The sequence below is a fragment of the Sminthopsis crassicaudata genome, chromosome X (genome assembly GCF_048593235.1).
Source record: "Sminthopsis crassicaudata isolate SCR6 chromosome X, ASM4859323v1, whole genome shotgun sequence".
Taxonomy (NCBI): Eukaryota; Metazoa; Chordata; class Mammalia; order Dasyuromorphia; family Dasyuridae; genus Sminthopsis; species Sminthopsis crassicaudata.
This window is the reverse complement of record NC_133623.1, coordinates 56,358,442-56,502,620: the sequence shown is the minus strand read 5'-3', so window position 1 is coordinate 56,502,620 and position 144,179 is coordinate 56,358,442. Positions and strand designations below refer to the sequence as shown.

General features: G+C 35.5%; 1 protein-coding gene across 8 annotated transcripts; it reads right to left on the bottom strand.

Annotated features, from left to right (window-relative positions):
• Positions 1-28,828: 28,828 nt before the first annotated feature.
• THOC2 (THO complex subunit 2) lies at positions 28,829-112,345 on the bottom strand. 8 transcript variants are annotated; one of them, XM_074277478.1, is made up of 38 exons: positions 112,190-112,345; positions 101,982-102,040; positions 100,548-100,639; positions 98,230-98,281; positions 92,101-92,171; positions 90,329-90,450; positions 89,698-89,831; positions 87,682-87,848; positions 86,716-86,808; positions 85,248-85,403; positions 83,932-84,104; positions 82,739-82,934; positions 79,827-79,868; positions 74,942-75,072; positions 72,764-72,865; positions 71,038-71,122; positions 69,720-69,813; positions 65,442-65,522; positions 64,802-64,898; positions 61,084-61,201; positions 55,518-55,697; positions 54,386-54,550; positions 53,724-53,999; positions 52,947-53,088; positions 51,905-52,062; positions 50,891-51,019; positions 49,759-49,890; positions 49,488-49,672; positions 48,749-48,933; positions 48,384-48,486; positions 46,971-47,404; positions 46,752-46,810; positions 45,107-45,259; positions 35,226-35,363; positions 34,829-34,901; positions 34,592-34,746; positions 33,100-33,183; positions 28,829-29,667 (listed from the first exon to the last, which is right to left on the bottom strand). In XM_074277478.1, exons 1-38 carry the CDS (start codon positions 112,273-112,275, stop codon positions 29,641-29,643), a joined length of 4,929 nt encoding a protein of 1,642 aa, XP_074133579.1. In that variant the 5' UTR covers positions 112,276-112,345; the 3' UTR covers positions 28,829-29,640. The 8 variants fall into 8 exon arrangements, with proteins under 8 accessions (XP_074133579.1, XP_074133581.1, XP_074133580.1 ...); XM_074277480.1 differs by having other exon boundaries at positions 45,107-45,142; XM_074277479.1 differs by lacking the exon at positions 33,100-33,183.
• Positions 112,346-144,179: the final 31,834 nt, after the last annotated feature.

Sequence of the window (144,179 nt, the reverse complement as noted above, 5' to 3'; positions counted from 1 at the left end):
TGAAGTGACAAAAAAAAAAAAGTGGTCACTGGGCGAGAGGGCCCTCTGAGCTACAAGAGTGTCACAGTTGTTCATATTTTCCTGTTTCTGCTGATGATGAATTTGGGGGTTAAGGAGGCAGTATCATAACAGGGCAAGAAGGCTTCTCTTGTTTCTGCCAACATCTAATCAAAGGATCCACTGTGACAACAATTCTTGAGACCTCCATCCCACCTTTAATATGAGGCAAATGTAGCTACATGACCCCAGGAAACTCATGTCAAGTAGTAAGAGTCACTGATGGTCCAGACATTAAGATATGGTATTTTTTAGTGATCATATGCAACAAATTCTCCGAGACCTAACCCTATTCCCTTAGACTGAGACTGGCTCTAATAACAAGAAACCCAGGACCTATAGCCCTAGTTAGCTGAGGGTTGGAACTTGGGAGCATGGCAAAAGTTGACTTGGGGTGGTAATTATATACTTAATGCTATTTGTCATTTGATGCTTATTTGGTATCATAATGCTTCCTATTTTAAATAAATTCTTGTTATAAATACAACAAGAGTTTATTAATAAATTTTGGTTGGAATATAGGAGAAAATTCAATGGGTGAGAGGCCTGGACATTATTATGTGCACTTCTAAACTCAAAATAAGCAGTTTTAGACATTTTAATACAAGTTTTTAATCTCTTTGAGGTTAGGGGACTTTCAGTGATCCTCTGAGTTCTCATTTCAAGGAAATCTTTTAAGAACCGAATCAATTGAGTTCCCAGTTCCTTGAGATTCCCCACTGCCACCACCCCAAAGAATAGGAAGAAAGTTTGAATAGGAAAGAAGTGGAATTCCTTTTTCCCAGGTGGGCTCACTCTTGGTAGAATGTGGAATGGTTTTGTTTCACTGCCTTTATACCCCACAAGAAGCTTGTCAGATTCCCAGGACCTGAGCTTTGTGAATTCTGGGACAGTTGGCTCAGCAACTCAGCACATGGCGTTAATCAGGCCAAGGTCATAATATTCTCAATCCCAGTGTGAGCCAGTTAGCTTGGCTCTGCTCCATGGTCACAGATTGTATCCCAAACCCCACCCATAGGCTGTATCACAGATGCACATAGAACAACCTCCCCCCCCCCATCCTGATCATGATTTGTAACCTTGGTTCTGCTCACAGGGTGACCCCCCCCACAACGGTAATAAGCTGTAGCCTTGACCCAACACAGAGATTGTCCTCCCCTTCCTATGACAATCACAAGCTATATCCTTGACCTCCCCCACTGACTGTTCCCCAAAAAAAGCCCTTTTTCACTTAATAGTATTTTAGTTTTTCAATGACATGTAAAGATAGTTTTCAATACTCACTTTTGAAGGATTTTGAGTTCTGAAACTTTTCTCCCTCCCTTCCTTCCTTCCCTCTTCCTCCCCAAGGCAGCAAGTAATTTGATATAGGTTATACATGTGCAATCATTTTTAACATAATTCCATATTACTCATGTTGGGAAAGAAAAATCAGAACAAAAGGGAAAAAGCACGAGGGGGAAAATGGTCGCAATAGTATGCTTCAATCTGTATTCATAGTGCAACAATAGCATGCAAACATAGAGCAACAATCTCCATAGTTCTTCCTCTGGATGCGGATGGCATTTTCTATCCTAAGCCTATTGGAATTATCTAGGATCACTGTATCTCTGAGAAGAGCTAAGTCTGTCATCTCACAATCTTGCTGTTGCCATGGACACCACGTACAATGTTCTCCCGGTTCTGCTCACTTCACTCAGCATCAGTTCATGTAAGTCTTTGCGGTGCATGTATGTCTTTTCCAAAATCAGCTTACTTATGATTTCTTATGGAACAATAATATTCTATAACATTCATATACCATAATTTATTCAGCCAGTCTCCCATTGATGGGCAGCCACTCAGTTTCCAGTTTCTAGCCACTACAAAGAGGGCCGCCACAAACATTCTTGCACATGTGGATCCCTTTCCCTCCTTTAAGATCTCTTTGGAATACAGGCCCAGTAGACACTGCAAGATCAAAGGGTAAGCACAGTTTGATTCCCTTTAGACAGCATTAAGTATATAATTACCACCCCAAGTCAACTTTTGCCATGCTCCCAAGTTCCAACCCTCAGCTAACTAGGGCTGTAGGTCCTGGGTTTCTTGAATCTGTTCTTCAGAATTAGCCCCAATCTTTATAAGCAAAAAAGGCCAAAAAAGGTTATCATTAATGTGAAAATGAATAGAACTCTCAAGTGGAATGCCCACGGGATCAGGGCTTTGCCCTGTATGACTTACAATGATTTGGACAAAAGCAAAGATGGCACTGACAGTTTTCAGATTTGCAAATAACATCAGAACTGAGATTCAAAAATATTACAATATTCTGGAATAATGGCTTGAAAATTATCTCATAATATTGAGTAGAGATGTGTCAAATCTTACACTTGAATCAAAAATCTTTTCTAAAGATGACGAGGGCTTGATTAGAAAGCACTTTATCTGAAAAAGATCAGAGGGCTTAGAAGTACAACATGGAAGCCCCCAAAAATGATGCAAATGTAAGCATCAATCAAATCATCCTAGCCCACATAGAGTTAATGATGATATACTATAGTCCTGATACCTAAACCAGGTGACTTCTAGTTGAATCAAATCAGTCATCTCAACTAAATCTGAAAAATCCTTGGCCAATTTAGATATCTTTGAAAGCCATTGGATGGATTGAAATGACTTTGTATAATCTGTGTTCTTATTGGTTGATGTCCTTTGCATCAGCTATAAAGCAACCTAATTCAAAGGCTTCTGACATCTGGATGCTTAGAGGTCAAAACCTTCAGTCAAACCCTTGAGAATCTATCATTTCAGTGGGAGGGACTTATTTAACTTTGACCTCAGCCAACTCCTCAAATTTCAGAAGACCAAAGACATCTTCACTGGCATCTGAGCTGTGACCCTGGGACAGAAGCACTTGGTGAGAAAGTCTGCTTTGGCAGGTAAGGAGAGACTGATTGTGATAAGGCAAGGAAATAACCATGGTAAGGAGATGCAGATTCAAGGTTCTGCAAGAAGCCAAGCAGAAAGCTGTGATGTGGTACAGAAACCCTTTCTCTTCCTTCTCTGACTACCAATTCCTCACCTTACTGAGGAAGATCCTCCTTGTCCCCTCCCTCTGTTTTTTTCCTCGTCACTACCAGATTCCCCCACAAATTCAGTTAATTATGGAAGTAGAGCATTCCCAAAGATGTCTCATTTTGTGGGTGAAGAGTTGGCTTGCCCTGGCAGAAAGCAGTGGTCCTTGGTTACTAGGGTACCAGTGAGGTAATTGGATTGAAGGAATTGAAGTTGAAGTGTTGTCATTTTTTCCTAAAGAGCTAACAAATCATATCAGAAAGTGACATAGACGCCAGTCTCCTCTCTAAGATCTGAACCCTCTTCCCAAGAACCCCAGTGACTATCCAAGGAGATCCTGAACTTCAAAACAAAATTATTTCAGTACGATTGTACGTACCAGTAATCACTTTTGTCTAAATGGAATTCTGGATTACCATCGATTAGGATTTAAGACCTTAGATTTAAGATAGAAAGGACTTCCAAGACTTTCACTCTCTAGATGAGAAAATAAGTTTAGTGATGAGTGACAGGAAAGTCTTTTTCACATAAAATCCTTTATCTTGGTAGATGAAGGGAATTGGACTTACTCTTGGGTGGGTTTTTTCTAATTTAAAGTTTGTCAACCTACTTTCATACTGCTTTCCTGGTGACCTAGGAGGGCAAACAGGATGTGCCGACCTCGGGTTCATCCCACCTCCTTATCCTGCGTCATAGGCTTTAGCTTCATTGAATCCCTTTCTGCCCTAATTTCTTAACATGTCCCTATAGAGCAAATCCTAATCTGCTCAAAATTCCCCCCTGGCCACTACAGGTATTGGCAAATCCAATGAAGGTATTGGCAAGACCAATAAACAAATAAGGGTATTGGCAAAAGTAATAAAGGTATTGGCAAACTTGGCTCTCATTTTACCCGCTCTGATGAATTTCCCATTATTTATTCATGATTAATTTATGTCTCCAAATGTGATGTCAATAAAAAAATCCCCTAATGGCAACATCTTGAGATCTCAGTAAAAAGAACCTGAGTAGCTCCAAATTAAATTTGACCACATATGCTCCCTAAACTTGAACTCATTTTCCCCTGAAACTACACATACACACACACACACACACACACACACACACACACACACACACACACACAAGAACATGGCACAGACTACTGAGGGGATATTTTGTATCAATTGTTCTAATTGTGCACCATTAATAAATATTCTTCTCAAATTAATTATGTTTAGCTGACAAATTGATACCAACTCATAATCATGGGAGGAATTCTTTGGGACTTTGTGAGGTATAAAATTAAAAACTCATCTTATAGCCTCCAGGCTATTCCTAGACTCTGAAAAGACAGAAGCCTTGTTCTAAGAACCCAGCTTGACAATTTGGAGTGTTGGGAGGAGAGTAGTGGTGGAGGGCTCGAGAGTAGCTCCAAAGCATCTTCTATACAAACTTAGGCTTCATAAGAGAGAAAGTGGGCAAAATTAGGGAAGTGATAGTCCTGTTCGGTACCAGGTTGCACATTTTAGGAAGGTCATTGACAATCTGGAAAACGTGGAAGGTACTGATATAGATAGTGAAAGAGCTCTATATCATGCCATATAAAAATTGAATGAAGGGATTGAGACCTTTTAGGTAGAAGGAAAGACTAGGGGAAGGAGAGAACAAACTAGATCTCCTTAAATGTTTAAAGGGCTATCACATGGAAGATGTATTTTCCTGGTTCTGCTCTACCCCAGGGCGATGAGAGAAAGGATGCAGAGAAAGAAATTTGGGGCCAGTGTCAGAAAATATTTTTAACAATTTGGGCTGCCCCCAAGTGGAATAGGTGGCCTTGGGAGGCAATGGGCTCCTCTCTCATTGGAGACCTCCAAGAAAAAGCTGCATAGCAAAAAGCTTGCCAGGGATATTATAGAGGAGAATTGTTATTTAAGCATGGGTTGGACTTAGATGGACCCTGAGTCCCAAGGGACCTCAGGAGGTCCCTTCCAAGCATTGAGATTCCATGATTCTGTTAGAATAAGAGGTTGGGAAATGAGATCACTCTAGGCTGGAGTAACTAGGGAAGGTCTTAATTGGATATGAGAAGAGGAGAAGGCAACAAAGACAAAAGCTCACAGGTGGAAATGAGACTTTATCTAGAACTTTAAGGTTTGGTTGGTTGGTTGGTTGTTGTTTTTTTTTCTCAAGGAGAAGCAACATAACATCACTATGTTGGAGTCAAGTTACAGGGACTCCAACCATGACTGATCAGACCAATACGAGCTTGGAATGCTCTATCACAGGTCAGGCGCAAATAGTCCATATGAACATTTGGGATGAAGATGTCTCCAAATTTGTTCATGACATTTCTTTGGAGCCACTGCAATTCTGTCTCGATCACAGGAGACAGCACCTTCTTCTCCAGCTCACTGTGCTGAGTGGTCCTTTGCCAGCATCTCCCATATTACCTAATCAGTTCCAAAGTTCTTCAGAGAATGTCTATATCTAATCGCACCTTCCTTGTGTGAGTTCCTTTATAAAATAGTCTTTGGCAAGCATACATTTGGACTTGAACAATGTGGCCAGCCAGCCCATTAGACTTGTGCTTTCTGTAGTAGTTTGAATACTTGGCAGTTTAGCTTGAGAAAGGACCTCGGTGTCTTCTGGATCTTCTTAAGACATTCAAGTGGAAGAGATTCAGTTTCCTGGCATGGCGCCAGTAGATTGTCCAGGTTTCACAGGCAGACAACAGTGAGATTAGCACAATGGTTCCCTAGACCTTCAGTTTGGTAGGCAGCCTAATAACTCTTCTTTCCCACAATTTCCTTTGGAGCCTCCCAAACACTGAGCTAGCTCTGGCATTGTATGCATCAACCTCATTATCAGTGTGCACATTCTGGAAAGTATACTGCCAAGGTAAGTGAACTTTATCCATGGCATTCATGGATTCAATTGCTGTAACCAATGGTTCTGCATGTGGATGATGCGGTTCTGGCTGGTAGAGAACCTGTTTTCTTGGTGTTAATTGTTAGGCCAAAATTAGCACAAGCAGCAGAGAATTGATTTCTATTTTGATTTGCAAAGAACTTCAAATATGTTATCTCATTTTATCCTCACAACAATCCTGTGAAGATTGGCTGAGATGACATGAAAAGATCATGATAAATCTTGAAGGGCATGTGGAAAAACTGGGACACTAATGCATTGTTGGTGGAGCTGTGAGGTGATCCAACCATTCGGAGGGCAATCTGGAACTATGACCAAAGGGCTCTCACATTGTGCGTACCCTTTGACTCAGCAGTGCCATTTCTGGGTCTGTATCCCGAGGAAATCATAAAGGAAGAGAGAGGACCCCCATGTGCAAAAATGTTTGTAGCGGCTCTTTTTGTGGTGGCAAAGAACTGGAAAAATAGTGGATGCTCATCAATTGGAGAATGAATAAGTTGTGATATAGGAAGATAATGGACTATTATTCTATAAAAATGATGAACAAGCTGATTTACAGATTTAAAGATTTACATGAACCGATGCTAAGTGAAACAAGCAGAACCAGGAATACATAGTACACAGTAACAGCAAGAATGTGTAGTGATCAACTATGAAAGAGTTGATTCTTCTCAGTGGTTCAGTGGTCTAAAGCAATCCCAATAGACTTTGGACAGAAAATGTCATCTGCTTCCAGAAAAAAAAAAAAAAAACTAGGGAGACTGAATGTAAATTAACATATCCTATGGTCACTTCTTTTTTCTGGTTTGTTTTTTTTTCCCCTCTCTCATGATTTTTCCACCATTTGCTCTGATTTTTCTCTCCCAACACAATTCATAAAACAATATGTATTAAAAATAAATAAGCTTAAAAAAAACAACAATCCTGTGAAGTAGGTGCCATTATTGTCTCCATTTTGCCAAAAAAAAAAAAAAAAAAAGAAAAAAAAGAAAAGAAACTGAGGCAAAGAGAGTAAATGACTTAGACATCAAGTAAGAATCTGAAGGGAGATTCAAATTCCCAACTCTCAGTCTAGAACTCTACCCACTATACAATCCTGCTGTCTCAAACTGGCCTAATTGGAACAAGCCTTATTTGAGGGAACACTAAAGAACAAGTCTGGCTGAGAAGCATGTAATAGGGAAGATTGAGAACTGATGGAGAAGGGGAGAGAGAAGAGTCCAAGTTTAATAGAAAGAGAGCATTGTGGGCATTTCCAAGCCAAGTAATCCTATTACCAATTTCCTTGTCCCAGCTCTCTATACAGGACCTTCTATGACTAAATAGAGGGTTTTTTTTTTCTTTCAGAACAACAGTGACATTCTGTGGCCAGTGGAAGCTGAGCACATATCAGGAGGAACAATTCTTTATGTACAAGTTTACACACAGAGAGAGATGGTTCTCCCAGTTCCACAAATACAGCAGCTCTTGCCCCCAATTCTAGGACCTTCATATCGTCCCAAATTAGCAGCTCCAAGAAAGCAGTATGGAAGGGAAAGGGCTTAGAAAATCATTTCTTTGTCGACCAAGTCATCTTATTTATTTACAAGGTTAACAATAAAGTTTATTTGAATTCAACTAATTCTTTAAAAATAGGTTTTATTTATATCTTGGGCTGTCACATCACAGTCATATGTAGTCCTGTCCTCAAAGAATTCACAGTCTATCAAGGAGATGCAATACCCACAAATAAGTGGATAGGGCATTAGATTTGCAGTCAAAAAGACCTGGATTCAAATTCTGCCTCAGATACTTATTAGCTATATAATTTGGGCAAGATACTCCCCCTCTCATTGCCTCAGTTTTCTCATCTGTAAAATGAGACAATGGGGGTAAATGGCCTCTAAGGGCCCTTCCAGCTCTAGATCAATGACTCTACATGTAACTTTAGACAAGCTAATTCATCTATATGAGCCCAGGTCCCCATTTTATGAAATGAGATTTAAGTTAGATGATCTCTGAAGTCACAGCTCATAGGGAGCCACTGAAATTTATCGAATAGAGAAGTGACACGGTCAGCTCTTCACTTCAGGAAAACCAATTTGGTGGCAGCCACCGAAGGGGAGAAGGATTGGAGCAAAGAGAAAAGGAAAGAGATGACAAGGGCATAAATCGGGGCAATGGCTGTGGGATTAGGGAATAGGGGATGTATAGGAGACAGATTGTAAAGGTAAGAGTGACAAGATCTGGCAACAGATTAGACATGGGATTGGGGGTGAATGGGGACTTGAGAATGATACTGAGTTTGTGAGTGGGGATCAGCAATGAGATGGTAGTGCTCTCAATGGCATCAGGAGAAAATAGACTTTGGCAAAGAGAAGAGATGATGACTTTTGTTTTGGTCACATTGAATTTGGGATCTAATTCAAAAACCTCCAATCGGCAGGGAGTTCGATGATATAGATTGGTGCTCATGGGAAAAACTAAGCCTGGCTATCTAGATAGAGGATTCTTCTACACAGAGGTGATCATTGAACTATAAGGGTCGATGAGATTACCAAGAAAAGTAGGGAAGAAGGTAGAGTCCAAGACAGAACCCTAGACTACACCTAAGGGATGAGTCCTGGAAAAATGAACCCACCAAGAAACAAAAAGAGGTGCCGAGGTTATGGATTATATTTCTGTCTTGTTGCCTAGTTCATTTCTGTAAAGTTCTAGGTCTCTATTGCTTGATAGCTATTATAGAGCTAGTGATAGAGATACATAGATGGCTTGTGTATGTATGTATGTATTCCCACTTCTTTTTAAATTTTGTTAGTTAAGCTTTGAAGTGAAGTTTTAACTTAGTTAAGCTTCAAAGTTAATCTTTGAAGATTAGATTTCTAAGACTGCTGGTAAATATATTGTGGTTTTTAAAAATCATTTCAATCATGTCTGTGACTCCATCTGAGGTTTTCTTGACAAAGATATTAGAGGTGATTTGCCATTTTCTTCTCCACTTCATTTTACACATGAGGAAACTGAGGCAAACAGGATCAAGTGACTTGCCCAGGGTCACACAGATAGTAAATGTCTGAGGCCAGATTTGAACTAGGAAAGATGAGTTTTCCTGTTTCCGGGTCTAGCACTGTATCCACTGAGCCACCTAGCTCTCCCAGTAACTATATTAAGAGCCTGTATTATCCTCCTTCTCTGATCAAGTATATGTATGTCACTGCATTATTTTAATCCAGGGTCCGGAAATCTAAATTCCATTTTTGGATGCTCTCTTTTTATCCTACTGTTGACTTCCCAATTGTCCATTGCAGTCATTTCCTTTGGTCAGTGGCAACAATAAAAACATTACTTGAAGGGGGCAGCTAGGTGGCGCAGTGGATAGAGCACCAGCCCTGAAGTCAGGAGGACCTGGGTTCAAATCTGGTCTCAGACACTTAACACTTCCTAGCTGTGTGACCCTGAGCAAGTCACTTAACCCCAATTGCCTCAGCAAAAAATAAAATATGCATATATATATATATAATATAAATATGTAATATTTATAATTTATTATAATATATTATACATGATATTATTATATAAATATATCATATAAATAAAAATATATATGGATATCTATACATATATATATAAAATAAACAAATGCCCCAAAGAGAGCATTATTTAGTATTATTATTATTATTATTATTATTTATTATTATTATTATTATCAGGCTGACCAATAGTTCCTCACCCAATAGAAACCATTGAAATTCAGTATCATTCTTGAGAGGACAAACAGTTTCTTCTTCCTCAGAGGGTCTAGTTCCCTCCCCTCAGAGTCTAAGTTGCCATAGGAAGTTAGTGGTAGAGCCCAAGACCAAAATGCTACTTTCCTGGCTCCAATGCTATAGAAAGCCAGCCCCGATAAGAAGAATAAACAAGAATTACATTTCAAGATTCCTCAACATGGACCATACTGTAGCCTGACATGGGTTTCATTGTGTAGATAAGCTAGAAACAAAATGGAAACACATTTCATTTATCCAGTAATTTGATTTTCTAAATAGGTACTCTGCATTTTCATCTTATTAAACCATTTTTCTCCTCGATTGGGGTTGCTATAATTCTCTATGTGCCCCAGCATTATTACAATCCTGTCAAAATGGAAATATTTGCAGAAAGCCTGCAAGGGCCTTATCAAATAGAGCGAAAGTGATTAAGGAGAACAGAGGAAAAAAATAGAAGTTATATAGACTATTAAATAAAGCCACTGAAGAGAAATCTAACTGTTGGCTTGAATCTCCAAAGCAGGATCTGTGATTGGCTAGCTCATTCATTCAATTACCAACTCACTCAATGATTAAATCATTTTAACCATTGCTCAAAATGGGGACTAACAGAACAAGGGGAGGCTTGGAGCCTGTTTTCTCAGTCATATTCCCATGCGCCCAACATAATGCAATTGTGTGCTTAATGCTGTTCATCTAATCGGAGTATTTCTGCCCCACTATGATATCTTTATTTAAACTCATCGATGTCACAGATTGAAGGCACAAAAACTCATTTCCATAATTTTCAATAGCATATTATTATGGTTGTCAAAATGAAGCCCGATTCATTGCATTTTTCAGAAGTTTACAACAATACCAAACATTTACTTCCTAAACATTCAAGTCCCTTCATCTCCCTGCCTTGCACGACCCCTCAGTAAAATGAAAGGAGTGGCCCCCAAGGTCCCCTCTGGCTCTAGATCCATGATCCCATGGGTGAAATCCAGCAAGTCACTTCCCCTCAGTGAATCTCAATAAAATGAGAGGGTAGGATTTGATGGCCTTTGAACTTCCTTTTAACTCTAGGTCTATAATTCTATAATTTCTGGAAACTTAACACTTGCAGAAATGGGAAACTGGAAAATATTTTGAACCTCTCCCATTTTAAATTTTTTTTTTAAAAAAAGATATCTAAAAGCTGAGTTACGCCAATTCTGACAATTGAGAAACTTTCTCCATTCCCTTCAGAAAAGCAGAGAAACTTGGAGATAAAAGACATGAAAACCTGAACAGGAAGTTCCCCTATGATATCCCTGACAATCTCTATCCTGCTTCTATTTGAAGACCTGAAGGTAAATGGAACTCACTACCCTACTATGAAGGTCATTCCACTTTAGGTCAGCTTTGAGTATAAGAGGCTCTTCTGTATTTTATATTTAGATGAAAACTCCTGCTCTGAAACTATTCTCATTCCAGACTACCTCAGGTTAGAACTATGGACTTGGAATCAGAAAGACCTGAGTTTAAATCTTACCTTAGACACTAGCTATATGACCCTGGTCAAATTGCTTAATACTCTTCTGCCTCAATTTCTTCATCTGTAAAATGGGCATCATAATAATATCTACCTCACAGGGAGGATCAGATGAAATAATACATGTGAAATGCTTTGCAAATCTTAAAACAGAAAAAAAGTGTTAGCTATTTATATTAAAAATAGGAGCACAGATATGTTCCTAATTTAAATGAATTAGTTATCTGAAAATCTTTGTCTACAGCGGAGAGCTTTTGGAGGCGATTATTCACTTTTCAAAAAGATATTCCATTACATATCAATCTATATGTCCAGTTCCAGTCTATCTCCTGAACTCTAGACCCACATGTTTAACTGCCTATTGGAAATTTAAAATTGGACGTCCTATATCAACATGGCAAAAAAAAAAAAAAAACTCATTATCTTTCCCCGAGCCTTTCCTTTTTCCTAACTTCTAAATTTTTCTGAAGGGTCTCATCATTGTTCTAGTCACTCAGGTTTAAATCTCATCCTCAAGAATTTCTGCCACCACCCACATAACCAATGAGTTGCCAAGCCATGCTGAAGTTTCTAGTACCTGTCTCCTTCTCTCCATCATATTTTGGGACCTTATTTTCTCTCATGTAGACTATCACAACAGCTTCTTAATTTAACTCTTCGCTTCCAGTTTATCTGTCCCCAACATTGCCACCAAAATGACATCCCTAAAACAAGGGTCTAACCATGACACAGCCCAGTTAAAGTAGTTCCTATAGCATAAAGGACAAATACAAACTTCTCCATCTGGCTTTTAAAGCCCACCACAATCTGACCTTAGGAACCTTGATGAGTTTATTTCACATTTCTCCCTTCTCTCTACTCTATATTAAAGCCAAACCCAGCCTACTTGCTACTCTGAACATGCATCTAGTCTCCTGCTTCCATGTTGCTTTTGCACTGGCTGTACCCCATATCAGAACCACTAGGTGGCACTGCAATGGATAGAACACTGGGCTTGGAATCAGAAAGACTCATCTTCCTGAGTGTACATCTGGCCTCAGACCCTTACTAACTCCATGACCCTGGCCAAGAACTTCACCCTGGTTGCCTCAATTTCCTCATCTGTAAAATGAGCTGGAAAAGGAAATGGTAAACCACTCCAACCAAGAAAAATCCCCCAAAAAGGGTCATAAAAAGTTAAGCATGACCGAAATGACTGAACAACAACAAAGCAACCCATGTGCCTTTCTTCACCTCTACCTTTACTTTTACTTTTACCTCTACTCTGGCTTCCTTCAGTGATCAGCTCATATTAGGCTTTCCCTAGGAAACCCCCTCTCCTGATTCTTCTAGTTGCTAGTAGTCTCTCCTCAGTCAGGAATGTACGTATGTTTTCTTTCTGTGTTGCACCCCTTCTACTCCCCCATCAGTAAAATGAAAACTCCATGAAAATGGGGATTGTTTCTTTTCTGTGTTCTTTCCTTCCTATCATATAGATGGTAGTTAGTTAATCCTCTGTTGGATTGGATTAGATCAGCAAGCATTTTAAGGAAGGCCCCATTTATCGGAATTCTTTTTTGGCACAAATGGGGTTGGGGGCAAGATGGGATGCCTGAAGTGAAAGCTGAAGATGCACAAAGCTCTGGTGAAATCCCAAGTTGTCACATGGATCATTGGAATGTTCTTTTTGGTTTTCTGGAGGTCTCTGGACCAGCCTTCTGTTTCAATTGAATAATCACCACAAGAATAGCCAGGTGTTAAAGTCCAAATCCTTTATTATCTCCTTCATAGTCTAGTTTCCTTGCCTGGGGCCCAGCTGGCTTTCTTGAGAGCCTTTCAGGCCAGCGTTGGTCTGAGTGGGGGAAACGTAGGAGGCCTGCCACCACCGTGGTGTGAGATGAAGTGAATTCATCTGGCTCTGAATCCGAGGGCTTGTGCTTCCACCTCCAGCCACCACAAAGGTGGGCGATGGAATGAATCTGGCTCTGGGTCCCTGCTGGCTATTATATACTCTACTATACTTACATCATAGGTGTGAATCTTGTAAACTATATTAAGTACTAAGTACATGTTCTGAACTAGAGAACTATTAATCACCATGCTAAATTACATAACTATTGTCTTATTAATTCCACTTAGCACCTTGTAAGAATCCTTGTTTCAAGTACAAGAGCTCTGGCCCATAACAGATCATCTTCCTCATGGAACCAAATGGCAGTAGAATGCCAGGCATTGTGTTAAGCTCTGAGGACACAAAGACAAAAACAAACAAAAACAAAAAAAAAAAAACAGTTCTTGACCTCAAGGGGAAGTTTTATTTTTTATTTTATCATTTATCGGTTTTTTTGTTTGTTTTGTTTTGTTTTTTATCAAGGAAAAAACATGTACACCTATAAGCCTACGTAAGATATGAGTAAATGCAAGTTAATTTGGGAATGGGGACACTAGAAGAGCTCTAAAGGCCTCATGTAGGAGGTAGAATTTGAGCAGATCATTGAAGATAGTCAAAGAGACAGAAACGAGAAAGGATTACAATATAAATATGGGATCCAGCCTGTGCAAAGGTTTGGAGATGGGAGATGAAATGTCATGAGTGAGGAAAAGAAAGAAAACCAGTTGTTTGGCTTTTCTATAGTGCACATGAAAGGGAGTAATATATCACAACCCTGGAAAAGAATATTGAGACCCGATCCTAAAAAGTTTTAAGTGCTCAAAATAAGAATTTGTATTTGAACCTAGAGATAATAGGAAACCGTTAGAGTTTATTTAGTAGGGGAACAACGTAGACCTATGCTTTACGAATATCAACAAAGGATATGGAGCTGAAGCAAGTCTATTTGAGAATCAAAAAATTATATTATTTCCTTTTTATCCTATACATTGTTTTCTCTGTACATATTTGTTTGCATGTCATCTCCCCCTTTAGATTGTAGGCTACTTGTAAAGAGTCAACAGGTGACAGTGGAAAGGGGAACAGTTTTGGAGTCAGGGGATGTGTTCAAATCTCATCTCTGTTGATCACTACCTGCATGACTTCCCTGAGCCTCAGTTTCCTTACCTGTAAAGAGAGGAAAATGAATTAGGATGCTTCAAAGATCCCTTTGAGATCTAAAGCTATGACCCCCTGAAGGGGAACGAACCCACCACCCATCAGGACTTCCCATTCCACTAATTCTTAAGAAGGGTTTTAAGTTTTGTTTCCTTGCATGCAGCTCTAAACAAGTGTGTGCTCGATGAAGCTGGAAACTTAGGACTCTTATGAGGCTTCTAAATTATCTGTTGACTTCAATTATCCCAGTCATTACTGGCCCCTGTTTTCACCACTAAATTAGCACTGGGTGTCATCAGGAAGCCTTGAAACTGGTGAGAGACTATTACCGTTGGATCTTGTAGACTGTTAATTACACTGGGCAAGTGATGCTATGTCAGGCAAGTGGTAAAAACAATGCAGTTGGATGCGTCTCTACAGCTAACCGCCCTTCTCACCGCCACAGAGAGAAGACAAAGGATGCAAGCAAATCAAAATAAACCAATAGGGAATGCAAACATTTCAGTAGCAGGCAGCTCCCATAAGAGCTCGTCCCCATCCCCACCCCACCCCACCATGAGAGGGATGGGTCCCAGTCCCATGGGCAGGATGGGTCCCAGGCCTGTGGGCAGGAGGGCAATGAGGTTTTCTGTGGAGCAGCTCACTCGAGAAGCTTTTCCTTTTGCACGGGATAGATCCAAGCCCCAGATGCATGCAGAACAGGGTAACATCTTCCCCTCAACCAGCCCAGCTCAACAGCTCATCTCTCCCCTTGCCCATGGTTGCAGAGGGCAAGCAGAGGGCTTTATTTATTTGTTTGTTCATTTATTTGCTTGTTTGTTTATTTATTTGTTTTGCTGAGGCAATTGGGGTCAAGTGACTAAGCATAGAGCTTTTTAATAATCCTGAGAAGAGGAGAGAGAACTACCAATCAGCTCACTTGAGCATCCCACCTCTCCCTCTCCATACATGTAAAGTCTAAGGCACTTCAGGGGATTAGGAATTAATTCCTGGGCAGCTAGGTGGCGCAGTGGATAGAGCACCAGCCTTGAATTCAGGAGGACCCGAGTTCAAATGTGGTCTCAGACACTTCACACTTCCTAGCTGCGTGACCCTGGGCAAGTCACTTAACCCCAGCCTCAGGGGGGAAAAAAAAGGAATTAATTCCTAAAGGAGCAGTGACTATGGGGCCTGTGGGTTCCAGCCTGAATTGACCACAAAGGACATGGGAGCAGAAGTGGCCATCTGGTATAGTGGCATTCTGGACTGAAGAGTTGTAAAGACCTGAATTCAAATCCCACCTCAGATAACTTTCTGGGCCTCAGTTTCCTCCTCTGTAAAAAGAGAAAGCTGAGATCAGATGGCCTCTGAGGTCCCTTCTTCTAATTCTGTGACCCCATGTGTGATCTTGGGCAAGTTATTTTACCTTTATGAGCCACAGTTTCCTCACTCAGTGGAGGTCCTTCCCAGCAAAAACCCAGGGTCCTCTGAACAGCTCAGACCTTCTATACTGCTGAGCAATTGTTAAAGCACCCAACACAGAGGCGGCGGCGGCAGCAGCAGCAGCACTAGGGAAAGAGTGGATCCCAGAGATAGAGGATCTACAGGGATACAGCTTCCTTTCACCAAAATGCTCAGGTTCATTCGAGAAGCACTGGACTCAAGGCTGAGAGAGAGGCAGCTGACCCTAGGATGGTATTAGCCTACTATTTCGATTGCTTTTTCTCTCTTTATCAATCTTGTTCAGTTCTGTTAGTCTCAGTGTCTGTATGGGGAGTAGGGACCTAGAGAGATAGGATCCAAATGGTTCTATTTCCAGGGTTTAAAAGTAGATCATTAAGAAAGAGAATGCCCCAGCTAGGGGGCGCAGTGGATAGAGCACCAGCCCTGAAGTCAGGGGGGCCTGAGGTCAAATCTCCTCTCAAACACTTAACACTTCCTGGCTGTGTGACTCTGGGCAAGTCACTTAACCCCAGCCTCAGGAAGAGAGAGAGAGAGAGAGAGGAAGAGGAGAGAGAGGAAGAGGAGAGAGAGGAAGAGGAGAGAGAGGAAGAGGAGAGAGAGGAAGAGGAGAGAGAGGAAGAGGAGAGAGAGGAAGAGGAGAGAGAGGAAGAGGAGAGAGAGGAAGAGGAGAGAGAGGAAGAGGAGAGAGAGAGAGAGGAGAGAGAGAGAGAGGAGAGAGAGAGAGAGAGAGAGGAGAGAGAGAGAGAGGAGAGAGGAGAGAGAGAGAGAGGAGAGAGAGAGAGAGGAGAGAGAGAGAGAGGAGAGAGAGAGAGAGGAGAGAGAGAAGGCCCCAAGATCCAACCTGTCTGTGTAAGCTCAGAGCTGAGATCCTGGGCCATGTGTTACATTATGTTGGACTTCACAAGTGATTTCCTGGGTGATGGGCTGTAGAGATCAAGGGCTGGCAAGAAGAATCTCACATGTATCTAGGATCAGGTAAATAAGAAACAAATTCCAGGAGGAACAAACTGGTGATTGGGTGACCTGTTGGTTCTGACCCCTCAGTAGTTTCAAATGTCTTGGCGTATAGTCCCACTCCTTAGCTATCACCATCTTTAACACGATGAAAGTCTGTCTACAGCCCTGTTTGCAAGATGTTTCAGATAGAATCAGAGTCTTTTAGGGGAACTCACGTTAAACTGAGAATTATGTCCTGAAGGGAAGTAGGCTTGGGAAGATAGGGTAGACCTAGATCCAACAGCAACAAGGAATATCAAGAAGTAAAAAAGGTAATTATGGGAAACTGGTACCAAATAACAGAATTAGAATGACGGGGATGAGTGACGGGGGACCAGAGACAAGGAATCTCAGACCCAAGTTTTAACAACAAACCTGACATCAAGGTTTAGGGAGCAGGCTCCATAATTCTAGTGGAAGCCAATTCGGATTCTCAACAGTCTTATCTGTTGTGGGCTCGCTCTCCAGAACCTCTAGAATTTACCTACTGATGCTGGAGTCTGAACTAAGAGACCTGGAAGGAGGAAGTGGCTACCATAAATCGGGGAAAAAAGGAAACTGGAGTTCCAGAAAAGTTGGCTAAGCAAGACAGGGCTTAGCAGATAATTTAGTCATCGGACAAGAGTTCCAGGTTGAGTTCTAGGTTTACCCAAAGTCCAGTTTCTAAGAAGTCAGACACAAGTCCTTTAGAAGCCTGTAAAATGAGTTTTGATTCTAGAGATGACAATCTTTATTCTCTATCTGGTTTTATATTATATAATATATATCTATTTATATTATATATAAATATAATAATAATATATATTATATTATATATGTATGTATATATATATGGGCCTGGCCTACAGATCTGAGATCTGTAAACAAACTCTTTCTATAATATATGAAGAGAACCTAGATCATGATTTGATTGAAGAGAAAACCGCATTCTCTTGAGGATGAAGGAAGCCTGCCATCGCTTCCCTAGCCTGAAAGAGACCACCACTGCCTAGCCAGGGATGGGGAGAGACTGGATCCATAGGCTGCCCTTTTTCCTGTGTAATCCTCCTAGGAAAGCTCCAGAGTAATAGAAGGCAACATTCGGTGTCTAACTCATGAGAGAAGACAGCAATAGCTAAGGATTGAGACTACAGGCCAGGACACCTGAGACTCCCGAGGGAACTAACAATTCGTCCCCACAGGAGTGTTGGAACTGTTGGGACAATGACCAGTCTAACATTTAATATTCCATGGCTGAGGGGAAAGGAAGTTATCCAGTCAGACACCTATCGATGGAGTATATATGCTATATATTTTGCACACAACCTCAACGTGTGATAATATGCTTTGCAAATGGTTTATCGTTTGCAACCTTACTGATTTATGAATTATGTTTCTACCTCTGGCCTATGTGTCTGATCTACCACATGCAACTCTAATTGGAAATTTATCTACTATGTATCCAGGTAATTGCCTGTAATGACACTATTTGTAATTTAATTGATGTATACAAACAGATGTAACTCTGTGCCTGCTGGGATTTGAAGGAACAGAAAGTGTTTCCTAAGAAGAGAATGTAATGAGGGAGTTGTAATGCCAATAATGGATGGTTCCCATCTGACCTTATTTGCCCGTTAAAAAAAAAATTTAAGCAACGAGTTAATATTCATTAAAGCAAGCCCTACAATTTCAAAATCCCACAAGAATTATTCAAGAATTGTGTCAGAAACTGTGGGTTTGGGGAGGGGTGACCAAAGTGGGGATCCAGATGGAAAGTGGGCTGAGTACAACATTTGGGAAAACTTTAGGAATTTCAGGACTGCCATGGTTGGATAGCCAAGCCGAAGCTGTGTAGTGTCATGTGACCTGTGTAGGAAAGCTAAAACAGTGTGCCAAATCCATCATGTTTGGACTCCAAAGACCGTAGAGAACCGGCGTTGAAAAGGGTCCGGAGGCAAGATGAATGTAACTCTAAAGAGCTTCAGAGATCTCTGTTTCGATAATAAATCCCAGATTTGATCACCAGTTGCATGAATGGCCTTCAGGGAGTCAGTTCTTTCCCCATTGAAGTTGTTCATTTCTACCAGTGAAACAATAATTTTCCCTCCCTTGAGGTGCTGGGGATTATATTATAATCCTATTTGTGTAGGGCTAGACTGGCCTGATCATTTCCTCCTTGTCAATGACTTTACTGTTCTGTCTTAATGAAATACGTTGCTAGTCGACGTGTAGTATTTGCCAGGTCTGTGAGTAGGGTTTTGCACTGAGGAGCTCAAGTTAATGATTTGCAGAATTGATTGCAGTGATCCTGAAAAAACAGCAAAAGATTCCAGATTAAGGGGTGGTATGTTTTGTCGAATAGGATACTGAACTTAAGACTTGTGAGGACCTGGGTTCAAATCCTACCTTGTGGCAAATCACTTAACTTCTTGTGCCTCGTTTTTTTTACATCTGTAAAATGACGAGGTTGAACTTTATGGGATCCTCCAACAGCTCTCTTAGCTGTTTTAATTTTAATCCTAAAATTAAATTTTAATTAAAATTTAAATTTTAATCCTAAAATTCACTGTTTCTAAAGGGACCTTTATTATATGTGTTGGTAGAGGGAAAGAAAAATTTTTTAGGAAAGATACTTTGTGAAAAACCGGGAAAAACCCGCCGTAGCTTACTCTTCCTATATTCCTTGGCTCCAAATGCCACCATCTTGAACTCACAATGGATAAATAAATAAGAAACAGCACACAATCATCTGAGGAGAAAGACTTTAAATTGCCGCTGAAATCAGGATAGAATGGCAGTCTTTCTTCTGAGTGCCCACTCAGCACTTGAAGGGTTTGCTTATCCCGAAAATATAAATTAGATGTCCATCGAAATGGACATCCAAACACAGCCCAATTTGGACACACGTCCTCCAAAGCACCGTGCAAATTGAATTTTGGTCCTCTGGATTCTATTTAAGATGCACTAAGACAGTATGATTTAAACATAAAGCAAAAGGGCCCTTTCACCTTGGAAACTGCTTTTTTTTTCCAGATGCAGAAGGTACATGGAATATCTACACTCCTCAGTTTGAAAAGAGAAAATGGAACCATGATTGGACCCCTAGGCAGAGGCAGAGTTCCATTAGTTTTGTTCAGAAAGGAGGGCTTCTGTGGCATCTCTAATGACTCTCCATCTCCAAACTTCCTGCTCTAAGAGTGAAAGAGCAAACAAAGCTTTTCCTCTTGAGCATGGAATGATAAGGCTCTCTGAAGTATCTAGATAAGCATGAATATGCCGAAAAGTTTTCCAGGCAAGTGGGCATGTATGACTACTACGAAAAGAAAATGTATGAGATTCCTAAGAACATACATTTAGAGCTGGAAGGGTCCTTTGTGGTTATTATAAAGAAGACCTAGATTTGAATACCACCTAGCTGTGTGAGCCTGGAAAAGTCACTTTCCAGAACTCAGTTTTCTCATCTGCAAAATGAAGCTATTGACCTCAGTGAGATCCCTTTTAGTCCAAATCTATGCTCCTATGATCTAATCCAGCCCCTTTTTCACATTTGCAGAGCTAAGACTCGGAAATGTTGTGACTTGCCCAAGATCACAGAGTAAGGATCACTGCTGGGATTTAAGCCAAATTGATCTCTATTATGTTCCAGGCACTGTGTTGGGGATACAAGGGCACAAATTAACTCGTCTTTGCCCTCTAAGAGCTTATATTGTAATGGAGGAGACAACATATAAATATGTGTACATACACACACACACACACACACACACAGAGAGAGAGAGAGAGAGAGAGAGAGAGAGAGAGAGAGAGAGAGAGAGAGAGATTTATGTGTGTATGTTTGTATATAGAAGGCAGAAACAAGGTAACCTTTCAGGGAAAGGCCATGGCATCTGGGGATATCAGGAATGGCTTCTTGGAGACCTCCTGTAAATTCAACTGAGTCTTGAAGGAAATAAAGCATTTCAAAAGGCAGAAGTAAAGAGGGAATGCATTGCAGGCAGTGGGGAAAGCCAGTACAAAGATACAGAGCAAGACAGAACGATAGATAGAGCTACAGATGGGCAGATAAAGGGATGGATAGGTACAAAGCTACATAGATTGAGGTAGATAAATCCATAGGTAAATGTATAAATAAATAGCTAAGATATATAGGTAGGTAGAAAAAGATAGGTCGATAAAAAGAGATCATTTATTAAAAGCTATTTGCAGGGTAGCACTGTAGTGAATATTAGTTCAAATTAGATTTCAGCCACTAGCCATGTGACCCTGGAAAAGTCACTTACTCCAGATAGCCTTAAAAAAAGAAGCTATCTGCCAGGCACTGGGCGAAGCATTAGAATAAAAATATGAATAAGCAAACATGATGGTTATTGGCCTTCGTGAACTGGCAGTCCAATCAGTGAAAAAGGTACATAAAAGGAACATGGATACATGGGAGAGGTAGATGGCATGGAGATGGTCAGGTAGTAAGATGTATGCCTGAATCAAGACAAGATAAAGCAAAAGCTTACCAAGAAGAGGGTGGTTGCAAAGGAGGAGTCCGAGGCTCCGGTGGAGAGGAGGTGATGATGGCCCAAGAGGAAAAGGCATAGTGAAGGGAAGTTGGAGAAACGGGGAACGATAAGAAAATGGCCGATAAAAATCAGGAGGTCGGAGGGAAGAATCTTTAGGGAAAGAGAAGATTTCTAAAAATTATTAGAGAGAGCACAGAATATTGTGATTCAGTTCAGAAAAAAAAAAAAGGTCAGTTTGGTTGGACAGACGAGTAGATGGAAAAGAGTAATAGGTAATTTTGGAAAAGTAGAATAGAAGGGCTTTAAATGCCAAATATAAGATTTGATATTTGATTCTGGAAGTAAAAGAGAGCCACTGGAGTTTACTGAACCAGGAGGGGATGCAGTCAGACCTGAACTTTAGGAAAAATCACGTTGGTACCTGAAGAGAGGATAAATTGCTGTGAGGAGAGATGTCGGGCATAGGGAACAAAGAGGAAGTTATTTTCACTTTCCAACAAGTGATGGGAACCTGAAGTCAGGGGAGTGGCTGTGTGAGTGGAGGGAAAGGGGGAGATGATATGAGAAATGGCATGAAGGTAGAAATGCTAAGAGTTGAAAATTGATTGGAAATGTGGTGTGAGAGGCGAGAGTAAGCCATCAAAGATGATGCTGGGATGGCTAAAATGAGTCGGTGCTTTTCACAAAAATAAGGAAGCTCCGAAGTAGAGTAGGCTTGAGGGGAAGACGAGTTCTCTTTTGGTAAATTTGAGGTGCCTTTGGGACCTTTAATTTAAAATATACAATCGGCAACTGGTGATGACGGGAGCTCAGGTGAGATTAGAGAGAAAAGACAAAGACACTTAAACTTTCCAGAACTCATTTTCATCACTAGTAAAATAAAGGGTTCCCTTACATCTATGACCGTATTTACTTTCCGTACCCATTCCCCAATCCTCATTCCAAACTGCCATCCTCTAGATAACTTTAGGCAAGTCCCTTCCCTCTTCTCTTCCTCCTCCAAAAAACATATAACAAAACCAGCACCCTAACATCAGGCCCTCATCTCCTCTAGCATGGACTTTGGATATAATTAGTCTAATTAGTCATCCAATCTAAAGTCTCTCCAAGGAATGAAAGTTTCTTAGCTTGCTGATTCACCCGTCTATGCATATACTCTAAATCAGAGGAGAAAAAAGCTAAGCTTATATTCGAGTCTCCTCTTAGAGCAGTATCTCTCCTTTTTCTTGTCCCTTTCTTTGTAGTCCTCACCCTGGCATTCTTAATCGCCGTGTCTCCATGTGTCTGTGAAAACACACAATTAGCAGCAATTAGTATCTACTCTCTAGACTCAATCAAATAGCTTTGGCTCTGATATGTTGCGTCTAAAAATATTGCACCAATTTTTAAAGAATTAAACATTTAAACCATGCTTCCAGGAGGTTATGAGAGATAAGATATTAAAGAGCTGTAATAATGGAAGCTTCATTTTAAGTGGAAAAGGCAGTATTGGTAAGGTTTCCATTAAAATGTTATATATATATATATATATATATATATATATATATATATATATATATATATATATATATATATATATATATATATATATATATATATATATATATATGATGTAGATTTGATCATTTAATGATATTTAATGTAGTTATATATGCATTTATATTGACATTTAATAATTCAATCACAAGGTTTATATGTACACATATAATACAATTAATAATTGATTATACAAGGTTTGGTTATATGTGCATGGAGGGTGGATCTCAAAGAGGGTCTTAACCAAAGGGCTATCAAACTGTGCATAGCCTTTGATGCAGGAGGGTTTCTACTGGGTTTGTATCCTAAAGAGATCTTAAAGGAAGGAAAGGAACCGACATGTGCAAAAATGTTTGTGGCAGCCCTTTGGGTAGTGGCTAGAAACTGGAAACTGGATGCCCATCAGTGGGAGAATGGCTGAGTAAGCTATGGTATGTGAATGTTATAGAATATTATTGTTCTGTAAGAAATGACCAGCAGGAGGATTTCAGAAAGGCCTGGAGAGGACTGACAGGAACTGATGCTGAGGGAAATGAGCAGGACCAGGAGATTGTTGTACACGGCAACAACAAGATTATACGATGATCAATTCTGATTGGATGTGGCTCTCAACAATGACATGATTCAGGCCAGTTCCAATGATCCTATGATGAAGAGAGCCGTCTACACCCAGGGAGAGGACTGTGGGAACTGAGTGTAGATCACAACACAGCATTCTCACTCTTTTTTTATGTTATTTGCTTGCATTTTATTTTCTTTCTCATTTTTTGGATCTGATTTTTCTTGTGCAGCATGATAATTGTGGAAAGATGCATGCATATATTGGATTTAACATATATATTTTACCATGTTTAACATATATCAGGTGACTGGCCATCTAGGAGAGAGGATGAGGGTCTGAAGAGGGAGAAAATTCAAATACAAGGTTGTGTAAGGTGTTTTGAAAATAAAAAGCTTTAATATTTTTTTTTTAAATGATGAACAAGCTGATTTCAGAAAAGCTTGGAGAGAATTACATGAGCTGATGCTAAGTGAAGTGAGAACATTTTACACAGTAACAACAAGATTTGGGGATGATCAATTGTGATGGACTTGGCTCTTCTCAACAATGAGGTGATTCCAAGTAATTCCAATAGACTTGTAATGAAAAATGCTATATACATCAAGAGAGAGAATCATGGAAACCAAATGTGGTTCAAAGCATAGTATTTTTACTTTTTTTTACTGTTTGGTTTCCTTTGGGGGAAAATTAGGTTTGGGATTTTTTTTTTTTGCTCTTTTTTTTTTTTCCTCTTTTGGTCTGATTTTTATTGTGCAACATGACAAATATGGAAATATATTTAGATGAATTGAACATGTTTAACCTATATTGGATTGTTTGCTATCTTGGGACCCAGGGGAAGGGGGAGAGGGAGAAAATTTAGCACACAAGGTTTTGCAAAGGTAAGTTTTGAAAACTATCTTTGCATGTATTTGGAAAAAGTAATTTTTAAAATTAGTATAAAATATTAATATTAAAATATTTTAAATATTATTAAAATTTAAAAAAATAATAATACCAGAGAGGCTGGGAGACAGAGAAGAGGGCATAGAAGGAGAAAATTCTAAGTATAGGGGACAACCAATGAAAATATCCATAATCAAAATGTAGATTATTTTGTTCAAGGAATAGTAAAAAGATGATTTCACTAGATCAGTGAGTACATGGAAGGGAATGAGAAGGCTGGAAAGTGAGGAAAGAGCCAGGTTATAAAGGGCTTTAAAGAGTCAAATAGAGGATTTTATATTTGATCCTGGAAACTATAAGGAGCCACAGGAATTTATCGGAAAAGGATGATGACAGACCTGCACTTCAGGTAGTGACATTTAGGAAGGAATTTGACAGATGAGTGGAGGCGAAACTTGAGGCAAAGATAGGCTATCTTTTTTGTATTGTACTACATATTTCCTATTTATTATATAGCATTCAGGGAGAAGCTAGCTATGTAAGTCCAGGCTACTAGGCTTAGAGATGTGGAAACTAGATAGAGCATTACAGGAAGACATTTTAAAAGGGAAAGTTCATTCGCCATCTAAGGAGAAAAAATTATTCAGTACTCTGGCATACGTTTATTTTGATGGTAATGATAGCCCATTGATACTTTTTCATACTTTCCCACCTAACAAAATAGGGGTCTGTTCTTGATACTTGTGGATACCATGAGGCAAGGGGACTATGTATTGGTTGGTTATTCCTTGTCCTAGTCACATGATCAGCTCACCATCTTTTCTGACCAAATATCTATGACATTTTTTTCTTTTTTCTTTTTTTTAATAGTTTTTCTTTACCAGAATATGCATGGGTAATTTTACAACACTGACAATTGCCAAACCTTTTGTTCTAATTTTTCCCCTCCTCCCCCCCCCCATGGCAAGTTGACCAATATATGTTAAATATGTTATAAAGTATAAGTTAAATACAATATATGTCTACATGTCCAAACAGTTGTTTTGGTGCATAAAAAGAATCGGACTTTGGAATAGTGTACAATTAGCCTGTGAAGGAAATCAGAAATGCGGGCGGGCAAAAATAGAGGGATTGGGAATTCTCTGTAGTGGTCCATAGTCATCTCCCAGAGTTCTCTCTCTGGGTGTAGCTGGTTCAGTTCATTACTGCTCTTCTGGAACTGAATTGGTTCATCTCATTGTTGAAGAGGGCCTCCTCCATCAGAATTAATCATCATATAGTATTGTTGAAGTATATAATGATCTTCTGGTCCTGCTCATTTCATGCTGCATCAGATCATGTAAGTATGATGACATTTTTAATGGCATTTCCCTGGTGCCATACTAGATTACTTAATACTGCATTAAAATGAGTTGGTTCTACATTATTAATACTTTCGGGACTTGCTCATTTTCCAGAAAAAAAGGACTATGTTTTTGTTTAATTTAGTGCCTAGGAGATCCTGGGGCTTTCTAGTAAGAGTTCCAGATACTGCACTAAGTTTCAAACATCAAAGCATCAATAATAAAATAAGACTTGACTTATGATTTATCATTGGTAGAGCACATTTTCAAATAAGGAACCTCTCTTTCAGGTAACTAAACTGACTAGAACAAGTAGTATTCCAAATCTTTCTCCAGAACCAATGTGGCAGGTATAAGAAAAGTGCTGGATGAAATAACTGCAGATGTAGTGTTGACAGAGAGGAATTGTGCACCACTAAAGACTAATGATGGGGGGAAAAAGTGTGAGAGAGGTCCAGGAAAAACGAGGTTTGGGGGTTGTTGCGGGGCGGGGGGTGTTTTGTTTCTTACTATGGAATGAGAATTCGAGGACACAGTGGAAGGTTGGATTGGGCCATGGATGGAGTTGGGTAAAGAAATAGGAGTAAAAACACATGTGGACATAGCAAGGGACAGTTTTTTCCTAATGTCAAATTATTTTTGCAGTAGTCCAGCAAGAAATGCCTTAATGAAAACAGTGGGAGGCAAATGGAAAGAAGCTGTTTCCAAGGGGAGTTGCAGAAAAAGCTGGGTCCAGCCTAGGTCTATCTTTTCACCTTGACAGCCTAGGGAGCAGGGCAAGTCATGGAGGTAGAGGTAGGAGGTTAAGTAGCAATTCCTCTGGCAAACATGGATCTTGTCAGCAGACAAGCCTGCTCTTCTCTTCCAGTCTAGTGCAGTAGGGGAGAGGGGAATGGAGTGTTAGTTGGGGAGATGTAAAGGAAGCAGAATTCAAATGTGTAGAGGGCCGGAATTCTGGAGAAGTACACGTCAAACAAGGATACTTATTTTCAAGGTTTAATTCAGTGGACTTGATGAGATGATGGTTCTTTAGTATACCTATACTTAGTACTTAGCCTGGTGATGTCATGGTTCTCTAGTTTCCACATAATGTGCTGTAATGATGTAATCATACTGAGGTATGAGGACTGGAAATGGGACATTCCATTTTTGACCATCCTCCTGGTGGCTCTCCTGCCTCCTGCACAAATCCTCTCCTACCCTAGCATTACACAGTTAATGTTGGACAGTTTGTGATGGTGATTGAACCTTTTCCAACTCGAGTCCCTTAAAAGTAAAAGGGTCATCCAGACTGAAAAACTGTCTCCCCTTCCTTTGTATGTCAGCTGTGATCCTTTCTATTACTGTTTTCAACATCTTTGTGGCTTATTGAGGTGATGCTTTATCCCTGAAGATTCTACCATATCCCATCTTTTCTCAACTACTAAGGAAGGAAATGTTCTTCAATATCTAGCCCTCCCCCAACTCAGTTTCTCTCCAGATTACTTTTGAAAGAAGAGAAGCAGACTTCTTCCATTTTTTCATTGTGCATCTTTATTTTTCAGATGTGTTTCTTCCATGCAACAAAAGCTGTTGGGCTTTGTTTTCCTATCTCTTCTGCCACTTTCAATTTTACTAGCTTATTTAACCTAATTACATTTAAGGTTATTGCCAAATTTGTGCTTTTCTCTATTTCATATTGATCTGTATCAATACAAAGTCACCACTTCCTTGAAATATGTAAGTAGACAGGTAGTTAAAAAACAAAATTCCTCCTTCCCCTTCCCCATGATCCTTTACCTGCCGAGAACTATGGTTCAAAATCTTTCCTCCCCTTAGCATAAAAAATACACTTTTGTAGTAGACTTTCCAAGATATTTTAATTCACTTCTTTCTCCTCTCGTTTTTCCAAAGAACTTAGCACAGTGCTGGGCACATAGTAGGTGCTAAACAGATAATAGTTTATGAATGAGATAAGAAGACAGGTGGATCATTAATTACTTATTTTCTTACAATAATATGAAGAAAGTAGTTTCTAGAGTTCTAAATGTGATTCTCCATTCTGTATCCCACTTCGTGATCATATTTTTTTAGATCTCGAACCAAATCCCAGTCTCTCCGTGTATTGTTTCTATTGTTTTGTTGCTGGTGGGTGCCTTCTGTTACAGTTCACTTAAAAACATCAATTAATAAAGTATCATTTGCAGAGTTAAGTGAGACCTGGTTTAGCACTTAGCACAGTCCCTCTCTTTTCCCACCCCCATTACCACCAACCACCCTTAGTGCTGGCCATCTGTGCAAGGACCCATATATACAACCCAGGAGGTGAGATGCAATCCTGGAAGGCCTAGCCTTTGCTCAGAGAAGATAAATGGTCACAATAGACACATTTATCTCAATCCCTCAACTCGAGCATTCTCAATTTCTTCCCAGTTGCCCCATACCCTATAATAGTGAAGGAAATTACCAATTGACCAAAAAATTGATGGGCAAAAGAATTTGGTAACCACTGGTAAATTTCAAGAATGAAGAGACACGAATTATCACTTGTCCAGCATAGCAATCATTTTGGCAGAGAAACTAGTAATAATGGAGTACAAGCCAAATTCAAGATTAAGACACTTGATTGTCAGACCCAAAGCTGTTACTGAAATTACTTCTCAGACTGCTTATTTCTTTATGATTTTGAAATAGTCACCATTACTGAGTTTTATATTGGAATTGAAATCACTTTTGTTTATGCCCTATGAATATAAAAAGGCTTCATTATACCTTTCTTGTAAAATATTCCTTCCTTCACTTATTTTTTCCAAGTTATAATAACTTTTAAGTAGTCTTTAAAGCTCTCGAGATTTAGAATACATTTTTCATCTTAGTAACACAACTAATCTTAATATTTCATGACTTTCTTGTACTTAGTACTTCATGTAATTTTGTTGTACTTTTCTCAAAAGGTTTCAGTATTAATAAATCTCTGGTGGGGCAGCTAGGTGGAGCAGTGGATAGAGCATCAGCCCTGAATTCAGGAGGACCCAAGTTATCAAACAGATTAACAAATTTTCAAATTACTCTGATTTCCAGGGTCTATCAAATTTGAAAGATGACCTTGCCGCAATCAGGACAAAAAAAACCACTTCCTACTGAAGTGAGAGGATGGGAGGATGGTTGAAGAAAGAAATGTATACTTGTATAAATGTATGTGTGTGTGTGTGTGTGTGTGTATATGAATGAATGGATATCCCTGACCCACCTTTAACTGAGAAAGCAACAATACACACAAAGATTTACAACTCATTGAGAAAAACTATTGTTTATTTAGAAAAAAAGGTTACACTGGTAGAATTCAGTAGATTAAAAAAAAATTTAATGTCATTATGAAACTTTTCAGACTAGTTAAGTGATTAAAAAGTTCATGTAGTGGAAGAACTGAATGAAGCTTAATTAATTTGGTTTTCTGAGGAATTCTTTTTTTCCCAATTTATCTAAAAACATTATGGACAAAGAAAAAGGGCATGGGGCAAATGACAGTTGAACTACTTTTCCTTCTAATTAAACAAGTCTTAATGTTATACACATAATAAACAATAAAATGCCTAAGGACTGCATGGAACAGTGCTACCAACTTCTTTTTTTAGTTACTGATATTAAAAACAGGCCAAATAATAATAAATTTTAAAAAACGGAGTTTTCAATGAGGTAACTTCAAAACTAACGGTTAAACAGCTGTTTATTTTTTTTTCCAATAAAAAGAATGCACTGAAAACTGACAGAACGACTAAACCCAGGCAGTATTTAGACAATCTAAACTGAAATTCTAGTATACATGTAACCTCCTCATTTGCTCCATGGCAACTGTTTGCAGCACATTGTGCTAAAAAAAAATTAGGGAATAAGTAACACTTTCAGCCACATACTGAAAATAAATGTGTAAGAACCTAAGCAACAAGTTAAAATACAGAAATGCACAACTCAACAACTTTTAGGTTTTCAGCATGGGGAAAATAAAGCAGAAAACTGAATAATTTAAGGAGATGTAGATGGGTCCTCTTTGTTCACAAATTTCTGTGCCATCTACTTAGGAAAAGACATTTCTGGTCAAAGATGACAATCTTTCCATTTCACCTGAAAGAAACAAAAAAATGACACTGATAAGATGGGTTATGGGAAAGATGGTAATCATACTCTTGACAAAAAAAAAAAAAAAAAAAAAAAAATTTATTTCAATGTTAAAAGCCATTAGTCATTTACAATGCTGAGGTATGTCATAAAAACATGAAATAATAGTGAAAAAGAATTCTAATAAAACCTAGAATATTTTCAGATAAAACATTCCAAAGAGTCAATAAATTTGCCAAAAACAGAGAACAAACCCAATTAAAAAAAAGAATTCAACTCTACATGATTAACAAATGTCTAAAATAGGGCCCCAAGAACAAAGCAAACAAAAACATGGCGTCATCATTTTACTACTTTTGACAAAGAAAGATGAGGAAACAGACAGCTGTCAGACAGAGTTTGAATACCAAGGAAATAAGTATGGAAGGGCAAAAGAAAATTTGACTTTTCTCAAGTTTTAATAGTGCTTCAAGTAAGTACAGTCTCAGAATTATAAAAACTGGTTTAGAAAAAAGTCCATTAACTCAATTATATTCGTTTTTAACTTCAGTTTAACATTAGAAAATGCAAAAGTTTGTTTAAAAAACCTGAATTTATATATTTCATTTACATAAAAGCAATAATTCCTATTTGTGCATTTTGCACATATAGTTCATATCAATATTTGTACTTCATTCTAGACACATAAGTACAGCACTGGGCACATTGAAAGGCAGCAAATAAATCCTTGATCATGTGACAAGACAGGAAAAGAATGAAATGTTCATGTTCAAGGAGCTTACAAATGAAAACCTTGATCAAAGCTTTAGGAGTGATGGATGAGGGGACAGTAGACAGAACAAAGCGAGAGAGTTTTTTACTTGGAAAACAGACATAGAAAGAAAAATCAAAGTGTAGAAGATTTAAGGAGAAAGACAAGAGGTTTCACCTTAATGTTAAGTATAACAAAGTGGGTGCTGCCATGATATAAAAGGATCAAGAAAGGTCAGGACATTGGGATAAATGTAAAGTCTTGCACATGGGTACAAAAAAAGAAAAAAAAGAAAAAAAAGGAAAAAAAAAAAAAAAAAAAAAAAAAAAACTTCACAAGCCTAACACCAGGGGAGGCATGGTTAAAAAGCAGATATTCTAGAGGGGTGCAAGTTCAATTTAAGTAAGCAGTATGACGCAGAAGCTTAAAAAAAAAAGCCATTTTGATCTTGGGTTACATTAAGAATATGAGCACTTAAAATTTTTCTGCCCATGTCAGACCTTATCTAGAGTACTGTGTTCAGTTCTGGGTACCATGGTCTACAGACACTGATAAAATAGTGTCCAAGGGAGGGCAACCAGGATGGGTGATGGATCTTGAGTCTATGTCATGAGAATCAGTTGAAACGACGAGGATCTTTAGCCTGGAGAAGGAAACATGTTAACTGTCTTCAAATATATGTAGAGCTATTATTTGGCGTATGTATTAGACGCGTTAGAATCAGGAGCACTAGATGAAGTTACAAAGTAGTAAATTAAAATCTGTTATTAGAACAAACTTCATAACAAGCAGAGCTGTCCAAAAAGCGAAATTGCCTGCAGAGGTGGTAGGTTCCCCTTCCTTCCTTTTCAAGCCGAGGCTGGAGGGCCACATGAGGTATTATTTTCTTTTGTTTATGTTTTGAACTAGTTGGCCAGTGAGGTCTCTTTCAACTCTCAGATTCTGTGATAATTCTGAGAGGTAACTGAATGCCCTGGATAGATACACAAGACTAGAAATTAGAGAAATTAGTTTGGGAGGTGACTATAAGTAGATGGTAGTCTAAAGTCACAAAGAAATGAGCTTTTCTATATCTACTCTTTGAAAGAAGAGAAAGAATACGTTCTCATTTACATGGTGACAGATAAAAGACAAAACTTCCCAAAGACCTCTTAGGACAGGCCAATTCCTCTTAAGTAAATATGAAATAAAAGGATGGCAACAGTGCCAGAGAAAACTCAACAGGATGAAAAAACAATTCTGAACTGGAGGACACATTAGTTAATAGCAAACTCCAATATATGGAACACTAAGGCATTACTGTGCTATTTTCATGTATCTTATGCTTTACTAGTTTACGTAGTAAATGATTTCCCAAATAAATCATTTATTTCATTTTGAAGTGCTTAATAACAAATATTTAACTTCTACTTCTAATTAAGCTTCTACTACATATAAAGATATTCAGTATTGAGGAAGGTTACAAAGAGTTAAGATCTAGTCCCTACCCCCTACCCCTAGTCCTAAAGAATTTAAGGTTTAGTAGGAGAAGTAAAATTATGCTCACAAAAATAGAAACATTAAATGTTAGACCTGTGTTAGGAGTGACAATCCACAAGAAGTCGTAGGAACTATCCCTTCAGACAAAGAAAACCAAGCTTTAATGTAGTGCACAGATCCAGAGATGATTAAAAAATAAATAAATAAATAAATAAAAAGGGAAAGGGGAAAAAAAAAAAAAACCAAGAACAGATGAAGTTAGACTTTTTGGTACACATCTTAGTATTTAAAATCTTTAAAAAAAAAAAAAAAAACACTATAGAATAGAGCAGAGACCCTAATGCCCTGAAACAACTCTGAAACAACTATATTAAATCTGATTTCATATTTATACTCAAAAGAAGTAGCAGTACTTAAATTACAATTTCACACAATCCTATTTTTCAAGACAGAAAACCTTAACTGACACATCACTTAATCTTTCTATTTTGAAAGGGAAAGGACAGAAACTCTCACCTTGATCGAAAGTCTTCATTATCTGTGCTTGTCTGAAGACTTATGAGTAGATTTTTAATTAAGGAAAACAAGTTTGGAAAAAAGTGACCTGTCTCTCCACCAACAAACACATCTGAACCTTCTCAGAGTCCTGCAACCAATTCCACTGTGCCTGCATTATAGAAATTTTCTTTTCAATTGCCCCTACCCCCCAGGTTTTTCCTCCTCTTCCCTTTCTTCCCAAGCCAGCTAGGTGGCACAGTGGAGAGTGTGCTGGACTTGATATCAAAGAGACCCAAATTCAAATCCTGCCTCCAAAACACTAGCCATAGGGACCCTGAACAAGCCACAGTCTCTACTAGCCTTCCAAGGTTGTTAGGAGAATCAAATGAAATAACAAGTACTTTGCAAACCTTAACATGCTACATAAACGCCAACTATTATCATCCAAGTGGTCGTGACAATACTGTCCTGAAACAGTGCACACCCTCAATGAATCTCCACTTCTCTTGACTGCACAGAACAGACTCCAGAGGCCCCAAAACTTCTCAGCTTTTGTTATGCCCCAAGCATCCAAGCTGATATACTTGGAAACATGGTTGGAAAGAGGAGGTATGTTTGTATTGGCAGCAATCAGTGAATCAAGTTCTGAAAAACTATAACAATGTTAGCGGCTTTCTGTACATCGAGAGACCATATCGTTAAACACATACAGGATATTGCTTCTTTTCCTCCTTTCCTCCTGCACTGTCCCGTTTCTCTTTTTTCTCTGTTTTTTCCTTATCATGTCGAGAGTCCTATAAGGAGTGTTAGAATTAAGTTACGGTAAAGGACAAAGATGGAAGTCATCCCACACGCCACATTGATATTAGTTATATAATATTTTCTTTCAAAGCTACTCAAAAGCTCTGTCATTTTAAGGCTTAATTTTAATTAATAAACTCTCACCTAAAGCTTAGCATAAAACTGCTAAGTAGAGCAATAATGCAAAAATAAAAATAAAAATTGAAAATTTGCAAAAGAAAAAAAAAATTCACCCACCTATTTTTATGAGGTGAGATTTACTAATATAATTTCAATGTGGTAGGAAGCAGGATCTAGAATCTGGCTTTTTAAAATGTGGTTCGTGACCCCATATGGGATCACAAATTTATGATTTATTATCAGTAAAATTTGATTTGTAGAGCTATTTTATATGCATATATACTCATAGTCATGTAAAAATGTGTCCAGCAGAAAGGGAGAGCAAATGGAAAAAATTTAAGACTTGCCCTAGAGCAACCATGATAAATTCAAATAGAAATGGGAAGCAGTAAATGAGACATAAGGATGCCTGCAAGCTGACTTCGTTTTAAAATGTAATACTATCTATATTTTATTGTATTTTTATTTATCTTGTTAAATATTTCCCAATTAACATTTTTGTCTGATTTGGGCTGCGTTTAGGAGAGTAATGGCAGGTCACATGTTTGATATCTGTGATATCAAAATCAGAAATTTAGGCCAGTACTCAGTCAGGAAGAAGTTCAAAACCTCACCTCTGATGATTAAGCTGAATGACTCTAGACAAGTTGCCTTGGGCAACTCCCTGAAAATTACTTTCTAACCTATAGACATATAACCTATAGATGAAATCAAAGGTTGTTCACAAACCATAAATCCCTTTCCATAAATTGTGCTGGAGTAGACATAATTATATGTCTCTGTGAAGAAAATGATATCCCCTCTCTAACAAACATCTCTAACATAATTATTGTTAGAGTTAACAAAATTTATTAATTATTGAAGACAGCCTAACTCCACATAAGGGATATGGTAAAATTAACGTATTCTGGAGAAGATATTAAAAATGCAAAGCATACCCTATGATGAAAGAATTATAAGGGAAGGTTACAACTGAGTGAACCTCCCCCCAAAAAAACAAAAACAAAAACAAAACAAAAAACAAAAAAAAAAAAAAAAAAAAAAAAAAAAAAAAAGACTCGGGAATTACCTCCTTACAGAATAACTTTCCTAACAATCTGAGACAGAAAAATGGTTAAATTAACCAAAAAAAAAAAAAAAATGCTGCTTCCTTTGACACTCCACATTTTTAATAGATAATTAAAAAGGACTATTTGAGTAGCAATTTTTTTTTAATTCCCTAAAATCATTCTGAGACTTATTTTTAACCTTGAAATTTATTGTGGGGAGGTTTTAATTTACCTTTTTACTACCAGAAGAGCTTTTCTCCATTTTGTCCATTTTAATGGCATCGCTGCCTTTTTCTTTGCCTGAAGATTTAGATTTGTTTTTGTCCTTCTCATTTGAACGAGGAGAATCTGATGGACTTTCACTTTTACTATGTTTTGAAGCACCAGCTAAAATTGCAAAGAAAATGATGAAAGCCCTTTTCTATTCAGTCTGGGGATGTTTACAAATGAATTTGAAAAATCTACCTACTTGTTCCATTTTCCTCTTTACGCCTCTTGGTGGAGGAGTCCTGGGGTGCTTCACGGTCATTGTTTGAATGCTCCTAAAGCAAAGATGAATTATGGGGTAAGCATATGATCTTGTTACAAGCTATCAATAATAACTAGCACTCTATAACAATTCTAATATTTTCACTTACTTGGAATTGGCTTTTTAAATTATTAAAGCCAACATCAAGTCACTAGGCTGAAGTTCCTTGTTATAAAAGATCATGAGTTCTAAAGTGTATTTTAACAAAATACAATGGATATTCTGCTAATTTTTAGAAAATAGTAAATAATGATCTATGAGGTTAACCAATTTTTTAAAGCTCTAATTAAATGTATGTCTTTCATTTTCAAAATAGGTTTTAAAAAAGGTCACTAACCCTTTTTCGATCTTTCCTGTCCTTGTCCTCTTTCTTCTCTCTCTCTCTGGATCTTTCCCTTAACTTGTCCAAATCTTTCTTTTCCATTTCTCTCTCCTTACTCTTGGACAGTACTGGAGTAGTGTGATTAATGTAGTGCTGTGAAATTGAAGAAATATTGCTAAAGATTAGAGGTTTCCAGTATTTTGGAGGGGGGAAAAAAAAAGTTTGTTTGTTGTTTTTTTTTTTTTAATGGAAGCTGAATTTAGAGCCAAAATCAAATTAGCTAGGTCTCTAAAAAAATTAAAGAGAACCTTGGTATAAATTACCAAAAAGCCTTCAATTCTTGATATTTGATAAGTCTTCATGTAAACTAATTATTTGATCTACATATATTACAAACTAAAGATAAGTCATTAACAAATTCTCTCCCAAAAACTTGTGTGGTAGTTCTACTAATAAGATAACCATATATTGACCCAATTCAAGACACCAACTTTTAAAAGTAACAGGAAGATACTGACTGAATTTTCCTAAACAATATGCTATGTTAGTGTAAAGAACACTATCGTTCACTGACAATGATCAAAATTTTTTAAAGACAGCAAGTGAAAACTAAACTTTCCCCTCTATGAAATGCCCTTGCAAAAATAATAATAATAATAATAAATTCAAAAAATTAAAAAACCCAGGAACTTTTGGCCTCTACTATACAAAACTATGACATCTCCAGAATAAACATGACAACAACAAAAGACTATTAGTGTTGCTCAAAGAAACCCAGAAAAAGTTCAGTATAGAGAAACAATTCAAATATTGAAAATGATTTCACTGTTTCCTCTTGCCTCTCTTTCTCCCCCAAATGTACTAGGAAAAAGCAAAAACAAACAAAAAAAGTAAAAAGCAGACAAGAAAGATAATCAAAATTCCTCCTCCATAAGCTTAACTATAAATAAATGAGATCCGACTCTATACACTTTTGTTGTAATTGAGTAATGTACTTTTAAAAATTACTGGGAGACATTCGAATGACAGCTTATTATTTTTATCTAAAAATCATCAATTTAAAAATTCAAAGATTCATTAAATGGTATATAGTTCAAAAAAGAAATGTATTTGCCTTTCTAACCCTTGAAAAGTAGTAATCTGCTGCAACATTTCCAGTAATACAGGATTCACTACCTCTAGAGACAGGCCACTCCATTTTTTAGAGTTCTATTGTAATAACATCTTCTTTATACTGAGCAGCAACAAAAAAAAAAAAAAAAAGAAGTGCCTGCTTAGGTATAACTTCAATCCACAATTAGGAATTCAACTCAAAAGCTATCTGCAATTATCTAAAATCAATCTGATCTTTTCTATATAACACCACTTAAAACATTTAGAAACATATATTGTGCTATCTTCAAGTCTTTTCTCTATTATGAATAACTTTAGTTCTTTTAACCCTTTTTAACATAGTGGTTTTGAACCTCTTCTAGATTCATTCCAGATTTTCAATGCCCCTCTTGAAATGTAGTGCCCAGAACTGGAAATGATACTCTAGATGTGATCTAATAAAGGCTAAGTACATCTCTTATTCCTGGGATTATAATTTAATACACCCTGAAATCACATATGACTTTTGCCAGTAATCAGTTGTAAGTCTGGACTTGAACAAAAACCCCTAAGTCATTTTTAACACAAATGGTTAAACCAACCTTCCCCCCCCATCCTGTTCTTGTGAAGAGATTTTTAACCTGAGTACAAAACTTTACAATGCTTAATATTCAATTTCATTTAGATTTAACCCATTAAAATTTTTATGGTGAAGTGAATACAAGGGATAATGTTGTAAAACAAAACAAAACAAAAACAAACAAAAAAAAAAAAAAACCCCCAAAAAAAACTACCCATGCATATGTAGTCAAAAAAAATTATAATTATAAAATTAATTTAAAAATAAAAATAAAATTTATGGATTCTATATTCTAATTATTCTATATTCTCATTAGTTTCCTTATTAAGCCTTGAAATAGCATGTAAAAACTTGAAGTGTATCATCTGTGGCTTTTTTTTTGGTAGATTCCTGTTTTTTCTTTTAACTTCATTTACACTTATACACATACCCAGGCCCACACACACACCCAGTTACATTTTTATCTGATGGGGGAAGAGGAGAAATAAGGGGGAAATAGTCCACTGTAGAATGATACAAACTCTTGACACTTCCAGTTTAGGAAACTCCCAGCTAGCAAAGCTAGCAAACCTTCTATCAAAGCAGATCTGTCATTGTTTTGTAATCTATGATCTTAGAACTGCCTGGAGTAACTGAGAGGTTAAATGATTTGCTGAAGGTCACAGAGTCAACTTGTGTTACCCCTGCCATCACCAAATTAATCCTCTATAATAAAAGTAAATAGTTAAGCAAATCTGACCAACAAAGAGACTGTTGTGGAGTAATCTATGCAACATAACAGAAACTTATTTTATCATCTATTCTCTAGAAGCAAGATAGAACAATCACTGCAATTAAATTAAGTTCAGCAGCCCCCTTTTTTTTTTTTTTGCATTGTTTTTGTTTATCCAACTTGTTAATAAAAATGCTATACACAAAGGATGGAAATCTATGACTTAGCACTAGAGGCCTCTACCAGATTGGTATCACTGTTAATAAGTTACAAATAAATCCAGCTGACATTTCTCCATTTCCATATGGCTTGCTGATATTAAACTAAATATATCTTTTGACCCAGCAATTACTCACCTAGGTATATACCCCAAAGAGATCAAAGAAAGAAGGAAAGGATCCATATGTACAAAACTTTTGATAGCAGCTTTTGTAGTGGCAAATTGGAAACTGAGGGGCTGCCCATCAATTAATGAATGGATGAACAACTTATGGTATATGAATGTTATGGAACACTATTGTGTAATAAGAAATGATGAAGAGGATGATTTCAGAAAATTCTGGGAAGACTTCTATTAACAAATACAAATTAAAGTAAATGGGAAAAAGAACAAGATTGTAAAGACAAGCAATTTTTGAAAGACCTAAAAACTCTAATCAATACAATAAATCACAATTTCAAAGGACTCATTCATTTCAAAGTAACATTCTATCTACCTCCAGACAAACAAATGAGAGAATTCAGATTTAAGCACATGTTCTTTTCTTTCTTTCTTGAGTGGAGAGGTACAACACGACTAATGCAGGAAATTATGTTTCATGACTGTGTGTGTGTGTGTGTGTGTGTGTGTGTGTGTGTGTGCGCAAGTGCAAGTGCACACACGTGCTCAATGGGTTTTGTTTTTCTTACTTTCTCAATGGGTGAGGGAGAGGAAAGGAAGAAGAGAAATAAAACTGAATTTTAAAGGAAAAAGAGTTGCTGAAAATCAGATGAATTATCAAAATCAAACTAGATGTCAACTAACAAAGACTTTAGGAAATTCTATTATTCTAATCTATAGCATTCCCTAAACTAATTCTAGTACTCTTATCCGAAGGAGAAATTAGAATATGTTGAGCCAAAACAGCAATTCAACCAACTAATCAAAACTGCAGGTAATCCAAAACATAATGGAATAACATGGTAGATACAACATACTAGGTTCTGTCCTAAACTTTCTTTTCTTCCTCTATACCAAGTGTAAAAAAAACATGGACAGTGAAGAGAGGGAACCTACATCTTTATTTTCACAAATGTCTTAATTATATACAGAGTTCACCAGACTGTCAAATACGACCTGATGCAAAAAAATGTCAAGGACCTTGTTCTAACTTTTCTCCACCCCTTCTGGTAACCTCTTCAGTTCCCATGGGCTTAGCAAGCTATAATCAGATGATTCTCAAATGTACATGGCCAGCTCCAGTCTTTCTTATCAAACAACTACTGGATATTTCAAACTGACACTTGACACTGAATTTATTGCCTTTCCCCCAAACCAAGAAAGTATCTTTTTCCAAACCTCCACACTTCTGTCAAAGATACCACCATCTTTTCAGTATCTTGGGTTTATGGCGTTATGCTCTCCTTCACACCCCCCACATATCTATCCAAATCTTGTCTTTCATATCTTTCCCAATGATTGTCACACTCACACAACTACCACATTAGTTCAAACCTCACAGATTACTGTACTTGTTTTCCCTGCCTAAAGGGTCTCACCGGTTAGAGTTAGAGGATTTAGATTTAGAGGAGTTAGAGTTACACTAGGAGGAGTTAAAGTTAGAGGTAGAGGATATGGATTTAGAGTTAAAATTAGAATTAGAAAAGTTAGAGTTAGAGCAAGAGTCATAGTAACGAGTTAGTGTTTGTGTTACATGAGTTAGAATTAAGAGCAAGAGTAAGAGTTAGAGAAGTTAAAAGTTAGATTTAGATTTAGATAATTTAGACTTAGAAGCGTTAGAGTTTAGGTTTATTGCTGGAACCAAGTAAGACACTTGGAGATCATGCAACAAAGTCAAAAAAAAAAAAATTACATAGAGCAATAAGATTCAAAGAAAAATAGGCATTGAAGACATCCTGAATTGTTTCCCATATTACCTAAGTTGCAAACTTACCAGCTGACTATTAAGAGTGCCCTAGAGCTTCTTGGCACTGTCTTGTATCCAAAGATCAGTGAATGGTATCAAACTCAAATAGAAACAGAAGCTACTCAACCATATATAAATATCCTTTCAAGCTGCATATTGGATTAGTTTTCAAATGTAATGTTATCTATGTTTCACTATTTTTCATCTATTTCACAAAATATTTCCCAATTACATCTCAATCTGGTTCAGGCAACTTTTGAGAGAGTTTCGGCCACCTTTCGGCCATATTTGAAACCTCTGCTTAGGACAATAAGGTTGTGATAACATCAATGGTCAGAGATTTTAGCTTGTTGAGCCAATTAAGTCCTGAGGAAAAGTCTCAATGTCTTTTAAAGAAAAACTAGACTAAAGAAGAAAGAAAGAAAGAAAGGCTGGAATACTGTTCCTACCACAAGGTCCATCAATTAGGAAATGTCTCAATAAAACATAGTATGTGAAGAGAATCAAATATGCAATGGCAATCACAAGAAATTCAGAGAAATAAACAAACTAGTGAAATAAGCAGAACAATAAATACAATAACTACAACATAAAAATACCATACTAAAAAGTGAATTCTAATTAATTGTAATGACTCATAAATCAGTCCTAAAGTGATGATACAGTTTATATTGTTAAAGAGCATACCTACATCAATGAATTGAGATCCACATGAAGACCCTTTTTCACATCTTAGAACCAAAAAGAATCTTTACCTACTAGTTGGCTTCAATGACATATAAGTAATGACAAAATACATTAAGTAGACTCAAACTTTTGGAACATTGTGGCAAAATCATGAACTTTCATACTTAAAAATTGTTTACCAAAACAGATGAAAATATTAAGGATAAAGAAAATGGAAAACAAGAAATGGTGAAAAAGTTCTGAAACGACTTAAGCATTTTCCTAGGATGAACATTATCATCTGCAGAATTAGATATAAAGTAATAAGAATGAATAAAACCTGAATTTATTACATGCTTGACAAATATCTCATTTAATCTTCACCACAGCCCTGTGAATTAGGTGCTATTATTTATTTTACAGATAGAGAAACAAAGACAAACAGAGGTTGAGTGACTTGCCCTCGGCACCACACCTAATAAGCATCTCAAGCCAGATTTGAATTGAGGTCACTCTAATTCCAGCCCACCACTCTTTATCAATTGGCCACCCAACTAATATAAATATATAACAATGTAATCTAAGTGATCTTTTTAAAATTAAACAAAAACAAAAGGCTGACACTTTCAAAACTCAACAAAAATGACAGCTGAATTTCAAAGTAAAGAAACCTCCTACCTTCCCAATCACGCCTCATGAAATTAAGGCTTGAATTTTTCATTCTTAAAATAATGGTTCAAGTAGTCCAATCACTGTTACCAACAAATACTGATACAGAATTCCAAATTTACAATCATGCCTCCCCAGAGAAACTTTCCCATATAAAATTTGGGAAATGTGGGAGGATGGGGAGATGGAGCATCCTTTAATAAAAAACAAACAAATAAATAAACAAATAAACAAGTAAGTAAGCCCACATTAGATGGATCTCTCCCCACCCCCCAGGTTAAAAAACAAAATAAAACAAACAAAAACAAACAAACAAACAAACAAAACCATACAAGATTTTCTTTCTCTAGGCCTAAGGATGAAGGATGCAAACTGAACTCATCTTAAATGCTTAGATTGGATTTGATTGTGGCTTCCAATTTTAGGAAGACTGGCACAATCAAAAAGAGAATTAATCCTTTAGCTATTGATTAATGCCTTCCTGAATTTCAAGTTGATTCATTTGCCAAGCATATTTTTAGATACTCCTGCCATCAAGTGTCACCACTGGAATTAAGATATAAATGCCATGATCAGTACTATAATCTGTTTGTATAAATGGGAATGTAAGTATTGTATAAATGGGAAAATAGGAAGAAAAAAGTGATTCAATCAACAAAAAAATTATTTAACACCTTCTATATGTGTGCGACTGTACATGAAACTGAGACCTAGCTACATTTTTGTAGTCCCCTTTGCCCCCCAAAATTGAACCATAGCATTATTTCATATGATGGTTTATAAATGAAAATATTAGACAACTCTAAAGATGAGTTGATTAGAGGAAATGTTTACACGCACACAGTCAATCCTCCATATTTATCAATTTGCTAATTTGCTAAATTAGTAACCATAAAAACAATAACCATCACATTTTCATGGTCATCCTCAGAAATGCATAGAAGTACAAAAGAAAATCTGAGTCTTTCCCCAGTGCAAATGTTTTCAGCTGAGATGGAACAACAATTAGCCTTCTTGTTTCAGCACTCATTTTATAAACAAATGTCTTTTTCATGGTCTACACTTTTATATTTTTCACATTTTTGTGCTTTTCTGTTGGTGATTTCACAATTTAAACTGGCTTCCAAGCACATAAAAAATGCACAAGTTAGATAAGCTTCATAATGCGTAAGTCAGTGCTGTTGGCCATGAGTTCAATGTTTAAAAAAAAAAAAAAAAATCAACAATCTGGTATAGAAAAACGGAAAAATTAACCAATCTATATGTGCGGCCTATCTGGAAAGTATTAATGTAAATTAGACTTGCAGGAAACTATTTCCCCTAAGAGCAACAGTTCAGAATTCACCAATCCAGCTTTCATAACAACTTCATAGAGTTGAACTACTAGTAAATGATGAGAAAGGAGTGTTTGCAGAGAAAGCAAAGTAAAACTGAAAAGATCAAAAACTAGAATGGGAGCAGAATTTTACAAATAAAGATTCATTAGGTAGCACCAAAAAGAGACAAGGAAAAAGACTTTGAAAAAAGTCTGAAATTCAGAAGTTAAACCCACTCAATAGGACTAAAGTCACCTATTTTGGAGATTACTAAAACTTTATTAAAGTATTTTTTAAAAGCATTTGTTAAGTAACAGAATTGTTTAAAACTTATAAAAATATTACAATATGAATTACAACCTTTACGATTATAGGTGAGACTAAATTCTTAGAAGTTCTGAAAAGCATAAAAAGTTTAAGCACAGTTCTGAAATCACGTGGCAAAGATTGATTCTATCTAGATAACAATTACTATTTCTTCAAGTGAATGAGACGCTTCCACAATATTCTAGATAAAAACCTATGAGCTAAAGAGAAGAGGGAGAAGAGGGTTTAAGGAAAGAGAAAGGAAGAAAAAGGAACTAGACAAATAAGGATTAAAAAAAAAACTATTATTTCTTCAGAGAATCACAGAATTTTTACATGAAAGCATGCTAAAAATCACTCAGACTAATTCCAGTGCTTCCCACTCCTCTTTTCAAACCAATTTGCAGATAAAAATATTTAAATTCATGAGAGCTTAAGCAATTTGCTCAACACTTAAGACTTCTGAAAAGACCAGTTCTCTCTCTAAGCTATTCTTCTACCCAAATTTTTAAAAAAATTGATATATATATATAGATGTGCGTGTGTGTATATATACTCATCTCTCATTTACATGCACATCTGTGTGTGTGCGCATACACACGGACGCATTTAGAATTAGAGTTGGAGTTGGTTGTATCATAAACTTAGCTATATGACACAACGAATATCTGTTTCTTCATTTGACAAATTAATAATACTTGATCTACCCACTTCAACAAGGGCAAGTGAAGATGAAATGAGAATATAGGTGAAATTTCTTTGAAAACAGTATAAAGCAGTACACAAATGTGATATTATCATCATAAGTCTTTCAATCTTTTAGTAAAAAACAACTTAATGATTAACTTCATTACTTGAGAAGCAAAGTTCGCTCTTAAAGTCACCAGTGTCACCTCTTAGATCTTCCTGAGAGTATGCAAAAGAACATATTGATATAATCTGAGACACAAACCTATTTTACTTAATCTCACAAACAACTTTTAAAATATCCACAAGATTATTCCAGTAATGATAAAAAACATTTTTTTCTGAATTGACATAACATTTATACTTCTCTGAAAATGCATTAAATTCTCTCAAAGACTCTTCCAAGGATAAGACATTTCTCTTGAATGTCATACCACATTCTTAGAACATCATTTCATGATATAACCACACTATTTTAAAATCCTTGAAGAGCCACATGCTTTAGCTACCCAATATCAGCATAGTCATTTATTTTATTTTAGTTACAAATCCAGAAACAGCTGGTGTTAGGTTAAATGTCAACAACTGGCCTTCTTTCCAAAGAGCAACAGAAAGCCTTTCCTAATAGTCCACTAATAAGAAAAAGCACCCTTATTAAACCTTAAGTTAAGCATCTATGCATGAAAAAAGTTTACCAAACTGTAGTACTAAAACATACCCTGGAATAAAATATGTAAGCATCAAATCATTTCACTTTTACTTAGAGTATTAAAGAATACACAAGAGTGATACCAAAGAGTTAATAGTGGTATTTAAATACCCATGGACTAACTCATTTCTGGAAAAATGTTTTTAATTTTAATCTCTTGACTTTCTCAAATTGCTATTAAGAAAAATAAAAGACCATCAACCACATGCATATAAAGTGAGGAGATTGGTTGTTTTCCTGCAAGTGTTTGGTTCTTTGGAATGCCTGTTTTAAGAGCCAATCAGAACACTGCCAATCCAAACATATGTGTCTCCAAAACCAAGTAAGAATGCCCCCCCACCCCCTCGAGGCTGGGGTTAAGTGACTTGCCCAGGGTCACACAGCTAGGAAGTGTTAAGTGTTTGAGACCAGATTTGAACTCGGGTCTTCCTGAATTCAAGGCTGGTGTTCTATCCACTGCACCACCTAGCTGACTCCAACCAAGTAAGAATGTTGAATGGCTTGCTTGCAAAATATCAACACATTTTAGTATAAAGCTTATTATATTAAAATTACTATAGTATATTACAATATATTAAAGCTTAATCCAATTTTATATTAATTTCACACCAATCCTCACATAGGTAATAATGTATAACTTAAGACATTGGTAGTCCAAGTATTTAATTACCCCAGTCTGCTTCCAGTGCTATTTCACAGAGTTGTTGTGAGAATCAAATGGCATAATATTTGCAAAGTGCTTAGCATAGTGCCTAGCACATATCAAATACTTAATAAATGCTGATTCTTTTCCCTTTCCTCTCAAAGATAAAAGTGGGGAATGAAGGTGTCTATTAAACACAGAAATAAAGAACTCTCTGGTATACTCAAGATATCTAGCCAGCAAGTTGGGCAGAGTCTTTATGAAGGAAAAACATGAAAAAGAACTGCAACAAGAAAGTATGGACAGACTACAATATATAATCAGTAGAGATAGTACCCAACTGATTAAATCATTAACTGATAAGAGTAAGATGATTTAAAAGACTCAAACCTTTGTGGAAGACTCCTTGAGCTCGCTGAGGTTGTCCTGTAGAAAATGAATGGAGATGACAGGTGAGCTGGAATAGTTCTCAGAATCCCGAGAAACTTGGAAGTATGGTTGTAACCTTGAAACAAACCAGCTACTCCTTTTCTGGGAATAAATCTAGTGATGTTATCACGTGAATATCAATATGAAAACAAGAAAGAAAAAAACAAAAAAACAAAAAAAAAAAAAAAAACAAAAAAACAAAAACAAAAACAAAAAAAAAAAAAAAAGAAAAAAAAGAAAAAAAAGAAAAAACAAAAAAACAAAACAAAAAAACAAAACAAAAAAAAAAAAAAAAAAACAAAAAACAGAAAAAAAAAACTATGTGAGATATCAAAAGATAAAATTTTTCATGCCCAATTTGACAAGTAAAAATTCCTCCCACTTTCTCCCAATAATTTAATAATAGATGCCAATCTTTTTTCCTACCCCCACTTAAAATATAAGCACATTTAGAGGCTTAAGGGGGTAGGGAAAATATTAGATCAACTTTTTTCCACTACAAGTTTAAAAAACAACGGAGGTTACTGTGGAAGAAGTCTTATTCCACGTGTCCTTTTAAAATCCACTTAAAAGGTAACAATATTTTGTATTCATAATTTTTTTTCATCCTATCAAGAATATTTAGCAGTTTATGCTTGGGGATTATAAAAAAAATAATCACGCCTTTTTTCCAAAGTTCATAAAAAAAGTGAACCTTATGCCTCCCACAGAAAAAATAAAAAAAAAAAAAAAAAAATAGTAATCACGGTATTCCACCACAGTGCTCTTGATGAAGAATTAGAAACTTACAGTTTTAAAGGTTCAACGTACTGCAAATTCAAAGATTCCATGAACTTAGATGATTTAGAATTAAAATTAAACATGGAGCAAGGAATGGCTACCCTGAGTCTTCAAGAAGGCTACACCCACGATTTTGTGCTGCAGTTGAATGCCTGAGGTTTCTCTTTGCTGGGTGGTAGGACTGGATGTCACATCTGCTTTTATCGTAACGCTGGGTTCAACATGTTGGGAACCCAATGGGTATAAACAAACCTCCAAGGGAAGACACAACAGAAGCTGCATGCTCACTGAATATATACAACTACAGGAGAACTGATCACCAAGGAGACTTTAAAATGGAACTCCTTTCAAGATTCCTTCTTAGAAAGGCACACATCGGTATGATGCTCATCAAGAAGCCTGATGAATTCAGAGGTATCTTGTTTATCCCGTATCATCCAGGAAGTCTTCAGTGCTATATATTCTTCAATATGAATGCCGAAAAAAATAGGCTCCATTCTGTTGCCAAGACTCATTTGCTTGTAGCTACCATTGCACTCCAAAAAAAAAAAAAGGACTGCTTAAAACAATAAGGCACTTCTGGGTAAAATTTCTCTTGCATTTTGCAAACACTATTTACAAATTTAGTGCTAGGTCCTTGAAGTTTTGGTAAGAAAAATATGCAACAGAAAAAAGTCCACCAATACAGACAAGGAATGCATTGTGCAATGCAATACAAAACCTCCAGTGGCTCCAGTGAAGGCACAAGACTTGAAGGAAGTCGGGACACTGGTATTCCAAACAGGTGAGCCTAACATGGACGCTGCCTTCCTCAGGCTATACTAACCTTTACTGTTGAGGAATGTGATGGAGAAGAGTGGCTATCAAGTTTGCGGCGTTTTTGTTCTATTAGAAAGAAGAAACAACAGCCAAAAGAAATCACAGTTAGAAAAAAAGACTACTTCTATTTAATACTTTTTCCAATTACATGTTAAGAATGAATTTGTTTATAGAAAGAATCTAGTAATATGACAAGATGCAAATATCAATCAAGTTGAAAACTTACCCCTTTCAGACTCTGATGTTTCTGATCGGGGAACAGGTGACTTCAAGGACCCAGCAACTGGTATCTTTTCTCCTCCTTTAATATTTTCCTTGGATTTCGTTTCCTTCGCTACATCTCTCTCTCTGGATGGTTCCTTGTCTCTATCCTTTTCTACACTTGACTTTGATTCAGTGTTGGTAACAACTGTCTTGAATTTTTCATCTTTCGAAGATTTTTCATCCTTCTTGAATTTTTCCTTCTCCTTGTCAGACTTGGGTGTTTTTTCCTTGATCTCTTTAGATTTATCATCTTTATTTGCCCGTTCTTCCTTTGGTTTTTCTTTGCCATCTTTACCAAGTGCCTTGGCCTCTGGAGTGGCAGCTGGAGTCTTTTCTTTTTTTTCTCTGTCTTTTTCTTTCCCGCTTTTGTCTTTTTCACTTTCTTTAGTAATTTTGCTTCAGAGAGATTAAAATATAAGGGTTAAAAATTAATTCGGACAAAGAAAAAGGAAATATCTATGTGTAAGCGTACAATTCAGGAACATGAAAAACTTCAGGTGGCTCATTCACTGTCCCACCCCTCTCCTCCTTCCATCTAATTTCTAATTCATGTAAAGTACAAGATTTGAGCCAGACCTTGATGACTCCAAGGCAAGCCTACTATCCTTTAGGTCACACTGTCTCATCTATCTACATAATCTAAATAAACCAATGAAGTAACAAATTTAAATGGATAAAAATTAATAAAGTGAATCTGATAAATCTAGACCTAGAAGGCCTTGTAATCTGACCCTTCTAATTTTACAGAGGATGATGCTGAGGCTCAGGATAGTTAAGCTATATCCCTAAAATCATATAAGTAGGTAGGCATTAAAGAAAAGAAATGAAATCAGGTCCTCTGACTTCAAAGGCACTGCTCCTTCCTTCCATTGTCATATACCTCATCAAAAATAGGCTAAAGGAGGGGCAGCTAGGTGGCGTAGTAGATAGAGCACCTGTCTTGAATTCAGGAGGACCTGAGTTCAAATCTGATCTCAGACACTTAATACTTGCTAGCTGTGTGACTCACCAGCCTCAGGAAAAAAAATTATATATATATATATATATATATATATATATATATATATATGCTGAAAGAATTCATAAATTACAAGTTTACAACAGAGGTTATTAAGTGGAAGCTATGCTTGATGTATGCACATAACTCCACAATTCTCCATAAACAATGAGGAAAAAAAATTACCAAAGATCTGACAATGGAATAATCACTATGCCCAAGCAAAAGCTGTATACTATATTCCAAAGCAAAATATAGAAACATATTTTCTTATGTTAATCATAACAGTTTTATGATTAATCCTTTCATCAATAATTCCATATTGACCAAAATGCAAATTCAGGAGTTAATATCACAGAACATAATTAGAGCTAGTACCTATTAGAAGCACTGTTTCCATTATTTGGAGTCACTTTAGGTGTTGCACTGGCAGCTTTACTAGCAATTTTCACAGCACCCTGAGACTTCTCCTTTATTTTATCTGAAATAAGAAAAAAATAAGACTTTATATGAAAAGCCCCTATGCTTCCGGGAAGCAGCATTAAGCAACATTTTTCCAGTAAAAAGGCTACAGAGTAATGGCTATGAAGCAGCAACAGCCTGACATTTTCTCAGTATATTTGGACACTCTGGTTCAAAGTTGTCACAAAAGACCACCACAAATCTACCAGGATTTATGTCAATATTAGTTTTTTAAACCAAAATTTTAACCTAATTTAAAATTTTCTATGGAAATGGCATACCAGTCTCCTCAGTAGTGCTTTCTTCCAATTTAGCTGCATTTATCGTGAGTGACGTAGATAGGCCAACACCACCGGGCCCATTTTGTACAGTGGCAGCAACAGCATTCCTCGGGGGAGGATCTTTATGGTGGAATTCATTTTCAGGTATCATGTATGGCTTTCTACTTTTCAACTGCCCAGAATAGCTGAAATTCGCACAAAGTGTTAAATACACAAACAAAAATCAAGGTATAAAAAAATTGGGTCTCATTCTGTAAAATAATAATAATAATAATAAAAAAAAAAAAAAAAAAAAAAAAGCTACATTTCACCTTTCAAAATATATAAAGATTTCCTCTCCCCACCCTTAATCTCAAAATTGCTGAAAGCCTTTGGATACAAACTTAAACAAGTCTCCCTTCATCTGGAATCTCAAAACAAAATCTCAAAACAAACAAAATTAAAATTAAAAATGTGGTTTTTCTTTCACTGTTAGATTAAAACACTGCTACTTCACCTAGGTCCTTCCCTTTAAGCCCCCAAAACCAAGACATATGACTTTGAAACTGTCACTCTATCCAGTATAAACCAGAAGCTGATAACTGCAAGTGACAACTCTCACCAGCCTGTGGGGACATGATCTCATAATTTCCCGAAGTAAGTCAGAAGATAAAACTTCACCACTGTAAAACATTTCAAAGTCTTCAGGATCCTTCCGTTATCTAATTTCATAAAACACTTTATAATAAGTTTATGTTACCCCATAGCCAATGCATATAGGTCAGGTCTCTTCTCTTTCTCTTCTTGACATATTTTATGGACTCTTCGTTCCAAAGCCTGGCCCAGGTTCAAAACTTTAGGATACCATGGAAGTATTTTGGTCAGTACAATGAGAATGTTCCTGATATGAGTATATTCACCCGTTTCAAGACAATGCACTGATGCCTAGAACAGATTTTGATAGCTATTACCAATTTCAATCAATACTAAGAAAAAATAAGTCTTTGAAAAATCTTAACTTTGGTTTATACCTTTGTTAGTTTATAATGCCACTTGTGTACAACATGTCGAAAATTCTCGTAGTCTAACTGGTCGGCTTTGTTTCCACCATCAAATCCAGTTGCCCGTAAAATAGTAAGGAAACCTGGATAGTTACCACATTCCTAAGGAGAGTCAATATAGATCAACAAACATTTATTAAGCACCAAGGAGATAAGTCTAGGCACTAGAGATACTAGATATGCCCTCAAGGAACTTAAGATATAGTGAGGGGAAACAGCATGAGATTTATATAAGGATTTATATAAAGATTTATAAAAGGATTTATATAAAGATTTATAAAAGGATTTATATAAGGATTTATAAAACAGATCGTTTTGAGGAAAAAGCACAGGGGATGGGGTAGGGGGAGAGATATGGGGGGGGTGTCTATATAGAACATGGATTACAGTAAGGTGCAGAAAGAAACTCAAAATCTATGACAACAGTACTAAATTAGGGGGATAAGACATATGAGTGACGAGAAATGGACAAATGATCAATATTATGGACATAGAAATGACAAGATTTGATAACTGGATGGCTGCATGAGATACAATGAGGAAGTAAACATGGCATATGAAAAGTTATAAACTTGGGTGATTAAGAAGATATCCCCCTTGAAGTGGGATAGGTTTGGGGGAAAAGAGATAAATTCTGTTTAGGGCATGGTGACCTAGAGGTACCTAAAGGACATCCAGTTAAAAATACCAAATAAGTAGGAAATAAAATTCCTTTTCCAATTCATTATTTAACTATACCCAAAAGGAAAAATAAATGTTTAAATACTAGATGGTATTCAAATAAAGGCTCTGTGACTTTACTCAATGATAGAATTACTGATTAAGAAGGTACTGCATCTAATCTCTGCGCATTCCACCATACAAAAACCTAATGGGTACTTTAGTATTTGGTAACTTTGCACTGATCACAGATAATAATCAAAGTATTATTCTTTTTCCAGTAAATGAGCTATGTTTCTCAGCACCTCAAGTTTAACTAAGATGAAAACTTAACCTTAAACCTAAACCTTTATTTTCAAAACTGAACTAACATGAACAGTTTTAACTTAACTTTCAAAGCTTTAATTTTAATTACAGGTAAAGTTTAAGATAAAATTCATACCTTTTCATATATTGTTCTATCACTATGCCACCTAGTCACAGTTTCTAACATGCAGCAGAGAAATCTTCCATAGCGACTCCCTTCATTTTCAGTACAGCTTGCTACTGTGTAAATTATATCAGAGAAAACCTACAACAAATAATTCAAATATGAAATACAAAACATAAAAAGCAGAATTGCTTCTCCTAAAAACTTATTATTCAATGTAATTTTTCTTTTTTCATCTTTTGAAAAAAAAATTTTCACCATTATATAATACACTGAAACACTAATTAGTTTAATTTAAACCTCAAATATTTCCACATTTATATTCTCACACCTCCATTCAAGTCTTAAGCCTCATCACAGTATGTGATTATTATTCAACGTAATTTTTCTTTTTTCATCTTTTGAAAAAAAAAATTTTCACCATTATATAATACACTGAAACACTAATTAGTTTAATTTAAACCTCAAATATTTCCACATTTATATTCTCACACCTCCATTCAAGTCTTAAGCCTCAACACAGTATGTGGTGACCCTGTGCTCTTGAAGACAATGCTTGCAAAGCACAAGTTCTCATGTCCTTCATGGCTCAAAAAGGCTTCAAAAGTATAGGCCTAGACTAGTGGTGTTCTCATCAGCATGATGAAAGGGAATAAACTTTTCAGCAACATCAATTCCCAAATACCATCTGCTAAAGGGTTTTCACAATTCAACAACAATGTGAAATTACTGACCCCAATGAAATTGCAGGTGCCTGAAAAGTATTAAAAGACATATTCTGACTCAATTAGACATAGAGGAAAGAAAAAGTAGAGAAAATAGAGAAAATAAGCATTTATATAGTACCTGATATGTGCCAGGCACTGTGCTAAGCATCCCCCACAAATTAAAAAATAATAATAATGACAGTTCCACACTTTTGTAGAATATCTGCTTAAAAGTTACGCTAGGAAAACTTTTTTTTTAATTCATAAATACTTTTTACAGACTTGTGTTAAACCCACAACTGTAAGATATAGTACTTACCCTGTCATAACACAAAAGTGTGGAAAAATTAAGTGTTTTCTGCTGATGTACCAATTCTACAAAACGAGCACAGTAAACCGCATCAATCGCTGAAAAAATGCAGCGAGGAAATATACACAGTTGCAGGAATTTTGTGATAGTCTCATTTTTTGTAGATTCTAAAAAGAATAAAAAAAAATAAATAAAGGATGAATTATGCCTTTTCAATCAAAGACCATTACACATTTAATAGCTATAAAAATCGCAGACTTACTGTACAACATACTAGCAAATCCATCATCTTATATTGAATGTATCAGGAATGAAGTTAATGTGTACAATTCCATACATTTTTCCCATTTAATTTGTTTTCCCAAAATAAAAACAAAAATTTTCACATAAATGTGCAAAGTAAATTGTCATTAATAGATATTTTTTCCTTCAAATGAACAATTTTTTAAAAGCTTTTCATTTTCAAAACACATGCAGATAATTTTTCATCATTGATGAAATTTCATCATTTTCATCAGGTTTTCCCCTCCTCGAGAATGAAAATACAAGTAAACAACAAAGAGTGAGAAATGGTATGCTGTGACCTACACTCTCTGGGTGTAGATGGCTCTCTTCATCACAAGATCATTGAAACTAGTCTAAATCATCTCATTGTTAAAAAGAGCCACATCAATCAGAATTGATCTCCTGGTCCTGCTCATTTCACTCAGCATCTACAAAATTAAGGGCCACAGGAGAGTAAATTACCTAATAGGTTTGGGGGTTTCATGTTTTGTTTGTTTTGCAAATAATATTTTTTAAATTAACATGTAAAGACAGTTTTGTCCATTCATTTTTTAAAATAAAAATTTTGAGTCTCAAATTTTTTTCCTCCCTTCCATTTCCCCTACCCAAGACAGCAAGCAATCTGAGATACATACACACACACATAATACATATAAATAAATATAGTTGTAACACAAAAGTAAAACATATGAAAAAAGCTCTAAAATCAGAAAGGCTTTCTTTTAAGTTTAACAGTAGGGAGAAGGAATTAGTTGCATCAACTTACTTGCTAAAAGCCAGTTGTCTTTTTCCAATTTTAATCTCTGCAGAACTCTCTGGACATGCTCTATCTGTTTCTTCTCTTCTTCAAGAAGTTTGTCCTGAAGAGCAGTACACCGTTCCTTCTCCTTTTTCTTTTTATTTGGAGGCTAATAGAGGGTTAAAAACAAAACAAAAAAATTTATATATATATATATATATATATATATATATATATATACACACACACACACATATTTTCTGATTATATACAATTTATCTCCCATTCTTAATTTTCTCAAAATAGTACGATTACTAAAATTAGTGATGCTCTTTTTTTTGTTCTGATTTTTCTCTTCCAACATGATTCATAAAGAAATATGTTGGGGCAGTGGATAGAACACCAGTCCTGAAGTCAGAAAGACTGGAGTTCAAAAATGGCCTCAGACACTAAACATTTCCTAGCTGTGTAACTCTGGGCAAGTCACTTAACCTCAATTGCCTCAGCCAAAAAGAGAGGGGAAAAAAAAAAAAAAAAAACCACAACACAACAAAAAAACATTTTTAAAAAGACAAAGGAATGTACATGTTTAATTAAAAAACAAAAACAAAAAATTGTTTCTACATGTAACTGGGGGAAGTAAAAAAAAAAATTAAATGTAACTGGAGAAAAATACAAAATATCACTTTATGAAGAGAAAAAGTTTTTTTCCCCTAAAGCTACTAAGTTTTAACAGAATTTATAAGTTAACATTATGAAGGTCATTATAGTTATATGAATTAAGCTAGTAGAATAAAAACATACCATTTCCTGATTATCGTCAACTGCTTTCATCTGGATTTTCAGTTTGTTGACTTCTCTTTCATAGCTGTTCCGTGGAACTGCAAGGTCATACATTGTCAATGACCAAAATGTGGCGTAGAATTGGGGGCTGATGTCATCCCACACTTTTGGCAAATGCAAAGAGACCACTGCCTCATGGACTGGAGCCATCACTAACTCACACGATGTGATGTATTTATGAACTTTATGTTGCTGCTTACTTCCCTTCTCAGCTTTTTTAAGCTCATCATACTTTGACTGGAAATGAAAAATAAAAATCAAATGGTTACTGCACAGATAATTTCTTTCTTGGTATGTGAATTCATCCATAGGTTCTAAGATCATTGACCACTAATTTCAAAACTAGCATTCTACATAAGTTTGGCTAGATATAATCTACAGATTTCAAAATTGTAATTGTCCTGAGCTATGGTGAAATACTAATTCATTTAAATTCAGAAGAATCTATTCATACAAGATTTTCTTTCTAGGTAATTCAAAGCCCTAAGGTAGAAAATAGAAAGAAAAACTAGAAAATAGAAGCAAAATTTTCCAGAAATCAACATCACTGGCAACTTTTTGCTATCTAACTTAACACACACATGATTATAAAAAACTGAAATTTTTTTTTAATATTTACTTACTGAGATATGGTGTGCATACATAGGCCTAGAAAGGAAAAATGCTGCATCATGAGGTGTGTGGAACTCATTGCAAAGCACATCAATCGAAGGCACTCTCTTTATATAATCCTCTGTGCTTAGATTAGATGCTAAAAATCCACCAAATTGTACCAGGGTATCATGACACTAAAAAAAAAAAGGCAAAAATAATCACATAGATGCACTATTCCTTCAAAATAAGTATTTACTTTTAAGAAAACCTATAAAATGACCTTTTAAATTAGTCACTTAATTGTATCAAAAGTTAAATTTAAAATCATGAAATGTTAGAGCTAGAAGGCACCTTAGAGATCATCTATTCAAATACTCTTAGTGTGATAAAAATTTGCCAGGCCAAAGAGATCAATGTCTTATCCAAAGTAACAGTTCCATCTTTGCCATAAACTAGTCTGGTTTAGTGTCAGAAAATTAGCTTTTCTAGATCATAACACAAAGGAAACTATTTTTTTCAGTATAGTTTCCTAATCTCCTGGATTATAAAATAATGTGCTTTCTAAATACAGTTGTTCCTTCAACCTTAATATACAATCTGACAATCTAGATCAGTGGTCCTCAAACTTTTAAAATAGGGGGCCAGTTCACTGTCCCTCAGACTGTTGGAGGGCCGGACTATAGTAAAAACAAAAACTCACACTGTTTCTGCCCCTCAGCCCATTTGCCACAACCCGGAGGGCCACATAAACGTCTTCAGCGGGCCACATCTGGCCTGTGGGCCATAGTTTGAGAACCCCTGATCTAGATTTAGTAAGACAACCACCCACAATTATATGTGTCTGGGATTCAAAGTAACTAAAGAAAGTCAAGTCTGATCATGAAAAAGATTAAAATTTACAGATAAATAAATATGTTCTAAAATTTCTATTGAGTTGAAAAACCTGCAGACACATCAACATGTAATAAATCGACTCTACTACAAAAATTCTACTCCTCATTCAGCTGTTATGGTACCAAACCCTTAAATATACCATAGAAAGACATGCATTACACACAATAAGTCTCTATATTATATTTGAGAATAAATGAGCATAAAACAATCTTAATATTGTGCTCCACATCAAGCATTTACTAAAATATACAAACCACATTTACTTACCTGATCATATAATTTTCCCACAAGCTTTAAGTGTTTCTCTCCTCCTTCCTGAAAGATTACACCATTTCTCTGCTGAGCCATAAGTAAGCATAGAGGAAGGGCAAGATCATGGTCCAACAACGCATCCTTTAACCTCTGAGAGGATTTTTTAGTGTTTCTGATCTGTCCAAAATAGCCACCCTGCATCCCCCCCCCCAAAAAAAATATAATTAGTAAATTTCTACACACATACACACACACACATACACACACACACACACAAAAAGCACAAGTTCCAGACATGTGACTTCTTCAGGATAAAGAAACCCCAGTGAGGAAATTTGCTCTACCAAAGTAGAACATCAAGTATTTTGAAATTGTAATGTTACAAAGTTTCCCTGGAGGCACTAAGAAATTAAGTGACTCATGCAGGGTTACAAAGTCAAAATGTGTCAGAAAGAGGACATGAAGCTAAATCTTCTCACCTCTAAAGTCAGCTCTCTCTACTGTATTGGGTTAGATTATATTGTAACCACCTACTTTGAAAAGGATACACCAAATAATCATATGCCTTAAGTAAAATTATAAATCCACAATTTCAACATTCCCTCCTCTTCCTCTAAGAGATGAGATGTCTCCCCCTCCCCAATACAGAATACTATCAACTACACTTAATTAAAATATTGGCAATTCAACATTTTTATATTGCTGACTCTTCCTCTTTACTCTCTGCTATTCTTGTAATCATACAGAGCTTTTCAATGACGACTAGAAGAACTAGCTCAAAATTAAAAACTGCATGACAAACAAAACTATAAAATAAAAAATTAAAAAAATGTAGCCAATTGGAAAGTTGGTAGAAAGATTTCCTTTCACAGGGCCAAAACCAACCACAAATATTTCATTGGACAGCTGGCCATCTTGTCTCAAAGCATCCATGAAGAACATGACATAAGCAATGGAGTAAGTATAGCTTATGTACCAAAATCTAAGGAAGAGTGTAACATAGAAGAATTGTATTAAAAGTTGGACAAGATTCTCCAAAGCAAAGCAACTTGCACTTTGATAATCAATGATTTTTAGGGGATGGAGGAAAGAAGGCTCCAAAATTGACATATTTGACATGCCCTCAAATACCCTAAATTCCTCTAATCCCTTTCAAGCTTCTCAACTACCAGTACTTAATCTTCTACTCCATCTCAGCTAGAAATAGGTCTGTTCACAATCTTGGTTTTGCTATATGAAATAAGCTTTTTACATCCCTATTGAAGAATGCTAAAATTTCATGATTAAATGATAGTCTTTTTTCCAGCTCTATCCTTTGCTCCTCTCCTTAATTTATTCTTTATCCTCACCATAACCTCCAATTCCTCTACTCCTTAATACTTTCCCTAACATCATCTCAGCTCTGGCTACACTGTCCGACCAGTCTTCTTATCCTTATCTCACATAATATCTAACAGCATTAAATTTGGCAAAGCGCTTAAAATTTATCATTTGATCTCATCCCCCTATCACACACCAAATCTTTAATTCTAGTCTCTGATGGAAAGTTGGCCCTTTCCCCTCAGTAAAGATAATCTTGAACCCATCCCATCTCTTCCAGTATCTTACCTAGCATCACCCCCTATTTCTAATCTTCAATCTCCTTCCTATCTCTACTGACTCTTTCTTGCTGCCTCCAAGAACACCCAAATTTTCCAGGCCAAAATCAGTTCCTTTCTCTGACGCTACTTCCTCTCCTCTCACCCTCTTCTAAATCCTCTGCAATATGGCTTGCAAACTCATCATCTGAGCTGAAACTGCCATCTATAAAAACAATGAACTCTTCATCTTAAATCTAATGACCTCTTTTCAGTTCTTATCTTCCTTGTCAACTTTGCAGCACTTGTAATTGCTCACCACCCTTTCCTCCTAGACACTCTCTTCTTGGAGTTTCCATACTGCTATTTTTCTATTTTCCTCCTGCCTACCATGTGGCTATTACTTCTGGATCTTCTTCCATAAGATGCCTACGAATGGTGAATATAGCCCAGTGCTCCAATCTTAACCTCTTCTTTTCTCTCTCAAGTGACAGCCTCCATCAGGTACCATGGGGCTCCACATTTCTACTACAATAGCTCACAGATCTATACATCCAGTGCTTATGTCCTTCCTGAATTCCAATCCTAAATCAACGCCTGCCTTCTGAACATTTCATATAGGATGTCCCATCGATACCTCAAATTCACTATTATTACTCCCAAACGCACCCTTCTTTTAAATTTCTGTACTTCTATTAAGGATAGCATCTTTCCAGTCCTTCAGTTTCACATCCTCTTAATCACCCTTGTCTCTTTCCTCTCCCTACAATTACAATGTCACCTACAATTAGTTGTCAACCTTTACTGAGTTTGCTTTTATTGTTATTAAAAAATAATGTCAATGCTACTTACCCCCCTCATATACATCTTTCTGTCCACTCACATGACCACCAACACATTTCAGGCCCTCCTGATGTCTAATATTGTAACTAAATGGTCTCCCTGAGTCAAATCTCTTCCCTCTCCCACACCTCCTCACAAAGTTTGCCAAAGTGATATTTCTAAAAGCAAAAATCCTACTATACTAATTTAAAATCTTCAGTGGCTTCCTATTGTCAAATACAAACTTCCATTTGGCATTTAAAAGCTCTCACAATCCAGCTCTAAACTAACTTCCCAGGATTATTACATGTTATTCCTACTGCACACTCGCCTATTTTGCTGGTGTGTGAATTTTGGTATAAAAATAGTTCATCTTCTAGATCTCTAACTTTGCAAAGGCTATCTCCATTCATGAAATACTCTCTTCCTTACTAATCTCTATCTCTTAGAATACCTAGTTCCTTTCAAAGGGCCACCTCCCACAAAAGATCTTTCCTGATTCCATGTCCCCAACTGCTAGTGTCCCGCAAAATTACTTGAGATTTTGCATTTACTTGTAAGTGTATATGTAGTTTGCCTCCTGATAGAAATGTAAGATCTTTGAGGATAACTATCTTTTGGTTTTTGTCCGAGAACTCCAGTAAGCAGCACAATGCCTGGAACTTCATAGACACTTAATATTTATTTGTTGATTGAACATGACCAAAAAAAAATGAAATTTACTGTGTTTTAGATATAGCAGATGACTGAGTAGTGATGTGAGTCATAGAAGAAGTAACTGTGTACAGTCACAACACTTAAAGCAAAAGTCAAAATTAACATCAAAACCAGAACAAAGGATAAAGATGAAACAACAATGAGAACATATACATCAGCTCCAAGATGACCTCAACAAGCTGTAGATGCCCAAAAAATGGAAATTTGAAATAGGCAAAAGATATTGACCTTGATTATCATCATTTCTTGAGGAAGTTTAAAAGATACAATGCAGTTGCCACAATGAGGCTAAATGATCCCAGAAACTGTCTTAGTCAGCAAACACTATCTTCTTGCCAAGTAGAGAGACATGTCAACATGAGGAAGCACCCATTCAGATTAAAAATTTATCTGGAATACACTATGGAAGATGATGGTGAAAGATTAAAAGAAATAGCACTCACAAAATGGCAAAAAGCAGTGGAGGCAAAAATTCAATCCACAGAAAGCTTGATGGAAGACCCAACTAAACTACATCACCTCAAGAGCATCCTCAGATGCAACTGGCAGGAGGACAAAAAAGAAAATAGAATGCTTTGCTAAGCTTTCTGTAACAATCTGTGTTCATCATCATTGACAGAGGAACCATCACATATGGACCCTAACATCTCAGTATTGGATAGATGTGCTAAGATGAAATGGCAAAGAGGAAGTAGGAAAAAGTGGCTTGACCAGGCCAAGTCTATATCCTAAAAATCTCTGCTGGTCAGCAAAATCATAATCCTGAGAGCATCGTAGGATCATTTTACAAGAAAACAGAGGGGAAGAGACCAAAAGAAGAAAAACTGATGAATTTTCTACTACTGCTTAAAAATGAAAATCAAAAGAATAACATAAATGTCAATTGTCTCACCTTGGTAAAAGAAAATAATCTAAACCTACACATCAAAGAGTATTCTTGATGAAAATAAGAAAAGTTAACACACAGGCTTTCAAAAACAGTTGGTAATAGTACACATCTTTAATAACCATAACTGAACTAACTGAAAGGTACAGAGACTTTATAAAAGATCTGGCCAATTTTTAGATTATTTAGATTTTTAGATTATTAAATTTAGATGTGTAGAAGAAAACATAATCCTAAAAGTTTTTCTCCAATGAAGAGCTGCCCATGTATGGTAAGATCATACAAAGTGCTTTGATAAATGCAACCAGAAAACTGTCCAATGACCCTCTAACCAAATGATCTATTGTCAAAACAGGGCATAAAACAAGGATATGCCAAAGGTGTTTGCCACAATCCTGGAGGATATCCTACATAAGATCCCAACAGAAGAGAGATTGTATATGATGTCCTCCATATGTTCCTGTGTGCAAATAAACATTGTGTTTGTTAACATGAAGGCCTAGAACATCATCGGATTTTATCAATAAGATCAAGTTACTCAAGAGATAGGCCTGATAATTTATTGAGGAAAAACTAAATGGATAAAAAAGGCCTATTGTTCAGACAATGACATGTAATTAGACGGCCAGTTCAACGAATACATTAAGTATTTCTAGCCCACCTCCCCCACCCAACTGCCCTATAAGTGTATGTATGTAGATACAGATATACATATATATATATATATATATATATATATATATACACATACATATACACACATGCAGACATAGACATACATATAGCTGAGACATACACTACAGATGAACAATGAGTTGGATTCAAAATTGAATAGGAAGAAAAGAGCGAGTTTTACTACATTTAGGAAATTGTGCGGTGCTTTTCAACAATGTTCAGCACACTAAGACTCATCTCTTTTTTAACCCAACTTTCTCCTGGCAATACTGATAGAATTGGTTATAGATTTGTGGATCACCACAATCTCCAAAAACCAAAGGATGAGTCACCTTACATGATGTAGATGACCCAAAGTAAAATGGATGGATGCATGGTGGATTTGAGCTAATTGCAGCATAACTTAAAGAGAAGGGACATAAGATTTCATCAAGAAAATGTATTAGCATAAAAAGAGATATGTCAATTAGGTGGCGAAACTGAAGGATGAACAAACAACAGAATTGTACTGGTATTGATGATAAGTGTTTTGGAAGGATGATGGTGGTGGTGTTTTCAGAAGACCTATAGGAAGCCTCCAGCACAGCAACTAGATTACCTGTGCAGGACCTATGGGAAAAAAGACAACGCTTGCAAAGGAGTCACGAATGATCTGTGCTCATCCTGGGAGTATCCATATCTATGAGATAATAAATTTAGTGGTTGAAGTAATACATTAACGAAGTATAATGCAGAAACCACAGAGTACCTTTCTGAAAATAAAACATAACTTTAAAATATGAACAAATCTAATAAATGCTACCTTTTAGAATCTGGTACTTAATTCATTCAAAAATTTAATCATTTATCTTATGCTATAAGAGTAAAACAAACTACATTGACCTTACACAACTAGGATACTCACCTCAGCTTTAAGTTGTTCCCCACCAGTCATGGCCTCTAATTGCTCCATTGTTATTTCTTCAGTAATTTCAATTCCTGCCATTTTTTGTACAACCTCTTTCAAAATAAGTAGGTCAAAGCTATTCAAAAGGAAAATAAGAAATATATTGATGGCAGAAACTTAAAATACAGAAGCAGCAGTATGTTTTAATTTTGTAATAACATGATTCAAATAAAACATACATTTTATTGTAGAAAGAAAAGGGAACTAGATCTGGGAGTCCTCTGACATAGCGAAAACCTCTTTTCACAATGTTGATCTGTACTCATTCAATAATTATTTTAGCAAACTATACCTAGAACATTAACAGGTTAAAAAGTCTATTCCAAGGTCAGAGACAGGATTTGAATCCTGGTTTTCCTAACTCAAGAATCCAACTCTCTATTCACAACAATGAACTTCCTCTTCATTATATGTTTATGAAAATACTACTAGAAATGTTGTTAAATATGTATTTTTTCTAAAAAATTATGTTAATAGTAGTAACACATTTTAAAAATCAAAATTTAAGAAAGATAAAAAACATTTCTTAAAAATAAAATTCTAAATATTTAAAGAACATACACAGTAAATAGAACGAATAAAAATCTCAAACTAAATCCCTAAAATTCCCATGATGGCATTTAAACAATGCTCACAGATGGCTTCCTAAAGCAATGAGTTAATATTCAAGCCAAAGGGGGGGAAAAAAAAGTAGAAACAAAATTTTATTCCAATTCTTTTCTCCCCAATGCCAACACTTACATATTTTAATTCTGAAATATTGACTTTAAAGAATTTCCTTTCAAGCACAGTTTTAACCTTAGAAATAAAATTTTATAGCTTTTAAGACCAGCCTTTGTATATAAGGACAATGACTGTCTTTTCAGAGGTGGGATGGATGAGAAATCTTACATAAAGGACACTAGCAAGTTAAATTATGGGTGCAATTTTTCAAGTTTATTAGAAAGTATTTGTACAGTAGTGAAAAGTTGCTTTTCTTTTAATGATTTTGTAATTTAAAAAAAAAAAAAAAGGTCTATTTGAGGAAAAAAGTAAACATCCAAAGAATTTAGTATATGCCAAAAATCAAAGAGAAACTTAGCCTAATCAAATACTTATTAAGTACCTATTAGTACTAAGCAGCATGCTAGATACTAAAGATACAGATAGAATCAATAACATATTTATTACTCATCTATTAATTTGCAGGGAAAGCACATATTCTATAGGCAAAAGCCCAGAATATTCTGTGGATCAAATGATTCAGAAAACAATAAAAGGGAAAAAGTATAATAGGAAAAGCTAGGAGTAATCAAGAAGATAGCATAATTGCAATTATTTTAGGGGCCTATATAACTAAGTTTTCTAATTTTTTCTTTAAAACGTAAGCACTTATCAGTTACAAAGTATATCTGGAAAACTAGCATCAGATGGCATCCTTATAGAATGTAAATATAATAATACTTCCTTGACTGTGGCATAAGTAATTGGTATAAGTATAAAAAAAAATAAAAATTTCAAAATATAAGCCATCTATTGTCTAAAAATTACAATTCTCAAGTTTAGAACCATTTCAGTAAAAAGGCATAAGCACCTCCTCCTCCAAAATGTAATTGTTACCAATCACAAATGAGTAATATTTAAAAGATTAGAGTACTCTCACACTTGGTGGTATTTGGGAATAATAACTAAAAGTACATTATAATAGCCTCTACAGGTTGTTTGATGTCTTGAGGAAGGAGGGAGAAAAAATTTGGAACACAAAATCTTAAGGAAAAGAATGTTGAAAAATTATCTTTATATTTTTTTGGAAAAATAAAACACTATTAAGAAAAAAATAGAGTACAATGTGATCTATCATAACAGTATATGTATAAACTGCAACAAAATTACTCTTAAAGGACTCAAAAGCTTAGCAGTTAATAAGTTACTAATGTACAAATAATGTCTATCTATAACCTCACAGCCATCAGATTGGACAAATTGACAAAAAGTGGAGGAACTATTGGTGGAATTGCAAATTGGAACAGCCAATCTTGAAAACAGTTTGGAACTAGCTTTCTAAAGTAAACAATGCATACTCTACCCCAAAAATGTCAAAGAAAGATGAAATGGCATCACATATACAAAAATAATTATCGCACCTCTTTGTGAGATGGGCAGGAAGGGGGGGGGGGGGAATGAAAACTGAGGGAGTACACATCAATTAGGCAATGGCTGAAGAGGTTATGGCATATGCATGTGATGGAATGTTACTGTGCTATAAGAAATAATGAAGGGCATGGTTTCAGAGAAGTATATGAAGAATTCTAAAAGTAGCGCACAGTAATGTGAACAGAACCAGGAGAATAGCAATATTCCAAAGATGGGCAACTCTGAAAGACTTAAAAACTATACAACACAATAATCAACTCTGGGCTTCCAAAGGACTCAAACATGCAACCCTGCCTCCTGAGAGAGTATTCAGAGTACCCCCCCCCTTCCCGGACATGATCAATGAGGAAATTTGTTTTATTCGACTATACATATTTTGAACAGGTTTTGTTTTTCTTACTTTAATGGGGGGTTGGAGAGATCTGAAAACTATAAATTTGAAATATGCATAACTTCATTAGAGTTCAATAGGAACATGTCAGAAGCCATCTAGTCCAGCACTCAACTTAAAACAGACAAAATTAAGGCCAAGCAAGGATAAAGAATTTATTTATATTTACACAAAGCATCGTGTAGAGACTTAAGAAACTTCATTTTATAATAGGACTAGAATGAGGAAGTGATTTACCCAATGTCACAAAAGGAGTAAGTTATAGTAGGACTAGGATTCAAAGCCAGACCCTCAAGATCCTAATGCAGTATTGTTTCCACTAAATTACACTATCTTCATTGAGTGGTCACTAATTACAAGATATATTTTAATGGAATATTATTTGTTTACATTTCTCTACATATATTATCAACACAAAAGCACAGATACTAAACTTAAATATGAAAGGGCACAAAACACACCATAATAAAATTTATGACTTATAATTAAATTTACTTATTATTCTACATTGTGGGTTTGTTTTTTAAAATGCCAAAGACATTTCCAATATCATTCCTACTTCCAAAAAAGCTCTTCTCATCAAAAATAAAAATAGTTAAATAGTACTCTACCAGGCACCAGATTATATTTTTCCCAAAAAAGGTAAAGAAAATGTCTTAGAGACTTAATTTGGGTCCAAAAGGTTTGAACCTTCAACAAATCCCTGTCTACTCCAATCTAAAACTTAAAATTTGAGGAGTCACTTCACTGTCTAGCATACTACAATGAAACGTGGAGGGCAATGGGAACCATATCAAACTGAATCAATATCCATCCTGAATATACTTAACATAACCTTATAAATTTCTTTTGCTAAATGTCAGATGGTCTGTGAGAGTCTCATTTTGTACCAATCATAATCCTGAACCCATTAGTCCAATAGACACAACTACCACTTCTAATTTGACACCTATATCTTCCCATTTCTCTACAAAGAGAAAGGAGATATATCTCATCATTGGTCCTCTAGACCCAATATTAATCACAGCTTTTAATGCAAGATCAGTTGCCTTTTAATATTTATTGTTTTCCTAATTCTTTTATTTAAAGTTACTCATTATAACAGAGTTCTAAACAGCTTTAAAAGGAATGATCAAAAAATTTTATACATACCTTTTTCCAGCTTTTAATTGATTTGCCACATACTGAAGTAGACCAGCAAGTTCAATTGGATATTTACGAAAAACTGCACCACAAAAACTAGCTAAGCCTAGGTATGAATTGACATGAAATGTAATTAAAAGGAGTTCATGATATAGCACATTACTGTCTCCAATTAAATTTACCCACCCCAAAAAAAAAAGTTGCTGATTTTATCATAGTATTTATTAATAATTTATTTTTATATTATAATGTATATATAATTACTAATAACAATTTATTAGAATATTTTATAATGGACAATTATTCACCTCCAGTCAGTAGTTTGAAAACCTTAACCATAAAATAAAATAATACATCTTTATTAAGTACCCACTGTGTTCTAGACAACATAAAGGCACTTTAAAAACATTACCTCATTTGATTCTCACAACAACCCTGAGAGCTAAGGGCTTTTATTATCCTCATTTTACAGTTGAGGAAACCTAGGAAAACAGAAGTTAAATAACTTGCCCAGGGTTACACAGGAAACATCTGATGCGGAATTTGAACTCAGACTTTCCTGATATCCAGGGCCAGAGCTCTAATCCATTGTGCCATGGAGGTAGGCACTCATTTCTGTATTAAAATACGTCAGACAGACAATACTCACTTTGAAGCCAGCTTGAGATAGTTGTATCATCATGTTTCATTCTTTCTTTCTCTGGATTAGCCAAAGCTTCAATGATGCAATCTCGCAGTATATTAAGGTCAACGTCAGAATTTTTTCTCTTTAGGAAAACCTAACATACTCTATTTTTTTTTAAATTCTAGAAATTATTTGGTTTTTTAACTACAGTAAACAATTGTGAAAACACATTTATTCTTACTCCCTTGTCCATACTGTTAGCAGATGAGATATATACCTAATCACACAAAGACAAAAAGGGTGGCTGATAAAATATATTTTTTTTTCTTCTTCCTATGAAACAAAACCCCATCGAAGCATAGGATAGAATAATGAAGGGAAAGACTATTTCTCTCTTTACTCACAAAAAGGAAAGAAAGCTGATAACTGGAAGTCAAGAATCTGGATTCAAATCTTTTCTCTGATACTGTGTGACTTTAGACAGATTATTTCACCTTTTTGCACCATCAAAAATATCAGTTCAAAAAGTGACAATGGTTTACTTACACAAAACATAAGTAGTTTTGCTTAATTTTAAAGCTATAATAGTTGACATCTGTACAGCACTTTAAAGTCTGTTTATATTACTGTTACAGAAATTTGAAGCGAAAAGGAGAACAACCACTAACGCATACAAAGAATAATATAGTTTACTTAGAAAATCCAAGTCAATCAAGAGATACTTAAGACAGTTGTGAAAGCGTGAGCTGTGCCAGAATAATAAAAATGACAATTCAATCTAAGTTGCTTCAATTTTAATGCTATAACCAATAGGATACTTTGCAAGGAATACAAAAACTGCTAGGAAAAATGGACAGTAGTCTAACAGAAATCAGGTTTGAACCAACAATTCAGATCATATACCAAAGTAATTAGTTTATGAATAAATCATTATATTTTTTAAAGGTCACATCATAAACAAAGGGAACAAGAATTAGAATATTAAATTAAATTTTGACCAAATACAATTTACATTTCTATACAAATAAAATCAGTTAAAAATACAAGAAAGTCTTTGTAGCAAATTTCTCTAATAAAGGTCTAAAAAATAAGTCATTCTAAGATAGTAAGAAAAGATAATGACAAATGTTTGAGGGAATGTAGGAAAACTGGCATACTAATACATTGCTGGAGTTGTGAACTGATCCCAACTATTCTGGAGAAAAATTTGAAACCATGCCCAAAGAGTTATCAACCCATGCCTAATTTTTGGTCCTACTGGGCCTGTATCCCTAAGACATCATAAAAAAAGGAAAAGAAGGCACACGTGCAAAAATTTTTGTGGTGGCAAGAAACTGGAGTCTGAGTGGATGCTCATCACTTGGAGAATGGCTGAATAAAAGTTATGGTATATAAATGTTATGGAATATCATTGTTCTATACAAAACAATCAGGAAGATGATTTGATGATTTCAGAAAGGCCTGAAAAGCCTTCCATGAACTGATGCAAAGTGAAGTGAGTAGAACCAAGAGAACAATGTACACAAGATTATGCTGTTCAAAAATGAGTCAATTTCTTTTTTTTTTTTAATTATTAGAGCTTTTTATTTATAAGATATATGCATGGGTAATTTTACAACACTGACAATTGCCGAGCCTTTTGTTCCAATGTTTCCCCTCCTTCCCCTCTTCCCCCTACCCCAGATGGCAGGTTAACCAATACATGTTACATATGTTAAAGTATAAATTAAATACAATATATGTATACATGTCCAAACAGTTATTTTGCTGTACAAAAAGAATCAGACTTTGAAAGCGTGTACAATTAGCCTGTGAAGGAAGTCCAAAGTGCAGGCAGACAAAAATAGGGGTACTGGGAATTCTATGTAGTGGTTCATAGTCATTTCCCAGAGTTCTTTCACTGGGCATAACTGGTTCAGTTCATTACTGTTCTATTGGAACTGATTTGGTTCATCTCATTGTTGAAGAGAGCCATGTCCATCAGAATTGATCATCATATAGTATTGTTGTTGAAGTATATAATGATCTCCTGGTCCTGCACATTTCACTCAGCATCAATTCATGTAAGTCTCTGCAGGCCTTTCTGAAATCATTCTGTTGGCCAGTTCTTACAGAACAATAATATTCCATAATATTCATATACCACAATTTATTCAGCCATTGTCCAATTGATAGGCATCCACTTAGTTTCCAATTTTTAGCCACTACAAAGAGGGCTGCAACAAACATTTTGGCACATACAGGTCCCTTTCCCTTCTTTAAGATCTCTTTGGGATATAAGCCCAGTAGTAACACTGCTGGATCAAAGGGTATGCACAGTTTGATAACTCTTTGAGCATAGTTCCAAATCATTCTCCAGAATGGCTGGATGTATTCACAATTCCACCAACAATGTATCAGTGTCCCGAACGAGTCAATTTCAAGGCAATTCCATTAGACTTGGGATGGAAAGAGCTATCCGCATCCAAAAAGAGGACTGCGGAGACTTACCGTTTTTCCCCTCATTTTTTTGATCTGACTTTTCATGGAGCACAATAAATGTGGAAATATATATAGAAGAATTGCACATGTTTAAAAAATAAATATTGGATTACTTGCTGTTTAGGGGAGTAGATGGGGAAAGAGGGAGAAAAATTTGTAACATTTTGCAAGGGTGAGTTATTATTTAAAAAAAAAATAAAATAAAAGCCATTCCCCAACTGATAAATAATCAAAAGATAAGGAAGCTATCTAGAGCCACTAAAGAATGTTCCAAATCACTAATAATTAAATAACAATTATAGCAACTCTTGGGTTCAAACTTATATCCATGAGATTATCAAAGTTGATCAAAAGAAAGGAAATGACAGATGTCATAAAAGTTGCAGGAAAAGGATCATATTAATGCACTGGTAGTGAAATTGTGAATTGGTCCAGCCAATCTGGGAAGTAATCTGGATATATACTAAAGCACTAAGCACTAAATCATACATATACTTTGATCCACTATTAGACAGATACCATAAAGAAATCAGAGAAAGAAAATCTATACATTGGAAAAAACTTATAACAGCTCATTTTATGGGGGCAACATAGTAGAAACTAGAGTTATCCACCAATAATGGCATGGCTGAACATACTGTGGAATATATATATAAAATGGAATACAGTTATACATTTCACATTATAACTTTCCCCATCGTGGTTGGTTATATCAACCATAATAAGAAATTAAATGGGAACTTTGGGGAAGTTTGGCAGAAGCCACAGACAACATCAAAAGCTAACAGACAGATACAGAGCCGATGACCAAATACTTAACCCAAATTTTACAATAAGATACTGTAAATACTCCATAAAAGAAAAGGAAAAAAGTCAAACTTTTTTGGTACAAAAGGAAGGCCAAAAAATTTGAAGACACTGCCTCCCTAAATCCCTGGGTTGTAGAAGAGTACTATTTTTGTTATAATGATGAAACGAATGATGAAAGGAATAGTTTCAGAGGAATCTGACAAAACTCAAATGAACTGATACAAAATGAATTAAGCAAACCACAAAAACAATTTACACCATAACAACACTATAAAACTAACTTTAAAGACAGAAGGACTGTGATCAATGTAATGACCATATTTCTAGAAGACCAGTGAAGGTAAAGGATTAAACATGCAGAATGAGACACATATTTCTGGATATAGCCAATATAGAAATTTTGTTTTGCTTGACAACATATGTTGGGACATTTTTAGTTTAGGAGAGAAGGGGGAGGGCGTGAGAGATAAAAAAAATAAACTGAAAAGATTTTGTTCTTATTTTTATTTTTAGAAAAAAAAACACATTCTCTTTACCCACCTGAAGTGCCAGCTTTAAAATAAATTACTACTTTAATGCCGGTAATAACAGTTTATAATAATAGTTAATATTTACATAGTACTTAGTATGTGCCAAGCACAAAGTGCTTTATAAATACAATCATTTGGTCCTCACCACAACCTTGTGAGGAAGGGTGCTGTTATTTTTACAGATGAAAAAATATGCAAAAAATTAGGCAAACAGAATAACTTGACCATTGTCACACAGTATCTGAGGCTACATTTGAACTCAGATCTTCCTAATTCCAGGTACAGGACTCTATACACAGTACCACCTACCTGCCCAACAAGAAAAAATTATCACCTAACAAAGGCTAACCAAAGACTCTCTTTAAACATATGTTAGGTTTTCCCGTGTATATGTCTAAAACCACTTATTTCTATAAACTACATTTTTCACGCATTGTTTTTGTATGTCAGATCGCCACATTTACTTTATGAAAGAGGATACAGGCCAACACGTCATAGTTCAATGAAGTGAGGTATTTCAATGAATCAACTACTGGTGTTATTAAATTATCATACTTCTGTATTTGTGATAAAATCTGAAAGAAAAAGAATAGATGCAAACTTAGAATTTAGAATGCTGTAAGACCTGGTTAATTAATAACTAAGATATACCAGTGGATAAGTGATTAAATAGCTATGAAATTAACACTTTTTTTAAAGAGCCTGTCAAAGTTTAGAATTCCATCTTAGTTGATTTAATACCAAACTGAATCTGTAGCATCTGTTTAGGATATTTTTTGGTAAATCATTAAAAATCTGGTTTTTAATTAAGAAATGAATTTTAAAGATAGAAATTTTAAAAACCTATCTTGTACCACCTACATTCAATGAGCTATGAGGAAAAAGCTACTTTGTACCCTTAAACTATTATAGAAAGAGCTATTTGCATGATAATAGTGTGAATAAGCAACAGGGTAGCATCTCATATGAAACATTATAACGAATTGATGCTACATTTGGATAACAGTGCTAGCACATAGTAGACATATGATAAATCCTTTTTCACTGATTAATCCAATTTATGAAAACTTTCAGAATTATTTTCAATAATTCCATTATAAAAATAAAAGAATCAAGAATTATATTTACAGTAGTACTAGTACATATTACTAAAGAATCTGACCAATTATATTTCTATACAATGTAATAGAAATGAAACTATTATACCTAGTCTCATCACAAATATTTCTGATAAAGCTACAATTTTAATTTATACAATAATGATAATATTATATGTAAATAAAAAAAATGTTGAAAGACTAAGTCTAATTTATGCAATAACTAATTATAATTTCAAAGGATTCATAATAAAAATGCTATCCCTACAGATAAGAGAGTTGATAGACTTGGAGTAAAATCTGATGCAAATTTTGGGATTTTTTGGGAGTAATTTGTTTTGTTTGATGACATGTTTGATGACATGATGCCTTCTCAATAAAGGAGAGGGAAGTAGAAGGGAAAAACAATAGAAATAAAAATAAAATTGAAATTTTTAAAGTTACTATTAAAATTAACCAATAATAACAATATGTAATAAGGGTACAAAGCACTTTATATATTATCTCTTTTGATACCATAATGATGACCTATAGGGAAGAGGAATTAAGGAATTTCTAAGATTATACCAAATCTTAAACATCATCTAAGGTGTTTATTTAAGATGAAGATATTTATTTAACCTTATCTAAGATTTTTTTAAAAGAGATATAAAAATGCACTATTGAATTATTTTTTACAATAATTTGCAGCTTAATACATACGTAATCAAACAAAATGGTTGGATTGCTGTGGCTCAATTTCCCAATTTGTCTTCCAGAAGGCTTCACGTTTTCCTTTGTCAATCGCCTGATGGATGAGGGAAAAAGGGGAAGGGACCATTTTAACTAAAATATCTCTCCCACTATAAAATTCAACACACACAATTTTTACCAAAACAGATAAAGTAACTACATGTAAATGACTACCCTGAATTGTTTTCTTAACAGCATTCATAAAATCAACTGTATTAAGTATAATCCAAAAAGATATTTAAGATATGAATGTCAGAAATTAAGATAAAATCAAACGTTTTGTTGTTGATTCATTTTTCAGTCATGTCCAACTCTTTTTGATCCCATTTGAGGCTTTTTTTGTTTTGTTTTGTTTTTGGTAAAGAAAACAGAGGGGTTTACCATTTCCTTCTCCTAGGGTCACAGAGACAGTACCTCAGGTCTTTTTCCTGACTCCAAACCTGCTATATTTACTATGCCATCTAACTGTACCCAAAACCTTTTAAAAAGTAAGATGAAAAACCTCTTGAAAATCTTAGACCTCTGACAAGAAAAATTTCACTACACCTTTCAATTAGTTAAATAAAATTAAAAAAAAAAAAAAAAAAAAAAATCTTCAAAATAAAAGCAGACAGAAAAATTCCCTACATGAGTACTTTCAGTCTCCAATAATAGTTTACTAGACCGGGTAAAAAACTCATTTTAAGCAACTTTAAATGCTCTTACTATCTCAGTTATCTTTGTACTCTCTATAATTTGATTTTGTTCTGTCCTTTCCAGGAAAAGATCATTCATCTTGGCAGAGAAAACAAGCAAAATAAAAAGGGAGTAGTTCTGCCTCCTATAATCTATCATTCCATCCATGCTAAGCAACTCTTCTATTGTTTAAGAGGTTTTAGAAGTCCCACCTCCTGCAAGAAGCCTTTCCCAATCTTTTTTAATGCTAGTCTCTTCCCTGAGATTGCCTCTAATTCATCCTGTCTATAACTTTGTACACTGAAGTTTCCATATTCTCTTCCCCATTAGACCATGAGTTGCTTTTCTGAATATCCCTTTTGCTTAGCACAGTACCTGGCACTTAGTAAGTGTTTAATAAATGCTTGACTTATTTTCCCCAATATATCTTCTTTAATTTTTTTTTTTTTTCTGAGCCAATTGGGGTTAAGTGACTGGCCCAGGGTCACACAGCTAGGGAGTGTTAAGTGTCTAAGACCAGATTTGAACTCTTAAGTTCTCCTGACTTCAGGGGCTGGTATGCTATCCATTGCATCACCTAGCTGTCCCCAATATACCTTTACAAAAATAAACTCTTTGCTGACCTTAGCATAATAACTTCAACTCACTCATCTTTCTTTCCTGAAGTCAGTCTTACATTCATTACATGCTACATCTTTGCAACTATCCTCTTGGATTTCATGCCCTGAATATCTTGTTAAAAATTAACATCAGCTAAAGGAGGATCTTGTGCATCCATATTAGTTGCTCATTTTTCCTGCTCGATAAAACTACATTAGCTGCGTATAGAGACCTAACAATATAATGCAGTATATTCAAAAGAATTTTTGTTAGATGTACAAGCCTTTCTGAATGTAAAATCTATACAAATAGCTAATAAAGTGCCTACGTAGTTAAAAAATCATGGACTTACCAACATTTACACTTACACTTAAGTTATCTAAATTTACTATGATTCAACAAATAAGAATAAAAAACTTACTTCATTATATATTTGGCTCTGTCTATCGTTTGAGCTTTAACTTTTACCAAAAGGGGGTGACTGTTATAAGTTTCATTCTTCCACTGACCATACAGACGATACCTTAAAGAAGAGATCAGGGAAAAAGAAATGTTATAAGCTTAAATCCAATGCATGACAAATTTCTGATAAAATGTCAAACACATCCCAAAACAATCTAAGCAGGTTTAAGTTTCAATAAACTTAGAAATATAAATACTACAAACTCATCAAAAAATCTTTTGAAAGTTTATTTAAATTCATTTTATGTTTATTTCTGTGAATTTTGAATAATGAATTTCAACAATGACAAGCTGCCACACTGTAGATATGCACTGCATATGGGACAGTTTCTAGATGACATTTTCTCAAACCAAGTTATCAGTAGTAGAGGTCCTATTGTTTGGTCACTTGGGCAACTGATTTATCTCCACTAATTTGTTTTTGTTTTGTTTTTTAAATCACATCAAAATCCATCAAAATCTTGCTCTTTAAATGATCTTAAGGCAAGGATTACAAAAGCAATTTATCCAATCACTGTGCTATAGCTGATTCCCCCCCCCCAAAGTTCTAAAATCATACACACCAACAAATAACATGGTTATGTTATAGTCATATCATTTTATTATGTTATAATTATATATATATAATATATATCATATTGTGTTATAATTATATAACATATAATATAATATAATTATGTTATGATAACATAATTATATATATAATATATATCATATTATGTTATATGGTTATGTTGAATTTTATAGTCATGTCATTTTTTAAATTAACTTTTCCCTTCATTTTTTAAGTTTGTAGCATTTATAATAAGTTATTAAAACTAAAATCTGACTAAGACTTCCAGGACACTATAAGAAGAACTGGTTCGAAGTATTGAGAATAAAAGCCAACTACCAACAGATAAATGGTCAAAAGATATCAAAAGACATTTCTGAATCAAACAAAATCATGCTATCAACAACCACATGAAAAAATAAGATTATTAATAATTAGAGAAATGGAAATTTAAAGGAAATCACCAAATTTGAAAAGATTAAAAAAAAAAAAAAAAAAAAGGAAATTACAAATGTGGGAGGGGATGCAAAATTGCATCAAAGTAAACAATTCCTGAAAACAATTTGCAACTAAGACCAAAATAATTTAATTGTGCTACCCTTTAACCAAGTACTCTTACTACTAGACTTATAGTCTAAAGAGATGTGCAGCATGATAAATGTGGAAATATTGGGGAGAATGAACGGATAAAAATTTGGAACACAAGGCTTTGCAAGGATGAAATGTTAAAAACTGTACATATTTTTGAAATAAAAAACTATTATTTTTTTTTAATTTAAAGAAATCAGAGAAGAGAAGAAAAAGTTTTATATGAGCAAAATAGCTTTTAATTGTAGGAATATCCATCAATTGGGAAATGGTAGAATAAATCATGGCATATGAATGTAAATGAAATACTACTGTAGGATAAAAAAAAGGAAGACTTGCATAAACTGATGCAGTTAAGTGGAATCAGAAGAACCATTTATATTTTAATATAGTAAAAATGAGACTTAAGAATCAATGTAACCATGATTTCAGAAGTCCAAAGATATCCAATGATAGTAATGATCTAAATATAGACCAATACACATTTCTGGACATGGCCAATGTGGGGATTTGCTTTGTTTCCAACCTTTGTTAGAAAGGTTTTGTTTAACAGAACCAGGGATACATTGTACACAACAGAAGCAAGAAAGTGTGATAAACAACAATGAAAGACTTGGTTCTTCTCAATGATTTAGTGATCAAAAACTATCCCAATAGACCTAATGGACAGGAAATGCCATCTACATCCAGAAAAAGAACTATGGAGATTGAATATAAATCAACACATGCTAGGTTCACTTCTTTTTTTTGTCTTTTTATTTCTCCCATCGTTTTTTCTTTTTGCTGATTTTTCTCTCCCAACATGATTCATAATGTGTATTAAAAATTAATTTACTAGGGGAAAAAAGATTTTGTTTTTCTTCTTTCATTTTTAATGGGACAATGAGTGAGATGGAGAGAAAATAAATCCTTGTTAATGAAATTATTTTAAATAAAGCTAACACATAGGAATTGATGGGGTTCAAATTCCAAAAAAACAAAAACACAAATGCTTACCTGTATTGATAAGGAAACGACTTAAACATTCCCCATAGTTCTTCAGACATACAAGCATTGCAGTCCATCAAGGAAAGAGAAGGAAGTAGCACCTGGTCAGTAATAGTCAGCAAGCAACTAAGCAAAGTTTCCTACCAAAAAAGGGGAAAAAGATTCATGAGATCAGCTGATGCTTTTTTCCCAAAACTATTCTATAAATCAAAAACACTTATGATAATAAGTGATAAGATCTTTATATCAAGCCCTATCTAGTCACATCTCCAAATGCCTATTAAACAGTTCCAAGTGGGCATCTCCTAGGAATTTCAAATTAAATCTAAAACAATTCATCTTTTACCCAAAACCATCTCTCTCTCTTAACTTTTCTATCTCCACCTAGCTGTCATTCACACTTAAAACCCCAATGTCACTCTCAATTTCTCTCTCTCCTTCAAGAGTTGCCAAATATTATTGTAGAATTTCCATTACTTGTGTCATACACCATCAGTTCCATTCTCTCTAATCACAGCCACCATCTTAGTTCGGGCCTTTGTCACTGTCTTTTCCCAGTTCCTAAACCTCCTCAAATCCCATTACTATTCTTCTCCATCTCAGTCACAAACACCAGAATGGTTATATCAAAAATCTCAGCCAAAAGGGTTCCACTTCCGCAATCAAAAAAAGTGGCTTTCCTCAACCTAAATATAGCCTGTTTTGCCATCTCTTCCTATTCCTTACCCTTCCTAAACCTATTCTTTTCCATCTTTTCCATGATTACCAATTGCTTCAGTCTTCAGTTCTTTTTCAGTTCATTGTCTTTTGATGTCACTTTCTTGCAGAACCACTCTTAAATCTTTAACAAGATCAATTCCAAAGTCCTTTAATCTCAAATCCCTTACCCATTTCTATTGTCAATCGTGTTTTGCCATTCCCCCACTTCCTGGATTACTGACCATCTGCCATCCTTTCTGTTCGGTTTCAAGTTCTGCTGAACAAAGTTGGAAGAATTCATGAAACCATAACTGATCTACAATAATTTTTTTATAGTTTCAATTAGGTCCTCATAACAAAGCAATCCTATTACTCCCCCCCCTAATTCATTCCCTATTTCATTCACTAAAGAAGACTTTCCTCCTAACCTCTTTTCTTTTGTTTCTCCCTTCCCTTTCTCCTAACTCTCAGCTGAAGATTTCCTTACTTTAATGAGAAATTTGAAGCCATTTACAATAATCTTCCCTTATCTCAAAAACCAATGACACCCCCCCCATTTATGCTTCTGTTCCTCTGTATCTTCAGTTAAAGACATGGTCCTTCTCTTTGCCAAATTATCCCCTCCCTCCCTCCACTCCCTCCCCCCGATGGCAGGTAATCAAGGCCAACTTTTTTTATGTGCTCTTGGCTCTGTCACCTCATCTCCAGCAGACAATCATTCCCTCTCGCCAATTTTCAATCTCTCCTTTTCCCTCTCAGTTATCCACAAATATAACCAAATCACCACAATTCTTAAAAAAAAAAAAAAAAAAAAAACTTTCAGTAAATGCTACCATCCCATCAAGCTCTTTCTCCTACCTTTAATTATCCCTATGTAAATGAACCCCCCAGATCCACCTATCCAATCTGCCAATTTTGAGTCCTGCATCACCAACTGCTTATTATAAATATCCTACAGACGAATCAAATTCAACTTGTCCCAAATAGAACTTGTTCTCTCTAGCCGAAATTCCAATCCTTTTTTGAATTTTTCTGTTGCTATTTATTAGCAACAGAGGTATAATTATTACTCTTCAAGGCAGCTAAACGGTACAGTCCCTAGGCTTGGAGTCACGAACCTGTTCAACCTCAACTCTCCATCCCTTCTCTCACCCTAACCATTTAATAAAACTCATCTCTACAACCATGCTTTTCAAATCTGCCACCTTCTCTCTACTTGCACAACCGTCATCTTGTTCAGGTTCATACCTCTTATCAGTAATATTGCAAAGGCTTTCTAATTAATAGGCCTCCTTTTCTAAGGCTATAACTGTCAAAGTGATATTCTTTAAACACAGATCTGACTATATCAATTTCTTATGCAAGAAAATCTGATAGCTCCCTATTACATATAAACTCTCCTCTGTGGCTTTTAAAACCATTCACAACTTATCCCTAACCCGTCTTTCCAGGCCATAAGTTAATGTATTCCATTTATATATCGATTCCTTCTTCCCCCACTCTAAGATCAAGGTAACCTGGTTTTTCCTCTCTTCTTCAAACAAAGCATTCTATGTCTATACTTTCTGTGCTAAATGTCCTCTACATCTGAAATGCATTTCCTTTTCCTTTATTCTTATATTGTTTCCTTCAAGACTGAACTAAAACACCATCTTCTACAAGAAGTCTATCCTAGTATTCCAGCTATTACTGTCTTCCCTCCCAAAATTGCCCTTTACTGTATACATTCTGATATAAGTATATACATAAACTCTTTGAGGATTTCATTTTCATCTCTGCATCACCAGTGCCTAGCATATAGTCAATGCTTATTGTTTAACTTAATATAAAAACATTCACACCTAGGAGAATAAGGTAAAATATTGTGCTTTGCTGCAAAATGAGTAAAAGAAAACAATTCTGAAAAAAAGTTAATAAAAAGGTTTAAAAAAAAAAATCACATGACTATAGAGAAATAACCAACAATGACATTTTTTACCTACTCAGGATTTAAGTATTTAAATGCAGCTAAGACCAAAAACATTGATTTAAAGTTTGACTGATCTAAAATGATTACTAAAGAAATCATGTATTAAGTTCAATTACTCATCTCTACTAGTCTTCCAAAGGTTAAGTACAACTAGGGGAAAAAAATAAAATAAAATACATTATAAAAATTTTTTTTAAATCTTGATGGCTGGCAGTATGCATTTTGCTTCATATTCCAGACCATCTTCATGTAAGAAAAACCAACTCTCAAGTACAAAAACTTTATTTTATTTTTTATTATAGCTTTTTATTAACAAGATATATGCATGGGTAATTTTATAGCACTGACAATTGCCAAGCCTTTTGTTCCAATTTTTCCCCTCCTTCCCCCATCCTCCTCCCCCAGATGGCAGATTGACCAATACATGTTACATATATTAAAATATAAATTAAATACAATATATGTATACAGTACAGAAATTTTATTATACTGTCTTATTCCAATTTAAGCAAACTGGTTTAAACAAAAGTAAAGTTAAAAAGAAATTCTACTCTACAAAATGATTCTTTGCTCCAAAAGACATCCTTACTAAACTGTTTAAAGTGTGTTTAAACAGTAACAAAAAAATTTTACAGGAAAAAGCTTAAGGAGAAAGTACAAGTTAATAATCAACTTCCACATTGAAAGGACAAGTGATGCCAGTCATAGAAATTCTTAAATTGGGGCAGCTAGGTGGCACAGTGGATAAAGCACCAGCCCTGAAATCAGGAGGACTTGAATTCAACTCTGGCATCAGACACTCAACACTTCCTAGCTGTGTGACTCTGATCAAGTCACTTAATACCAATTTGCCTCAGAGGAAAAATTAAAAAAAGAAAGAAATCCTTAAATAATCTAAGTCCCACAAAGAAATATGAACAGAATCTTAGAAAAATGATCCCTTTTTAGTAACAAATTTTCCCACAGTGATACAGTAAAGGAGTAAGGGACCAAGAGAATAAGACATTATACTACTTTGAATTTGAGTTAGTTTGATTCCTGATACAAGCAACTAGGTAGCATAGAGTGCCAGGTCTGGAGTCAGATTCATTTTCCTGAGTTGATATCTGGTCTTAGACACTTACTATGTGTCACTTAACCTTGTTTGCCTCAGTTTCCTAATCTGTAAAATGAGAAGGAGAAGAAAATGATAAATTATGGCTAGTGTCTTGGCCAAGAAAATCCTTATTAGGGAGCTGGACTGAAAAATGATTAAACAAATGGAAAAACGTAATCTTTCTTAGAAATTAAAATTTTAAGTTACAAAGTGTTTTAGTAATAAAGAGTTTATTTTCATACATTATATCTTTATATTTAAGATTTCATTTTGTACTTGTCTCCTGCTTGGAGATATGGGCAAGACAGGTTATGATTACCAAAGCTACAAGGGTGCCACCTAGGGATGATTTACTGACATTTCAGACTTCTCATTCTTGGATCCCCAAAAAGTTAAAAAAAAAAACAACAAAAAAAATACAATTCTGTCACCAATGCATTTTAATTTATCTCATACAGATCTCTTCAGAAATTATTTACTTAGAAGACACACTTACCTAAATATAACAAATTAGGGAAATTATAATTCTCAAATTTGCTAAGTGATAATACAACCTTCATCATTAAGACTTTGTCAAGTTGATTCCCTTTCCTTTTTTAAGAGCATTCCAACATCTCCCTCTCTTAACCATTCAATTCATTGATCATTTTTCCCCATTCTCCCATCAAACTTAGACAGCATATGATTTTTTTTAACAAAAAGAATGACATATAACTCTGCCCTTCTCAACCTCACAGAATATGAGGATGTTAATCTAAAAAAAAAAAAAAAAAAAAAAAAAAAAACTCAGGGGGCAGCTAGGTGGCGCAGTGGATAGAGCACCAGCCTTGAATTCAGCAGGACCTGAGTTCAAATGTGATCTCAAACACTTAATACTTCCTAGCTGTGTGACCCTGGGCAAGTCACTTAACCCCAGCCTCAGAAAAAAAATAAAAAATAAAAATAAATAAATAAATAAATTATTTTTTTAAAAGGCTCAGTTTTTTGTAGGCTCTTCCAAAAATATTTTGATAATTAGTTGATGTTAGAATATTATAAAGTATTATAAAGTATTTTACTAGGTCTGGCTCACAATAAAAATTTTCTCTAGTCAAAAATGTTAGATGTCATTAGTTTTCCTTGACTCTTACCATTCTCTCTTTTTCTTCTGGTTTGTTTCCATCAATCTGAAACTAAAAACACACGCAAAAGTTAAAACTAAGTGTAAATTATCTTCTATCAACTATGCCATAAGTTCTTCTTTTAAATAGTATATCAAGTTAGCTAATACCCTGAAATATACTTTCTTTGCTCTTTTTCAATTAGAAATTCCTAAATCAGAAATAATAACATCAACATTAACAACTCCCAGGAAGCAATGAAATTGGACTAGATGTTTCCATCTTTTTACTTATTTGCCTCATCTATGTATTCTTAAGTTAATATTCTACTTCAAATACCCCATTTAAAAAGTAAAAACATTTCAAACTCCACATTTCTAAACTTTATATTTACTAAAGCTATGTTAATCAAAATTTAAAGACAACTTTTAGTTAGCACAATAATTCAGTGCCATAATATCCTAAGCTGGTTTTAATGTTATTTTCCTCCAAAAAAAATGAAAGGAAAAAAATGAAAGGAAAAGGGAGGGAGCAAATATGATAATCACATTAACATTGAATGACAGAAAGCAAATCTAAGAAAGCTGTACAACTAACTACAAGAATCCTAAAAGTGAAAAAAATGGATGGAGGAAAAGAAACTAAGTGTCCACTGAAAAAGAAATGCCTAAACAAAACTGTGGCCTATGCCATGGAGTATTATTGTACTATAAGAAAATATAAACATCAGAGAAACACAGGAAGATTTATGACCTGACTCAGCAGCAAGAAAAGTGAACCAGTAAGGGAAAAAAAATATATACTATAATAATGTAAATGAAGAAAGGCAGCCTAATTCAGATTAAAAAGCAATGACTAACACTTATTTGATAGAACTGATCATGCAAACACTATACTACAACTTGGCTTTGGACTATCTGGTAAAGCCTACTAAATGTAAAAATGCAAGGGATTACAAAGAAAACAAATTATACCAAAATGTATTATTATATTTAAAAAAAATAAAAAAGATTCTTATTTAACTATTATGAGATCAGATAAGGGAATTTCAGAGTCCATAGGAAATGGAGCATTTGTAGATGATGACAAGAAGTAATCTAATTCCCTCAACTCAGCGAGTTGGGAGAATGAGTGAACCCAGAAGATAGTAGGAATGGCAAAGAAAAAAATTTTACATCTTATCTGTGGGAACAGACATAGTGGAAATGGTGAATACCTTTAGAATCGTTCCCTTAGGGAAGAAGAGGGGATATTTGATTTAGGCAAATGGGAACAAGGGATCAGGGTAAAGTTTTATTTTATATACTATAGTCTAAACCAGCAATAGTGGTCTCAGGACTCCTTTACACTTTGAGGATCCCCTCTTCAAACAGTTTTTGCTTATATTACCTTTACCTATTTGAAATTAAAACATCTTAGTGTTATGATGAAAATAATTTGATCTTTCAAGCTCCCTGAAAGGGGATTAAAAACCCCCAAACCACATTTTGATGAGAACTACTACTCTAAACCTTAACTCCTAAATGTGCACAACTAACAAACAATATAGAAATTCCTTGGTTTAGATTTTTATAGTTGTATTTACTCTACTCTCTTAAAACAAGACCAAGTCAACCCCAGAGCATTTTGGCCAAGAAAATAATGACAAATAATCATGTATTTTGACCAACTTAAACTGAAGGGTTAGGCTATATAGCTAATTTCTAAATTCTGGTATTAATATTAGATGTTCAAAGAGTGGCTAAGAACTGATTTGGCATTCACCTTGCATAGAACAAAATTTTATTTACAATGATATTTCTGTGATACATATTTTAAGGAATGATTATAAGCTAAAGAGAAAGTAGAATTTGGAGCTTTCCCATCATACTAAAAAACACATGAGATACACTTCTAAGAACTAAGGGATTACTACAGAAAGTTTATGTGTACCTTTCATTTCCAGAATGAGTCCAGGCCAGCAATGCTTTCCTCTCCTAGATGTGTTTCTAACTCTAAGGACTTTAAAAAAATCAGCTGCCTATACACCCTGGAACTTCCCTCCAAGATCAGGGTTCTGTCAACCCTAGAATACTCCTCCATTATACCATCCCTTTCTCCTATTGGTGAGCTCTTTTCAGGGTCACCATTCTAAAGACAGGCACAGGCCAACCATTCTTCATTCACCTCCTGGCTGTATTTCTGACTCTTAGGACTTTATCAGCATGCCACAGTACAGGTAGTATCTTCTCCCCACCCTCTACCCTCCTTTTATCTCCCTTGTTGAATAAAATGAATCACCCATCACTTTTTAGGGAATTGGGTACCATATGGGTTTATCAAGCTAATTAATAATAAGGCTTATCTGATGTTTTAAAACATGGGACATTCTTCAGATCTGGTTAAAGATTCTATAAGCAAAGAAGGAAGATGACTAAAATTGTCTAAGCAATTGAAAGGATGATTTTTTTTTAAAAAGCAGAAGGAAGTTTAAGATGAAAGGCAGATTATATGTAGTATGAAAAATCAAAAAAGGCATCACTAAAGGATAGAAAAATCTAAAATCAGTAATAACAGCCTAAGGAATGGGTAAAAACTTAGGAACAAAAGGAAAAGGCATAAATGAAATTCACAAAAGAGCAGAATACATTATTATAAAAGCCAAGAAGTGAAAATATCAAGTCAAGTGGTTAACCATGTCAAATGGAACATAGATTATAGAAGATAAAGATTTCCGAAAAGCAGTGGAATTATTGACTGATATCACTATCACCAAGGGCCTTTAAAATAATGATTTCATTATAGTGGTAAGGATACAAGTTATATTGCAAAGAAATGAGATAGAAATGGTAGTTTGTTTTTTTGATGGTGGTTGTTGTTTTTAAAAGACATTTCCACATGCAATCTAAGAACACAAATTACCACAGAAGAAATGGTTTTCTTAGAAAAGAATGCTTACTAACCTCTTTCATAAAAGCTTTCCCTAAGCGAACCACTTTTGCAAACAAAATGGGATCATGAGAAAGGTGAGGGCCAAGATGACAGAGCATATTGAATACTTCTTTTCTCATATCTTCAAAACTCTCTGCCTGTTTTGGCGCTCGCTTGTTTTGTGACAGAACAATAGATGATCCTTTAGCACCTTTAGGTACTCCAACTCTATAAAAAGAAAAAAAATAAAACAATTTGTATGCCATAGATGGTAACTACACCACTTTAAAATTTCTATTTAATCCTTATTTTACATCATTAAGTTACTCTATATTTTCTATGTTATACATTTATATAAAATGCATTGTCATTTTTTAAGACTAATAAACCAAAGATCTATGTACAGCGAAAAAACCTGACAAATCCCCCCCCCCAAAGAAAACAAATAAATGAATAAATAAATAGATAAGGGGTAGGCAACAATGGCACAGAAAACTGAAACAAAGGATTAATCAATGTTAACCCTTTTCAATCCAAGTGCTTTCTATACTAATTATTGGGGTTGAAATTTCACATTTAACTTGTGGCAGAACCCTAAGTCCAGAATGTTTTCCTCTTGAGCAGTTGAACTTCTGCAGTCACAGAAGGCACTATCCAAAGAAATTTCCTCACCAAGCAGGTGGTAATTAAGTTAGTATTCAATATCTTACAGGTCCCAAAGTTGCTAATGCAAATTCTGAGGCTACTGCCAAAGATGGCACTGCTGCTGCTCCTAAACATTCCCACAGAATTGGAGTACTACTGAGCTGTCAAAATAACTGGGGAAAGGTAGAGGTTGAGATGGCAATGATGAAAACAGCAGCCTGCATATCATGGAATTCAAGCAGAGCTACTTAACAGGAGACTGAGGGAGATGACACCAGACACAGTGAGGAGAAAATAAGAGATATATAGGAAAAAAGGAAGAGAAACAAGTTTTCATAACTCCTCAAAGATTTAAGATCCAGATATACCTATAATTTAAATTTCTTGACACATATGTGTGCTAATCCCAGTTTAGATGGGAGAAAAAATATTTGAACATAATTGTTTTTAATCAACATTATACACTATGCATTTTTCACTTAATCATTAGTTAACATAAAATACAATCTGACAAAACATAAATAACATCTTTAACCATAGCAAAGGACTCCAATGCTTAATAAGTCACAAAACAACATACCTTCGGTAAAGGGGGTCAACAGTTACATGAATAAGCTGGCAAAGAGCAATGGCTATTGGCCTGTGAGAAGAAGCATAGAATGGGGGCATCTGATCCATAATGTTTTGTGCATGTTGCCAATCACTAATCTTTAACAGAGCTTCCAATAAGCCAAGTTTCTGGTTGTCAGGTGGCTATAAAACAAACACAGACAAAAAAATCTAAATACTTTATTAAAATTACTAACCATTTTCATGCATGGAACATTTTTTTTTTAAAGAGAAACTAATTGATTTAGTTTTTTGGCTATTTTAAAAATGGCAGAAATGATACCAGGTAATTAATATTTAACAACAATAATTAATATTGAGGTAATTATGTTGATGCTAAAAGCCTTCACAATTAATCTATAATTAAGACATTTTCTTGACTAAATTATTTAGCCCACAAAATATGATCTGTACAGTTCCTCAAAAGATCCATAATATAATATAATATAATATAATATAATATAATATAATATAATATAATATAATATAATATAATATAATATGATATAAACAGCCAATCACAATGCTGAGGGAAATAATGTTCCTATGAAATGAATTGGTAACCTAAATATCTTTTTAGTTAAAAACCTAATTTGCATATTTTCCTGCCATAAGAACATCAATCTTTTTGATAATTGAGGATTCTGCATTATCTCCAGGTCAACATTCTGAAATTTATTACCATTGTACTTCATTAAAGAAAGCTAGTCCCATTCAGCCCAATAGTGAAGTTTTGCTGTTTTCTTAAATAAATCCAATATCAGGATTTTTATTGTAATTTTCCTCAATCTTAATAAATAAATTGCCAAAAAATAATCCTGGTTAGTATGATTACATTTATATGGAGATTTTACCACATAACAATCCTCCTATATTTCTTATTATCTATGGAAGATATAAAACATTTATCATCTGATTTTAAAATAACTCATAGACTTGAATTAAACCAATTTAGTACCATTTATCTTAGTACACATCTGCCATAAATACCTCTTAAAAACCCTTGAGTTTCATTTAAAGGTTCCTTGAAAAATACTACTTTGTAAGCTTTCTAGAGAAAAGGAAAAAAAAAAAAAAGTGATCAGCCTTTTTTTGGAAAGCTGCCCAACAGATTTAAAAGATAGTCAATTTGCGAACTTAGCAAAATATTCCCAATAATATAGGGTTTCATTGGCAGCAAGAATGCTTATGAAATTATAAGCCCATAAATTGATTCCATTCATGAGAAGTCTTCTTGGTTTAGAAATTAAAAAGCAGTGTTCAATTCTACTAGTATATTTTAAGTACCTTATCTGTTTTCTCCTCCTCTTTTTCTTTTTCTTTGTCTCTCTCGTCCAACTTTTCAGAGGACAAGACAACCATGGTAAGTTTTCTAACAATTTGCTTGGCTTCCACAATTTCTTGTTTGTGCTCATCAAGAATGGTATTATCCACTGGAAGAAGCTATACAAATAAGAGTTAAAATTATGTAAAAGGGATAACCCCAACTACCTGCCTATTTCATCAAAAAGCTAGAAATTAATTCTCAAGAACTTCCAAAAGTCCAAGAGGCAGCATAGTATAGTATTAAGAATGCTGGTCTTGGAGTCAGGAGAGAATTGGGTTCAAATCCTACCTCCAATGCTTACTAGCTATGTAACCCTGGGCAAGTCACTTGCTCTCTCTATATATAAGATGAAGATAGAGTGAGGCAGTGTAAAGAGACATTGGATTCATAATCATTACATGTAAGCTCAAAAATTGATTTACTAGGCATGACACCATAGGTAAATCATGTAACCCCTCTAAGTTTCTCTTTTATAAAATGAGAAAGGTTGAGTAGATGACCTCTAAGGAACCTAATAGCTTTACTATCTGTGACTGTAGGACTTCATGAACACATGATGCATTCAAAATTAGAAGCCCCATCTATACTGATGCCCACAGTTTTCCATTTCCCTACTAATAGGTTTTCTTATTGATTCTCCTTTCTGGCTTCTAAAGGATTAGAGTGACTTATTTTGAACTAATTTAAAAGGATTTAGTAATTCTGAGTTTTAAATGGCTTATCTGTCAGTTCAAAAGATTCTAAAATAAGCTTTTGTCTCGAACATTAAGAACCTGAAAAAGTGGAAGAATTGGTTTATTAGTGATAGAGACAGCAAAGTTGAGAGGTGAAGGCTACTTGGAGGCAGTGAATATTAGTTTTATTCTAGACATGCTGAGTGAGAGGATGCATTATCATAATCTAAAGCCCAAGAAAACTTACTCATAAATCCCAGTGTGCCAAGTTAAGTTCCTAAACCATGGGCCTCCCCAAAGCAACCACCCCCTAGTTTAAATCACAGATTTAGCATTTACATTCACAGAGGATATAATGATGCAGCTCCCATTCCAAATGAGTGCCTAAAATGAGTGCCTAAAAATATTATCACAGTGAAAAGGGAAAGAATATTCCCAAGTGACAAAAAAGGAGCCTTGATCTAAAATATTCCCAAGTGACAAAAAAGGAGCCCTGGTCTAAGGACAATCTATGGGTTTCTAGCTTAAATGTACTGTATCATTGAGTTTCATCATCACTGCACACACTCAAACTTTAACTTGTAAACACAAGTAATTTATGAGGGCTAACAGGTCAAATGCAAACAAGTACTGTGCTTCTCTCCCTTCCCCCTCAACAACTGTAGTCAGTGCTTGCTACATGAGTCCTTCTTTCTACTTCCCAACTGCATAAGGGGCTGACAATACTCTTTTCTCTGGGGTCTAAATAACTTACATGAACATAAAGATCGTCTAAATCAATAAGATCATACTGCAGAAGTATTGCTGCTACTCTATATAAAGATGCTGGCGTCTCTCCATTTGGTTCCTAAGAAAAAAATAAGGAATGCCATTTAACAAAAGAACCACTAAAAAGCAAATAAAATTGCACTATTTAGTCTACCTGAAGTATCTATAGATCTAATAGAAATGAGAACCTAAGGAAGTGTAAATTAGAAACTACAAAACTTCAAGTACTATATCAAGTCAGCTACTAATAGTACTGCTATGGACTATCAATATGAATAAATTAGCTCAAAAAGATCTAGTTCCAGGGTAGATTAAGGAACTAGCATTTTTAATGCAGATATTAACACAAATAAAGATTTAAATGGTAAAATTTCAATAAAAATTTTAAATAATGCTTTAGTTCTATTGGAGAACATAATCAAGGGCATCAGGATATTACAGCACTATAATCTTCCTATCTAAAAAGAGTCCTGGGGCCTAGCTTATTCTAAAATATTTATATCTTTTGTCTCTTGAGAAGATCAGGGAAGAGAGTAGATTCCCGTGATAGCTACTCTTCTTTGGCCTAGCTCCCCTCTCTCCAAAGAATTGTTTTTGTATCTTGTTGTTCCCTTCCTATACTCCCAATCTTTTCTCAGAAATCTCTACCTTCTCTCATTAGGGATACTGGTGGGAAAGAGGAACAAATAAATCTGCACTTCTTTTGCCTTCTAGGAGGCCCCAAGGAAAGAATGACTTTTACTAAAGTGAAATAACCAGCAGTCCACTGGATCCTTCATCTGCAAATTAAAAGTTTTCAGGGGCCAAAAGAATAAAACCAACAGTTTGATAAAGTAACACTTATTATATTAAAACAATGTCAATTCAATGCCATTAATAAAGAGAAAATTTAAATCTAAGATTAACCACATATATAAATCAATGATATTTTAAGATATATATATATAAATACCTGATAAAACTTGAATTTGAATCCTAGAATATGACATAGTGTTTGAGGCTCACACATACACATATAGGATTCTATTAAAGGTACAAAAAACTCATCATATTCTGGTCTGCATTCATAAACTTCTAAAATGACATCCAGAACTCTGTTCGGGTCCAGATTAAAGCATCCTATAATAAATATAAGAAAGTCAATAATTCACAGTTAAATAAGTATTATTTCTCATAAAGCAGTGACTTTCAGAAACAACTTAAAACATGCAGAATAACAGATAGAAAGTGAGGATAGAGTGCTGCTCTATACCAATTCTCAAAGGAAGGCTAAAAATAAAATTTCTCTTGAAAAATTACTTTGAAAAAGTCATCTAAATGCCACTCATTCGGTTGTTAAAAAATTCAATTCTATATCCCAATACAAGAAAATTGGGATTTCAAAATTAACATCCTGATTTTATTGTTACAAAATAACATTATAATCTCATTGTTAACTGTGAGTTTTCTTTAACAAAGTAGAATGGTTCTCCAAAAATATCTACTTCTTAAATGACTAAAGGGGAAAAACTCTCAGATAAGTCCCCATCAATAAGTCAAAAGCAGAGACATACAGGTAATACAGAATAGTTCATATGGAAAATAATCCCTATACACTTCCTTTATCCTACTTCTGTGAAATATCTGGTTAAATTTCTGAAAACAGCACCAGTAAATTACTAGTTCAAAATCAGACAATGTAAAAGTAGTCAGTTAATTTTTCAGAAGTAGAAAGTAGCCTCCTTGGAGATAAATATAAAGATATACACACAACTGTATAAAAAAAGTAGATTAACAAGAATAAAATAAGTTATACTTCTTAAATGCTTTAGGAATTATAGTAGATTACTACCTCTAATAGTTTATACTTAAAATACAAATGTATATTCAAAATATGAATATAATTTTCTTCTATTAATACTATTAACTCTTCTGAAATTGCTATCAATTATCCTTTCATTTCCAGAAGAATGCAAGATCAAGTGTTTTGGCATAAGAGCTGTACATTGTCTTTTCATCTGAATGAGATTATATTATTTCCAAAAGAAATAAAGGTTTAGAATTAAATCAATAACTCAAGATCAATAACTAAGATACAAGGTGACAAAAAAACCAAAAGAGAGATTTAGAAAATTTTTAAACTTAAGGAGTAAAAAGCCATTTTTTTATAGATGGAAAACCCAGTTACTTATCAAGTATCCATAAGCTTGTTTTCCTGAAAAACCTTATCTATTGGCAACTGTGAAGAGTACATAGTGCATCTAAGTCTGAGAAATGCTCTTTGCCCTGCCCAAGTATCAGTTTATGTAAATATAAGACCTTTTGTCTGCCATATTAGAGAGCTTCCATAATATCCAACCTAGAGAGCTTCCATAATATCCAACCTAGTCTATTGCTAAGAGAGAAGACAGTGAGTGAGGTTATCACTACAAGAGACAATATGATCACTTCAGAAAAACAAGCATTATTACAGTAATCTATTAACATTAGACTGATGAACCATTAGGAGGCAAGAAATTACTTAAAGCAAAGAAGCAAAAGTAGTAACAAAGGGAAAAATTAAATTCTTAACAGAGCAGAACCAAGTAATGGTATTTTATACAAGTGTGATTAAAACAAAATGGCTGCCCTTCAAAGTTGAAAGAAAAGACAGCAACTTCATTTTATAGTCTCTCCTTTTGAGCCTCATAATCCTGTAAGGTATTATTATATATTAAGGCATTATCATAATTATAAGTTATTATCCTCCTTTTATACATCAAAAATACTAAGGCTCAGAGAGGTTAAGTGACTTGTCTAGTCACATAGTTATGTTTCAGAGAGAGAAAGAACCTGAACCCAGGTTCAAAACAACCACTATAGCAGACTCCTTTCTAATAGTAAGGATTAAAAAAAGAAATACACTTGTGGCCTGTTTTCTATGAATAATCATTGACAATTTTTTTAAAAGTTTTCAGAATGTATCTATAAAATGTTATATATGTCTTACCTATTAAAGATTTGATATTTTCTAAGATTAAGTCACTAGTCATACTTCCAGACAAATCCTGTCCCAATTCTGCAATCAGTTTTGCATAACCTTCATTCTCTTCTCTTAAGAGATTGAATTTTTGTTGCTTATAACTGAAAGTAGATAAACATAGTTAAGTAAATAAAACCAAGTTAAACAAATATTTGTTGTGTCTATAATGTATTTTTGCTTGTTGGATTATGGCATCTCAAAAAGTTGTAGCACTTAGGTAAGATTTAGCACTGGGTAAAATTTTCATAAAGAAGGGATTAAAAAAATTAAAGACTTGTTTTCAAGAAAGATATTAGCTTTTCTTATATAATGATGAAAGCATACTGAAATTCAAAATAACACAAGGTATCTTTTTTTGTAATCTAGGAAATCACCTTACATGAATATGAAAAATGATATAAATGATATAATGATTTAATTCAGTGATTAGATTGTTTTATATGATCAGAGGAAAAATTTAATCACTGAGCTAACTTCTGAGCTACTTTATTTTTTTAAAAAGTGCCACATACCCTGGTCTTTAAAATATATATAAACACAAATTAGGAACTGAAAACATCACTTAATATAATCTACAATATGACATGCATATACTTACAAAAGTTTTGTCTTGATTTTAACTGATTTTTGATTGAATTGTTGGGACTGCTTAATAAGCCCTAAAGATTCCAATGTTTCTGGATCCAAACGTTCCTTTAAGATTGTGTCTGAAACTAAATACTACATATAAAAGAAGTGAGGTTAAAAAAAATCCTATTTTTTTCTAAATTTTCATGTTTATATTTTTATTCCAAAAGATATCAAAGCATTATTTAAATTCTAGAAAGTAAATATCAAATGCCATATGTACATAGTTTATCATGAAACATAATTTTGACTTTTAAGCAATTTAACTCCAATGACAAAAAAAAAACAAACAAACAAACAAACAAACAAAAAAAGCCACCTAGTGTGTATGAACTCTATATAATGGGGATATATTATGTTTTTCTAAAAAATAAAAGAAAATTTTGCCATGTGCAGTGTAAGGGCCCTTTAAATGGGCGGACACAGTGCATCGGGAGATTGAGGCCCCAAAGTAATTTCTGTAGATATTAGGACTGCCCTTGGGCGGGATCCTGGCCATATTGAGATAGCTTCATAATGGGTGACTCTCTCGCTGATTGGCTGTGTGTGTGACCTCACAGGCCCTATGTAAGCCCACTGCAAGCAGCAACCGCCGCTCTTTAATCTGGCGTTCTTCACCCTGGCTCCCTAGCCTGGGTGGCCAAGCCAAGATGGATAGCCAAAAGAGGTAAGGGTTTTGGTAGTGAACACGTGGGTCTTCTGACCAGGTGTTCACTCGGGAACCAACAGGGCATCAGTTAGGGCATTATGTGAGTAGGTATAATAAAGGCTTTTAAGATTACACGTGGTTGTTCTTGAGTGCGCTACCGGTTATTAAGCTATAGATTCAAGAGATTGTGGCCAGAGACCTTTGAAGGCCTCAGAAGAGGCGAGCCGGGTAGAGTTCACACTGCAGAGGACAGTGGTCAAAGGTACTCTGGTGGGTCTAGGACAGACTAGTAATTGTAACTGCCAGGAGAGCACGTTACAGTGCAGGCTATAATTTTAAGTAATAAGGGTGAAATTCTAATTAAAATGAAATCCATTTTAACTAAACATTCTAATAAGCTTTAAGTTAAAATCTGTTATAACATGGAGGGCATATTTCTATTTTCCAGTATTGAAATGTCACCTTTGTATTTAAATGCAGGAACAAAGAGTACAGAACTAAATAATGTCTACTACAAAACAAATTTCAATTTTTGTATTAAATCATTTCTGTTACTTTCTCCTCTCATTCAATGGAGCTAAAAAAAAGTTTTTCTACAAATTTCAAATCTCTTTTCATCAAGTCACTTTCCTCATAAATGCTAAGTATACATATTGAAAATAACAAAAGATTCTAATACCATTTAATGATTTATGTAAAACATATCTAAATATGTCCAAAGAAACTTGCCAAAATTATCTCCTTACATAGTTTAACTAAAACTTCTTGTTTTAATACAACCCAGGAAACAGGTGGTTTGAAGACACATATATACCTAAAAATGCTAAAACCATGTTATATGTAATATATAACTTATTGGCTACAAGTATACAGGTGGATATATCTTCATCACCATTCATGGGTGTTACTAAAAGTACAAACAAAAAGAACCTTGTTAGAAAGCAGTCTCACTTATGAGTGTTTTAAGGAAATGATAAAACAGGGTTATAATAGTGTTTAATAAACTCAATTCTCCAATTTGTGACTGGAAATTTTAGCATCAGGGGTACAATAAGGTTGAGCAAAGGAAAAAGAATTCTAAAGGATACACTTACCAAACAAGATAACACCAACTGTGTAAAATGGTCTCTCTTGCTTTTTTCTTCTAAACAACTTGTCTCAATATCTATGACAAATAACAAAGATAAAGAAAATGAATTGTTTTATAGTTTGTTTTTTACTGCAGCCTTCTAGCTTCTTCAAATAAGGTTACTTACTTCATTTAGAATTATTACTAAAACAACCTGTTGTTCTGCCCTTCACATTTGAAATGGTTATATACTTTGAGTTTTTCTCCTAATGGTGGATGATGGATCCATATTCTCTCACAAAGCTCTCTTAAAAACAATGGAAATTAAAAAAAAAAAAAAAAAATAGTACAATCTGTGTCCCTGAAAGTTAGAGTGAAAATTTTTCTTTTAAGTTAAAAACAGGGGGAGGAAGGGGGCACTAACAACTAGAGCTATCTAACAATAAAATGAAAATAATGAAGCTCTACATCACTGAACTGTTGAAGCAGAGACATATATTACATAGATTTCTGCATTGAATAAAGGAATACATTAAATGACATCTGAAATCACTTTCAATTCTATTATTCTAAATGGTACAGCTACAGACCAATAAATTACTTCGGATAACTTAAGATTCTAAATAATTAAGCTATTCAGCAAAAAAAAAAAAAAAAGAAAAGAAAAGAAAAGAAAAAACAACACCTCAAATATTCAAATATCTATTTGACTTGATTGTTCTCTGGAACAATGCAAACTGCAACCTTTCCATTCTTATACATATACTCTTGTCCACATCATCCACTTGTCAAAGTAATATACTTTAAAAGGAGCTTTGAAATTTCCTGAAGGGTAATCCAACTCACTCTCCTCTAATTAATTCTGGACCTAACTCATTGTCTATTTACATTGTCCCACATACAAATACAGACAAAGCCCTAGGGGGTTGCCCATTCAATGTGGTTGTCATAGTCTGGGTAAAAGACATTCTTCATCCACTTGGCTTTTCCTATATAAATAGTTAACCCAAACTCTTGTTAGTTTTGGACATAGTTAAGGAGAGACTCCCACATTTGAGGACTTGATATAACTAACACTATCTTTGGTAAATAAAAAGACATTTGTAAAATTTCATCCTTTGTAGGAAACCTATTAACGTGGACCCAGTACTCCATCTTTTCTATCATAGTGGGAAATACAATCACCTCATTTTGTAGTTCAATATATAATCAGCAAGTCATGAATCAAAGTTTTCTGTATGATATATTTCATTCTTGAATGATTATCAGATGGGTATCACCTTATTGGTGGCATTGTGCTCTACCAAATAACAAAGTCATATTCTTTATACATCTTTCTCAATTTGTATGATAGTACAGATATAGGCCATCTTTAATTATATGACAGTTCCCTAATATCCTCATCAAGGATGCCTCCCTGCATAGGCTGATTATACTAATAAATATTAATTAGTACTAAATCAGTACTAAAATGCTAATAAAAACTTCTGTATATAGATAGAAAAGTAGGTATAAATATAGTAGTCAATGCTTTCAATTAACTTTTTTCTTCTTAATTAATAAGGGGGCCCCCTCCTTTAGATACTTTATGACTTGAAATATCCCAAGTGTGTTTCCACTCCACTCCTCCCAGTTCTTCAATGTACACCTACTCCAATCAAACTAATCTTCCCACGTTTGTACCTTTGTAAGTAACTCTAAGACTATGATATTAAGAGACCAAATGTGATAGCTACACTGCTTGGCATATCTCGGCCAAATTGGTTTTGCTTTATAAGGCAATACTGTTCATAAACTTTCAATGTTATTCTCCCTAAGATTTTACAAATGAGTACATAATATATATCTCCTATGTTCTAAACTAGTATTATATTTGCCTGCTATCTGTTTGGCAAGTCAAGTGTTTTCTGACTAAAGTCATTTTTGGTCTCATGGCAATATGTAACTGTATAATAATTGACATTATAAGCAATGTCGATGTCTTTTCTTCAATCCTTTATCCACTTCTCATTAACTTGTTTGAATATGTCAGGATTGAGACTAGTTTCAAAAGCATGTCCAAATCTTTTTCTCATTATTCTTTCTTCTAATCATTTATCACTTCTGACTTCTGCCCTAACAAGACAACCGATTCAGGAACGACTTTATCACAAGTTGCTTCCTTTCTTCAACAAGAGACTGGATAACCACTTATATAATGTGTTTTAGTGGAGATCCCCTTTCACATATGAGCTCTACCAAGTGATGGCAAGGCCCCTTCCAATTCTCAACTTCTATGTTTGTTTAAATATAATACAACTCATTTTCTGTGATGCTACTGGGTGTTAATCATGTCTATCACTTACTGATTCTTTTCTTTAAAAAAAATATTCATGAAGGAAAAATGTAAGGTTTCTGTATAGTGTACAAGTTGGCCTCTTTCATTACTTATTCCTAGTTCATGTTTTCCAATTTACTTCTCACCATTCTTATCCATTCCTAAATTTGAACTGAAATCATAAAGTACCAAAATGTGTTGGATGGAGGGTGTTATATGTTACTTTATAGAACTTCTTCAAAGAATTCTATGCGGAGCTGAGTGCAAAAACTACCACTATTTTTATGGTATTTCTTTTGCTAATATTTATTACAATTTCTATAACACAAGTTATTCAGATGGCCCATGAAATGTTTTTTGTTGCCTTTGGGCACAATATAAAAATCAATCCCACAAATTCTATTCTTACTAGCTCCAAGGAGTATCTAAGAGTCATTGACTTTCTTCTGGATCCACAGCACAAGGATTATTCATCTGGAATCTTTTTTAGAACTATTTCAATAACTGGTTTCCTTTAAAATCCTATGCAATTTATTTCATCCATTTAAAAACTTTAATTCTGAAGAGTCAAATGGACTTCACCAGACTTCCAAAAGTTCCAGGACACAAATAAGATTAAGAACTCGATTCACAGCAAGAGTATCAAGATTGATATTATTCAATCCACTTCTAAACAAGGACATCAGATTTAGAATACCAGCCACCATATTTTATATAGACTGCCTAAAAATAGTATTCTCAGTTCCCTTTTCTACCATTCTATGCACCATAAGTGCACAACTGAAAAAGCGCAACATAAGACTGACGGCCATTTCACAAGGTTTTGCTTAGTTAGTGAAAATAGCCAATGAATGAATGAATGAATGAATTAGCAAGCAGACAAACTACTAATAAGGAACCTCTCCATACTTAGCTTGGCTGATCATCAAAAAGAAGACTCAGCCCATTGTCATGAGCATGGCTGAAGCTTGGCTAGTATGGTAGGACCCTCCAGAACATATGGCATAGCCTTCAAGAAGCCAGGATAATATCCACACCCCAATGCTTCGAAAATTATATAGTACTTCCAAAACTTTAATAATGTATTAAATATCTAGTAGCTGGCATAATTATCATAACTGTTCAGTCATAAAAAATTTTTCTAATGTCAGAAAATTGAGAATTCTACAAGATTCTCAAAAGCACTCAATAATTTTTTTTAATCTTCCTTTTTAAATAATACAGTTAACACAATAAAATAGTTCCAACTTGAGGGTATCAAAAAAATTCAATCATTCACCTAAGGAATTACCAGGATTCACAGATGCATTTACTAATGTTCACAACTAATCTTCAAATGAAAAGTAAGGGAATTTCAAAGTACCAACAGTTGAGTTAACAGGCAGTCTCTTCACATAGGTTTCAGAAAATCTATGGCCTTCAGAGACTTTTATTTATCCCCATAGCTTTTCTAGGTAGTTGGCTCCTTTCAACCTTTTAAGTGTCTCAGTTTTCTCACTACTTACTATATTATGGTACCTCCCAGTCCTCTATCCCCCCAAAATCCCCTTAAATCTCTAGGGAATCATAGCCTTTCCTTTCTGGGACTCAGGTCCATCTTCTATGGCTTCACTGCACAATCTTTCTTGTGGCAGCCACCTGTCACCCTCTATTTAACCTGTGTTCTTGGACCTCACAAGAAATCTTTGATGAACCTTATCATTTTGCCTCTTAGCTAATTTTCTTTAGCACAGATAGGTCTGTCATAGAATTTCTTCTTGCCATTTTCCCGTTTTTAATTCTTAAAAGTTTTGTTTAAAGGGAGTAGGAAATCCATTACCCCAATCTCTCCCCCTCTGAAGCCTTTTTTTCACCCATTATTATACAACATCCATTTCAGTAAGTTTGACACCTACCTCTTTTACTCCCCAAGTAACTAATGAGTACATGGATTTCTTTACCTGGGAAGACCCAGGAGGTAAAAAACTTCCATAGCTATCTTAATTCATTTTCCTGAAAAACTGAATTATGAAGGCTATGAATTGGGTTATTTTCCCCAAAAAGAAATCCAAATATAAATTTGTAAAAATATATCTACTGAAAAATAATTATTTACAGGTATAAATCATAAGAATCTTACAGGTATTTTATACACACACACACATTATATATATATATATATATATAAAATAAAGCACTGTTACTGAATTATTCAAGTATAAAAACTTTCATTTCTTCCTGTTAGTGATTTCTAACACAATAAGACAAAGTATCATTACTAAAGTAAACTATCAACTAAAGTATCCAAACACTGTAATTACCAGTAAACTAAAACAGTAACTTAATATAGTAACTTAAAAGTTACTATATTAGGTCTGTAATTTCTAAAAGTACATGATAAACTAGCATAAATTTTAAAATTTCATTTACTTTATGTTAAATCTCTCCCAAAATAATTTAAGTAGGTACAAAAGAAATCACAATAAGCTATGCAACAGGCTCAACAACAAGACAAACAGCCAGAATTTATTGGAAAGTCATGCAAACTCAATTTCTTTTACATAAAACCTCATTCACAACCCTGAAGCATTCTGATATGCTTATTACAATTCTATTTTTTTCTTTTTTTTTTCTTTTTGCCAGCTTGAAAGTGATATTTTCAAAGGGCATTCACTTATTGAGGCCAAAACATACACTTCCAATGAGACAAAAGTATCCTAAACCAAGGTGTGAATGAACAAGTTTATCAAAGAGCCAAAGTAGTAATTCAAAATTTGACATATAAACTTGAAGATTATTTTATTTAAAAATAAATGTTTAAAAGTGGTGCAATATTTTCTTTGAAAAGTTCAAACCAAGTAAAATGCAATTTAACTTCTAATAACCATTACTAGGTAATTATGTACTCAATTTTAGTCCCAGATATAAGATTTTTTTTGAGCATAAATAAATTTATCAGCCCACTTTAAAAAAGGATAAGAAAGGGGTTAGATTCTCTACCTACTTTAATACATGGTCACTAAAGCAAAAGCAGTATGTTTTTTTCCCCCTTCTTTATCTGGTATAAGTTCATCTTGGACAAGTAAAAAAAAAAAAAAAAAACTGGCTATTTATAAATCTGGTTTATTCACTGGCTTAAAAATCTCTTAACTAGGGGCAGTTAGAAGGTGCTGTAGATAAAAAGCACTGGTCCTGGAATCAGGAGGGCCCAAGTTCAAAGGCGGCCTCAGATATTTTACATTTTTAGACTTTCAGTTAGCTGTGGGACTCTGGCCAAATCACTTAACCCCAACTGCCACAAAGCCAAAAATATATACAATTAATATATAATATATAAAGTACATATGTGTATATATGTATATATGATATGTGTACTTAGATATATAGATATATATAGTATATACACACACACACCAACTTCAAAACTAAAGCAGTCTTTTTAAATGGCCTATTCTTGTTCTAGAGAGAAAAAGTTATTAAAGAGGATGAAGTACATTTATAGAAAATAAGAATTTAAGACCTTAACATAAATTCAGACAGCCTACCTATTAAACTGACAACAAAAGAGGGGACAATATCTGAACTACTATAAGTTATTTAGCTACTACTCCCATCGGATAGCCTGAAGTCAACTTAAAATTGCTTGGAATGCCTTACCTATCAAAAAAGAGCAAATAAACCCAAAATGCTTGAATTCCCACTCTACTTCACTCATAACACTCTAAATTCCAAGAAGAAAAAGCAGTTAACTATCTAGATCCATCAAATCATTGTAGAATCTTTTGTTTTGGGAAGAGAGGATTTTATTAGCTTACCAAATGGCTCTTTTCACAGCTGAAATGAAGAACTGATACCTACCTAAGATGCAGAATACATCAGCTAGGATGGAGGGCATATCCTCACGATAGTCCTAAATTTTGAAGATATAATTATCATGGCATTAGAACACCACCCTTAAGTGAAATTTTTTTAATTACTGTTGAAAGATCTAGGCACCACTATACTAATGTGCACTTAAATCCCTTCAATTGAATTTCCTATATCCACAAAATTAAAAAGATCAGAAATTACAGAAATCATAGATGAGAGCATGGGAATCATAAAATAATTTGGCAGAATGTATAACAGCACAAAAATATAACTTTCAAACAGCATCCTAAATTAGAAATCACTTGTATTAAAGGTACCTCACATCTACCTAAAACAGAATGGTAATAAACTATTAATGAAACATTTCTTATATAAATTCATGTAAAATTCATATTTAAGCTATACCACTAACTTTATGTAAAAATTAGTCTATCACTCACTTTTATCAATTATAAAAAATTACCAAAACCCCTATTATGCAGTTGTTGTCCTACATAACCTTTACTCTTTCAAGATACATATTACACATTTAAATATACCAGATCCCACCAACTTATCCCATTATTAATTATCTATTATGTCTTTCACTTTGAGAAATTCTGTACTTGGGTTTTTTTTTTTTTTCATTTCCAGTACCATACTTTAGAACATTATAGTATTTTCCTATGGACAGTCTCATTTTTCACCTCCATTTTATCATCCTCTTTAACATTAGTAAAAGTTCCACTACTTTTCCATCATAGTATAAGAGCAGCAATTAGTATTTGGCTAATACTATAGCAACCTTTACTGAACTATCTGCAAAGGCCTAATAGAAATCAGCATGGCTCTTTAAAAAAAAATCAAGCTGCTAAGATAAACTAAATCAAAAGTATTTGTATAATTAAAATATAAGACAGGCCATGTTGTGGTGTGCATGTATGCCATGACAAAAAAGGAACAGGTACAAAAAGCAATCCTGGCCAGCATTAAGAATAAAATACAAAGTGATTTCCACCCCGACCCCCAACCCTCCCAAAAAGTCCATACTCCTCACTATCAAAATAGTTTATTTGGATGGTATGTTAAGTTAAAAAAAAAAAAAAAAAATCTTCTACTCCTGTAAACACACCCCACCCCCGGGGGGGGGGGGGAGGAGAAAGGAGGGGAGAATCAATTGCCAATTACTTTGATGCTAAGCTTCTAGAGTCATCGTTTTAGTTTTAATTCCACTGCTTTACCTGAACACCAAAAAACAAGAATCAAGTCTTTAACATAGTACACATTAGCTGTAGGTAGTACCCAGAAGAATGAGTACAATGTTATAAACTAGTACAACAGTACCAGGTTCATATATCCGAAAAAGCACAGGCCTCCCCAATCCCCCAGATACTTTTTTTTTCCAATTGTATATTAATCCCTTGATTGTAAAATCAAGACAAAGGGACTGAGGAGCACCTGAAGATTTGCCCCAATCTCTGCCAACCAATAAAACACTTGAAAAAGAGCTGGCTTGAACCAGCACAGGGATAAAGAGCCCCCAATTTCCAGGAAACATCAAGAGAGATCGTTTTCGACTTGTTTTAGGGATTTTATTCACGTCTGATTCATTTCACTCCCTAACAGCAAGAACTGGCCATATATAAGCAAACTTCTAAAACTGTATGTACTAGCTTAGTCTCTATAGCCTTACCATTTAGGAGTCACTCTTCCAGATAAAATACCAAATTAATCAGAAACATTCTCTGATCTGAAACAAAACTTAATACTAATAATGAAAATAGAATACATCAATTCCTTTAATAGAGGGGACTAAATTTTAACAACTGGTTTCTACCACATTAATATTATTTACAACACCAGTGGGGACTAACAGGCTAAAGATTTCAAGAACAAAGCAATGCATCATTTTATAAGCAGAATTTAAAATATAGTTGCTTGCTTTTAGTCATTAAAATTTCAACCTACATACACAAGCAGAACAGGAAAATGCTTAGCTTTATATAAAGTATTTTTTAACTGGTTAGATTTTTAACTATGCTAATGTTTGATGTTTTCACCTTCAGCAAGCTTCACCTGGCTCAATATAATTTACTACTTTTCTTTTACCTCCTCCTCAAATATGTTTTGCTTTGCTTCAACAAGGGAACATTTGAGTTCTATATAATCAGTTACTTTGTATTATTAACATCTTTCAAATAACACACAGATAAGATAAAATTTAATAAATCTGAAGAACCTCTATTTCAAAAGATACCACATATCAAAATGGTTCCCTCTCTTACTTCAGAGATAAGGCAAAGATAACATCAAATATGGATACTTACAATAATGTCATTAAGAACATTTGATGCTTGATCATGCTTTAGATTTCCTCTTATGACATGATATGATAGTTCATAGATAACTTGTTGCAGATCTAGTGAACAAAATATACATATATCATAAATGCATTATTACTATGCTTCTTTGGGAACATTTGACCATCTCTAAGATTCTTAAATTACTACTGTAAAAATATCAAAACTGATACAATTTTTTTTTAACTACTGAATTTAAAAGAAATTTTTAAAGTGCATTAACTACCAGTTCATTAAAATCTTGTTGGAAAGCAACACAAAAACTCTGGCTTTCTCATCAGTCTATTAACACACAGTTCTTTCTCCAAACCTTTATCGTTTCTATTTTCCTTCACTAGTGCCTAAAACTGCTATAAAATGCAAATAGCAAGGATAGTGTTTAAAATATATATGTTTAAGAAAATTCTGTATTAACTACCACTGAGCTCATTATTCCCGCTCCGTTCCCACCTCACTGTCCCAACCTTTCTAGCAAAGAGGATAGACACTAACAAAAGGCAAGGGGGAACCCCCCCTTCCTCTGAGATGTATTAGGATTTTGCTCTTTTCACTTACTAATTGGTAAAAAGAATATACGTTTTTCTTTTCCTTCCCTAGCATATAGCTTTCCCTTGTGGTTTAGAGTTAGTATGGAAGACCAATTTTATGAATGTTTTCCCTTTCTTTTTTTCCCCCATGAAAGGGAATTGAAATATACTCTGCTATGTAGTGGAGTATTTGGGGTTCTGTTTTCAATCAGGTAGAGAGGCAATGGAAATGAAGCTTATAATGTAAAGACAATAAGGAATTAGTAAAATTTGAATTAACTAAGGGTAAGATGCACAAATAACCATCATCAAAGAAATATCTCTGCCCACAAAAAGAGGAAAAATATATAAAGATCATCACTTAACAAAGTCTCAAAATGTTCTTAGTGTGCACTAGAACCAAAGGAATTCTAGTTTTAAATAAACTGAATCATTTAGTTGGTTATGACAACTATCCAGGGAAAAAGTGATAAGGGCCAATTGCAGTGTGAGTTGAGAGAAGGGGATGAATGAAGAAAATTCAAGGATTCAAATGTAAATACCAATATGTACTTTATCCCATCATCTTTATAAACTATCCAGTTGTCACTATATATTGTTAATAGAAATACAAATTGTAATTATTTAATAACTTTTGCTTCTATATTTTTGATGCTTTTTGAGAGTAAGAAAACAACATAAAATAGATAATATTATGCTGTTTTCTTATTCTCAAAAAGCATCAAAAATATGAAAAAGAGGCTGAATAGGTAAAAACTGAAACTAGAATAGCCATTCTATATCTAAAGTCATCTTTCCATTTCTGCTTTTTACCACAAATTGAGACTATCATACATATCAAAGTTTTAATTCAAACTAGTTTTAAAACACTTACCTCTGAAAATCAAATGTTCACGGGTTTTATTTTCACAGAGGGCTCGACATAGCTGCACGCTAAAATAAGATAAAAATATTACATTTATTAACTTTATTAGGTACATTAAATGTCTGGATATCAAGTTACCTATTTCTTTCAATGTGTCCCAAATATCATACAAACATGGACACAGTGACACCAGGACTGGATACAAAATTAAATGCAAATACTAATAGTTGCACGTATATTAATCCCTGTTCATTAGAATATTTAACTGGAGCAGGTTTTACCACTTTTTTTTAAGAGATAAATCCAAAAATTAAGATGACTACTTAATGCTATACAAATACTAAATGAATGACTTTCAATTCTAGAGGACATAGCAAGATACTAATCTAAAAAATTTTGTTATAAAAATGTCAGATTTTGTTAAAATCACATCATTTAATTATTATTTGTATAATCTAGCCTATATGTATTCCAAACATATGTACATTATATATTGATTATACATATTTGTTTTTGTTAAAAAAATTACTCAGAACTGCAACCAAAAATAATAATGAATATGTAGACATTTAAAAATATTAAGTGATTCAGGATGAAAAAAGGAAAACTAAAGAATATAAGTAATTGTGACTTTTTAATCTGAGTTATAAAGCACATACATATGCTTTTTTAAATTGAAAGTTATGTAAAAAGTTGTATTGTCATCCAGAGAATTCTTATACTCTAATTTTTTTTTTTTTTTTTGTCTATAGCAAATATTACTTCACACTGATACTTTCATGGACCAAATAACCATAGAAGTGGCAGATAGAAAAAACTCTAAATCTTTGATTGAATGAACCTAAAATATTGATTCCTAAAAATTCTGATTGGTATTAGACATCTTTCTCTTAAGGCTAATCCCACTTTATCTAATCTAATTTATATTCTGTGATTATACAAAGACCATACATTAAAATACATTTTTGATCCAAAAGGAAACTTGGGTCATCCAAAATCCTTGAAATAGTACCAATAGATACTATATGTTATATGCACAAAGACATGCAAATGTGTACCTTGCTTTGCACTCTTAACATTTTAGTGAATGATCAACATGGGGCCACTATGGGCCAAGCAGGCCTGCACTACAGATGCAACTTTTGACAAAGATTTGAATCAATAACAAAAAGCTATGAGACATTAATACTTCCCACCTAACTTTATTTCATGACAATTTCAATTTACCACTACACCTTTATTAAACAAGAGATCATAGAATTTGAGAGTTCACAGGGAGATTTAGTGACCATATAGTCTGACTCATATGAAAACTGTTGGCCCCGATCCTGGCAGCCACCATTGTTCCTTAAACTGTACCCACTTTTCAGCCCTTCATCAGAGCTGTCATAAATGTTCTCCCTAAAGTACAAATGAAACCACCTTTCTACAGTTTCTACTTGTCCTTGCACTAATAAGATTTGAAAATTCAAAATTTATCTTCAAATATTTCCAAACATCCCAGTTTCCAACTTTCATTCCTTTTTTAACCGTCCATACCCAAGTTAAGAATCCTTCCAATTAATCCTTCCAATTTTCTAACCCCATCTACCTACGAAAACATCAGAATACCAATATCATTTATACTTTGAAATTCATAGATTCAATCGTAGAATCACAGAGTTGAAAGGGATCTTAAGACATCATCCAGTCCAAGTCCAGAGGAAGAAGCTATAACCCTTAATTATTCCAGAATTATTTAAGATTGTGAAATAAATTTTTCATGTCAAAAAAGACAAAGCATTTCAAACAGAAGGCATAAGTTGGGGGGGGGGTTGTTTGTTTCTTTGCTTTTTTTGAAAAGGGGGGAGGGGGACAGAGGACTTAGCCCTAATAGTCCTATAACACATAAGCTTCCCTATAAGAAAATCTGCTTTAGCTATTTTGGACTACTTAGGGAAACTAAGTAAGAGAAAATAGAATATCCTAGGTGGATTCCCTCCAGTCTCCATCTCCTTAACCATACTACCACTCTTGGTAGAGTTAATAAGTTAATAAGATCCAAAAAGGTTTTTCTGAGATGAGTTGATTTAAACATCTTTGTAGGTAGAAAGCAAGGAAGTAGAAAGAAAAACTAAAAGTTGCAAGACTGGAAATGACTAATAAAGCAGAAACCTGGGGGCGGGGGAGGAAGAAATGTGACAAAGAATATAAATGAAAGGGTTATTAGCCCTCAAAGAGAAAGGCTACTTCTTCCTCTGATAGGAAAAAAAAAAAAAAAAAAAAAAAAAAAGCTTAGGAACCTAGGAAAACACACTGTTCTCTTTTCTCCAAGTTCTTCCAAGTACAACAAAATATAAAAGCATAGTTATCGTTTTAAGCTTTCAACTTACATGTGCATTTTTTCTTTTTTTTTTTTAAACAGGAATTACAGTATTATGTAGGAATGATATAATTCTACATTTTAAAATTAAACTCCCTAAATAGGATAATGCTTTGCATTTGTCCTTTCAATAAAATATTACACAAAATTACACAAAAGCGTAGTTGATAGAGAGCCAGACTTGGAGTCAAGAAGACCTAGGTGTAAGTAGTTATATAACCACCCACTGGTTGTAAGGGCTAGCCAAAAACATTTAACATTTAAGATAAAATGATCAATTACAGACAAGTAGCCAGTCTGATTGAGAGGAATAGAAGATTTATACCAAAATAAATCTCCTTAAAGCATTATTTAAATTTGTCATATCATCTTATCACAATTTTTTTCCTTAGCCTATTCCTTCACAAATGCAGATTCAATCTAGGGGAGAAGGTTCCTTCCAAAAAAATAAGACTAAGAAAAAAAAAAAAACAAATAGACCAGTAAAACTTTTAAATTAATTAATTTTTTAAATTAAGTACTCTCTTCTCCAGTATTAAAACAGTAAGACTTTCCAGTTTAGTGAAGAAACCACTTCAATGTTTTTTTGTGCTTTTTTTTTTGGGGGGGGGGGAGGAACCTTAAGATAAAGTTTTAGGTGAATCCTAATCTAAATAACAACTTTCCCCAAATAATTAAGTTTTACCCACCCCAACTGATTATTTTTTGAACTGATTCATTTATTGGCTAGTTATGATTTAGAACCAAAATAAAACCTTAAGATTAGCTAATTCAAAAAAATGCATGAAGAGACATGCTTGGTTTTTTTTTTTTCTGTTTTTAAAGGTAGAAGGGATGTAGGTGAGGTTAAAAATATTAATGTTTCTACCCCTTAAAAAAGAAAACCATTCAAAAATGTACCTAAATGCTCAGAAGAAGATGGAAAAGAATCAGATTTTTATTTTCAATAGTATTTTCCAAATACATGTAAAGACAATTTTCAACATTCATTTTTGTAAAACTTTGTGTTTCAAATTTTTCTCCCTTTCTTTCTTACCTTCCCCAAGACAGTAAGCAATCTGTTACAAGTTAAATATGTCCATTTTCACATTTGTCATGTGGTAGAAGGAAAATCGGACCAAAGGGAGAAAAAAAACATAAGAAAAAAGAAATAAACAAAAAAGTGAAAACATTATCCTTCCATCCATTTTCAGTCTCCATAATTGTCTTTCTAGATGCAGATGGCATTAGGATGGCTTTAGTTTTTTAAAGTAACATGGAAAACCAGTATTTTTTAAGTAAATAGTATGAAATTTGCAATCCTCTTACATTCTGCTGTAAATATTGAAATGTTTGGGGAGGTGTTTAAATTCACAATTTTGTAAAAAGAATGGGGAAAAAAGATCTAGTCCAATTATCTTACAGGTAAGAAAATTGAAGACTACACAGGGTTAAGAGATTTGCCCAAAGTCCAACACTTATTAAGATAGAGGATTTAAATAGCTCCTCTGACTCCTCAGCTTCTCAAGGGCAGGTGCTACTAAGGGAGAAAACAAAGCAATATGACTGTCTTTTTGGAGCTAGTTCATATCTGACTAAAAACTATTTCAAAAGTTTCAAAATATTTCTGAGCAAAGTTGCATCACCAGAATATTGTCACACAAGGTGACTATTCTGAAAGGTACAGCATCCACTCTTAGATATAAAGTTCTGGAATGACTCTTTAAAAAAAAATTATTTTAGTGTGGAAGGGCAGACTGTCTAAGTGACCCTCAGCAAGTCACACAGTTTTACAGATCCTCCAGGAAATTCTAAGAGCAGGTTCATTGGTAGGAGTTTCCTTATCTATTTTCCCCACAGCAATGAAATTACAGGCCTATGCTAAAAAAACATACCAAAAAATACCCAGACACTTGTTTTGAACTACACTGAGATTTATATTTATATTTGAGATTTATATTTATATTTATATTTGCAAATAAAGATCATAAGACGAAAACCTTTCTCAAGGGGTTTCTTTGTAAGAAAATCCTTAACCCCTTAACTCCCACTAGAACAAGAATCCCCTACTTGTTTTACTATCACAAGGAAGCTCAGCTGCCATATCAGCCAAATCCTGTACTAACTCAGAAGCAGATACTTAAAATTATATGAATCAAGATACAGCAATATAAGCCAGAAGATTCCCAAACCAAACTGCTTAAAAACCTGCATGTTTTATGCAATATGAAAAGATCTATAATTAGATAGAACTCCAAGGATAATTCTATAATACTAAGGGATAAATTATTGTTAATAACAGGGCAGATACCAATACATTCATTAAGCATTTCATTAATGCCATGTTTTTAAGTTTTTTAGGAAAAACTCACAAAATCTCTTAATTTCCTCTCATTAAAAGGAATGCACAGGATCATTTGAATTCATTCATAGCAAAGAAAGCAGAACCAGAATAATACACAGAAAGACTACAATAAAGTAAACATACTAAAATGCCATTAGAAACCAGATTAAATGCACTGATCGAATATAATCCCATTAGACCAAAAAAAATTTCCTTCCTCTAGGAAGGAAAGTGATAACAGATGGGAAGTGTTATATAGACTGTCAGCAAGGTGGTTGGTTTTGCTACATTTTAATAGGGTGGGAAATAAGATGGAAGGAAGGGAAAAAGAGGAAAAAAGGGAAGAAGGGAGAGAGCAAGAACTATGTCCAAAAAGTTATTACTAAACCGTGCAACTAGCAAAAATAGTTTTAGCCATCCTATACCAAAAATTTAAGAGGGAAAAGGTCTAATAAGCACAAAATATTTCTAGCAGTTCTTTCTGCAATATCAAAGTTTGCCAATCAAATTGGTGAATAAGCAAATTATAGCGTATATACACTCACAATGGAATACTATTGTGTTATAAGAAATGACCAAAGAGTCCCAGAGAAACCTGGAAACCTATATCAAATGATAGTCAAATGAGCAAAACTAGCAGAACAATGTTCACTTTTGCAATGTTCTAAGGTTATGATTTAGAAAGACAATATTTCCAATCAGTAAATGATCCACCATCATAATAAAGAAATAAAGAACATCACTCCCAACAGAGGCAGAGGTGATGGACTAATATGCAGAATGGGACATTCAATAATGTGGGTACGTTGCTTGACTATGCTTACTTTTTGCAGGGGTTTTTTGGGAGAGGGGAGGGTTGGAGTCTGGGGAGGAATAGCTAAAAACAATGCTTAGCAACTGAAAAAAATTGTCATTTCTTTTAAAAGAAAGGAAGGAAGGTCAGTTAGCTAGGACACAAGAACACATGGCTTGCTCCACTAAGTAACCCTGACAGTTACCGAACAGTACCATATCAACTTATAAAAAGCTTTATTTCACAGAAGTAAAACAAAAATATGGGCCATACAAGCTCAATATATTGGAAAACATGAACATCTCCAGTGAAGCTATTTTGCAGGATGTTTCTAGGGCAAAACATGACAAAAATGAAATTCCTACAACTTAAAACTTAATGTGAAAATAAACAAGATACCCTTAATACTTTTAAGTAGGTAAACCATGCATGAGAAACACAAAATGAATTATCAACCAGCATTTAGGAAGATCTGACTGTATCAGGCACTGTGCTAGGGGTTGAGCATACAAAGACTACAACTTCTGTTGCATTCTAAAGAGAGACAACATATAAAATGCCTAACAATAAAAGGCATCGAGTCAAAGTTAACCGGCTAAATCCAGTAGAACAATTTCATCTAGAGCAAAGGCCTTGCCATTTTTATTCTCCAACACCTAGCACAGTAGATATATAAATGCTGGTTGTAATTGAATTAATTTGATCAAAGAGAGAGAATACATTTGAGATATAATTTTAAACATTTGCTAATATTGAGAATGATAGTGATAAGCATCTATCTTTATACATTATTGCATTCTCAAATCTTCTCACTGACTACAATGTAATCACTAATCTGTGAGGGTCTGGACTTGCAGAAAAAGGGATTACAAAAAAACATTTAAGACATCATCAGTCCTGCCCAAGGAAATAAAGTATCCAATCGCTTTGTAAAATAAACAAAAAGTAACCAGCCATCTGGGCGGGGGAAGGAGGGGGAAAATTTGAACAAAAGGTTTGGCAATTGTCAATGTAGTAAAATTACCCATGCATATATCTGGTATTTAAATAAAAACTATTAAAAAAAATGTTTAAATTTTTTAATTTAAATTTAATTTTTTTAATTTTTAAATTTAATTTTTAAAAAAAATGTATTTTTAATAAACAAAAAGTTAGGCTGTATGCACACAAAAAAATCCATTTTATATTGTAACACTACTTTATGAAATATTCACATTTTTAATATTTTATCATAGTTTACAAAACATGTTTTGTAGCCGATTCTTATTTACATAATAGAACCCAGCTGTAAGTTATTACAATGATTTGAATATAATGCCCAAAAAAATGTCTTCCAGAAATTTGTTAACTTCACACAGTAAAATGTTGATAACTGTATATGAATTTTCAAAACTATTATTGCAAAGGTTCCATTCTGGAAAACCATTTAAAATGAATTAAACAACTGAAAATCAGAAAAGTAATCAAAAAACTTGGGTTTTGATTAGTTTTAACCTTCACAGAGTTTTTCATCACAAAAAAGATAGTTCTACCTTACTGTCCTTAACCTTGAGCACTTTCTGTTAAGTAGCCAGAGTCCCAAAAACAGTAGTAGGAAAGCTAAGCAATCTATAAAATGTGTATGAGCCCCTGCCTGTATAAAAGAACTGCTTTTACATTATTAACACTGACATGCTGTAGAGACCCTTTTAAAAATTAGAAATTGTGTGTATGTATATGAATGTGTACACATGTACACAGTTATTTTCATACAGTATCAAATACCTTGGTCAGTCCAGACTAGCCATCACTCATTCTCCCAACTTCATTATGCCCTGGCTCTACCTTTCATTCCCTCTCTCTCTCCTTCCCATTTCCCCCCTTCCTTCTCTCCCTCCCACCCTTTATTTGCCTTATTTACTCATTTTTTACTATTTGTTGTTAGAATGTTAAGGTCCTAGAGGACACAAGCAATCTTTCTTTTGCCTACTTGTTGACTTGACAACTACTGCAAAGTGCCCAGTGTAAAGAATTAGAAGACGTTTATAAGAGCTAAAAATAGACAATGTTCTCTAGTAAAATCACCTAACAATCAACTCAGAAAATATTACTTGAAAATATCTCTATGTTTAGCTCTGTAAAGATTTGGAAAGGAGGCAAAAAAAGTAGTAGTAAACAGGCAATTATATCACGTAAAAGATAAGAAAATAAGGCAAATGATCACTATAAAGTCCTTCCTCTGAATTCCCTGTGCAGTGTAATGTAGTAGAGTCCTCAAAGATTTTATGGAGGAGTTAAATCTCCCATTGGGCTCTATAAATATGTTTAGAAGCTATGATTTTAGGAACATCTAAGAACCAAAGCTTAGAATAGTCAGAGTGATACAAAGCTGGCCAGAAAAACAAAAACAAACAAACAACAACAAAAAAAAAAAAAACCACACCTTTCTGTAGCAATGTTTAATATTGCCACTTAAATTTTCAACTTAAATCTGAGTTCTTTACAATACAGAGTCCTAAGTATTAAACTTCTTAGAGAAACACCCTGCTGCTACAATGGATTTACCATGATCACCCTTGAGATTCCACTAAAAAAAGGAAATATTTAAAGTCAGTGTCAAGCTAGATGCCATATTTTTTCACCTTCAAGTTCTTCAACATTTTCTAAGAGCAGAGAATGAACAATGTCATTTTCTCTTCACGTCTTCCAAATTTTAGACTATGGGTTTTTCAATACCCAAAAAACTGTACTTTTAAATGGAATGTGAATGTGGAACAAAGGCTCATGTTACACTACAAGTATTTTATGATTAAAAAAAAAAAACCTATTGTCCATTGGCATCAATTAAAGGCACTTGACAAACCTAACCCATTAACATCTGCCATATTAGAGCAGGTTAAACTAGTGGCAGTCAACGTAGTGAACCAAATGGGATCAGGAGAAGGTATGGAACATAGGAAATTCCATTGAGTGTGAGCAACTATGAAGCCAAGAGGCAGCTCTGTAAAATTGTCACATGTTAATGTCATTTCCCCCCCCCACACTCCCCTCCTTCCCCGCCCTTCTTCGATCTCGAGTGCTCATGTACACACTATACACCACACACACACACACACACACACACACACACACACACACACACACACACACACACACAGGTTGGCCTTGAACGTCCCACTCCAAAACTATGGGCCAAGAAGAAAAAGTGCCCTCAGAAAGGCGCACTCCATGACAGGGTGCCAGTGCGGCCAAGAATGGAGAAACTTGGCATGATGAAGCCCAGGCCGTGGACGTTAGCAGAAAAGGAGACCAGTGAGAAGCCGCCGCGGGCGTTCACTCACAGCTCAGGCGGGAAAGCAAATCGCTCCGGGGCACAAGAAAAGAGCTAGGGAATCCCAGGGGTAGAGGGCGCAAAGGAAACCCGCGCGGGAGGGGCACTTCCAGAGAAGAGAAAGGGATAAAAGAGAAAGGAACGAGAGTGAAAGGGGAAGACATTCAAGAATAAAAAAGGGGGAGATAAGGATAGGACGGATCAGCAGGTTTTACAAGGGGGGGGGGGACCCGGAGATGGGACAGAGAGAGCAACCAGAGGGAGGACGGGAAGGAACAGCGGGTGGGGGGGGGGGAGAAGAGGGGAGCTGGAAACTGGGAACCAGGAGCAAACACCGTGGGGGGTGAGGGGGGGCCGCCGTTAGGGAGTGGCAGAAGAGCCCGCGGAAAAAAACGATGAGGGGAGGGTCCAAGAGCAAAAAGGAACGCGGTGGGAAGGCGTGGGGGTGGGGGGTGGGGAGAGAATCAAAATTAAGAGAAATTCGGTGGGAGGGGGCGGCAGGGAAGAGCAGAAAAAACTCCGCAGGGGGCGGCAGAAACTGGAGAAACTCCGCAAGAGGGAGGGGGGAACGATCAGTGAATACTCGGTTGGGGTGGGGGGGAATAAGAACAGGAAAACTCGGCGGGGGGGGGGACAGAAGCTTTAGAAAATCGGTGAGGGGGGGCAGCATTAGAAAATCGGCAAGGGGGGGGTAGAAGCATTAAAAAATCGGCAAGGGGGGCAGAAGCATTAGAAAATCGGAAAGGGGGGCAGAAGCATTAAAAATTCGGCGGGGGGGGGCATAAGCAATAGAAAATCGGCGGGGGGGAGGTAAAAGCATAGAACATTAGAAAATCGGCAGGGAGGGGCATTAGCATTAGAAAATCAGCAGGGGGGGACAGAAACATTAGAAAATCGGCAGGGGGGAGACCAGAAGCAAAGGAAACTCGGTGGGGGTCCCGGAGGGGTGGAGGAAACGGAGCGAAGGGGAAAAGGGAGGCGCCTGGAAGAGAAACGGGGAGCAAAGCAGTAGCTTGGGAGAAAGCAGAATGGGAGTAGGAATCGGAGTGAAAGTAGGGAGTGGTGAAAGTGGGGTCGAGGAGCGGGAGCGCGGGACAAGAAGAGAGAGCCGGGGCCTCAACCAGAGGAGCGCTCCGGATTCGACGCGGAAACAGAGCGGGAAACACCAGGCCGTACTTGACAGACTAGAAAATCGGAGCGGAGCGGGTTCCCCTCCGGAGTCGGGGCGGAGGCCCAGGGATTTACCCAGGGACCGAGGCCTCTGGACTTAGAAAGTCCTCACAAATTCTCCTTAAACCGCCGTCTAGGGGAGAGGGGGAAGGGTGGGGGAGGGAAAGAATGCCGCCCCCCAACCATCTCATCAAAACCGAAAAACTCGCGAGGCACAACGTCGCGCCCCATCGATCCCCTCGGCCGCCCGTTTACTCACAATTCGAGCTTGCCCACTTTGTCCCAGTTTTTTATCCACTCGTGGGGAACCACCGAAGTCTGTCCGCTCGTCGTCGCCGCCGCCATCTTCCTCTCTCGAGGAGCTGGAGCCCGGATGTATAGTGAGGGAAAGAGGGTCAAAGGGGAGCACCGCCCACAAGGCATGATGGGAGCCGCAACGCTCGTTCACCACCTTCCCCGCCTACCAGAGCTCGGGAGCTGGCCCCACCCCCGCCCACAACCGCACTTCCCCGCGAAAGCGAGCACGAGCGAGCGCGGCCACGAGCCCACGCTCTCGAATTCTGCTCTGTGAGGATGCGCAATACGCGCTCGCGGCAGCCTGGGTGAAAAGGGAGCGGGAACAAGGAAAGCTGCTGTGGCACCCACGCCCGCCTGTCCTATCCCGCCTCCCTCCGTTTCTGCCAACCCTAAGGGAGCGTGTGGTGGGGATCGAGCCTCGAACTGCGTCTTCCACGTGTGATCTGTGTACTGTGGGGGCATTCCTCGCACCGTTCCGCTCTTCCCCGACTCATGCCTCAATTTCCCCCTTTCAACACAAGTGGAGCCTCCTGGACCCCGGTTTTTCCCGCTCAGGATAGTCTAGCCAAAAAAATCATGGAAATGGTCCAGGCAAAAATATCTCTTTAAAAAAAAAAAAAAAAAAAAAAAATCACATCTATTAGCAGTATGGTCCTGGAGAGAAACATGAAAGAACTGAAAGTCCCAGAATTGAAATTTAATTTAAAATCACAGCATGTTAGAACTGTCCAGACCCTTGTCAACAAGGAAACCCTTGTGGAGATTTTCATTCCAGCCCTGGCTGTTGATTCTTTATGATCTAGCATCCAAATACCCTAAGTCCTTTTCTCTGTATTTTAATCTTCCTCCTTTAGAGCTCTAACATTCTGTAGTCCTAAGATTTTTCTCTTCTCTTGGCCTCGATGTCCCTTTTTTTCCAAGCCGTTGACTCTCTTGTATACTTCTGGTTTCTTTTCTTATTTTTTCTTCTACCTATCTTATATGCCTTTTAAAATCCTTTATGAGCACTTCCAAGAAGCCTCTTTGGGCTTGAGACCAGTTCATATCACTCTTTGAGGAAAATTAAGTAATCTACAAAATTTATATGAGCTCTGTATAAATGAACTGATTTCTCTCCATTGTAGCAAGGTTAGGTTGAACAGTCTCTAAAACCTCTTTGCACTCTGACTGACCTCTTCTGCTCTTAAATCCCTTCCCTGCTGTATATCTTAGTTGCTTCCTTTGTAACGGGAGGTAATAAGACTACCTGATCTCTTAGAGCACTAGAAAACTCAGACATGCTATGGTCTTCGTTCCTTCCTTTCACTATGAAATCTTTTCCTCCTTAATAACAAACTAATTGGACTCTAATGCCCCTGGTAGCTCTGACTTATTGTGATGCTAAGTCCTTTCCCATCCAAGTATCCGTTTCTCTTTATGAAATGTAACAGGTCTTATACAATGCGGTTGTTCAGAATGCAATTCACCATGTGAACTTTGTTACTTACCTACCTCAACATTCTGAGAAACTTAGAAGGGATAAGCTTTTAAAGAAAATTCTACAGGGATAAACTTGTTGAATTCGTCATTTTGAAAGGCCCATTGGAAATAAGAGATTTAAAATCATAACATGTCAGGACTATCCAGAGCCTTGCCAACAATATAGTTCATGAGTTATTAACATGGAGCCCAACATCATCTGCTTGCCTTACAGATGTTTATATTTCTGGATATAGTCTTTACCCCACCCCCTACAGAATGGAGAAAATAAGCTAGTATGTAGGCTGAAAGGAAGGAGCACAGTAGATAGGAAAAGATTGAAAATTAGAGAAAGTGGGAATGATATCTAGAGCAGTTTGGTGGAAATGACTGGACTGGATGGGATGAAACTGACGATACATGAAGAGGGATTAGTGTTGGCAAGGAGAAAGTCACCTCTTCATCTAAAATAGAAAGTAAGGAGGGAGGTGTCTGAATGATATTAAATAAAAGAGGAAACTTACAAAAAAAAGTATCTGCTTGCCTCAGTGATACATCTGTTGAGTCAAAGGAGATCAGTTGTGGAGTACAGGTTCAAAAGGTTTTGTGTGTCCAAATATATCTTTAATCTTTGATCTGGCCAACTATAGAACTTTAGAGTTTACAAAATACTTAAACATACACTCTTCCATCACTAAATTATAGAGAAATTTTCGAAAAGATATATATGACAGCTTCTGTTCTCAAAAATGTTAACATGTAGTGGAAGAAATAAGACTAACAGATAAAAATCAGAGGACAACATAAACCAAAATATAATTGAGAAGATTTTTAACATTATCTAGGTCCCTTCATTTTTTTTTTTTTTTTTTTTTTTTTTTTTTGCTGAGGCAATTGGGGTCAAGTGACTTGCCCAGGGTCTTCAAGCAAGTGATCAGCTATTTTTGTTTGTTTTTATTTTAGAAATGAAATATTTTAGAGACACAGATTGACATTAGAGACAAAATTCAAAGAAAATAAAATTTCCCTAACATTATACAAAATGTGCTTACTGACAAATAAGATTTAGCTAGAGAAAAAGTAGGATCTTTTTTATTTTTATTTTCAGTTTCAAATTTTCTCCCTCCCCCACTTACTTAGAAGTCAAGAAATACTATGCCCATTATATATATGAAGTCATGCAAAACATTTCCACATTATTTTTGTTACCAAAAAAAGAAAAATAGAGTGGAAAATATGCTTCAATCTGCCCTCAGAGTTCACTAGCTCTTTATCTGGAAGTAAATTTGAACCAGAGTTGTGATTTCATTCACATGGAACTCCTGAATAACAAAGCTCACTCTACCAATTCAGGAAGGCATTTTCTCTGAAATTTAAACAATAACCAGGAATGTTGAAAACTATCTTGAAATGTATCTAGAAAAAATAAAAAATCATATAAAAAAATTTTAAAGAATATCAAGTGCTTATGAGTAAGCTAAGCTAATATCATAAAAATGACAGTTCTACCCCCAAAAAAGTCACCTAGACTGTTGTGACCTCATACAACCAATATATGTCAGAGACCATTTTGGGATCATTAATCTGAAACTTCACTCTCCAAAGTTACCAATGATCTCTTGATTGCTAAATTACATGACATGGCCTTTTTTTTCAGTTCTCATCCTTGTTGACTTCTCTGTACAGTCTCTAATATTGTCAATCACCCCCTGGATACTCTCTTCTCTAAGAGCACTATTCTTCCTGATTCTCATCCTACTAATCTGACTGTTCCTTCTTGTTTCCTTTTCTGTATCTTCATCAAGGTCAGGCCTACTAAATGTATACGTTCACACAGACAGGGTTCAGTCCTTGGTCCAAGACAGTCCTAGGAGTCTCTTTTACTTGATGATCTTCCATTGATTCAATTATCTTCTCTATGGACATGATGTTCAGCTTTGTTCAGCCCAAACCTTTTTTCTGATCTCCATTTTGGCATCTCCAAGTGCCTATTGAACATCTTAAACTGAATGTCCTGTAGATATCTCAAACTCAACATGTTTAAAATTTAACTCATTATCTTTCCCCAAAACCCTCCCCTTTTCCCAATTTCCCTAAAAAAAAAATTTTTACAAGTGTAACAAACAAATTTACAGTCAAGAATACCACTATCCTTCAAATAAATTTTGGATAGAAAAACATCATCTGCATCCAGAAAGAGAACTATGGAGATTGAATGTAAATCAGCACGTGCTATGTTCACTTTTTTCTGTTTTTTTTTTTTCCTTTCTCATGGTTTTCCCCTTTTGTTCTGATTTTTCTCTCCTGGCATGATTCATAAAGAAATGTATATTTTAATTTTTTTATTTTTTTCCTTTTTTAAATTAATTTTATAATTATATATTTTTGACAGTACATATGCATGGGTATTTTTTTTTACAACATTATCCCTTGTATTCATTTTCCCAAATTTTCCCCTCCCTCCCTCTACTCCCTCCCCTAGATAACAGGCAATCCCAGACATGTTAAATGTGTTACAGTATATCCTAGATACAATATATGTGTGTAAAACCAAATTTCTTGTTGCACGCTAAGAATTGGAAGGTATAAGTAACCTGGGTAGAAAGACAATAGTGCAAACATTTTACACTCAATTCCCAGTGTTCCTTCTCTGGGTATAGCTGTTTCTGTCCATCGTTGATCATTTGGAACTGAATTAGATCTTCTTTATGTTGAAGATATCCACTTCAATCAGAATATATCTTCATGCAGTATCATTGTTGAATATTTAAAATTTTAGTATACATATTAACCAGAAAAAATAAACCAAGTAATAAATGGGAAAAAGAGTACCACCATCCTCCTAATCATGCAGGTTCAAAACCTATGTGTATCATCCTCTACCCTTGACTTTATCTCATCCCCTCCATCCAATTAGTTTCCAAGTCCTGTAATTTTCATTTAGACAACATAGATAGACATATAGAGAGAGATAGACTGACAGACAGACAGAGACAAAGAGACAAAGAGAGGGAGACCCAGAGGGAGGAGAGACAGAGGCAGAGAGACACAGAGACACATAGACAGAGACAGAGACAGAGACAAAGAAGGAGGGAGGGAGAGAGGGGGGAGGGAGAGACAAAGAGAGAGATGCATATACACAAGCCCCCTTCTGTCCTCTGCCACCTCTCTGGTGTAAGTCTCACATCTGGTCTATTACACACAGTCTCCTGATTGTTTTCCCTCCCTCAAGTCTTTCCTCATTTAAATCCATCCTCCACTCAGATATAAAATTGACCTTCTTAAAGTAAAGATCTAACCATGTCACTCCCCTATTTAATAAACTCCAGTGGCTCCCTATCACCTTCAAGATCAAGTAGAAAATCTGTGTGACATTTAAAGCCCTTCCTAACTTGGCTCCTTCCTACCTTTCCAGTGTTTTAATACTTTTTTCCCCCTATATATACTTTATGATCCAGGGACATGGGCTGCCTTACTTTATTCTCATAAAGCATCTTTTTACTTTCTACCTTTTCACTGGCTGTCCCCCATGTTTGAAATTATTTCCCTCCTCCACACTGCTTCTTGGCTTCCCTGACTTCAAGGGGAAGACTTCAAGTCTCAGCTAACGTCTCATCTTCTATAAAATGCCATTCCCAACTCCTCTTAATTCTAGTGCCTACCTCTGAGATCATTTCTGATTTCTCCTGTGTATATCTCATTTACACACAGTAGTTTACATGGTGCCTTCCCCATTATACTTCAAGTCCCTAGAGACCAGAGACTGTTTTTCTGCTTTCTTTGTGTCCCCGGTACTTAGCACAGTGCCTGGCCATATATTGTTGTTGTTGCTATTGTTTGTCCTTCATTATTGAAGAGGACCGTGACATACAAGTGAGTTGAATTGAAGTGAAGGAGGGCTGGGCAAAGTCACCTGTCTCACTTTCCCTTCCAGAGCCAGCTGGATCCAGTGGCCAAATATAGATCAGGATGACTGAAGATGGCTCTGGATGCAGTAGGAGGCCTGAGTCTTTTAAAGTTAAGTTCTTTGGCATATTTCAGTTTGACTGAGGCATTGATTGACTGACTGACACAGATCTTCCAAGGCCAGCTGTCTATCCACAATGCCATACTGCCTCCCTTCCCCAAACCTTTTATGTTTAATAGTTTGCTATTTCCCAAGTAGATAAAATGGATGCTTTTTTATAAATGAACGTTGATATTTGGATATAAGCTCATATTCTCTAGATTCTGTAATGTTCTTTGGTTTTCTGGAGGTCTTTGGAGCAGCTTTCGTTTCATCAGGTTAATCACCATAAAAATAGCCAGGTGTTAAAGTCCAAAAGTCTTTATTGTCTTCTTTGCCTGGTGCTCAGTCAGCTTTCTTGTGTGCTTCAGAGGGGACTTGGTTTCAGTGGAAAAAATGCAGGAGAGCAGGCCAGCCACCACAAGACTGATGAAGATGGAATTGAATGTCTCCCTCCTTGGCTTCGAGAACTTGAGCTCCAGTCCTATTGTCTTTCCTGACTCTGTCTCAGAGCCTCTCACTCCCCCAGGACAGCCACAAGGAGCCTGATTGAAGGTGGAATAAATCTCATCCAGTCCTTGCTGGCTGTTATATACTCTACTATAATTACATTATCATAGGTGTGAATCTTGTGGAACTATATTAAGTACTAAGTACATATACTGATCTAAAGAACTATTAAGCACCATACTAAACTAGATAACCATTGTCTTTATTAATTCCACTAACTTAACACCTTGTAAGAAACCTTGTTTCAAAGTTCAGAGTTCTGGCCCATTCACTGGAAACATTTTTGTAATGATCCCAGAAATAATATATGATGTGCCTCATTCAGTTGCCACAAAGTTTTGATTTCTGTCTTCCCTTTCCAAACTGTTGATTCTGTCTTGCATATCCCTTATTTCTTTTCCTAATTTTCTTTTATCTCCCTTATTTGCCTTTTAAAATCCTTTATGAGCATTTCTAAGAAGCCTCTTTGGGCCTGAGACTAATTCACATCACTCTTTAAAGGTTCCCATGTGGACATTTTCTCCTCATCTGAGTTTGTGTTTTGTCTGCCCTGTCACCATAGTAGCTTTGTATGGTCAAGGTTCTTTTCTGTTTCTTGTTCATTTTTTTTCCTTCTCTTTTTTCTCTTCTTTGTGCCTTTTATGGTCAAACTCCGGCTCTTGGGGTAAAGGGGGTGCTGTCCCAAGCTTCTTGTGCTGCTCTGAGCCTTGTCTTTGAGCAGAGGGACCCCTTGTGTTTGGTGTCTTGCTCACAGCAAGAGGTAGTCCTATCTGCTCTCTCCAAGAAACAGCCTGGTTCCCAGGGCTGGCAATTTGCCTTCTGAGCTGGAACTGAAGGCTGCCCCACTTGTCAGGTCTGCTACTAAGCCAGGACCAAGGGCTTCAGTTGCTGATCTGTTGTAATTAAGACCCTCTCATTGGCTTAACTGGACACTGTCTGAGCTGGGTTGAACATCCCATTTATCCCAGTGAGACCAACCTTTCTTAAAATCCTTCTAATGTGTCTTAAGCTAGAGAATGGTTTCATTCCATCAGATCCTGTTCAGAGGCTTGATTTTTTTGTTTTTTGAGGGAAACTGGGAGAGCTCAAACAACTTCCTAGCTTCATTTTGTCATCAGGTTAATCCTCACTTTCCCCATGAATTTCCCCATGGGTCACATTTATCTCTCTTTTTGACTTCCACAGAACCTATTTCCTGCATATCAAAATAATCATAAACATAATGACAATAAGAAATTTACAGTGTTGTTTTTAATAGCTGTCACTATGCTGCATAATCTAAGAATGAAACTTTTTTTTAATTAAAGCTTTTTATTTTCAAAACAAATGCATGTATAATTTTCAACATTCACCCAATGATCTTGGAAATTCCACAGTTATCATGCTCCACAAGAAAAATCAGATCAAAAATGGAAAAAAAAAAAAAAAAGGAAAAAGAAAACAAAATTGACAACAACAAAAAGAGTGAAGATACTATGTTGTGATCCATACTCAGTCTCCTTAGTCCTCTCTCTGGGTGCAGATGGCTCTCTATCACAAGTCTATTGGAACTGGCCTGAATCATATCATTATTGAAAAGAGCTGTGTCCGACAGAATTTGATCATCACATAATTTTGTTGTACAATCCAGATTAAACTTAAAAGTACATCCAACATTCATTTTCTTTTAGAGTTGCCATCATCTGGTGTATATACAAATGTCCTATTGTCAATTGTCATATTGAAGGATTCCTTACTTTAGGCTAGTCAAACAATATCTTTCAGCTTCATCTATAGTAACCACTTTTGTCCCTGGCTTATTAAATCTTATACATAATAACTAATAAATAATAACAATGTTATAATGATTAAAGATCACTATCAGGTATGGAGTTCTTGTCCTGCCTCTAATGATCCCATGATCCCAGAAAATTAACTTCTAAGGCAACTATGTAAAACTGTAAATTAGATACAGGTTGCTAATCTGAGTAAACAGAAGTTTCATACCACAAATTCCTGATACCAAGAAGATCACAGGTTCAAGCTAAAAATAATGAGTTGACCTTTTAAAGTTCACAAAGCATTTTATATTCATGATCTCATAGTTCTCTATCCTGCTAGGTAGGTACTTCTTTCCATTTTATAGTTGAATAAACTGAGATTCGAATTAAGGAACTAACTTGCCTATGATTTCAGAAACACTAAAAATCAAAGGCAGTATTTGGATCCAGACCTAGCATATCATGGACTACACCATATTCCCTCCCAACATAGGTATATACAAATATACGTGTGTGTGTGTGTGTGTGTGTGTGTGTGTGTGTGTATGAAAATAAAGTCATACTCTTAATTGGGAGGTTTACTTTATTTTCTAATATCATTTTTGAAGTATTATACTTTTCTTATCCTCCTAAGACTTCAGAACTATATTATAAACATATAAGCTGAAATAAGTCATCGGCTAGCAAAAATTAAGCTGCAAATTATACATTTATTTTTTGGACATGGTCAATTTGGGAATTTGCTTTACTCAAATATATGTGTGTATGTGTATACAATGTGTTATAATGTCTTTTTCTGTTTTTTCCCCAATGGGGAACAGGTTGAAGGGAGAAAAAAAATACATTTTTGTTGCTAATAAAAATTAAGAATGAATTTTTTTTTCAAAAGTAAGCTGTAGAGGCAAGATAGACTAAAAGTGCTACCAAAAATCATGTTGATTGGGAAGTTTTACAAAATAAGCTTCTTTAAAATTGAAGACCATTGTACATAATGACTACAATAACTTAAATAGTGGAAATAGTACAAGACATCTGAATTCATTGCATACTATTACCAGTCTTGATTCCTGAGGACAATATGTTTTTTTCCTCTCTTTATTAAAGGGGATAGCTATAGTTATGGAATGTTGCATATACCAGATGTGCCTACTGAGTAAATTAGTTTTGTCTGTTTCTCTTTTAAAAGGCTGGAATTCTTAAGTTGATGTTAGTGGACCTAATTTTTTTTGGTGGAGATAGTGACTTGCCTAGGGTTTGAATATCTGAATCTGTATTTGAACTCAGTTCTTCTTGACTCCAGAGTTGGTGCTCTATTATACAATAACCTGTCTCTGACTTTAAAAAAAAATTCTTGCATAAATATATGTCAGTGTAATTGACATCCTTGGTCTCTGCGTGTTTTATTTTATGTAATTAGTAATATGATTCTAAGAACAGCTCCCTAGGCTTCCCCAGGCTTACAAAGGATTCCAGGACCCCAAAAAGTGAAGAACCCCTAGGATTGGGAAAAGGCTGGGGAGAGGAAAAAGTTATCAGAAAGTAACTGGGTTACTAAAAGCCCAAAAGACATCAATAAAGCTTTCATTACTATTGTTATTGAAGGTTCTTCCATGCTTGATTTTAGGCACTCTGTTTCTCACTAATCTTTCCAAGAGGTTACTTAGGCCAAACAAATCCTAAAGGCTAAGAAAACCAATGCAAACATTTTAATTTAAAGAAAATTCACATGAAATAATTAAAGATCTCATAAAATTGAGTATCAGTTAGTTGTGTGTGTGTATTTTTTAAATGGGAATGAGGCGATTATAGAAATTATAGAGTCCTACAATTACCATGGGGACAAGTAGACAAGAAAAATGCAAACAAAGAAATAGAAGAAAAGTTGCTTTCTGTTTTTATCATAATAATAGTTACATGCTTTGTTTGGTTATTTTGAGAGGAAATTGAGGTCAAGTAATTTGCCCAGAGTCACACAGCTAGTAAATGTTAAATGTTTGCACCTAGATTTGAAGTTGGGTCATCCTGATTCCACGGCGGGTGTGCTATCCACTGCACCATCTAGCAGCTCCATAATAGCTATCTTTAATATATATATATATATATATATGGATATAGGGAGTCTGCCCAGTCCTGAATATACCTTATATATCTCCTTAAGAAGATTTCCTTAGATTTTTTCTTTGTTAAAAATGAATGGTTTAAATCAGTTCCAATTGATCTGTCATGAACAGAACCAGCTACATGCAGAGAAAGACCACAGGGAAATGAGTATGGACCACAACATAACATTTCCACTCTTTCTGTTACTATTTGCTTGTATTTTTGTTTTTTCTCATATTTTTACCTTCTTTCTAAATCTGATCTTTCTTGTGCAACAAGATAACTGTATAACCATGTATACATATATAGTGCACTTAACATATACTTTAACATATTTAACATGTATGGAACTACCTGCCATCCAGGGGAAGGGGTAGAGGGATTGGGGGGGAAAGTTGAAACAGAAGTTTTTGCAAGGGTCAGTGTTGAAAATTTGCCCATGCATGTGCTATAATAAAAAAAGAATGGTTTGGGAACAATCTTCCTCCTTTATTTATTGATTTGTTTTTGTTGACAGTTGTTTAAAAAAATAATTAAGGAAAAGGAAAGTTAGATGCTGGAACTAGCAAGTTAGAAAGAGGCCCACACAGACAGGAGATTCAAACCACATTTCCAGGATGAGGCACCTACAAATCTACCAGGTCTCAGGATTAGTAGCAATGACCTGCTAACAAAGAAGTTCCTGAATCAAGCTTACTTGGATCTAGTGGAGGAATTCTTGGACTGATTATAATTAACTCCTCCATGAACAATAATCTGACCCAGCTCAGCTCTCCTACATGAAGAACATATCTATACAAAGCCTTTCTAACTGATAAGTTACAAAAACCACCCAGAAAGTGAATTCTTGGGCTCCCATAAAATCCCCAGAATTAGGATCTTTGGATCCTAAATCTAGAGCTAGAAGGGACCTCACAGATCATTTAGTCCACCCCTTTCATTTTGCATTTACTGAGGCTCAGGGAATAGAAGTGACTTGCCTAATATCATACAGAAAGTTAGTAGCAGAACCACAAATAAAATCCAGATCCTCTAAGTCCAAAGTTAGTGATTGAAATTACACAAGATGAGAAGATGTGGATGTGTTTTAATCTATATAATCAACAAAGAACTGCTAACACAAAGGAGAACGCAGATCCATTGAAGTACATAGATCTATGATATTGAGCTAGAGTATTACTACTAATAATAACACTAAAATGACCACTGATATTGCACCTTACCATTTGCAGAATGCATTTCTTCCATTATCTCATTTGAACTTCACAAAACAATCCTGCGAGGCAGTACCACAGGTATTGTTATCCTCATCATGAGGCTGGCCGACAGCAAATTAAATCTTAGTCTTTTGAGTTTTCAAAGGCAATTTTTGCCTCTAATGGACTGCTGAAAACAGCCCAAAATGGTGGTGGAAAATTCAAAGGAGTCATTCCATTAATTAAAGGCAGATACAATCAAGAAAATGCCCATTTGGACTTTTGCCTCTGAGAATCATGTACTTAGGTGTGATTTCTGTATTGCCTATAATCATATCCACTTCTCAAACTGGGATGAGTCTGTTCCCAGATTTTCAAAGTGTTGCTCAGGAAAAAAGAAGTCAGGTTTCTGTGTACAGCACTCTGCCAGAGTTTTCCCTCAGAAAGTCAAAACAAATTCCTGCTCTTTTATGTAAACTTTTTTTCCCAAATTAAACATAGGGCACGGGTGTGTGTTCATGTAAGATGTTTATCTAAACATCTACATAGAGACAAGAAGTGGAAGGGTATTAATAGTTTTCTCTGGACTCTTGCTCACTCGTCTTCAAAGGAGACTGATTCCAGTCTTGAAAGGAGCTGGAAAAGGGCCATGAGACTAGCTGTTCTGTTCTCCAAACCTCTGAGAAAGGACTGGCTACTAGCCTCAACTCTACTCCCTAAAGACTGCTGGCCTAGAGATACAATAGGTTCTACACCAAAACTGCTGGCTTCTCTTACTCACTATGACTTGAAGGAGGGAGGTACTGAAAACATCTGCCTAAGAGTTCTCTCTGGCAGCAGGGGAATATCCCTTTAATGCTAGCAACAACAATTCTTGTGCAACAAGATAACGGTTACATTTTGTGTAACACTTATGGCGTGTTTTTTGAAAATGTATCAGTTAATAAATATATATAAAAGATATCACAGAAAAGCTTTATTGATGTGTAAAGCATTCAATCCTCAAAATGATCCCGGAAGTAGACAGGGAAGGTACTATCATCCCATTTTTGGATGAAAGAACTAAAGTTCTAAGAGTGAAACTTGTCACTTAGTAGAGGAAACAAGGGGGCTTATTCTCTTGGCAGAGGGATGGTAGATTAACTAAAGATGTAGATAGAACTATGCATTTTCTTTTCTTTTCAGGGGAAGGAGAGGAAATCGTACATTTTCAGATATGACCGAAGTGTTCAATTGTTTTGCTTAACCATGCTTATTTATTAAATCCCATTCCTGAAAAACAGGGTCTAGTCTAAGTGATTTGTTCAGGTTTTAAGTTTTCATCTCTAAGATTCCTGTATTTACATTGAAAAGTAGAATAGATGTCAAAAACTGGGCCAGCAATAGTTTCAGTACTGCTGAGCTAGATTAAGATGCAATTGGGAAATATTTGACAAAATAAGCAAAAATATAATAGAATATAGGTAATATGAAAATGTGCGTTTTTTAAGTCAGTCTGAAGCTTTGCAGGGACCTTTATGTCTAGTTTAGTGGCCCCTATTTTATTTGAGTTTGGTACTACTGAGGTAGACCAAACAGGCAGAGTGATATCTTCAATTCTGTCTTCAGGGTTGGAACTTAACCTCTGACCCTTCCTTCAATTGGTCTTGCCTTTCAATGTCTGTTCTCTGGTCCTGTGTGGGAGCAAGAGTCTGTGTGGCTTCTTACATGGTTGCAATAACCAGGTTATTTTCTTAGCCGGTCATAAAGGAAACTTGGAACATTCACAGAGAAGTTCTGAATTCCCAGCAGCCCTCCAGAAGATCTCTATCAGAAGAATCAAGGGGAAGACTTCAAGTTTCAGCTAAAGTTTCACTTTCTATTAAAAGCCATTTCTAATACCTCTTAATGCCTATGTTCTATATTATCTCTAATTTCTCCAGTGTGTAGCTTGTTTACACATAGCTGTTTGCATGGTGCCTTCCCCGTTATACTTCAAGTCCTTTGAGGGCAGAGACAGTTGTTTTGACTGTTTTTGGGTTCCCAATAATTACCACAGAGTATGGCCATATATAGCAGGCTATTATTGCTTGTCTTTCATTCTCTAATAGGACTGTGGCATCAAGGAGGTGATGCCATGACATTCGAGTGAATTAGATTTCCAAGAGGAAGGGCTGGGCAAAGTCACCAGCCTCACTTTCCCCTCTAGAGCCATCTGGGTTCAGTGGCCAGATAGAGATCAGGACAACTGGAGATGGCCCTGGATGAAATGGGAGATGTTGACCTTTTTTAAGCTGAGGTCTTTAATAGGTCTCTGAGTGAGACAATGTCCAATCAGTGATTGAGGCTGGTAAGAAGTGAGACAGAGCATGGCTTCTTTTACCTAGTCCTGGGACCAATAATTGGTAGATCAACGAAAGCCAGAGTGATTTGAGTTTAAGGCATGGCCCTAGCCTATGAACCCCAAAGAAAGAGGTCAAAATTTATACATTCCTTTGGGCAGAGCAGCGTGATACTTTGGTCAGGAGAAAGGGAAAGGGAAAGGGGAAAGGGAAGGGGAAAGGGAAAGGGAGAGGGAAAAGGAAAAGGAAAGGGAGAGGGAAAGGGAAGGGGAAAAGGAAAGGGAAAGGGAAAGGGAAAAGGGGAAAGGAGAAAGGGAAAGGGGGAAAGGGGAAAAGAAAAGGGGAAACGGAAAGGGGAAAAGGGGAAAGGGAAAGGGGGAAGGGAAAGGGAAAGGGAAAGGGGAAAGGGAAAGGGGAAAGGAAAGGGGAAAGGAAAGGACTACTGACCAAAACCCAACTAAAGGGAACATTATTCTATTAAAACTTTTTTATTTACAAAACATATGCATGGGTAATTTTTCAACATTGATCCTTGCAAGACCTTCTGTTCCAAATTTTCCCCTCCTGCTCCCCACCACCTCCCCTAGATGGCAGGTAGTCTAATACATGTTAAATATGTTACAATGTATGTTGAATATGTTATAATATATGTTAAATATGTTGCAATATATGTTAATTTCAATATATGTATACATAGTTATACAGTTATCTTGCTGCACAAGAAAAATCAGAACAAGAAGGAAGAAAAAACTAAGAAAGAAAACAAAGTGCAAGCAAACAACAACAGAAAGCGTGGGAATGCTATGTTATCGTCCACAGTCCTCTCTCTGGGTGTAGGTGCTTTTCTTCATCACTGAACAATTAAAACTGCTCTGAATCATCTCATTGTTGAAGACAGCCACATCCATCAGAATTTATCATCATATAGTCTTGTTGCTGTATATAATTATCTCCGGATTCTGCTCACTTCACTCAGTACCAGTGCATGTAAGTCTCTCCAGGCCTCTCTGAAATAATCCTGGTGGTCGTTTCTTATAGAATAATAATATTTCATAATATTCATATACCATAATTTATTCAGCCATTCCCCAATTGATGGGCATCCACTCAATTTCCAGTTTCTTGCCACTCCAAAAAGGGCTGCCATAAACATTTTTGCACATGTGGGTCCCTTTCTAAAGGGAACATTTTTAATTAACTAGTATATTTTTCTCTCTTCTGTTCTAGGGAAAAAAGGCAGATAACTTAAAAATTAGGTTGATTAAAAAAAAAAATTCCAGAGGATACCTTGAGCACAGCTCACATTCAACTCCATTTCTTTTTACCTCTTTGGTTGTTGTTCATTAATATTCAGAATAATGACCCCCTAAGGCATTTTTAGGTCCTCAATTAAGTGAAGTTTAAATTTTGTCCAGCATACTCTCCCTCCTCCATTAACATTCTCATTTAAATGGTTAATGCAGTTGGAGTACAAGCTCTGTCAGGTCCTATTAATCTGGAAAGGCTTCAAGTACCAGCCCAGTGTGTTTGCTGTCTAAGGACCAACATGGCTAATTTTGGAGAAACCCATCACTAGACTGGCCTAAAGGGAATGAATTCTTTGGCCATAAAAGCAAAATCAATCTAGGAAACAATGGATGAGCTGCAGTTTGTTTCAGTGGATTCACAGATATTTGAAGTACTGCATTAAGGAGTATACCATCTTTACTAAGAAGAAAAAGGCACTAATACTTAGATAAATTTGGGAGAAGAAAAGGTTGAAATAAAAACTACTTTCTAGGTAACTTTCATATTATTTATGGTCTGGAAGGGACTTCAGACATTACAGGATCAAGATCCAACCTATCCATTTAGTCTTTTGTTCAATTGTATTATTTATTTCTCATTTAGTGATTATTTTCTTTCCTTCTCCCTTTCATCCCCCCCCAAGAAAAATAAAAGCTTCCAAAGAATGAGGAACTTAATAACAACTAGATATAGTCAAACTAAACAAATTCCAGAAAGAATTGGTCATGTCAAAAATGTCTTATTCTGTATCTTGAGTGCATTGCCTTTATCAGAAGGTGGATGGCTTGTTTCTTCACTGGTATTCTAGAATCATGATTTGTCATTGTGTTGATCAGAGTTCATATGTCTTTACAAGTTCATTGTTTTTACAATGTTGTTGTTGGAGTATATGGGTATTCAAGAAGGACTAGCACATCTGGTGTGAGGGCCTAGCAAGTCTTTTTCAGGGTTGTTCATTTACTTTTGGTAAACCTAGCACTCAACTCTCAAGAGCATTTTTTTCTAATTACATGTAAAGACAATTTTCAACATTCATTTTTGTAAGATTTTCTGTTCCATTAATGAAAAAAAAAAAAAAAAAAAAAAAAAGCAAATGAAGGTGGCCTAGCTGTGCCAGATCTAAAATTATATTACAAAGCAGCAGTCACCAAAACCATTTGGTATTGGCTAAGAAATAGAGTGGTCAATCAGTGGAATAGGTTAGGTTCACAGGACAAAACAGCGAATAACTATAGCAATCTAGTGTTAGACAAACCCAAAGACCCCAGATTTTGGGATAAGAACTCACTGTTTGACAAAAACTGCTGGGAAAATTGGAAACTAATATGGCAGAAACTAGGCATTGATCCACATTTAACATCGTACACCAAGATAAGGTTCTAATGTTCTTTTTTGGTTTTCTGGAGGTCCTGGGAACAGCCTTCATTTTAGTAATTACCACAAAATAGCCAGATGATAAAGTCCAAAAGTCTTTATTGTCTCCTTTGCCTGGTGCTCAACGAGCTTTCTCGAGGCTTTCAGAGGGGACTTGGTTTCAGTGGAGAAAATGCAGGACAGGCCGACCACCACGAGGCTGATGAAGATCGAATTGAGTATCTCTCTCCTTGGCTTCAAGAGCTTGAGCTCCCACCTCCAAACGACTTGTCTTCTCTGGCTCTGACTCTGGCTGAGGCTCCCAGCTTATATGCTCTCTTATAATTGCATTATCATAGGTGTGAATCTTGTAGAACTATATTAAGTACTAAGTACATGTACTGAACTAGAGAACTATTAAGCACTAGATAACCATTGTATTTATCAATTCCATTGACTTTGTAAGAATCCTTGTTTTAGAGTTCTGGCCCATAACATAAGTTCAAAATGGGTCCATGATCTAGGCAGAAAGAATGAGATTATAAATAAATCAGAAGAAGATAGGATAGTTTATCTCTCAGACTTATGGAGGAGGAAGGGGAATTTGTGACCCAAGAAGAACTAGAGATCATTATTGATCACAAAATAGAAAATTTTTATTATATTAAGTTAAAAAGGTTTTGTACAAACAAAACTAATGCAGATAATATTAGAAGGGAAACAATAAACTGAGAAAACATTTTTACAGTCAAAGGTTCTGGTAAAGGCCTCATTTCCAAAATATATAGAGAATTGACTCTAATTTATAAGAAATCAAGCCATTCTCCAATTGATAAATGGATATGAACAGATAATTTTCAGATGAAGAAATTGAAACTATTTCTAGTCATATGAAAAGGTGCTCCAAATCATTATTGATCAGAGAAATGCAAATTAAGACAAATCTGAGATACCACTACACACCTGCCAGATTGACTAGAATGACAGGAAAAGATAATTCGGAATGTTGGAGGGGATTTGGGAAAACTGGGACACTGATACATTGTTGGTGGAATTGTGAATACATCCAGCCATTCTGGAAAGTGATTTGGAACTATGCTCAAAAAGTTATATCCCAAAGAAAAGGGAAAGGGACCTGTATGTGCAAAAATGTTTGTGGTAGCCCTCTTTATAGTGGCTAGAAACTGGAAATTGAATCGATGCTCATCAATTGGAGAATGGCTGAATAAGTTGTGATATATGAATGTTATGGAATATTATTGTTCTGTAAGCAACGACCAGCAGTATGATTTCAGAAAGGCCTGGGGAGACTTACATGAATTGATGTTAAATGAAGTGAGCAGAACCAGGAGATCATTGTACACGGTAACAACAATACTTCAATTCACATTCAGTCTCCATAGTCTCTCTCTCTGGATGCAAATGATATTTTACATCCCAAGTCTGTTAGAATTGTCTTGGAACACTGTATTGTTGAGAAAAGTTAAGTCTATCCTAGCTGATCATCACACAATCTTGCTCCAACTATAGTACTCACCTCTCCCCTGTGACTCTAAGACTGTAGCATGTGCCAAAGCCACACCTCAGAAGATGGAGGAAACCAGGTGAGGTGATCCACAAACCCATTGGTGAGTTAGTGGGGTGTCTATTCCAAGTATGTGATGACTTTTCCTGGTGTAATGGGCATTTGAGAACAACTTGTTCAAACAGCCATGAAGGCAGCTGAAGAAGGTGTTTAAAGCTTGGCCAGACATCAAAGACACCAAGATCATCCACTGCATCCTGGCCATTGCAGTCATCCTGAGTTTTGTTTTCTTACTGAACCTCTATGACTAAAAGGGAGAGTGAGGCTGATGACTTTGTACAATTTTGTCTCACTTAAATCCATCACTCCATGATGTCATTAGTCCTCTTCAAAATGAAGGACAAACAACATAAGTTGTTCTCCTTGTTCTGCACTTTACTCTGCACTGGTTCATATGAGTCTTCTTAGATTTTACTGAATTCATTCCTTTCATTATTTTTCATGGTATTTCTTTCTATTCGAGTACCATAATTTGTTCAGTTACCCTCCAATTCATGAGCACTTCCTCAATTTCTTTCTTTTTTCTTTTCTTTTTGCTGAGGCAATTGGGGTTAAGTAACTTGCCCACTGTCACACATCCAGGAAGTCTTAAGTGTCTAAGATCAAATTTTAACTCAAGTCCTTCAGGGCTTCAGGGCTGGTGCCCTATCCACTGCACCACCTAGCTGCTCCACTCAGTTTCTTTCTTTAAAAACTCCACCCAAGAGAAGGTCAACATTTGGGGTGTGTGTGTGTGTGTGTGTGTGTGTGTGTGTGTGTGTGTGTGAAATTACAGAATGTATATTTCCATATATCCGTTTTTCTCTGGAAGTAGGTGGTGGTACAGCTCTTAAGAATGATGTGAACTCTAACCAAGGCCCCCCTGTTTTCTCATTGTCAACCTTATCCCACACTAAGAGAGGCCATACATTCTCCTATCCCCTAGATCTTTCACCCTCCATTGTTTAAACAGTTTCTTCTCCACTGGGAAAATTGGGAAAGGGGGAGAGAAAACAGAGGAGGGAGACCATGTATGCTGACTGAATAGGGAATTAAAGAAGAATTAAGGAGAGAGAGAGAGAGAGAGAGAGAGAGAGAGAGAGAGAGAGAGAGAGAGAGAGAGAGAGAGAGGGAGGGAGGGAGGGAGGGAGGGAGGGAGGGAGGGAGGGAGGGAGGGAGGGAGGGAGGGAGGGAGGGAGGGAGGGAGGGAGGGAGGGAGGGGAGGGAGGGAGGGAGGGAAACAGAAACAGAGAGAGAAACAGAGAGCGCATATTCCTGGGACTTGACCAACCTGCCAAATCTGTAAGGACCCTACAGATAAAGAACTCTCCCTTCCCCTCCAGCCGGCTCCTCATTATCTTGTATTAGCATTATCCCTTTCCAGTGTACTCATTATGCAACTGCTGACTTGACAAGAATGCACATGCTAGTCTGTTCTCTACTAGGACCTTCCCTAACTCCTCCCTAACTTTCTAGACTTGATCTTACTTCCCCTTTCCCTCTTAGCCTTTGACTTTTTAAATGGTCCTTTCACTCACAGGCCTCAGTTAAATCACCTTGATTAGCCTATGTCCTTTAACTACCAGAAGAGTTCCTTAAGGCTAAAAGAAGCCTTTGTGAGGCTTTTCGCATTTCCAGAGAATCTCTTCAGACAGTATCTTCCCTAATAGGTCCTTTGTAGTTGATTTGAATATTTATCTAAATCAGAATAGTTTAGTCATTAGCTGTTATTCTTCAGACAACATTGTTGTTACTGTGAGCAATGTCCTCTTGGTTCTGCTCCCTTTACTTTTCATTATTTCATGCAAATGTTTTTCTGGAATCAACCTGCTCATCATTGATTACAGCATAACAATACTTTATCACAGGTGCATATCACAGCTTATTCAGCCATTCCTCAAACTGATGGGAAGCCCCTCAGTTTTCTACTTATTTGCCACCACAAAAGAACTGTTTAAAAATATTTTTGAACATATAGATTCTTTTCCTTTTTCCCTGATCACCTTAGGAAACAGATATAATAGTGGTATTGCTGGGTCAAAGGGTGTACACAATTTCTATATATTGTTTTTTTTGTACGCACTCTGAGCATAATCTCCAAAATGGTCAAATCAGTTCACAACTCCACAAACAGCATATTAGTGTACCAATTTTTCTATATCCCCTCCAATATTTGTCATTTTTGCCTTCTATCAAATTAAGCAACATATATTAGGAAAGGAGCAGTCTTTTCTATTCAGTTATCATAATTTGTTCAACTATTCCCCAATTGATGAGCACTTCCTTAATTACCTGATCTTTGAAACTATTAAAAAGTGCTACCAAGGTCATATAGATGATTCCTTTCACTCTTTCTGTAATCTCTTTGGGATACTGCATAGTGTATTTTGAGGTCAAAGGGTATGCACAGTTTAGTAACTTTTGAGGCACAGTTCCAAATTTCTTTCCAGAATGGCTAGATCAATTCCTAGCTCCACTAATAGTGCATCGATGTACTATTTTCCCTTTAGCCCCTCTAACAGTTGTCTTCCTTTTTTTTTTTTTAATCTTTGTCATTCTGACAGGTATAAGATGGAACCTCAGGGTACTATAACTTTCATTTTTCTAAACATTGGTGGTTTGCAGCATTTTTCCATATGGTCTCTGATAACTTAGATTTCTTTTCTTGAAAACTATAGGTCTTATCTAAATTGAATGCATTTCCCCAAATAGCTTACAAAGACTTTTCTCACTTCCCCCTCCCCCCCCCCCAGGCTGGAGTTAAGTGACTTGCCCAGGGTCACACAGCTAGGAAGTGTTAAGTGTCTGACGTCACATTTGAACTCGGGTCCTCCTGAATTCAAGGCTGGTGCTCTATCCACTGCGCCACCTAGCTGCCCCTTCTCACTTAGTCTTAAGGCCTATGATTAATTGATTGATATCTATTCCCACCTAGTGAAAGTATCAAGCTAAGATGGAGTAGAGTGATTTTGCCCTCCTCCATTAACTGTAGAATTCCAATCCCTTAAACTAATTTTATTTACTCCTCATTTTATCATACTTATACTTAACCCTTTAGTGATGGTTCTTTGCCCCTTTCCCAATCCGATTCGGCTACAAAATCTCATTCAAGAGCCACAGATTTTTTAATTCTGGAGTCTTTGGTGATGTAATCTGGTCCCAGAAGTTGGGGAACCAAGTACCAGGGCAGTAGATGGAGCCAGACTGTAGCTCAAGAAGTCTAAACCCTTCATTTCTTAAAATCATCAGACTGAAACACAGAGTGAATTAAATGACTTACAGAACAAAATTCCAGCCCGGGTCTTTCTGACACCAAGTTCACTGTTCCAGCCCCCATGCTTAGAAATACAAGGCTAGAATATATTCAGAAATAATATATGTGGATTGCTTGCTGTCTAAGGGAGGGAGTGGGAGGAAGAGAGGGAAAAAAAATTGGAACACAAGGTTTTGCAAGAGTGAATGTTGTATACTTTATTTAATTTATACTTATTTAATTTAATTTATGCATATTTAACATGTATTGGTCAACCTGCCATGGTGGGGGGGGGGGAAGGAGGGGAAAAATTGGAACAAAAGGTTTGGCAATTCTCAATGTTGTAAAATTACCCATGCATATATCTGGTAAATAAAAAGCCATAATTAAAAAAAAAAGTGAATGTTGAAAATTATCTATACATATGATTTGAAAATAAAAATAAATAAATAAAAAGAGAAAATGCCCTCTGACCCAGCAGTATTTCTACTGGGCCTATATCCCAAAGAGATCAAAAGGAGGGAAAGGGACCCACATGTGCAAAAATGTTTGTGGAATGGAATGAAATAAAGAGATAAGGTGAAGAACTTACAGGAATATATGAATTCTTTTTTTGTATCTTATTTTCATTATTTCTGTGTTTCCCCTATGACCTGTATAATATGTTCAGGCCCTTATGTGCTTGAGCCTTGGTCAGTTTTAAACATATTTACTTAACCTGAGCTGATGACATTTATCAGTATTTGACATTTATCAATATTTAATCGGTTAGCTTGACCACTATCTGCTTAATTAAGGCTGAAGGCCTGATTTTCTGTTTCCTAGAAATCAGGTGATTTTGGGGAAAGAGAAATCTTCCATTCCAATCTCTCCGAATAGCAACAACCAATTACATGCCTCCCCCTCCCCTTTTCAATGCTCTCTTACTTGTGATGTAATCTCTTGTATAAAAGCTGTGTATCTTTACCTCTTCTTTAACCCTCCTACCCAGAGCTTTTCTCTTTCTTATCTCGCGATGGGATTCTGCTTTCAACTGAGTGATCTTTGAGTAGTCATTTTGTGTAAATGCCTTCTACATCCCTCACATGTTTTTAGTAGCCCTTTTTGTAGTGGCAAGAAATTGGAAACTGAGTGGATGCCCATATATGATCAATTCTTTTTTTATAGTTTTTTATTTACACAACTTATGCATGGGTAATTTTTCAGCATTGACAATTGCAAAACCTTTTGTTCCAATTTTTCCTCTCCTCCCCCCCCCCCTCAGATGGCAGGTAGACCAATATATGTTAAATATGTTAATGTATATGTTAAATACAATATATGTATACATGTCCAAACAGTTATTTTGCTGCACAAGAAGAATTGGACTTTGAAATAATGTACAAGGAAGGAAATCAAAAATGCAGGTGGACAAAAACAGAGGGATTGGAAATACTATGTAGTGGTTCACACTCATCTCCCAGAGATCTTTCTCTGTGTGTACCTGGTTCAGTTCATTACTGCTCTATTGTAATTGATTTGGTTCATCTCATTGTTGAAGAGGGCCACGTTCATCAGAATTGATCATCATATAGTATTGTTGTTGAAGTTTATGATGATCTCCTGGTCCTGCTCATTTTACTCAGCATCAGTTCATGTACATCTCTCCAGGCCTCTCTGAAATCATCCTGCTGGTCATTTCTTACAGAACAATAATATTCCATAATATTCATATACCACAATTTATTCAGCCATTCTCCAATTGATCGGCAGCCACTCAGTTTCTGTTTCTAGCCACTACAAAGAGGGCTGCCACAAACATTTTGGCACATACAGGTCCTTTTCCCTTCTATAAGATCTGTTTGGGATATCAGCCCAGTAGTTGCACTGCTGGATCAAAGGGCATGCACAGTTTGATATCTTTTTGAGCATAGTTCCAAATCGCTCTCCAAAATGGCTGGATGTAGTCACAATTTCACCAACAATGTATTAGTGTCCCAGTTTTCCCAAATCCCCTCCAACATTCCGCATTATCTTTTCCTGTCATTCTAGTCAATCTGGCAGGTGTGTAGTGGTATCTCATAGTTGTTTTCATTTGCATTTCTCTGGTTAATAATGACTTGGAGCATCTTTTCAATGGCTAGAAATAGTTTCAATTTCTTCATCTGAGAATTGTCTCTTCATATCCTTTGACCATTTATCAATTGGAGAATGGCTTGATTTCTTATACATTAGAGTCAATTCTCTATAAATTTTGGAAATGAGGTCTTTATAGGAACTTTTGACTGTAAAAATGTTTTCCCCGTTTATTGTTTCCCTTCTAATCTTGTCTGCATTAGTTTTGTTTGTACAAAAGCTTTTCAATTTTATATAATCAAAACTTTCTATTATGTGATCAATAATGATCTCTAGTTCTTCTTTGGTCACAAATTCCTTCCTCCTCCACAGGTCTGAGAGGTAAACTATCCTAGGTTCCTCTAATTTATTCATAATCTCATTCTTTATGCCTAGGTCATGAACCCATTTTGACCTTATCTTGGTGTACGGTGTTAAGTGTAGGTCAATGCCTAGTTTCTGCCATACTAATTTCCAATTTTCCCAGCAGTTTTTGTCAAACAGTGAATTCTTATCCCAAAAGCTGGGGTCTCTGGGTTTGTCAAACACTGGATTATTAAAATTATTGACTATGTTGTCCTTTGAACCTAACCTATTCCACTGATCAACTAGTCTATTTCTTAGCCAATAGCAAATGGTTTTGGTAACCGCTGCTTTATAATATAGTTTTAGATCTGGTACAGTTAGGCCACCTTCATTTGATTTTTCTTTCATTAGTTCCCTCGAAAGTCTTGACCTTTTGTTCTTCCAGATGAATTTTGTTGTTACTTTTTATAGGTCATTAAAATAGTTTTTTGGTAGTCTGATTGTATAGCACTAAATAAATAGATTAGTATAGGTAGCATTGTCATCTTTATAATATTCATTAGACCCATCCAAGAGCACTTAATATTTTTCCAATTGGTTAGATCTGATTTTATTGTGTGGAAAGTGTTTTGTAGTTTTGCTCATATAGTTTCTGATTTTCCCTTGGCAGATGGATTCCCAAATATTTTATACTATTGGCAGTTACTTTAAATGGAATTTCTCTTTGTAATTCTAACTGATGGATTTTGTTAGTGATGTATAATAATGCTGATGACTTATGTGGGTTTATTTTGTATTCTGCAACTTTGCTAAAGGCATGGATTATTTTTAATAGCTTTTTAGTAGAATCTCTGGGGTTCTCTAAGTATACCATCATATATGATGATGAATTCTGATAGACGTGGTTCTCTCCAACAATGAGATGATTTAGGCCAGTTCTAATTGTTTAGTGATGAAGATAGCCATGTACACCCAGAGAGAGGACAGAGGAAGCTGAGTGTGGACCACAACATAGCACTCTCACTCTTTCTGTTATTTGTTTGCATTTTGTTTTCCTTCCCAGTTTTTTTTCCTTATTGATCTGATTTTTCTTGTGCAGCAAGATAACTGTGTAACTATGTATCTATATATTGGATTTAACATATATTTTAACACATTTAACATGTATTGGGCTACCTGCCATCTAGGGAAGGAAGTGAGGGGAAGAAGGGGATAATTTGGAACAGAAGGTTTTGCAAGGATCAATGTTGAAAAATTACCCATGCACATGTTTTGTAAATAAAAAGCTTTAATAAAAAAAGAAAATAAATTTGTTAACTAAAGAAACAAATAATAATGCTAATCTATTAGCAACACATATGGTGTCTGCTTTGACTAGCTTTCTAGACAAAAATGGGGAAGAGAAGGAAGAGAGGAGGGAAGAAAAGGTATGGCACAGGGACAGGAGTATTGCACTGGCATTGATTATGTGACCTCTCTGAGCCTCAGTTTTCTCATCTGTAAGACTTTCACTCCTCCATCAGGAGATTGTTGGGAGAAAAGCAACTTGGAAACCATATAGAACTCTTCGCTGGGCTGGAAAAGTATTTGTCGTGTACAAACAAATAGGCTATTCTCTGAACTTGACTTGGCTTGTCATCATTACCCACCCTAAGGGTAGCATTGCAGGGTGAGGTCACTGATTTCAATCTGCGGATCATGCAATAGGACTGCCAAGAAGCAGATCTGCCAAATGATACCTATTTAAAAGGAATGGCCATTTTTAGAGCATAGAAATATGCAACTGTAAATATCTCGTTGACTTTAAAACACAGAAAAAAAGTTTTTCATACTGAGAAATCAGAAGTCTTGAAAAATTGCCTCCAGAATTTTCTTACAGAAAAAAGTGAAGACTGTATTTACACTTTTAAAAAAGACTGATCTTCATTATACACTTCAACAACAATACTATATGAGGATGTATTCTGATGGGAGTGGATATCTTGAACAAAGAGAAGAGATAATCCAATTCCCAATTGATCAATGATGGACAGAATCATCTACACCCAGAGAAGGAACACTAGGAAATGAGTGTAAACTGTTAGCATTTTTTTGTTTTTCTCCCCAGGTTATTTTAATCTTCTGAATCCAATTCTTCCTTTGTAACAACAACAACAACAACAACAACAACAAAATTCGGTTCTGCACATATATATTGTACCTAGGATATGTTATAACATATTTAATATGTATGGGAATGCCTGCCATCTAGGGGAGAAGGTGGAGGTAAGGAGGGGGAAAATTAAGAACAGAAGGGAGTACAAGGGATAATGTTGTAAAAAATTACCTATGCATATGTACTGTCAAAAAATGTTATAATTATAAAATTAATTTTAAAAAATACTGATCTTTGATTTAGTGTTTTCATTCATTCTGCTTTGTCTTTAATTTTGTCTATTTCTGGTTCTCAGATTACTAAGAATTTTTCCCTTTTCCATAATTGCAAAAGATAAACATTGATTTTTATGATTTGTTTTGTGGTAAAGGTTGAAAGTTGGAGGCAAGGCAGAAGAGTAGGCTGCTGGATCTGGGAATAAAAAGAAGCATGGAAAGACTTACATGAACTGAGAGAAAGCTAATGAACAAAAACCAAGGGATCATAACAATGAAGATTTTTTAAAAAAGCCAACACATTTATCACAACACAATTAAAATTAATATTAAAAATTGCAAAAAAAAAAAAAGCTTCACCAAAAAGAGGGAATAAAAATTATCTCCCCTATCCCCCCTCAACACACACACACACACACACACACACACACACACACACACACACACCCTTTTCAGAGTATGGAAGGATATATGAGTCTGGAACATAGCACATTTTTTTTTTCTTTTATTAATCTGTTCCGTCCTTTATCTTTCCCATTTTCTCCATTTGGAGGTTTAAAAAAACCTCAAGAATAAACTTCTCAATATCACATGCATAGTGTAACAAAACAAATTCTCACATTGATCATGTTTAAAAATATGTTTCTCCAATCAGCAGGATGATTTCAGAGAGGCATGGGGAGACTTACATGAACTGACACTAAGTGAAATAAGCAGAACCAGGAGATCATTGTACATGGCAACAGTAATATTATACAACATTAATTCTGATGTGTAAAGTCCGTGCTAGCTCCCTGAAAGGCTCAGAATCAGCCAGAGTCAGGATAAGCAAAACTCCTTGCCCCACGTTGGGCGCCAAACTGTAATGTTCAAGTTCTCTAAATTGTAAATCGTTCTCTGGGAGCAGATTTCTTTTCTGTAAATCCTTTTCTCCAGGAGCAGGTTTCTTGGGGGGCTTCTGGAGACAGACTTGGCTTTAGTTCCTGTCAGAATGTCCCCAGCCAGCTTCAGTCTCTAGCTCCCTCTGAATCCAAAGCCTCCAGCCAGCATGAAGGTAGACGTGGGAATGAAATCTTGACTCTGCCTCCAAAAGTGTAGGATTGTGGGTTTCCCAGAATTCAATCCTAGATGTGAATTACCCAGAAGTCCATGAACAGGCTTTTCCTTTAGATTTGTGAATCTGCTGGACTTGCAAAACCACAGGAAGTCTTCTCCTTGACCCAATCCAGACTTTTTCCAGACTGACTTCTTCCAGACTGCCCCTCCCCACTGAGTCTTGGTTCCTTTTATCCTCCCAGAAAATGGGCTTGTGGGTACTCCATGGGCTTATGGGAACTCCTTCAGGGGCCAATGAGCTAACTCCTTTTAAAGGTATAAATTCCTTTCAGAAGTCTAAAGGTGTAAACTCCTTTTAAAGGTGTGAACTCTGAACTAGAGAATTGTTAAGTATCAGACAACCAACTTAGCACCTAGTAAAATCCTAACACTGATGAAAGTGACTCCAACAAAGAGATAACTGATTCCAGTTCCAATGGTCTTGTGATAAAGAGAGCCATCTACATCCAGAGAGAGGCCTGTGGGAACTGAGTGTGGGTCACAGCATGACCTTCTCACTCTTTTTGTTGTTGTTTGCTTGCATTTTGTTTTCTTATTCATTTTCTTTCCTTTTTGATCTGACTTTTCTTGTGCAGCAAGAGAATTGTATAAATATGTTTACACATATCAGATTTAAACATATTTTAACACATAAAACATATATTGGATTTCTTGCCATCTAGGGGAGGTGGGAGAAGGAAGGGAAAATCTGAAACACAACGGTATGCAAGGGTCTATGTTGAAAAATTACCTGTGCATATGTTTTGTAAATAAAAAGCTTAAAAAAATAAGTGAGGGTGTGGGACAGGGGAAGGATAAGCATTATTAGTTGCCTACTATGTGCAAAACACTGTGGATGCTACATGCTGAGAACATGAAATTAAACTAAACAGTCCCTGTCCAAAAAATGTTTCTCTTGCTACATTTTAAGTTCATTACTTCTCTGAAAGATGAGTGATGTTTCATCCTCCTCCTTTAAGAGTCATGGTTTATCATTTCATTGTTTAGTTCTAAAGTCTTTCAGTTATTTATCTCTTTAATATAATTGTAATTATATAAATTCTTCTCCTAGTTCTGCTCACTTCACTCCCCACAGATTCATAGAAGTCTTCCTAATTTCCTCTGAAACTGTCCAATTCATTATCCTTAATGGTACAACAACATTCTACCATATTCATAAATCACAACTTGTTTTGCTATTTCCAAAGAGGATACACTCCAAATTTCCAATCCTTGACCACCATAAAAAAGCTGAAGACCATTGTTTTATATATATGTGTGTGTGTGTGTGTGTCCTGTGTGTGTATATATATATATACTATATATATCCCATTCCCTCTTCCTTTTATTTTTTTAGTGAGGTGGGGGAAATAGGCCCAATAGTGGTATAGCTCTGTGTCAAGGGGGAAATATACATTTTAGTAACCTTGGGGACATTGTTCTCCAAAATTACTTTTGAAAATGGCTGGGCCAATTCGCAGCTTTTTTCAGCAGTATATTAATATATATTTCTTTTTTCTGCTTTTTTCCTTCAATAGTGTGATTTTTCCCGTTTTGTCATCTTTGTTGGTTTCTGAGGAGTGTAAGCATTTTTCATATAGTTATTGTACAGCTTGGATTTTTTTTTCTCTAAAGACCTGACCATTTATCTACTGGGGAATGGTTCTTAATCTTATCAATTCAAATTAGTCTTTTATATTTCTTGGACAAATGATAACTTTTTTTTTTTTTTTTTGCTGTTGCACAAACTTTTTTTTATGAATGGAAGCATTTAAGTTTAATGTAAAAGGACTACATGATTCATTGTCTTCTTTTTTTCCCAGTAGTATTTTATTTTTCCAAAAATATGTAGAGAGAGTTTTCAACATTCATTTTTTATTGAAGCTTTTTATTTTCAAAACATATGCAAGCATAATTTTTCAGCATTGACCCTTGCAAAACCTTGTGTTCCAATTTTCCTTTCTTCCCCAAGTTATACAATGGCAAGTTATCCAATATATGTTAAACATGGTAAAAAAAAATATATGTAAATACAATATAGGCATACATATTTATGTGTCTTGCTGCACAAGAAAAATCAAGCCAAAAATGGAAAAAATGAGAAAGAAAATAAAATTCCAGCAAACAACAACAAAAGAAGTGAAAATGCTACAGCATTCCTTTTTTTGTGGGGGGGGTGTCAGGACACAGCTTTATTTTTTTTTCCATTTCCAAAATTTATTTTTCAATTTGCATCTTTTAAAAAATTTATTATATCTTTTTATTTACAAGATATATGCATGGGTAATTTTTCAGCATTGACAATTGCAAAACCTTTTGTTCCAACTTTTTCCCTCCTCCCCCATCCCCTCCCCCAGATGGCAGGTTGACCAATAGATGTTACATATGTTAAAGTATAAATTAAATACAATATATGTATACATGTCCAAACAGTTATTTTGCTGTTCAAAAAGAATTGGACTTTGAAATAGTGTACAATTAGCCTGTGAAGGAAATCAGAAATGCAGGCAGACAAAAATAGAAGGATTGGGAATTCTATGTAGTGGTTCATAGTCATCTCCCAGAGTTCTTTCACTGGGTGTAGCTGGTTCAGTTCATTACTGCTCTGTTGGAACTGATTTGGTTCATCTCATTGTTGAAGAGAGCCACGTCCATCAGAATTGATCATCATATAGTATTGTTGTTGAAAATATAATGATCTGGTCCTGCTTGTTTCACTCAGCATTAGTTCATGTCAGTCTCTCCAGGCCTTTCTGAAATCCTCCTGCTGGTCATTTCTTACAGAACAATAATATTCCATAGCATTCATATACCACAATTTATTCAGCCATTCTCCAACTGATGGGCATTCACTAAGTTTCCAGTTTCTGGCCACTACAAAGAGGGCTGCCACAAACATCCTTTCACATACAGGTCCTTTTCCCTTCTTTAAGATCTCTTTGGGATATAAGACCAGTAGTTGCACTGCTGGATCAAAAGGCATGCAGTTTGATAACTTTCTGAGCAAGTTCCAAATCGCTCTCCAGAATGGCTGGATGTATTCACAATTCCACCAACAATGTATCAGTGTCCCTGTTTTCCCACATCCCTTTCAACATAATGCATTATCTTTCCCTGTCATTCTAGCCAATCTGATAGGTGTGTAGTGGTATCTCAGAGTTGTCTTCATTTCCATTTCTCTGGTTAATAAGGACTTGGAACATCTTTTCATATGGCTAGAAATAGTTTCAATTTCCTCGTATGAGAATTGTCTGTTCAAATCCTATGACAATTTATCAATTGGAGAATGGCTTGATTTCTTATACATTAGAGTCAATTCTCTATATATTTTGGAAATGAGGCCTTTATCAGAAACTGACTGTAAAAATGTTTTCCCATTTTTTTGCTTCCCTTTTATCTTGTCTGCATTAGTTTTGTTTGTACAAAAACTTTTTAACTTAATATAATCAAAATTTTCTATTTTCTGATCAATAATGATCTCTAGTTCTTCTTTGGTCATAAATTCTTTCCTCTTCCAGAAGTCTGAGAGGTAAACTATCCTATGTTCTTCTAATTTATTTATAATCTCATTCTTTATGCCTACGTCTTGAACCCATTTTGACCTCATCTTGATGTACGGTATTAAGTGTGGGTCAATGCCTAGTTTCTGCTATACTAATTTCCAATTTTCCCAGCAGTTTTTGTCAAACAGTGAGTTATTATTCCAAAAGTACATCATTCATTTTTGTAAAACTTTGTGTTCTGAATTTTTCCATCTACCTCCCTTACCTCTCCCCACCCCAAGATAGCAAGCAACTTGATATCAACATTCATTTTTATAAGATTTTGTGTTATACATGTACAATACTTTTAAATATATTTCCAGGTGTTTCAAATCATTATTGATCAGTGAAATAAAAATTAAGACAACTCTGAGATACCTCTCAAATTGGCTAAAATGACAGGAAAAGATAACAACAAATGTTGGAGGGGATGTGGGAAAACCGGGACGCTGATGCATTGTTGGTAGAGCTGTGAATGGATCCAACCATTTTGGAGAACAATTTGGAAGTATACTCAAAAAGTTATCAAACTGTGCATACCCTTTGATCCAGCAGTGTTACTACTGAGCTTATATCCCAAAGAGATTTTAAAGAAGGGAAAGGGACCCATATGTGCAAGAATGTTTGTGGCAGCCCTTTTTGTAGTGGCTAGATACTGAAAGATGAATGGATGTCCATCAATTGGAGAATGGCTGAATAAGTTGTGGTATATGAATGTTATGGAATATTATTGTTCTGTAAGAATCAACCAGCAGAAGAAATAGACCAGTCAATCAGTGGAACAGATTAGGTACAAAGGACAAAAAAATGGTACAATTATAGCAATCTAGTGTTTGACAAACCCAAAGATACCAACATTTGGGATAAGAATTCATTATTTGAAAAAAACTGTTGGGAAAACTGGAAATTAGTATGGCAGAAATTAGATATGCATCCACACTTAATACCATATACCAAGATAAGATCAAAATGGGTCCATGATTTAGCCATAAAGAATGAGATCATCACTATACACTTCAACAATAGTACTGTATGAGGACGTATTCTGATGGAAGTGGATATCTTCAACATAAAGAAGATCCAACTCACTTCCAGCTGATCAATGATGGACAGAAACAACTACACCCAAAGAAGGACACTGGGAATTGAATGTAAACTGTTAGCACTACTGTCTATCTACCCAGGTTACTTATACCTTCGGAATCTAATACTTAAGGTGCAACAAGAAAATGGGATTTACACACATATATTGTATCTAGGCTATACTGTAACACATGTAAAATGTATGGGATTGCCTGTCATCTAGGGGAAGGAGTAGAGGGAGGGAGGGGAAAATCTGGAAAAATGAATACAAGGGATAATGTTATAAAAAAATTACTCAGGCATATGCACTGTCAAAAAAAAATTTTTATAATTATAAAATTAAAAAAAAAAGAATCGACCAGCAGGATGAATACAGAGAGGATTGGAGAGACTTTCGTGAACTGATGCTGAGTGAAATGAGTAGGACCAGGAGATCATTATGCACTTCAACAACAATACTATATGATGATCAATTCTAATGGACGTGGCTCTCTTCAACAATGAGAGGATCCAAACCAGTTCCAATTGTTCACTAAAGAAGAGAATCAGGGGCAGCTAGGTGGTGCAGTGGATAGAGCACCAGCCTTGAATTCAGGAGGACCCAAGTTCAAATTTGGTCTCAGACACTTAACACTGCCTCGCTGTGTGACCCTG

Bases quoted from the DNA above. Each gene is read 5' to 3' on its own strand.
- THOC2 (XM_074277478.1), bottom strand. From the start codon at position 112,275: ATGGCGGCGGCGACGACGAGCGGACAGACTTCGGTGGTTCCCCACGAG. The intron at 65,523-69,719 runs GTATCCTCTTTC...ATATACTGCGAG, and splicing joins GAACTATGACGTGTTGGCCT to ATTGCATCATTGAAGCTTTG. The intron at 64,899-65,441 runs GTGAGTATTGTC...ATTCATACCTAG, and splicing joins TATCTCAAGCTGGCTTCAAA to GCTTAGCTAGTTTTTGTGGT.